Genomic DNA, 142945 nt, shown 5'->3' with positions numbered 1-142945 from the left:
GAGGTTTTTATGGGGGGATTGGTATAGGGCAACCAACCAATGAGGGCATGGCAGGGGAGGAATCTAGAGCAGGACTAACATTCTATAAACCTATCAGGGAGAGCAGGGGAGGGGGATAATACAAAGCAACAAATGGGGTACCAAATACAACAAGATAGACAAGGAACACTCTGGAAAAAGGGGTAGGGATAGGGAGGATTAACAACTTGGGAGGGAGGAGATTAGGGAAGGGCTTGGGGAGATGGGTAATTCGGGAGGGGAGGAGATTAGGGAGAAGAATAGTGGGCAAACACAAACTTAAAGCAAAAACTACAGCACAGCAACTAGGCTCTGGTAGAGGAGCCACTGGCAACAGCCACCTCTCTCTCACACTTCCTTCAATGTTCAAGGCACTTGGGCTTTTTCCCCACTATGCTGGCTGGAATCCAGGTCAATTTTGGAAAGATATTCCCCACAGTGGGTTTTCCAAAATCCTGCTCTCTATCTCAACAGCAATCTCAAAAGCTTTTCATCCCAGGCAGGCAAAGCATGAAGAGAGCACAGGTCCCATGACCAAGCACAGCCCCCTGCCTCCCTGAGCTTCCCATTACAGAGAAGCAAGATCCACACACAGAGAGCCAAAATCCACTTCAAGCCCATATCTGCCCTAAACTCTGGGGTCATGCACATTTTGATGCATTTTCTAACCTTTATTTTATACCTCATGACAACATTGGTAGAGGAAAACACCCAACCATAATCACAAGGGAGCCCCCTGTTTGTAAATCAATTTCTGACTGAAGAAAAAGGAAACAAAATGTGACTTAGGTTTCTTTACCCCGTCAGCAGATCTGTAAGGTCATACTAAACAGCACCCTTTCATAACCATATTAGGGGGGAAAGGATATCTGAGAAGCTATATGCTGGGAAGACAGTGGTGAAAGAGGTCCCCAGGTTAGGAAAACCAAGTTAGAGCAGTTTGCTACTGATTTCCTGTGGCAGATTTAACTGTTGAGTTAAAACCCACTGACATCAGAGGTGACATTACAGTGTAAGTCACATGAAGGTGCTGCAAGAGCCTGGGGAGCAGAAGAGAGGACAAATTTCCCATTCCCTGCTCACACACTGATTCTCCAGGTGCATTTTGTACATGATGAATAGCAAATTAATGTACAAGACATGAATCTGAGCTGCCATTTGTGCCACACAAATTGACGCCTACATGTTGGGTATGAACACTGTTTTCCCAGTCTCTGCATTTCAGTCCTATTTCCGTACACAAAGCAACATGCACACTCCATTAACAAAATAATACCACCTTTCAAAATTCAGGATTGAAATAAACCCAGGGGACAACAGACAGACAATTAGATGTAGTTTGGCAGTTGTGTGTGGCTGGAAGGTAATCAGTGTGGTCTTCCTCTGTGAGGAAGGAGCATCATACTCTAGGGCAGGAAGGCAATCTTGCCTTCCCAACACAGCTTTGCTGTGGGATTTTTAACCCTCTCTGGGATGTTGCCATCAATATGATCATTCAGATATTCATTACATATGACATAAAAAGGGAAAGGCATGAAAAAGGGTGAAGGATACTGCACTTCAAGTATTTCTATTATCTTTCTCTAACAAGACCATTCAGATTAAAAAAAAAAAAACACACACAGAGAAACACTACATTGTTGATATATGGCAAAGGGAAATACATGTGGGACATGCTGACAATTTGTTGTAGTTTGAAACTGTGACAAAATGTGATTATCTGAGGTAAAAATATATTGTTAATCATTTGGCAAGAGGTCAAGCACTCTACATCTTGATTCCCTTGCAAAGCTCAACAATAAAAAGTGAGGAGAACAAATTGTGTGAATTCTTTTTTTCTCACTAAGACCAGATTTTTATGTACATATATATATTGAATTTTAAAACAGCTAATTTGAAGCTTATAAATTGACCTATTCTCTGCAATGCTGGTTTCCTATTTTTCATCTTTCCTAATATAATCAATAGTAATGGACTGTAAGTAAATTGCTCATGTGGGTAGTCAATACATTGAGAGGATATCTTAAATATCTTAGTAACAACTAACATCTCAGAGAGGGTGTTGCAGCCATCAATGGGGCTGGTTTCATGCAGTATCAGCAGGAACCATGTCAGTTAGGCCGGACACCTCTGCAACACCACAAACTTCTTGGTTTTCAGAAAATTTAGTGCACTAGGTATGAATTCAGTAGTGGTTAACTTCCTTTTGCACAGCGCTTATTACAGAGAGAGGAGCTAAGCGACACCATAGAGAGGATAGGGCAAAAGGGGCAAAAGTATCAGTGGACATCAAACCACTCATGTAATGAATATTCATTACCAACTGGACTCAGACTAGGTACCTTTCCTGATCATCCTCCATTAACCACACCTTCCCCTTCACTGAATTTGTGAAGAGATCATCAAACCATCAGAAAGTACTCCTTGACCACCAAAAATTCCAGCCACGTGCCAGCACACAAGTTTCTTTAATACTTCAATTGGGCACCAGGCTGTTTTCATGTCTTTCAGGAATGCCTGCCTACCTGATAGGATCTGTGTTGCAGGAAAATACCACAAGCCTCATTTTATTTGTCTACACTGGGAGCCCAGTTGTTCATCTAAGCGCCATTTGCAGGTAGTGGACTACCATTTTTTAAGTAATCTTATTCCTAGAATTGCAGCAGAGACCTCAAAATGGGTTTTATCACTGTAGATTTATTTGCTTATTAAAATCTACAGTTTTCACTTAAAATAAAGAATGCTTTCAAGTTGTCACCTGTCTTCTGCCAATTTATTAGTCATAATATGATATTAATTTTTTAGATGGTAAGCTATTGTCCAACAGCTGGTTGTGATATTTTGGGAGGGTGGGGAATGGAAAAAAATGCTTTTGAGACAGGCTTAGACTCACAGCACAGGAAATGCGATTGCAAGGACCCTCACAACTCCCCTGCTGGCTTACTCCTCTTATGCAATGTGATTTATTGGGCCCAGTCTTACCCCAAGAACCTCCCCTGCACCCATTTGTCTACCAGTGCCTGTGAAAAGGACAGAACTTATGAAAGGATTACTTGGCCTCTGCTCTGGAAGATGAGAAGAGTTACCAAAAGACACCAGACTGGAACAGGTTACTTCCACAGCCTTTCAGCAGTACCCTAAAGCATCCAGCTCTGATGGGAATTTATCATCTCAGTGACATCACAATAGCAGGATAGGAGTTAGCAGAGCTGTGGTTTAACTATGCTCCAAGCTCTGAGAAACTGGAAGGGTTTCACACAATCTCCCTGAGAACTAGACATACTGTGGTCCTGTTCATAGGGTTGTTGCACTGACATACCTTTCCCTCCCACAGCTTGGGGAACTCACTTCTGAGCCTGAACCAATTTAATCTGAGCTTTCTTTTTCCCTTTCACTGTATGCTCTTGATCTTATTTTAGCTAGCTTGTTCCAAACTACCCACTGCTCCATGTGACCAAGAATTACCACTGAAATAACTACACAAGAACAAGGGAGGGGATATTCAAAAGCACAGATGAGCATGAGAATCCTGGCTGTGTTTTTGAAAATTCCCATCAGTAGTATTACAAGCCTATCTTGAGAAGGATGCCTGCTAGTGTCAGACCATACAATGAAAAGAAAAACAATGTTCAAATAACAAGGAACATATTTGCCAAAAGCCAGTGCAGAGACATCATCACATTATATGCCAACTGTTAAGAACATTGTCCCAGGCACTCTCTGCCCATATGTTTTTGCTGTATATCACATCCTTACTCAGCACCTTCTTCAAACAGTAGAAATTAAACCTTTTAGAAAGCCTTGTGAGACACCCAGGATCAGTGTTGTAACACAGCACCCCCCTGCCTTTGCAGTGCCTCCAGATGCACCCAGAAAATGCAATATTCCTTTTGCTTACTCATTCCAGTTTCTACTTGTTCCATGAAACTAAAATCTCATTTCTACACGTCCTTTGCTCTACAATTCCAGTCTCTGTTTTAAAAATGCCAGATTCTAGCTATAAACTGCTTCAAATATCCTGAGAACTTCTGCAAAGCACAATGCAAATTTGAAAAGTTCAAGCCTAGTGCTAATGCAATAAAAGAAGGCAAATATGATTCCAGATATACAGTTGGTGTAATGCCTTTAGGAAGCGCTCCATCAGATTGATTTAGAAAATTACTGCATTATGTTAAAACAACTAAATTGAATAAGAGGAAAAAGGATTTGTTGACATAAATCTTGTCTTTGGGCTTCAAACCCCTCCAAGTAAATACAAATAAGAAAATACATATAGAGAGAACTGCCGATTTCCCCTGAGAAGATCTGTTTTCAAGGAAGTAAAAGTATATATTGGAAATCCATCCAGTTGTTTATAAAGCAAGAAACCTCTATTGGAGGTCAGCAGGAAGGAACATTGGAAGCAAACCATCAAATAGCAGAGAACAAAGTGAAAAAATAACCAAACTATATAACCCGAACTTATTGTTTTCAAATACTTCTATGATTCTGACCTCATCTGCAATAAATTTGGAATAATTTGGCATGTGGACACCACCAGCTCAAAGGAAACAAAACACAATATCAGATCAATCAGGAGCAGCCCAGTTGTTTTAATAAAGGTTGCCCTGAGTGGTCAGCACAGGGAAGAAACAAGGCAGAAACAAACTTAGGCAGCAGAAATTCTCTGAGTATTTTGCACAGACCTGATGTTGTGTGCTGGTGGTAATCTTTAGCCTAACAACGGATCAAGATAGCCATTCACTTTAATATTTCTCCTGACAGAAGAATCCTATCAACATAGTGGGAATAGGAAGCATGGGCACAAGCCAGGGTAGGAGATGGAGGATTTGCCTCCCTTCTGCTTTCCCCTGTCCCTACAGCTCCAAAAATTGTAAGGAAGGGAAGCAGGGAGCACAGCTGGATGGAGGCACCTTCCATAGTCAGCTGTGATTTAACCAATCAATTTTTCTTTCAAGAAGAAGCCTTCCAAGCCTTGTTTGTCCACAATCTGCTTTTTAAATAGGTAACTGTGTATTGCTTGGCTGAATTAAATAGAAAAACTGGGAAATAAGTGAGGCTTCATGATGTAGAAATGACAGGGAAAATTATCAATATGTGCATCTGTGAAATGCTAAACAGCTGTCAAGAAGTGAAAAGAAACATATCTGAAATGCCACTGCTATACATCCTCACACGTAATTCATTCCCTGTAACCATTACTGCTCTTTTATCTGTTACACCAGCAGGAAAAGATTTGCTGGGTGGTGGATTAACTCATTAAGATTATTCAAAGCTTTGATTGCTGATCAATTGTCAAAGGCTGGTTGGTTACTCTCCCCAGTTCCACAGGCTGGTGTTGCCACAGTGATTACTTATAGCCCTTTGTCCAGGCAGACAGCAGTCACAGTGATGGTGGACAGCTGCCAATGCTCAATGAAGGAGCAGGCAGAGGTGACGGGAACCTCAAGCCATTCCCTGGACTTCAGAGAGTGGGATCCATTTTAAGAGTTGCCAGCCTGGAAGTTCCTGGACCCTAGCATCAACTCACCCTTAATTTCAACCAGACATCACACAAGTAAATGTGAATAAGGTAGTCATACATCCCAACAAGTGGCATGGCTGCAAAGTTATTACAGAGACAACCTGATAGAAATGGAAAAACCCATTCTTTATCTCCTCATATACAGAGTGAAATCACAAGGGCATCTTGTGAAGTTACAGGACAGTAGGGATTGTGAGGAATGGGGTGTCTCAGCCAGCAGCAGTAGTGAACCAACTCTGGTGCCTCTGACCACCTAGGCACCATTTTAGCCCTTTTCCCCACTGAGTGACTGCTTTCACTTCTCCAGAATTGTTCTCATCTTCCTGACAGACTGGACATTCTCATTTTCTTGTCCCAGTGGTGTGTATTAGTAGTTCTGTAGTGCTTGTCTAAATCCTGAACACATTACTGGTCCATGAAAGAGTAAAATCCTCTGTTCTACCTGACATAGTAAAGGACTGCCCAAAATCCTTGCCATACACTGAATTAGACATGGTCTTTGACCATGTTGGCTAGTGCCCACATACTGTTTAGGTGGGTAAGGCAATCCCTGTGCAACAGGCAGATCCTACACTGACTTTCAAGGAAAGCAATTATTCTTATAGCAACAGCTCCTCACCAGCTCCTGCCCTCGCCATGGGCAAAGTAAAGAACAGCAGGAGAGTTTTTCATTCTCTTCATTCTCTTTTAGTAACATACTGCTCAGTCTTAGACATGGAGTGACACCTTAATACATGGGCTCTGATCCACTGGGGACAGGGATAAAGCTAAGGACCAAAGATCAACCAAAGTTGATCAAACCACAGGAGGAATGTATGGAAGAGAAAGCAACCTGCCTACCTGCCTTTCCTTGGACTTCTCAGGCTAGGAGAAGTCTGAGGTTTCTTCACAGACAAAGCTGCTGAAATTGAAGCAACCAGAGATTAAAAAAATCACCTTCCATTCAGAAAATATTTAGCAAAGGACTTTCTCCTTGAAAGCCAGTTCTCAATGATGCTTAGAGATATTCTTGCATTGTCAGCTTATCCTTCCCAGGGGACTGAAACAACCTTACTAGCATTCAATAATTTTGTCTTTTATCAACCTGTTCAAACTATAGCCATTACTAAGCATGAGGGTACAAACTGCAAATCTGAAGGAGCCGCTAAACTCACTGGAGATCTCACTTAGTGTCTCATGAAAAGTCCTGTGGGAAGATATCACCTCACTGCAAAGCTCTGTCATTTATTTTTCATTACAGGAGAGGGAGTTGGTTGAGATGGCATTAGCACAACTCAGTTTTCACCTCAAGATGGTCTTAGCTTCCACCAGCACTTGTTCTCTAACCTTATACTATCCCTGCTCAGTAACCTGACACTCTGCTTCCACTCTTGCAATGTCCAGGATGAAAGATGTCATGGTCATGCCTCTGAGATGTAAAAATGTTTCTCCTTGCCCTTGGAAATCCATAGGTCACTGGTACATTGCCGTGACACTTCTGTAAGGGAAAAACATGTTTATCCAAAATCCTCAGGTGCTGGAAAGAGTGGTGTCCTAGATTGCAAGGCAAGATGTATTCTATTTGCCATCTGTTAGAGGTGTGGCAGTTATCTTCTATTAATTGGGCAGTTTTCTTTGTCTCTTCCACAAACCAATCCTCCCCCTAGGGAGACATTTGCTGTTAATGGCCTATTGAATGTTACTGCATGACTGGTAAAAGTTACAGCATCCCATTGTGAGATGCTCTGCCCAGAGGGAGGAGACAAGCATTCCTAACTGGATATAATCTGAGTTTTTGGGACACCAGACTCAGCCTTTTCCACTGGATTCCCAAGAGGAACAGCTGGATTTTTTCCACTGGATCTTCAAAGGAAGACTACACCCTTCTACAGGATCCAACAGAACCACATCTGCCACTCCAGGAGGACTGCAGCCATTCCAATTTGGACTGTTACCAACACCCTGACCAAAAGGGTGTCAGGTTGTATTCTGACTCTGTCAGTGTTTTTTTCTTTTGTATTATTGCATGTGTTTTGTTTTCTTTTTTCCCTTTTCCTAATAAATTGTATTTCTGACTTGGCGTCTCTCACTGGTTTTGCTTTCAAAACAGAAGTGGTTTCTTTCCATCCTAGACCATCCCACTGTTGCCTCAGCTGCCAGAAAGAGTCATTGTGGCCCTGTACATGGCCAGTTTTCACCCCTCATAGTGATTTTTTCCCCTAAGTCACCTGCTGGAAAATCAGAAATAGGAATTAGACATCCTGACTCTGAATCTTAAACTTCAATCGTATGGCCATTGCTTCTCTCTTCTGCCTATGCCAGTTTTATACAGTACTGCTTTCAATGATATTCATGCTCTTCAGCACCTCTCTCCTCCAAATGAAATCAACAAAAGTCACTGTTGGTTTAAAAAATGAAATAAACAATATTTTCAGTAACCCTAACAATCGCTCAGAAAGAGAAAAAAGCACTCCAGACACCTGCACCTCATTAGGCTTTTAGTAACTGCTGTTTTGGGACTGTTCCTCTTCCTTTTGCCTTTTCTGCCATCAGAAAACAAACTCAGATATAACATTTTACTTGACGTATATCAAGATCTACCATTCTTGGGAAAATATGGAGGGGAAGTAAAATAGCTGTAACAACTAGCTGTATGTGTGTAGCAGCCAGTCCTATACTGCTGGATAAATATACCATATTAAAATCCCTGGGAGATGAGTGAATGCAGTAACAGTGACTTAGCTGTATGGTATTTGATAAACAAAAAGGAACTAAATAAACAGTGATTTATTTTTTACAAACTGTTCTATTTCCTCCAAGTACTGAAAAAAAGAAAGCAAGTCTTTTTTTAGGTACATCAAGTTCTTGTCAATGCCCTAGCACTGCTTTCTGGGCAGCTGCCTCTCACCAAAAGTTTGGGGAAGGAGAGTCAGCTGCTGAGAGGGCTGGCAGCTTGGATCCCTGCAGCACCTTCACAGCACCACCACCACCACACCAGGACCTCCCAAAGGCTTCAGAGGCGAGAGGCACAAGGCAACAGCCAAAAGCTCTAGAAATTAATGGCAAGATTTCTACTGATTTCAGACAGGTGAGTGTGTTATCCAGACACCTCTGCAGCAGACACTCAGATTTCTGATTTAATCTATTTCAACAGCCAATTAAATACATTTCAATCCTCACCACACGAGCACATCATGTTGTCCTGGCTAGCACCACAGGTGAACAGGGCAGAATGATCCACCCTAGGGAAGAGGAAGACTGGTAGTCTGGGATGGAGGAGTCCACACTGATGTAGTACTCACATGTCTGCATGAGACAAGATCAGAAGTCCACAATAAAGATAATTAAATTGTCCTTTGAAAAAAAAAAAAAAAAAACCAAACCAAAAAAAAAAAAAAAAAACCACACGAAGTGGATAACACTAAAGCACATAGAGTTCACACCTGCCCTTTTTTTTTTTTCATTTTTTTTTTTCTTTCTTGCTAAAAGTCTGGTTCCAAGGCATGTATAATGATGTAAATTAGAAAAACTCTTCTTGGATAAAATAATATCAAAAAATCCCCTTCATACTAGAAATTTCTCTTATAAAACTGAAAACATTCTCTAGGATGTTTTGTATGCATCTCAGTTATTATATTATTTGCATCCAGCTGGAGATGGCATAACTTCTCAGGGGGAAACGAACATGGATATTTTAAGTGTTGTTTTATCTTTTTTTTTTCTTTACAGTTTTCTATGTGCAAAACCTAGAGGCTTGTTTTTCTCTTTTATCAGAGAGTAAAAAATTATCCTGATTCAAAGCAGCACTGAAATACACGACTCTGCCAGATGTTACATAAACGATGATGTAATGCTGAAGTATTTCATTACACATGCAGGTCTGTTCCTCAGTCCAGCAGTGATTTATTACATTTTGTCAACCCCATTTTATGTACCCACATAATTTTTACATCATTTTTCTTCATGGCATTGTTACAGTCTCACAGAAGCACATAGAGATAACATCATAACAGTGCAGCCAATGAAGTTAGCATTTTACAAATAATGTTACTAATAAATAAATATACCAGTGAGGGGAAAATGGTCTTTCTGAGAGTGAAAAGCAAATTTACCTTTGAATAATCTGATGGAGGAAGAGGCCATAAATCCAATAAGAAAATTGAGTTTGCATCCTCTTGGAGCAGCTCCTGCCTTCATGCAGAACAGTGAGGAAATGCTGCTCTTGCCTCTTTTTGGTTTAATCTCACATTCCTTTTGTTCACCTAACGTGTTCTGTGTGCTGGCAGCTAGATCTCATGCACCAGCTGCTTGGTTAAACAGATGCATCAGCAAGTGAAAGAAGACCAACACATAAAATCTGTTTTGACCCTGAAATTATCAAGCCGTTGAACACACCAGCTTTTTTTCCTGATCATCCATCAAGATTTATTAGAAATAGCACATGAAACAACACTGCTTCCTAATGGGAAAAAAGAGCTCCAGAAACTGTAAGTTCAAAAGACATGAAGGTCATGTCAAAATAATGGAGCAGGCTATTTAGAAGATGCATTCCTACAGCAATATTGTTAAAGAAAATAATCCTTCTAACAAGCAACTTGCCAAAAATCCCATTAGACACCTGAAACAGAGAATTCTTCTTTTTTAGCAGTCAGCCATTTACCTGCATCAAGCAAAATGTTGCAGTGCGAAGCTGCAGTTGAAAATAATTAAAAAATTTCTTATTCCTAACAATATAGGGCCAGATTTTGCTTTTGCTGAGTCACTAGAAAACCAAATCTTGGGTTTGTTTTTTTTTTTTTTTTTCCTTGACATTTTAAATGGTGTCTCCCCCTTGGTCATATAAAAGGCAAATCCTTGGTGTTGTCTAGGTGACTTCCTTCTGAGGGGAACTGAGGCTCCCATGTGTCAAAAGGACTCATTCCACAGGGAAATCTGCTGCCTCCCTGGAGCCTGGGTGAGGCTGAATTAGCACATAGATTATTATTCACTGTTGTTGCCCACGTTGGCAAAAAGTCCTAGGACAATCAAAAGGGATTTCAGGGCACTGGGATAACTGGTTGTAAGGACAGGAGCATAGATGTTGTTTTCCTCAATTCCTCCAGTATCAGGGAAGAATGCCAAAAGGAACAGCCATGTGATCAAAATGTGGCTTAAAGTCTCGTGCCACCGGTGGAATTTTGGCTTTTTTGCTCACAGGGTGGTGTATATGGCACCAGGCCTGCTGGAAAGAGAGATAGGGTTTTAGTGTCTAGAAGAGGGAAAAGGATTCTAGCCTGTGAGTTGGCATGGCTGTTTGAGAAAGTTTTAAACCAGGTTTGAAGGGGGAATATGATAAAACTAGGCTCAACAGAGATGAGCCTAGAGTAGCATGCCAGCACTGGGGGTGAAATCAGTAGCCCAGCTGAAGAGCATCCACACCAGCGGACACAGTATGGGTAACAAAGCAACAAACATGAGGAAGCCATTGGCAGCAGGAAAGCTGTGACAGTTACCATCACCAAAAGGTGGTGGGATGACTCACATAGCTGGAGTGCTGCCAGGATAGTTATAATGGTTCTTCAGAAGGGTCAGGTGGGGAAGCAGAGGTTGTGTAGTAGCTTTGTACATTAGGGAGTGTTTCACTGCACAGAGCCCACAGACAGTGATGACAAGGTTGAGTGGCTATGAGTAAGAATCAGGGGGAAGGCTAACAAGGCAGATACACTGGTGGGAGTCTGTCAGACTACACAACCAGAATGAAGAGGCAGATGAGGTATTCCATGAGTGGCTGACTGAGGTTCCATGAGACCCTTTTTTTCCTCAGTCTTTTAAAGAAAGACTAAATATCCTCAGGGCAACCAGTCCCATAAGCTGGTAGACAGGGACAGGGAGAAGAAAAGACCCCGTGAAATCCAGGAATAAGTAGTTAGTGACCTGCTGAGCAATCCAGACATATGTAAGGGTATGGCACCAGATAAGACTCATCTAAGGATACTGAGGAAGTTAGCAGAAGATCTCGTCAAGCTGTTCTCCATCATTTATCAGTCCTGGCTAACCAGGTAGGTCCCAGATGACTGAAAGCTGGACAGTGTGATGCCTATCCACAAAAAGGTCCAGAAGGAGGATCTGGGGAACTACAACCTGTCAGCCTGACCCCAGTAGCAGAGTAGGTTGTGGAATAAAGATCCTGTAGGTGATCATACAGCACATACAGAACAACCAAAGGATCAGGCCTAGCCAGCAGGGGGCTGTGAAAGACAGGTCCTGCCTGACCAACCTGATCTCCATTTGTGACCAGGTGACCTGCCTGGTGGATGAAGGAAAGACTGTAGATGTTGTCTACCTGGACTTTAGTAAAGCCTTTGATATTGTCTCCTATGGCATTCTCCTGGAAAACCAGCAGCTTTAGTGGATGCAGGCTGCTTTTTTCTTCTCATCAGTGTTTAAAAAAAACTTTGTTGTCCAACTAGGCAAAAGCATTAAACTTGGCAAATAGGAGTTTGGTTTCTTTTCAGACAAAAGAGATGTTACAAATAAGAGTTTTATCTTGCATGGAGGCATGACAAAGTATGAGACAGAATCCTTCTTGATTACATTCTTCCATCATTTTGATTTTATAATTACTGAATGGAATCAATCAGCTTTCAGTTGTTACCTTTGTGAAAGATTAAAACAGCATTACTTGTCATACATATTTCACACTTTAGCAAATTTTAATAAACTGAATGCATGAGAAATGTTCATATTATCTTTCACAGTACTGGGATATCAATGGTATTTCTATTGTTTTGAATTGACCCACATTTGTTGATAAAAATAACTCAGATTCAGGCAAGGCATGGACTTCCACTATCAACACTAAAAAATGGAGACTGCTGAGCACTGAAATAGCCAAAATAGAATCATTAATCAGAAATATCTTAAAATAACTGGAAATGTGCTAGGGAGGTCTTATCTTCCTTCTTTTTAGTCTGTTGATTCATTTGTAAAGGATACATATTGGTGACCTCTTCATGACAGCACTAGGGTGGAGGTAAAGGAGAGCACTACAAAGTAGGCAACACAAGACAAGCAAGGGAAGCCATCTCAAACACAGCTGCCCATCAGCCATGAGAGCCTTTTTCACCCTGTACTTTGGTAGGAAGACAGATGCCTTCCTGGGGATCTGGCCTTAGCTTGCTCTGACAGAAATATTTTTTTTTATGGTGCTCATCACCCAGGCCAGTCAAGACAAGTCCTTGGACTCACCATCAGTGTGCCTTGCCAAACCCCAGCTGGTGCTAGCACTAGCCTTCACACCTGTGACAATCAATGCCATAACACCATGAGTATGCCAGGTCTAGTTTATGCTGCTCTAACCTGGTCAACACAGGGTAGCAAAACCTCTTCCACGAAGAAAGTGATGGAGACCAAATCTGGGAGGTTTCTGCAGGTTCTGAATACAAGAAATACAAATTGAAAGACAGTCTGTTTTTCTTACCACAAAGACTGCAAGTAAATCAAGACTCCAAGTTATCCATTTAACTTAAATAGCCCCATCATTTAAGACAAGCAGAGATAGTTGCTACTCAATATTCCTAAAAGTTTTAGAAATCTAGTGCAACTGGCACTTTTTTGCTGAATCATATTTTCTTGTTTGAACTTATATTGGTGCTTTCTCGTCTACTTCTAAGCACAACCTAATAGCAAGATGTAATCAGACCTTGAATTATTTATACTTCATTACTATCGTCAGTGTGTTACAGAACAGTTACTAACATACTCTGAAATGTAATAAATTATTGAAACTTAAATACATTTGTTGAATTAATATGGTACATTTTGGGATACACTTTTTTTTCTTCTTCTCTTATGATCCAGTACTGGTATGCTATTAGCCTACATGCCTGCAAGCTTTTACAAACAAATCACCTCTAAGCACTTGAGGAGTGCCATTAATGGCATCAGACATGGACACAGCCTTAAAGCTGAGTACTTGCAGAAGTGTTTGGAAAACCAAGATTTTTTCATTACCTTCTACTGATCTTCTACAGTGAAGGAAGCACACTTACTGGTCTGTAGGACAACCCAATTATACTATTTATGGTTTTAATGCATGCACTCACAGGTATATGTTATTCAGTAATTTACAGCAGAATTTCATCAGCCACGGAATGCATTAGCAAAACTGCAACTTAGATGAATTACCAGCTGATTTCTAAAATTACCACCAGAAATCTTAGTTGTCCCTCTCCCCCTTTATCACCAATCTTCATGGGTGGGTAGGTGTACTGTATGTCATGGTTTTAACATGTATAATGCAAAACCACTTTATTTATTAGTGCGCTTGCTCTACCAGCGCTGTGTTCTTTGTTTCAGAAGTCTCCAACACAGAAGTACGGATGTGGTGTTACCTATATTATTATTTGAGACCCAGCTTTAGCAGACATGGAGAATGCATAACCGCTGTGGTAACTCTTAGAAACCATGCTCATTCTGTTACACAGTGCATGCACACATGTAGATGTTCAACAGCCCCTTCCCTAAAACTTGCTAACTCATTTGCAATGTGTCATCCACTAGCAGATAAAGTGGTTTATACATATCATTCACTGCAGATCATTTAACTCCATAAAGAAAGTGAGATAAAGGTACTTAGAAAGCAAAATTTATTACAAACTTCCATCATTTTGACTTCTTGTGTTTCTTGGTACATTACTGTTGGAAACAAGGACAAATTGTCCACATTCCCTCTGTTGTAGAGATTATTGGTTACCCAATGAATCTGACTCTTCCCAAAGTTGTGCTGTGAATACAGGCATGCCAGGGCTTGACGCCCACTTCTACACTATACAATACTGAATGAAATCCAGAGATTTCAGGAGGAATGGATGAGACTTTGAAGTTTGGCACAGATTAGTAGGTATTTCTGGAACAAATACTGGAAATGCAAGAAAAAACTGCATAATGTTGCACTGGTTGAGAGTTTGACTTTCAAGTGTTTTAAAAATGCATCAGAGTGAGTGATGTTACTCTGATGCACTGAGTCATGTTACAGGCTTGCACAACACATTTCAAGATGGTTCAAATCAAGTTTTCCTGATACTATATCCCTCTTCTATCAGACAGAATTGCTGTTTTAACTAAAACATTTCATAAGCAGCAGACACATTACAAAAGCCCATTGCAAATTATTATTTTAAGATTGAAAAGATATTAACATCTAACTCTACTAAAGGTCAAATATAAATACATACACCACAAAAACTGAACTGACCTTGGAAGGCTTAATAAAAGGAATCTCTGAATCAGTCAGTGTTTTGGACCAGCAACACCAAAAACCAGTGGACTGTAACTCATATTTTAGGATTATAGAATCCTGACTAGGAAAGGAACTCCAGGCCTTGCCCAGGACACCTCCAAGACTCAAACCACATTCCTGACAGTGTTTTCCAAATGCTTCTTGAACTCTGGCCGGCCTCTTGTCATGACCATTTCCTTGGGAAATCAGCTCCAGTGTCCAACCACCTTCTGGACAAAAAAACTTTTCCTAAAATATTGAACCTAAACCTGTCCTGACACAGCTTCATGCCATTCTCTCAGGTCCTATTCCCCATGATAAAACATAATTCCTTAGCTCCCTGCACCTCTTCAGAATGGGAGATATGATAACATTCAAATGCTTTTGCAGAAGAACACTCTATGTTAGGGATTTTGTGTTTCTTCATGCTTAAGTATCAGAGTTCCAAGCAACACCACCTGTGCACTTGCTTCAGTTCAAGGCCACAGGCAAAATCTCCTAAACAACTTGCTCACATCCATAAAATCAAGACATTCCAGTCTCTGAACTTCCTTGCAATGAGTGAGCAGCCAACAAAACATCCCTTGATATTAGCCCACAAGATTTCATATGCTCACTAGGAAAGCCTGGTACCAGGAAAATAAAACCACACTAACTACTAAAGATATCAGCAGCAATTTTCTTCTGATTTTTTTGTCTCAGGAACAATCAGACCCCGTCCCTCACATTCAAAGACACAAAAAGAGACACTTTTATCTTGTTGATGATTTGTTGATTAATGGCTTCCAAGCTGAGGTCATTTACTGCATATCCAACATGACTGATGAAACCCACTGTGGTAATAATCTGAAATCAGAGACATCAAAAATGAGCCTCAAGGACAGAATTCTCCCTCTCCTATTCCAACATAATGGCCATTTATACAGTTACAATAAGCCTCAAAGTGCATGCCAGAACACCAAATTTAAACACAAGAGGCTGACTTGCAAAGTGAAATGAATGTAGACGATTTTACTCACTATATGTTTTAGTTTAAGAGGTCTCTTATGGAAACACTGTTAAAAGAAAAAAATCAATAAAATTATGGCAGTGACACAAAACCAATAAAGCAGATAAATCTGGAATCAAGGAATCACTTTTATACTGCATCACTCCCTAAGAGAATGAAATGTGTTGCTAAACTAAAGCCCATTAAAATGTCATCTACACTTCCTGTTTCTCTTTCCATGGTCACTGTTTACCAGGGTTTCTACTTTCTAATCAAATTGGTTTCAATATCTTGCTCGTACCATGGGAAGTATTTGCTTTAGCGTCTCACTTCAGGAGGACCAGAACCCCACACTAGGATTTTACTGGGCCTGTGGCTTGGCATAACCCTGCAGGGGCCCTGCACCTATGCCCACTACCTGCCCATCCCAACTCTCTGTTGGGATATCCCACCAGATATCTCCACAGTTTCATCATCAGCAAGAAATTCCTACCTCTTACTGAGCACATGTACTTATATATACATGAATGGATATGGGTACAGATACATATACAAAAATATCCATGTATGTGAATCTGTGATTCCAAGACAGAAAGATGACATGTATACAGATAAACTGAAGATTTCAAATATGTATAGGTCCCACTGCCCTATGAGCTCACACAGTTATCTTGCCCAGCAATCCAGCTGCTCAGCCTAGGTTACATTGGAGCACCAGTACACTGGAGAGGTGTCATCTCCTGGTCCCCACGTTTTATCTTCCCCCTGCTCTAAATTAGGTGGAACTTGGACCACAGAACCTGCACGTCTTATATGTGCTCAGGATCAGGGGTATGATCCTGTCCTCCCTTCACCAAGGGTCATGGCTCAGCTGGGGCCCTCATTTTGAGTAGTCCTCTGCTTATCTGGTTGTGGACTGACACAGGCGAAACACTACAAGAAGGAAGAAAGAGACATGGGTTTCAAGGCTGGGGAGGGGCTGCAGGTGTTTGGGATTATCTCTTGTAACCTGTTGATTTTGCCCTTTTTTGTTACAACAAAATATACTTTTAACATCTTTACAGACGTATGTGGAAAGGTGAATTCTGTTGGTTTTATGTATTGTTAAAGAAACTATAAATGCCTTATGACTCAAGGATATCCAGCCAGAAGAGAAGAGCTTAAAAATTGAACAAAATTGCTATCTACAAATTTAATGAGAAGCTCTCCCACTGAAAAATGCTTTTCAATTTAAACTCTATTAACAGGAAATTAGGAAATCACCCATCACAGTGTTTTTCTTTATTTTAAAATGAAAACTAAGAACATCAAATTGCTATCAGCACAAATGTTTGATGGACCCAGAAATAAAATAAACCATTTTATTACTTTTTTTTACCCCCCATGTTTATGTTATAGTCTCCAGCAATTTAAATTTAATAGATAAAATCATTAAGAAGCTGGTGTAAATTGAGATTTTGGGCCAAATCCTCATTGGTCTGGAATCAATGACAGAACTGGCACTGATTTCCATATGATCAGCATTTAGAGTAGGATGTTTGTATTAACAGTACATATACCACAAAAAGGGGCTAACCCTTGATTCGTCACTTGACTATTCTCTCACTGGTGTCAAGAGGAGAACACGACAATGACCATGTGTAACAAAAAACTTTTTACTTGCTGTCTGAATTTCTTTGTAAAATATATATCTAGATATGGATGTATCATGCCTATATTTTAGGGAAAAATGCACACTTTTGTGTGTGGCTGTGGGTGCAGCTCTGTGTCTGTACATACATCAGTGTTAAGTATTACACTGCACTGCCCAGGTGGCAAAGAGGCTGTCATGTAAATGGGAATTTAGTCCATGTTAAATAGTTGCATATGCAATGTATGGCACAGCAAAGCAGGTAGTACAATATTCCAACATGTTCCATAATCCTGTGATTTTACTTGCAGAGCAACCAGGACCTGAAGCATAGTTTTCAAGTAACCAAAACTACCTGATTTAGAAAAATGACATCACTCTATGCCTTTTCTTCCAGGAAAGATTCTGAAAATACCTCATTTCAGCCTGGCCAGAAATATAGTAACACCAATATTTCTCATAATTCATGGCTTCTTCTGAGGTAATGTCCAAAACCAAGAAGCATAAGGAGATACAAAAAAAGGAGAAAAAAAAAAAAAAAAGACTAGCTAGAATATTGTAAACCTCGGGAAAAACACAAACTGTAATTGTATTCACAATTACAATGTTTCAAATCAGTGCATGACAACAAAGAAAGCTCCTGTCTTTCTTTGGTTTAGTACATTTCTTTTCATATTAACTGTATTGGCTCAGTCATTCCTTGATCTAGTTTCCATCTTTTTTTTTTCCAATACTGCGTTTTTAGCAAAGAATTTCCACATGCTTACAATAAAGAAACATGACTTCTTGCAGTATGAGGCTGCTTGTCTTTATAGTTCATATCCCTTGTCATGTGCCTTGAGGGCTTGGTCTCTGTGAACCAATGAAGCCCCAAAGAGCACCAATAAAACCTGGTAACAACTCACATTGTCAAAACATGCAGGCAAATGGAACAATGCCCTTCAGTGAGCTACACTTAATAGGTGCACTCCTAAAGAATGTAGAATGGGGTTGGGTCTTCCATGCCTTCAGAAACAAAACCTGCTCCATCTCTCAGGTTCACTACTAGTCCTTCTCTCCCTCCTGGCTGCCTCCAAGTCCTGCTCACAGCACATCCCTTGTGTAGCAGCACTGCAGGTGAGGTGAGCTTTTGTGCCTAGTTCAGCTCCTGCAGTGTCAGGATGCCCAAGAACTGTGTCAAACTCACTCTCAGTTCTGCATGTCCACTAAAGAGAGCAAGGGAGGGAGGGAGGGAGAAGTAGCACCGGAAGTCACTGAGCTACTGTAATCTGGTTTCCTGACACTTTGCCTCCCAGGCTGCCGTTTTCCAAGTGAGCACAAGCTGCAGATGAAGATTTCTTTTATAAGAAATATCAAAAATATACCTTTCACATGTAGGTTTTCTATGAAGTTCAATAAAGGGTGAACACAGAGAGGCATGGGCCCCTCAAAGGTGTCCTCTATGGCATCTCTTTTCTCTATGCTGGCTATCATTTCTAATAATTTTGTTTTAAATAAGTGTTTCTACATCTCCAGCTGAAATTGGTTCATATGTCCCAATGAGAGGTGCAAACATACAGACATTGATGCACTCTGTATGGCTATAACAGGCCAATTTTTGTGGGGAAAAGGAGCACAATGGATTGGTCTTGGCTATTATTGGTTACACCACCAAAGTTTCTGACAGGAACACATACAGTGGGAGGAAAGTTGCTGTCTCAGTGCTGCAGAGGATGCAAAGCTACAACACATGTTAAGTTGTCCCAGTTACAGTCCCGAATTTTCCTCATATCCTCTTGTGCAATGTGGCTGCCATCAGAGCTGAAATCTCTCTCTCAGCAGCTCAGATGTCTGTGCTCCTCTACCACCCTCATCACTGTATCCCTTCTGTAGCTTCATGCTTCTCCAGCAGCTGCATCTCCAGAGTCTACAGGGCCAACATCTCCCAGGTGAGATTCCATCACTCCTCTGATGTCCCCACCATCATCAGTGGAATCTGAAGCAGCTGGCAAGGCTGAAACCAGTTTCATACCAGCACTGTCCCAGATATGTCTACAGGGTAGATCAAAGGGAGGAACAGATCTGCTTTACCTTCCTCTGCTACACCATGCTGGGAAAGGTGTGCTCTCAGTAGCCTGATGCTGAGCTGAGCAAGGGTCCTTCTACATCCATGCAGGATGCACTTGCTCTGGCTGAGCCTCTGACCACAGCATGCTCAGGCTGAGCTGCTGGATGACCAACCAGTTCGGAGCACAGCCAGACATAGCACCATCCCTCTAGCCTGCTCCTCACTGTGTTTTTTATAGGTTGATATTCAAGCTCTCCATGCCATGGCACATTTTAAGTGCTTCCAGCTGGTTCAGCCATGAGAAAAATGAGCCTTCTTAATATGCTGCTCTAGCAGGACTGAGACATGTCATCTCCCTTAGCTCACAACCCCAGTTACTGTTTATCAGGAGACAGAGAGCAGCTTGATCATCTCCAGTGTGGACTAACTACTTAGCCCAGTGCTATTTCCTGACTTCTGGTAATCTCCTTCTTTCACATGCCGTATGTCTTTGTATTCACTATCAAATCCAGATTTGACAAAACAAGTCACTCCGTTGGTTTCAGAGGACCCACACTTGTGGATGCCAGTGTCATATCCTGCTCTTCATCATCCATGGTCCTAGAGGGCCACCCATCATCTGCTGCTCTCTGAGTGCACACAAAGCAACTGTTCAAGCAGGAGCATCCACTGTGAGTGAGCTCACTGATTGCAGGTTGCTTCAATAATATTTACTAAAATCCTTTCTCTTTTTCTTTGCTAAATCCACTTACTGAAAGAAAGGTCACTTCAAAGAGAGACTCTTGTTCTGCCTGACATGATGGCATGCTGAGATAATTCAGCAGTTATGATAAATGTTCTGACTACTGGCATGAAGAAACAGACAGTGGACTCACAGTAACATGAGATTAAACATGTTTCCACAATTATCTGGGGAGTTGTCTGGCTGACTATACCCCTTTCTTAATAGTTTTTACTGCCTGAAACAAAGAGAGTACCACAGAGAGTTGTATGAAATATAGCAACGGTGCTTCAGACTCCTCCAAAAGTCAAGGAAGCTCTGTTAGAGAAGGATTGTCACTTGTGAAGTAAGAAAGGATGTGTTTGTAGCCTCTGCCCCACAGGTTCCACTTGGTCCATTTGGGAGAGAAACAGTGCTGAGCAATGCTTCTTGCAAGGGCTAATTTTCACTGCTGGAAGGGTAATGCTGCACCATTAGCTGGGTGGAGGGAGATACAGTCAGCCAAGTAAGAACAAGTCTGGGTAGCAAAAGCCAAAAGGATTTGCACTGAGAGGAAGCATGGCCTGCCAAGCCAGAATGCAAAGCAGTTCTTGATCCCAGCTATTAGCTGTGCCAAAGAGCCTAGTACTCTGTAGCCCAGTCATGAAAACACTCACCCTTGCCAAACAGCAAGTGGGAGCAGATGAAGCAAGCTGAGATCTACAAAAACATGATTTCAGAGCTGTAGGCAAGATCAGATTTGATTATGAAAGAAAAGGAAGCAAGAAGTAGCTCATCAGAGCACCTCCATTTTAATTCAATTGTTGATTTCGTCAAGATCCCCCCTGCAGCATTTCTTCTGTTTGTTTCCATTTCCATTGTTTCTCCAACAAGAACTTACCCCTCAGGCTCCCTTCCTTCCTCAACACTATGAGAAGACACCTCATTTGGTACCCAGCAACTCCACACATCCCCCTCCCTTAAGCAAGCCAGCCAGTCACCCTCCATCATACCAGCCCATGAGATCTCACAGAGTGAATTAGCTGTGAACAAGCATGTTGATGAGTTCCCTTGAGGCCAGAGCCAAACCTGTACTGTAAGACAGCCTGGCCACATGTGCCAGAAGCCAGTTAAACCATTTCACAGCTTAATTTCCTAGCTAGGTTCACTGTTGCTGGATCCCTGAAAGTTCACAACCAGCTTGGATAGGGTGACCTGGTCTACTGAAAGGTATCCCTGCTCATGGGTTGGAATATGACCTTTAAGGTCCCTTCCAATCCAAACCAATCTATGATTCTCTGTGTGATTCCCTACTAGACTGCTGTCCCAACTATTGTCTACAGGAAATTTCAATGGCTTTGCTTTTGTCTCATCCTAAGATATTTTCACTTGTTGGCCAGCCTTTGCTACTGAGCAAAGAGCAACAGAGGTCCTAGAGACATTCAGTTCCCAGAGTTTTGTGAAAATATGCACCCAGGTGGAGGACAGAGATCTAGACTGGTGTCCCACTGGGGAAAGTCTTCACTATGAGTTTGACCCAACTACCAGACAAAAGAAAATCCACACATATTAAGACCATCCTAAATGCCTAGATAATAGACAGTAATAGATGAAGTTTTATTCAGGGTTAATTGATGATTCAGTGGTTAGGATGTCATTCCAGATAACCTGCTTGTTATTGCTTGCTATGATTTTGATAACAAAAATGTTTCTTTGTTCACAATGCCTTTTTAAATTTCTCTTCCCTCCCCTCCTCACATTACCTGCTATCATCATGAGGTTTTTAATTTCAAATAAAATAAAAAACCTATGTTACAATATGAGCAAAAATGCATCCTCAGCCTAAGTCCTGGTTCTCCAGAGACCAAGTCATATTATACAGCTTGTCAAAACAAGACCTGATGAATACCAGTATGGATGTTAACTAGTAACAGTATGGAAAAAAAACATGATATATCCTAGGACAATGTAAAACACCTGCCTGTTCAAGCAGTACACATACATTCACACAAGAGCTCAGCAATGGTCAGATACCTTCCACTCTCCATCCTGATAAAGTAGGCCAGATGCCCCCCTGGGGCCTGCAGAAGATGAATGTGTAATGTGAATTCTGCCTTCAATTTATGTCTTAATTTTAAAATAACTGGAAATAAAACATGAAGAGGAATATCACCCACAGAGAATAGTCTGAACTCTGCTCTCTATTCACTTTTCTACAGCTTCCATTTATCTATGTCAGCATGGATAGCTTTCTGAATATTCCTGTACTGTGAGCTGTACATTGGACCAGGCTTGTTTGGAAGGCAGGGCTTGCACACCATCCACATCATATCTAGCACATCTGTATGGGCTCCAGTCCTCCATGGCCAGGAACTGGAGGTCCAAGCAGTTACTTGTGGGTCATACATAGTTGACACTGGAACAAAGCCAGATACAGTGAGGCACAGTCAACCAGTACATAGTCCAAATACAGGGGCTTTAAAGCATATTTTATTATATTTTTTTGTAACACATGCTGCAGGCTTTCTTTTTTAAGCCCCTGGTAGTTTCTGAGGGATGGCAAGAGGGTGGTGAAGCAAGTCACAGGTTTCAGATTATCTATTGCCATGAACTCACCACATCTCCATCATTTCTCCTGCCCGCATTGCCAGCTCTCTTCAACTTCATACAATTTTTGGAAAACGTAGGTGAGCTGGCATAAAATAACCATTAATATCTTTGCATCGTCCTGAAAATTCAAGAAGACAATGCTTTATTCCTAATGTTCGCATGATTGTGAACCCATAATTGATGTTTTCAGTCATGCTGGGGAAGGGGACATTTGAGGCAAAATGCTATTAAAGGACATTTATGTTGTTCATCTTTTCAGCAACAGAAGTTTCTTATCACTCAGGTCTGGCACTGGGAAGACAATATAAGACCAGAGCTAACTGAAGTGTCTGAGTTTAGACAGAAAGCACCATGTAGTTGTCTGTACTCACACTAGCCATACTCCATGGGTTTCCTAAAGCAGAATGCACTCCATCAGCAAAACAGAACATGTGCTAATTCACATCCTTAGAAAGGAAAGCAGTGAATAATTTCTAATGATTCAGTTGCTCGACTCATAGCACCTAATTAATTCTGATTTGGAAAGCTGCAAAAATTTTTCTAAGACAATTTCAAATATTTATTTCAGATTTATTATTAGATAAGCTGAAATGAATGAGGAACTGACCTTGTTAAATCACTGGCCTACGACTGCAGTCCAGTCATCAAGTGAGATCCCAATGAAACGACATCACTTTGCTGGCCCTTGCCGTATGGGTTCCTTTCACTAAACATTTATCAAACCACACACATGACCTTGGTAGTTGCTCAGCTCTCTGCATGCATCACTACTATCAAAGGGACAAACCCTGACGGGGAGAACACAGAAGGCAGAACTGATCTCTGGGGGCTCCCAGAGCTTTTGGGGGGAAAATCCAGGTCAGACTGAAGACTAGGTCTCAGCAGGGCTACAGACCTGAGCATGGAGCTAGAAAGAGGAGGCTGACTGCCCTCTAACAGCAGTGCTGGAACCAGCCAGACCCCCACCAGTGGTTCCATCTGTGCCAAGCATGGCAGAGCCTGAACTACACCAGGAAGATGGTGTCAGGCTGTTGCAAGCACAGGGAGAAGAGGAAAAACTACTACCAGAGTAGTAAGCTGTGTTAACGAGGCCAAGTAAAAAAAGGCTGCTTATATCTATATTCAAGCATTCTGATGATGTAAAATTAAACATTTTGCTTCTTCTTGCTGACAAGGAGCAGCAAACATGAGAGAATACAGCCTAACATACATTTTAGCATGCTTTATGTAAATTTGAACAGGCACCATCCTCGGTGAATGGTTTGATAAAGAACACAACTATCATTCTAGCACAGAAACCTGTGTCTGTTTCCTCAAGTTTTATTTTCTGCTATATTGACCTCAGCTACAAATTTCCCAGCAAAAATACAGTAGGTGGTTTATGCCACATTACAGGAAATCACAAAGTTTCTAAAGTGACCCTGATTTTCAGGCACTTCTGATTTTCTATCTTTTTTTCCCTTTTCATGCCTGCTACATTTTAATATTGGAGCTTTGTTACAGAAAAATTATTCTTTTAAGTCACAATTAGGCTTTCTTGCTACGTCATTTTCTCTGAATTGCTACACCAAAGGACTTTTTTTTTACTTTCTCTTCTATCACTGTAATTTCACTAGTTTTGCATAGTGATACATATAAACAATAGCAGTAGCACAAGAAGAGATGGAGATTCACAGCAATCCAAGTCACAACGTTATTTCAGAAACAGTTGTTCTCCTTTCCTCACTTCCTCAGACACCAACTGTCTGAAATTTTTTGCAAAATTATGTGTGTCACTTTAGCATGATGACGGGAACCATGGATATCTGTGCACTTTCCAATAATGCCACTGTCTACTTAGTTGTTCTCTGCTAGCTGAAAAATGAAGGACCACAGCTTGCATTAGAATCAAAAGGAAGAAGTGCAGAAATCAAGTCTTAGCAAAGTCACTGTCCTCCAAGCCGAGTCAAAAAGACATTTTCTGCCACTCCAATTACTCAGTTAATCCCAGTGAGTTTTTCCTGGAACAGATATCTGTGTCACCATTACTCAATAAACACAAGGCTATTAAGATATTTCCCAAACAAATCTCTTCATAAAAGCACAATTTGAAATAAACGTCCATTGGATGCACTGCACTACCAGAGCTCCCTCACCAGGACATTTACCACTATCCTGAGTGTGCCTCCCCACAAACTTAAGTCCAGAGCCAGCTCCAGATAACTGCTCCTGCATTTGGTGGCAACTGAAACATTGTTTCTTTCAGTGCAGAGGGAAAATGCTTGATGTTTCTTTACAGAACAAAAGTCCAAACTTGAAATGACTGCAGAGTATTTTTGCTTTCACAGGGAGGGGAATATTTTTCCCCTACTCTACTATAGTTAACAGTAATCCTGAAATAACAAAATGAAGTACATTGCTTAGAAAGTGGACCTGTTTTGCTTCCTTGGATTTTTGCTCCAAGATGTCATTTAGAGGAGAAAATGCAACGTTTATCCTCCCAAATTTCTCTGAGCCTTTTCCTTCCAAGTTTCCCCTGGTCTCACTAGGTTGCAGTAACAATCAGGTTTATCATTTCATAGAGATATTTGTTACACTTGTGTTCTCCTTCTTACCACATCACATTTTCACTGAGGAGAAACACAGGCACCATAGGACCACCACTTTAACTACTCTTTTCCACAGATTTCTAACCTTTTCGATACTCTGATTGCACAATTTAAGTCTTCAGGAGCATGAAACATTCCAGCAAACAGAAAACATAGCTTAATACACGTTTACAACTAAATGAAACAGGAGATCTTTATACATTATGTATTGATTTTCTCACTTTTTCTGCATGTTTTTCACGGTTTAAATAAGAGTCCTTTCAAATCCTATCCAAGAACCTCATACCCTGCACGTCTTCCTTTTCAGTTGTGAAGTCTGTGGGTTCAGGTCTATTTGTTCTGGGACTTCAGCTTCTCTCTCCTTCAGCTGTTCCTGTAGACACCAACTTTGCTCTCATTAGTAGTCACTATTTTCACCATTCCCTTGAACAACCCTAACCAGTTTCACCTGTGTGGTTTTTAATACTGCAATTTTCTTTTTTAGGTACCTGACTCCCATCTTTGCAGCAGGATAGTAACTATCTGTGTATGCAGTGGTGCTCCACTAGAACACATGAATATGCACATCTGATAAGCCCTGGCAGGACCTAGTAACATGTATTTTCAAAACTAGTGGAGTTATGTGTTTTCATACATGATAAAATTCACATGCCAAGACACCTTTTGGCCAAATCAAGTACAATTACACCAGACTGAGAAGCCAGGAGTTGATTTCCGGTATGTCAAGATTACACCCAGGTCTAAGTTCATGTCCTAGGTATATTTATGTAGATACAGGTGAGACAGGACCGCTCATGTGGCAGGACACACGTCCTTCCAGGAGTTTCCTTTAAGCCAGGGGTCCTGCTGGGTGCAGACCCTAGGCAGGGATGCCGTGCCACTACTCCAGCCCGGGACCCCCAGCAGCCAAGAGGATGCCACTTGGCACCACTCGTGCTTGAGATGTGTTGGGGAGGCACTCAGTGGGGACCAGCTAAGTGAACTGGCAGGCCGGCGACTGTAACACCACCTGTGTGAGCAGGAGAGCCACAGATGGGCAGCAGCCTGCCTCAGTATGCCATATACATCCACCCTGAGAAAGCATTGACTATGCATGCCTGCATCCTCTGGGCTTTGCAATGCTGTCATTTAACTCATACCTTTGCTTTTTGTGTTCCCCCTGTTTTGGTTCCAGAAAGCACTCCCCTGTGCCTTACTAGCCTTTTTCTCTTCCCTTCTCCCCATGTTTCTGACCCAGCGCTGATTTTCGCCCCCTGCCCTGTTCCACAGCCCTTGGTCTCCCTGCGCGCTCCTGGGACATGCAGCCACCCCGCCTCTCGTTTGCGGCCTCTCCGGTGCTTGCCAAGACCTCCATCTCCCGGAGACAGCGCACTCTGCACGTAACTAAACTCTCTTCACCCCTCCCCTGCTTACAAAGCTTATCGACATCTTGTGGTAGATCCATGGGCTTCAGGGTCTCCAAATTGTTAATTGAGGGTTTTTTTGACAGGAGACAAGACCTGTTGATTAAACTTTGATGGGGTCTGCACAAGACAGCTGGAACAGAGAGACCGCATTTTATTTAAGAGGTTTATGCTTGCCATGCTGAGGTCTTCACCTGCACTGGGAATAATTTGAAAATCTGTAAAAATTTTTTTAAAAACATTTGATTTTTGACCAGAGAATTCTGTAAATTTCATTTGCCAGCAGTCATACCCCTCTGTCCTCCTATCTCTCCATCTCTTCCTAGTTAAAATCTATCCAAGTCTGTGTTTCTAAGAAACCCAATATGCAGCTGACCATTACTGAGCTAATTCAATACATCAGTACATTCTTGATTTCTTTTTCCTGCCTCAGTGTTGAACTAATTACCAAAATCATGTGTTAGGAACCAAAACCAAGAGACCTTGCTGCATGGTTGGAAGAGAGCAGCTAGCTCATAATATGGACATTTCCTATCTTCCGCCTCAGTTTTCCCATCTGTTTCAACTGGACATTTGAAGCGTTCGACAGGGAAACCGTCTCCTAATGCTTGATACTAGCGCAGAACTCTGCGCCATAATAACACAAAATAAATCGATTTGCATTAAAAAAATAAGAAAATGAAACTCCTGTATCACCGCCCCACCCCGTGCCCCGCCCCGAGGAGTGGAAGCCGCTGCCCTCACAGCCCCGGCCCCGCCCCGCGGCGCCTGCGCACTGCTCCCGCGCACGCGCGCTGGTGGAAGCTCTGTCTCACGTATTTCCCGTTCCCCGTTCCCGGTTCCCGTCCCGTTCCCGCCTCGCCGCACTGCCCGCGGGCGATGCGGTGCTCCCGGCGCAGGGCAGGCGGGCCGCGCCTAAGCTCTTCCTGAGCGCTCGCAGCCGTTCCCTGCAGGAGCTGCCTCCCTCCGAACTGCTATGGAGCAGCCATACGGCGGGCAGGCCCTAGCCGCCGGCGGCGCGCTGGGGCCGGTGGATGTGCCCAGCGCCCGGTAACGGCGGCGGGGGGGAGCGGCCGCTCTGCTGGACCCGGCGGGCGGCCCGCCGCCGTCCCTTCTTCAGGGGGGCAGCGGGCATCGTTCCCCGCCCTCCCGGGAGCTGGGGGCCGGCGGCCTTCGCTGAGGCGTCGGGGCCGGCCTGGGCCCGGGTGGCAGTGTGGCAGGTGCGAACCGGCCTCTCTCCTTCTGCAGGCTGACTCGGTACATCGTGCTGCTGTGCTTCGCCAAGGTTTTGAAAGCCGTGGGGCTGTTTGAATCTTATGATCTTCTGAAAGCGGTCCACCTCGTGCAGTTTATCTTCGTAGTGCAGCTGGGGTGAGTGTGCAGGGGGTGGAGCTGCGTCCCCCACGCGTAATATTTTGGGTGTTCTTTGACAGCGTGAAGCTTGTAACCCTGCATTATGTTGTTATGGTTTACTCGAAGAGGAGAAGGCATAATAATGAATCCAAGAAGTGCTCTGTTCATAGCAGTGTTTTTGCTTCACATTTCTGTTTACTGTAATTTCAGTGTCTTGCAATATCTCAAGTTGGAAATGACCCATAAGGTCCATTGAGTCCAGCTCTCTGCTCCTCACACAACTACCTGAAACTTAAACATATAATCACGAGTGTTCTCAGGATACTCCTTGAGCTCGGACAGGTTTGGAGCTATGACACTCCTGGGGAGCCAGCTGGCCACCCTCTTAGTGAAGAACCTTTCCATAATGTACAATGTGAATTTACCCTGATGCAGTGTCATTCCGTCTCATGCCCTGTCACTGGTCACCAGAGATCAACATCTCCTCCCAGTCCCTCCACTGAAGAAGGTGCCATGAGGTCACCCCCTCAGCCTTCTCTAAGCTGAGCAAACCAAGCAACCTCAGATGCTCTTCTTGCTCTTGAGACCTTACACCATCTTGGCTGCCTCCCCCAGATGCAGTCTAACAGTTTGATGTCCTTCTGATACAGAGGCATCTAAAACTGCACGCAGGACCTGGCTGAGGCCCCATGAGTGCATTGCAGAGCAGGATAGTCACCTTGCTTGAGCAGCTGGTGATGCTGTGCTTGAATGCAAATGCACCCCAGGATACAGCTGACCCTTTTTGTTGACCCATATTCAACTTTCCATCAACCCAGACCTCCACATTTCTTTCTGTGGGGCTGCCGCCCAGCCTTTTATGCCCTGCTTTGTGCATACAAGTAGGGTTACCCCACCACAGATGGCGAATCAGCACTTGTTCATTTATCATTGATAGTTGTTCAGTTTTCTGATCTTTCCATATGTCTCTGTAAGGCTTTTCTGCCCTCGAGAAACTTCAGTGTTTTTCCAACTTCAAAGCTGGGCCTGTTCTGACAGTGCTGACAGTGCTGTTGGTCATGGTGTGACTCTTGCTCCAGCTGGCAATCCAGTATCGCACAAATGTGCTCTCACCTTCCCCCACACCAGGGGGCTGGGGAGGGGAATCAGGAGGAAAACAAAAAATAAAATTCACGAGTTGCAATAAGAAGAGTTTAATAATTGACATTAATAAGCCAATAAATTACTAGTAAGTTAATAAGCAAAATAAAAGGAAGTGATGCACAATGCAACTGTTCAACACACAATTATGATACCCAGCCCATCCCCAAACCACAGCTGGACCCCATGTGGGTAGCTCCCCCAGTTTATATTCTGAGTATATGGTATTTATGGTATGGAACAGCCCTTTGGCCTGTTCAGGCCAGGTCTCCTGGGTGTACTGCCTCCCAGCTTGTTGTGCACCTGCTTGCTGCCCGAGCAGGGGGAACCCTAAAGTCCTTTACTTTGGATAAGCAGCACTAAGGAACTGCCAAAACTGTGTTATCAGCTTTGTTCGCACACTGAATCCAAAACAGCACTGCACTAGCAGTAGCACTGGAGTGGCAGCTACTGAGAAAAATTTATCTCAGTCCAAGCTGAAACCAGGACACTCAGGCATGACCAAATTTTGTTAACAAGGGTGTAGAAGATAAGCTTTCTTATTTATAGTTTGTATTCCTGAAGTTCTTGTGGGATTCAGCTGCTGTTTTTCCCAGATTGAGGGGTGAGGTATGAAAACTGATAGCAAATATGCAGAAACAATCTTTGCAGAGAAAATCCTGCTTCATGTTTACCTGATGAGATATGGAAGAGCACTTATGTAATAAACTTGACAAAGTTGGGACATCTGGAATTTCATTTTTTCCTTTTATTATCATATTCATATACATTTATGGACTTCTCTCATGCATGTTCCCAAGCACCATAGGCTTTTTTGCCCATCACTTTTGATCCCATTTGAAGAAGTTGTGTGCTGTGTCTTCTATTCCTACAGGACTGTGTATTCAGCTTTCTGTATATGAGTAAGCCTTTTTGTATACCTATGGTGCTAATAAAAATCAGAGTATTATTTCTCTTCAAAACTTCTGAGGTCAGTTATTTTGAGTTTTGTCAATCACAAGTCAATTTATCATTAGCCATTCTCTCAAGAACTGGCATTTGAAGTTGACCAGAACTGAAGTTCACTTATCATCATTATAGTATTGGTAACTGATGCTGGTAATGCAGCAGGGAAAATAAAACCAGTGGCTGTTGTCACTGTGGCCTGTTAGTGGAGAAAATGTAGAGGAAGCCATTTTGTAAACTGAGCCAGATATGAGAAACCTAGTTGTTTAGATCTGGTTTGAATAAAAAGCTGACTGCTAATAAACTAATAGAGACTGCTAATAAACTAATCTCCTTTTGACAGGTCTGCTTTTTTTATGGTTTTGTTTCAAAAACCATTTTCTTCTGGAAAAGTGGTAACCAAGCGTCAGGTGAGTTGACATATGTAGGAGCGACACGCATCTTTGTAAATATTCTTGGCAGTATGGCTCTTGCCAAAATTGAAAGGTGAACAAAGATGACTCCACTTAGAAGATGTAGTTACTGGTTCTAGAAGAATACAGAAGTATACAACTAACTCAGTGTCTTGTGGGCTGAAACATTCAGCATTCTTAGCTTTTGTCATCTTCTTTTGAGAGTATAGTGAAAAGGCTGGTCCTTATCACCAAGCCAGCATCTACTGTAAAGAGTGGATTTTCAAAAAGAGCTCAGTCTACTTAGCTGACCTGGACAGTTAGATAGGCAATTTCTGGACTGCCAGAATGTCAAAATGCTCCAGTCTTGTCACTCAGAACAGAAGAGTCCCATCTGCATATGATGAGGGCCTAATCTAACTGCTCATCAGACCTTTGTGATTTCACAGTATCCAAATTTAGAGTTTAGAGTAGGGCCAGGATGGAACCTGCTGATTTGTAAGAAATAAATTTTCTTCACCTGCTTCATATTCATCTTGGGTTTATGTAATTGTGTGTGCAAAAACTTGATCCCAGTGCATGTGCTAAGTAGACAAGAATCTGAAGGATAGCCTCAAAGTGTTCCTTGTGTTAACTGCTTTCATGACTAGATGCATATGGCAGAATTTTAAAATAGTGAACAGGAATAAATGACATCTCTGATTTGAGTTCAGAAAAATCTGTCAGTATATAGTTTTGCTTTTGCTAAAATATTTCAAACTCTGGATTTTGAAGGTGTTATGTTTGTTGTAGGTGCTTCACCTTGTTTAGCGTATTTCCAGAATTAATTTCTCCTAAAACTTACTTCTGAAGTTAATAAAGCAATGAATATCTGAATTACAGCCTGCTTCCTGAAGAAAGAATATAACACACACATAAATATTTGTAGGCATAAGGTCTTAGCTTCAATTTGTACATTTTATCTAGTTATTTTTCTGATTATCTGATATATACAACAGATTATAAAATAGGTAAGTGGACTTGATTTTTTTCAACCATTTTCAGGCTTATTGTTGAAGAGAACTCAGACAATGTTACAGAATTCAGTACTGTGGTAGAAAAAAATTCTGGGTCATAGGGTCATAGTATGTCCAAGTAAATCTTAATTGCCTGGCAGAGTATCTCAGAAGATAATCATACTTTAAATTATATTTATAGAACTTGCAAAGCACATGTTCTCACTCAATTTCTACAGCTATTGTGCTAAAACAATGCTAGTAATAGAGTGTTTATTTTGAAACGCTGGAGAAAATGTTAATGAAATATCTTTCTTTTGTAGTGGATCAAAATTTTTAAGCATGCTGTTGTTGGATGTATCATTTCACTCCTGTGGTTTTTTGGCCTTACTCTTTGTGGACCACTGAGGTAAATACATATCTACTGTAAATACTGGTTTTCTTTTGTGATCCTTCCCTGTCTTGCTCCTTTGTTTTTTTGTTTTCTGTCTATCAGACAGTGCTGCTGGACATTTGATGTATATGCAAAAACTTACTGAATCCTTATGAATTTTCCTGTGAAATCTTTAGTGCTTGGGAAAAAGTACATATAATTTCTGTGGAACTGGTAAATTTCTTCTACCAGAAGAACTACTTCTTTTATGAGATGCCAGTGAAATTCTTGATAGTGCCTAAACACTTGATGTGAGTGATATATCAAGGTCACTTGGTGCAGTTTTTGTTGCTTCTCTGCTGTCATTAATGTAATCCCAACTGTGTATTACGTGTTTGGAGTCCATGGCTTGATGGCTAACGGTAGCAGCTGGTATTCCTTTGACAGGTGACTGGAATCAATTTCTGCACTTGTTGCAGAGTACTTCTTTTTCTGGTTAGCTGTGTGCTCTGTGTTGAAATGGAGTAACATTAGTGCATATACAGGTAAAACCATTTGTGCTGTGTGTTAGTACTACTGACTGAGTAACTATGAAAGAGTAGCTAGACTTCCAAAAATGAAGGTTAATATATTGGAAAGCATGTTTCACTCTAGAGAGGAAAGTAAAGCCTTAAATTATCTATTTTATGAAGGTGAATTTTTATCATCTACATAGGAGAAGGCATACCTAAGAGTAATAATACTGTGATTAATTATATTAATGTAGTTAATACTCTTATGTCTTTCTGGATGCTGGCAATCTTCCCAAACAGAACCAATTACGTGGGTAAAATCATGTTGTATTGCTATGCAGAGGATTGCAAAAGCATTTGGTAAACTTGAGAGCAATAATTATTTTCATGTTCTGCTCAGGAAAGCTGTCAATACAGTTTGGTAGTTAGCCTTTGCTGTCTGAAGGAGGTCGCATGAAAGCTAGAATTTTTTGTTTTCAGCAATTAAGAGGTTTTGAGGTGGCATAAGCTACTAGATCATCAGCACCTCAATGAACAGGACACAGTTGTACAAAATGGGACATCTTTTTTTCTCTGGGAGCAGAAACTGGTTTAGAGGAGATATTGTAGTGGGAATAATAATCCCATCTTGGACAAGTTGGTATCTTGTTGGGTTGCTAGAAGAAAATACAGTTTAAAGTTATCCATAAATGAATAATTATAATCTGTTATTTGAATTAGGAAGTTCATGTTTTTTAACATGTATAGTTGTCTGCAGCTAGATCTGTTGCTGGTGAAGGCAAATTGATTAGTACTTTTTCTTCTGAATTGTTTAAACCTGCTATTGTAATCATAGGATGAATCTTAGTTGTGTCACTAATTTTAGCTGAAATAGTGTATATCAAGTTCTGAGGTAAATGCATTGTAAATGGCGTATTTCTTTTTTTTATAGGACATTATTACTGTTTGAGCACAGTGATGTGGTTGTGCTGTCACTCCTTAGTGTCTTGTTCACAAGCTCAGGTGGAGGACCGGCAAAGGTATTTAAAAATCTCTTCTACCAAATGTAAAACATACTAAATCTTATAAAAAACATACTAATTCTTATAAATTACTTCTTTACCTGGAACAAACTGTGGTTTGGATCCATGTTCATAGAAAATGTGCTTTTGTTAGTTTAATTAATGGTGAAATTGTAAGATATACTACTTGCAGTGGTTAAAGTCTGGGTGGTGAAAGCTCTGGGAGATGGGATTTTTCATAGCTACTCCGTCCTTTCTTGACAAAAGAACTTCAGAGCTGTTCCTTCTCATAGTCTTTGCATAGTTCTTTAGCCTTTAGGCTAAAAGACAAAATCTGCAGTTTGTACAGTTCTTGTTTGTAGCTCATTGATGCTATGAAATATTAAATCATCAGGCTGAAGTAGCAATGCATTCTGGCAGGCAGAAAGACACCATGAAGAAAGTAATCACATTTAAAGTTCATAAGATACTGGCATCTGCCTTGCTGCAGTGGTGATATGTCCTGAGTTATCTGATAAGTCTGAAAACCAGAAAAAAATGTGAAATTATATTGTCAAGGTCACTTTCTTAAAAATAATAGGGATTTCTTTAATGGTTTTCTTACTCAAGTACACTTACATTGATCAGGAAGCAGGGAAGGAGAGAACCGATTTCATGTATTTTTTTGCAGTAATCTGTTGTAGCAGTTTAGAAATACTTGGGGTTTTTTGTTCTTTGGTTGTTTGTTGTTTGGTTGTTTATTTTTTGTTTGGGTTTATTTTACAGACAAGAGGTGCTGCATTTTTCATCATAGCTATCATCTGCTTACTACTTTTTGATAATGATGACCTCATGGCTAAAATAGCAGAACATCGTATCCTTTCTTGTTATGTGAAAGAGCAAGCGACCATTAGTGCTGGAGCAGAAAAAATGTGAAATTGAGTGTACTGAATTAAATTATAATTAGAAGTGATTTTGAAGTTAGTTTTCAATTGATCATCTCATCATAGTGTACTGACAAAAGGTAGTACATCTACAGATGGGCAGTAAAAATGAACAAGGTGAAAGTAAACTTTCCAAGGAAGAATAAAAACATGGAGTTGCGCAAATGGTGTATTTTGGAACCTTATTGATGAATTTACTTAGTTTTCAGTGAGTAGAATCATAAAATAGAGTAATGGAATGACCTGGGTTGGAAGGCACCTTAAGATGATCAAGTCCAACTGTTCACCCAGCACTGCCAAGCCCATCACTAAATCACATCCCTAAGTGCTACATGTGTATGTCTTTTAAGAGCCACCACCAGGGATGTTCATTCAGCCACTTCCTTGGGCAGCCTGTTTCAATGCTTGATAATTCTTCCTAATACTCAATGTACTCTATACTAATACCTGATGCGACTTAAGGTCATTTCTTCTTGTTCTGTCAGAAAAAACTGACCCCCACCTGGGTTCAACATGCTGTCAGATAGTTGTAGAGTGTGATAAGATCTACCCTGAGCCTCCTTTTCTCCAGACTAAACACTGCCAACTAAACACCCCCACCTCCATCAGCTGCATTGGAAGTGCTCCCCAGCTCTGCCGCCCTTCTTTGAGCACACCTCAGCACCACAGTGTCTTCTTGTACTTAGGGGCCCAAAAGTAAACACAGGATTTGAGGTGTGGCCTCACCAGTATCCAGTACAGGGAGACAATAACTGCCCTGCTCCTGCTGGTCACACTGGGCATGCACTGGCTCATGTTCAGCCACTCCCAGGTCCTTTTCCACTGAGCAGCTTTCCAGGCACTTTGCCCCAGCCTGTGGAGCTGCCTGGGGTTGTTGTGACCCAAGGGCAGCACCCAGCTCTGGCCTTGTTGAACCTCACACCACTGGCCTCAGCCCATGATCCAGCCTGCCCAGATCCCTCTGCAGAGCCTTCCTGCCCTCCAGCAGATCAGCACTCCCACCCAGCTTGGTGTCATCTGTGAACTGCATGAACTGCATGAGCTCATCGGTGAAGATATTAAACAGGACTGGCCCCAGCACTGGTGACTGAACACCAGCTGGATGTAACTCCGCTCACCACCACTCTCTGGGCCCAGCCATCCAAGCAGTTTTTTACCCAGTGAACAGTATAACTGCCCAAGCCAGGAGCAGCTGGTTTCTCTGGGAAGATCATGTAGGAAATTATGTCCAATGCATCCATGCAACCCTGAAGTCCATGCATCCACAGCTTTTCCTTCATTCAGTAGGCAGGTCACTTCACCATAGCAGATCAGGTTGGTCAGTCAGGACCTGCCTTTCGCAAACCCATGCTGAAGACTGGGCCTGATCTCTGGTTGTCCTGCACATGCCAACCATGCCAACACACCATAAAGCTCAGTTTGCTTATCTCTGCTTTCTGTGTTCTGCTACCTTTGCCTGTTCTTGTTCTTGGTTTAAAAAAAAAAAAAAAAAGAGAAAATCTAATTAAACTCTTCCTTAATTTTTTATTTAGCTGAGGGCCATCATGACAGTGCTCTTACTCATGTTCTGTATACAGTCATTGCTTTCCTGGGTGTAGCAGATCACAAGGTAAATAACATGTATTTTAGAATCTTTAAGTTTTGAACGTAAGAATTTAACTAGCTCAGAGCTAATCCGAGCCTGAATCAAAACCAAAAGGTTGAACATCCCCACCCATTTTGGAAGTGAACTAGCACTGTAATTTTTGCACACTGATTGGAGGATAAAGAGCTTCAATACAGCAAGCCAAACCATACAATATTCAACCTCTATAGCTGATAAGGACTTAGCTTATCATAATGTATGTAATGCATAGCCTTACAAGTATCATTAAAATTACCATGAAATATTCTGTCATCAGTGTTCTGGGTGTTTATAGGGCTTTGCCTACAAACCACTTCTTACTCACTTTTGGGGCCTTTGTTTTATTTATAAGCATCTTCAGCTTTCCCTAGTATTTCCTTTACATTATACTTGTATTTGAAGACACAGATTCTGATACTTCTCAGTAAGATAATCCCATTGTACTTGGTGATATGAATAGCTGAATGTCATAATCTGACTGTATGGGGTTGAACTGGCTGATTGATTTGTATTAGCTTAGTCTTGCTAAAGTGGCTTAATTGAGGACTAAAACAGGAAAAATATGGAGCAGCTGAAAATGTTTTAATATAAAAATAAATCAAAAATTAGAAAGACTGGTTAATGGTGCTAAAAAGCAAGTGGTGATCTAAGGGAGATGAGATTCTGTGTATCTTGTAATTCATTTAAAGAAAAATTTTGAAAGAGTATATTGTGAAGAAATACGATGTGTTCAAAGGTAAGTGTATGAAAAGGTTATGAAGGGTCTAGAGGAGAAGATGATGTGAGTCTTTGGGGGTTTATGGATGCTTTCAGCACGCTTTTAATAATGGAAGATGGGAAAACTTTCAGTGATTTTTCTTCTTCCTCAGATGCTGTTTACTACAATTTTGCTGCTGGTGTATGCCAGTTAACACTATTGAGAGTTTTAAAATTCAACTCAAGCTGTTGTGAATAGTGCTAAGGCACAACTGTGTATGCTGTGTTACTGTAGCTAGAGTAAAAATTACAGGAAATATCCTAGTTTTGGCTTTTGTTTCCAGGTTAAGGAAAACACATTAATATTTCCTCCTTTTAAGTATCACTGTGTTTGGAGTGAGGTTTTTGGTACTTAAGAAATGCTAATGAAATCCCATTATGTTTCCAGGGTGGAGTACTGCTTCTGGTACTGGCATTGTGCTGCAAGGTTGGTTTTCACATGGCATCCCGAAAACTGTCTGTAGATGTAGGTGGAGCCAAGCGTCTTCAATCTTTGTCTCATCTTGTTTCCGTCCTTCTGTTGTGCCCATGGGTTATTGTTCTTTCTCTGACAACAGAGGTAAGATACTAAGTACAAAAATAAATCCTTTTTTTTAATGCTTGTGAATTGCAATTTAAATCTTTGCTTTAAAATATCTTTAAAATTACCAGTGTTGCTGTCTTTATTTTTGTAGTAAGCTTTGTTTGAAATTTCCATTATGCTTTTCTTCTATATTTGTATTTTATCTGTGTGATACTTTAATTTCCTGTTTTGTATAATAACTGTGTTTCATCTTCTAGCTCAGATATTATATCTTGGGTTCATCTACTAACATTGCACAAGCTTTAATGACTTTATAAATACAGTGCTCTTTTATCCCTAAGAAGTAGATAATTTACTGTCACTTTAAAAAATACTCATTATGCCTGCATGCATAGGGAGAGTAGGCCATTGCAACCATGGCATTGTATATGGAATTCCTTTTACAAACATTAAAGTATTTAAAATAAAGTGCTTCAGTGCATTTTAGATATATGTCTCTTTTTATATCTGGAATGATGTTTCTATATGATAAATTGAAAATATAAAAGTATTTCTGTTTTATGGATTAGTGAAAACACTTGTAATTCAAGTGAACTACATTTAATGCTACAAATGCAATCATTTTTCTGGTGAGCAGTCGTGTTTGAATTTTTTTTTGTTGTTGTTGCAGAGTAAAGTAGAGTCTTGGTCTTCTCTCATCATGCCTTTCATAACAGTCATCTTCTTTGTTGTGATCCTGGATTTTTACGTCGAATCCATATGCTCTGTGAAGATGGAAGCTTCCACATGTGCTCGATATGGATCCTTTCTTATTTTCATTAGTGCACTGCTTTTTGGAAACTTTTGGACGCATCCAATAACAGACCAGCTTCGAGCTATGAACAAGCCACCACACCATGAAAGCACAGAGCATGTCCTTTCTGGAGGGGTGGTAGTGAGTGCTGTCTTCTTTGTTTTATGTACGTATTCTTGCCTAAACGATAGTAAATCTGTGTGACTGGGAAGCCAATCAGAAAATTGAAGTGTGTGGAATTCTTTTGGACAAGCTTTTATGGATTCTTTTGAATAAGGCAATCTCTAGCTTTTTGCTCTTCTATTGTCTGTCTACAGAAAAAAAAAAGGAATGTAGTCTGTTGTGGCTATGATGATCTAATTTCATATAGTAATGAAATCCAATAATAAACCTCAAGATGAAGTTGACAATCCATTTGCTGCCTGAAAATTTCATGTAAACTTTGATTGCTGATTAAACACATTATAAAATAGCTGTGAAGCTTAGAAACAGCAACAAAAACTTCAATACTTTCCTTGCAGCTGCAAATATCCTGTCCTCCCCCTCCAGGAAAGGGCAGAAGGGTACCCTTATTGGTTATTCCCCTGAAGGCACTCCTCTCTATAACTTCATGGGTGATGCATTACAGCAAAGCTCCCAGTCATTGCCCCGGTTTATTAAGGAGTCACTGAAACAAATCCTTGAGGAGTATGATTCTCGGCAGATCTTCTATTTCTTGTGCCTAAATCTGGTAAGTGCATGTTTTTTTTCTTCAAACCCAATCACAATAGTGCATATATAATAAAGAAAGAAGAGTTATTCTTTAGAAGATTCCTATAACTGATTTGTTTGACGGGGCAATTTAAGTAGTGGTCACTGATTTGTTGTCCAGTGCAGCACTGGTTCTATATGAAAGGGTTACACCACTAACTGAATACCTGTATGATAGTATATTTAAGGCTGAGATACCTCACTGTTGCCAGCAGATAAGGTGAAACTGATAAGGCCTCAGTGAAACTGTTAAGGATGGGGACAAGAAGGTGTGGGATTGATTAGTGTCATATTGGAGCAGGCTAGTTTTATTTTTAGCTTCTCTCTTTCTTGAATAGGAAAAGATGATGCAGTAAACAAATCTGATAGAGCCTAATTCGCAAAGATCTTCAGGAAAATAAGGGGAGAAACTTGAAGTATCTGTGTTAACTGTAAGGAATTCCATTGTGGTATATGAAAGATTGGAAAAATGTTTTTAAGCAGGTGGATTAATAATAGTAAATTGTACAGAGTAAATATATGTATTAAAAATGTTTCCTTGTGTACCTTTCTTAGAGCCAGTTCCTGAGATTTAAACAGTCAACTTACTAGTGAAGAAAATGTTGGCATTAACAGATTTACAGACAGCACTACTTTCACACTAATAATGTATGAGATCAGACCTCTTGCATTTTTCATGATAAAATGCTTAGAATTTTGTCTGCAGAATGTCAGTTTAAAATTCAAAACAAAAAATTTGCTCCTGTAAAGAGTTGGTTTTTATGTGTGAGTCTGTAAGGAGAGTAGATTCAAAAATGTCTCCTTTTAGACTTGGAGTGCATCATGTATTTCATTGGAGGAGAGAAAAAATGGTCTAAAAATACTTAGAACAATACCTTTGAAAAATATTGAGTGTTCTATGAAAAGAATATCCTTCTACCTACCAAAACATTAATACACAAGTTAATATCTAAGGAAAAATTCAAACTCTGTTTTGTTTTAGGCTTTCACTTTTGTGGAGCTTTTTTATGGAGTATGGACCAATAGCCTTGGCCTTATTTCTGATGGATTTCACATGCTTTTTGATTGCTCTGCGTTAGTGATGGGGCTTTTTGCAGCTCTGATGACAAGGTGGAAAGCAACTCGCATATTTTCGTATGGGTATGTATCTTGGGTTCTTTAAGGACTATTTGAATCTTAACTCTCCTTGCTCATTTTCAAAATGTCCTGGTATGTATGGGATATTTTAATAATGCATGCTTGTGTGTGTTTTTTGCTGTGTCTCTTCTCTTCCATTTGTGCTTATGATATTCTCTTCTTACCTGTGCAAAAAATGTGTCTGAAATGTAACTTTCATTTATCTCTACAAGTAAAACTTTTATCACTGTGAATATTCTTTAGAAATTGCCTCATGCTAGGCATTTATGTCAAACAGAAATCTGTGTTAAAAATCAGTGTTCGTATGAAGATTTAGATTTGACTGATATAATTAAACTTTATATGTTTTCCTAGCAGTTTAGCAGTTTGAAGCCCTGAATGGGTAGTATATATAAGAGAATACTTCTACATTGTTTTATTATAATGGAGTTTGGACAGTTGGAAACTGGCCACCTCTTGATCAGAAGAAAATAACTCAGAAATTGAGGCATGATTATGTGACATTGAGGAAAAAAACACAGCAATCTTAATGCTGTATTGAAAGAATTACAACTTTATTTATTATAACTTTGACATTGGTTCAGAGTTCCCATTCTTCACTCCCAAATGTATATACGTTTAATTTCAGGTATGGACGTGTAGAAATTCTCTCTGGATTTATTAATGGCCTCTTTCTGATGGTGATTGCTTTCTTTGTCTTCATGGAATCAGTGGCGAGACTGGTAGATCCTCCAGATATAGATACAAACATGCTAACTGTAAGTTTTGTCCTTCTATTTCAGTGTAGTTTTGCAGTTAATGGTTAATTTATGTTTATCTCCAGGGTGATAGTCCTTCCAGTACCTGAAGGGAGCCTTCAGGAGAGCTGGAGAGGAACTTTTTACCTGGGCATTTAGTGGACAAGGGGAAATGGCTTCAAATTGAAGCAGGGCAGGTACAGAGTAGATATTAGGAATGAATTAGGTATTAAGAAGGAATTCTTCACTGTGAAGGTGGTAAGGCACTGGAACAAGTTGCCCAGAGAAGTTGTAGGCTTCCACAGTTTTCCTTAATGAAATGCATGGTGGTTTTGGTTACCATGTTCTAGAAAACAAGTTTGAATAACTGTGAGGATGCAGTGAAGTTAAAGACTTTTCTCCCTCTCACAGCCGGTCTCTGTTGGAGGGCTGATCGTAAACCTTGTTGGTATCTGTGCCTTCAGCCATGCACACTCCCACGGGGCTTCTCGGGGAGGCTGTCCCACACATGATCACAGCCATTCTCACCATGGCCACAGCCACAGCCACGGGCATGGCCATTCCCACAGTGACCATGGCCACAGCCATGGACATTCCCATGGATCTTCTGGAGGAGGCATGAACACCAACATGAGAGGCAAGTACAGATTGTTGAATCATAAGTGATACATGCAATTTGTAGGAGACTGAAGATTTTCAGGATCAGACATGCAGTATTATGCCTCAATCTAAAAATGCTCTCAAGGAGTGATCTGACAGGCATTAAATGCACTATACAGGAATTGCTCAAACCATTTATGAATTTAACTTGAAGAAACGTGAGATATTTCAGTACATATGTATGTAATACATAAGGAACAATAAAAAGCAGTAATCTATAGTACTCATTAACATTAGAAAAGATCACTGTATACCATCCTCAAAAAGCTTTAAGTCCTTGTTTCTAAGTTCAAACTGGAAGTGAAGGTACAAGGTCTCTATATCTAAAGATGTTACCATACTTCTAGGAATCATGTGACAGCTGGTTGTAAAAACACTGGGAAGGGGATAAGAAGCAGGAGAACAAATACAGACCAGCATAGAATATGCTTTTATTTCTGATTCAGAAGAGAAAGTGGTAAAGAAAAGCTTTCAAATATGAAATCATGAAGCTAACTGAGAAAGGCACTGTATATGAAAGTTCAGCATAGAATTTTTTCCCTAGTAGTTAGAAAGTAGTTACTTACCAACTGTCTGGCTTATAAAAAAAACATTTTAAAATGGTGTTTTCTGTGTAAGCTTGTCAGAATATGGTGAACAGTCTCATGTTTCATATGTTATTTTATGTCTTAACTCAGGTGGTTATCCTGGTTATTTATATTCATCATGTCTATAATTTTTTAAAGTCTGCCTAAGTCATGTTTCAGTATTCTTTAAAATCCTGACACCTAACTAGCACTAATCTTACCAATGGTTGGAGAGTATTTTTCTATGCCCATTGAGTGTACATTGAGAATGAACTCACAATTAAAGCAGTAGAAAGTATAAGATTCATAGCAGTAGCACAAAGACAATTCTCCTGTAAAACTGGAGTAGAATTGGCATACAAAAAACAACCAGTACATTCATGTGTCCACATTAGCAAGCAATGTACACTGATCTTCTAATTCTCTGTTAGGCATCAATGAGTCCTTATATACAGAGGCAAATAATTATGCTATATTGTACAAATCCCACTAACAACTGAAAGACTATTCACATTTACCTTAGTCTGTGGATGCCTACCTAGATCATTGGCCCATAGATTAAAAATTGTTTTTTACAATAATTTGCAATTAAACATTAGAAGAGCTAAATAACCTGTCCCAGGTTAGGCAAAGAGTTGTCTCTGTTTAGCTTGAGGATACTTAGTAAGCCTTTCTAAGTTTCTGCTATTGAATGTATACATACATTTTAAACAGAACTGTTAATCACTCTGTTTGTTTTGGTTTTAGGTGTGTTTCTGCATGTGTTAGCAGACACTCTTGGCAGTGTTGGTGTTATCGTATCCACAATATTTATTCAGCAATTTGGATGGCTCATAGCTGATCCGCTCTGCTCTCTCTTTATTGCTACATTGATTTTTCTTAGTGTTATCCCACTATTGAAAGATGCCTGTCAAGTCCTTTTGTTGAGGATTCCTCCCGAACAGGAGAAAGATCTGCATGCTGCTTTAGAAAAGGTACAATTATAAATGGTTTTGTATACAAACATAAAAAGCTGTAACTGTTTTTAATGATTATTTAACTCAAGCAGATCAGTCAGACAGTTTCTGTTGTCCTAGACAACTTAATGTCTCAAGTTGTTTAAAATCTATTTTGCAAAGAAGTGACAGGATGACTAGTTCTAACTATAAAAGTTGGTTTTCAGCTAAAAAGACTTCCACTGTTTTTTTGTTTTATGGGTAGCCCATAATTTCAGACAAGTATGGTAACAGTTTGGCAAATGTACCACATTGTAGTACTGAGAAAGTAATAGACAGTTCCCCAAACCTGCAGACCTTTTAAACTTGGTACAAACATTCAGGGTACAGGATTGTATCACGAGCTTGTAATTTCAAGTTTTCTGATTTATCCATATCATGAAGGGTATACAGGTTCACAGTAGGTAGGATGGCAAAACTTAAGCTGTTTTTTGTAGTTATTTTCTCATTCTAGACTGTTCTCTTCCTGTCTGGTGCAGTATGGCATCTGCCTTGAGGCTGTACCTAGTCTTTGCTGTTGCCTCATTTTAAGTTCCTGCCCAGAATCGTAATGCGGACCTCAGGGTGGAGAATTTCTCTCTGTAAAAGAATGAGTTAAAAGTTCTTTGAGGATGCCATCAACTAGAGGCTTCAAGGAAGACTATCCTTGTGGTGTCCTGTCAGTTACTAGATGGGAAAATGTGTTCTTGTCTGCATGAGAAAGAAAAGAACAAACGGGAATTATTTGGGAGAGATTCATGTAGTGAAAGGAAAGTGACATGACATCACTTTTTGATGAGGGAAAACAGTAATTCTGAGAGACTGGGGAAAAAGAAAGTACTTTTTGAGAACAATAAAAGACCACTTGATTAAAAGATAATAGGAAAAGCATTTTTAAAATTACATCACAATAAAACAGTGTGTTTGCTGTAGGTTGACCCTGTCCAGCAGCCAGGCATCCATAGAGCCACTTGCTCACTCCCGTCCTTTACCATCACCACCGCCAGTGGGATGGGAGCATAAGCAAAAAAACCCTGAGAGCAATATAACAGGTGAAGGAAGAGTAGAAAAAAAAGCAGTCCCCAAACAACAGTCACCTTGGAAGCCAGAATCCCACCTTCATCCTCTACCCCAGTTTTTATGCTGAGTAAGGTGTTACATGGTGTGCAGTATCTCTCTGGATAGCTTGGGTCAGCTGCCCTGGCTGTGTCACCTCCCTGCTTCTTGCCCATTGCCAGCCTACCCACCAGGGCAAGGGCAAAGTGGGAAAAATAGAAAGCCTTGAAACTGCCTGATAGAAAAGAAACAGCCTGAACAGTTCAGCAACAGCCAAATCATTGGTGTGTTATCAAAACGGTTTTAAGTAGAAATCCAAAATACAGCACCTTATCAACTGCTCTGAAAAACCATGACAGCCAACCCAGAACAAAGATCAATTTGAAAAAATTATGTATGGAAAAGAAGTTATGTCTCTGAATAAAGTTCAACTGTAATAACTAAATATAGCTGCTAAACAGTGAGGTAACCAGTGCCCTGGTAGATGCTGAACCGGTATTCTGATTAGTCTATCCATTTGTGTTCCTGTGATCTGTTCATTAAATCAAGGGATTTTTCCCCCTTATCCTATTTAGCATTGCTCTTCTGGGGTTTTCATCTGGTTTGACTTTTACCTTCTAGAATTTTACAGTAGTAGCAACGTAACCTTTCAATACAAGATATTTCTGAATATAGTTTCGTTGGAAAGCTGCTGTACTATAGTTTTGTTTCCTTCTGAAATATTTTCCACCAATAGCCATGTACATGTACAAGTTTAAAATTACTTAATTTTTGCTAATGAAATTTCTTCACAGATTCAAAAAATAGAGGGAGTTATATCCTACAGAGATCCTCATTTTTGGTGTCACTCTGCAACTGTTGTGGCAGGCACAATACATGTGCAAGTGGTATCAGATGTGATGGAACAGAGAATTGTACAACAGGTACAGTGCAAGGTTTTTAGACTCTTAATTTCTTATGCAGCATCTCCCTTTTGGTCACAGACTGAAGTTTCAAGCTGACATGTATGATGTTTTTTGTAGCTCTCCATTATTGTTTCAGAGCTGGTCTCTAATGCTGTACTGACCCTTGCCTGCTAGCTTAAATTAGTTGTGTAAAGAGTTACTTGCTAGAACATCTGCCAAAACACTGACTGACAGTGGCACTACATCTGCTCTGAGAAAAGAAGGGGAAGTGTAAAAACAGGTCTGCAAAACAGGGAATAAACAGTAGGGACATCTGGATGCTAATCACATGTCTAAAACCGGATTTCCACTACCTATCTGCCATGGGCTTTTCTTTTCCTTAAAAAGATAAATATTTCCTTATGCAAAACACTGAGAGTCACCAAGTATGCAGAAGTTGCAAAGCCCTCTAAACCTATTCTTTGCTTTCCAGAGAATTGAATTCTTCACAATGATACATGGGGGTTTTTTACAGCATTGCAGAACCAGCATACTGCAAGTTACTGTGAGATACATGTGAAGTTCAATACTAATGTTAACCATACCATTCTGTTCAGGTCACAGCAATTCTGAAAGATGCTGGTGTAAACAACTTAACTGTCCAAGTGGAGAAAGAAGCTTATTTTCAACACATGTCTGGACTCAGTACAGGATTTCAGGATGTCCTTGCAATGACTCAGCAGCTAGAATCCATGAAATACTACAAAGATGGTACTTACATCATGTGATACAAATTTGTGTTTGCCAAAGGAGATGTAAATGGTCAAGCTGATGGATTCCATATTTGTATTTTTGCTGAGAGATCTTGCACATACATGTACAGAAACAAATGTACTATATATTTGAATTTTTTTAAGTGTACTATCTTTGTTACTTGGATTGAGATGCTTTTATAAAGGAAATAAGAAGGACTTGAGTACTTGCTGTAAATGTGAAAATAATCGAAATCTTATATACTATATTTGGTGTTTATTAAACAGAAGTCTTGAAACTTGCAGATGAGCACAGATATATTCCATACTTTCTCTAAAGTGTAGAACATCGATATTTTAATTTCTTGTTAGCAGCAGGAAAGAGAAGTAGTTTATACTGGAATGCAAACAATCAACTGGGCACTGCTTTTCTTTCTTTCAAGGATAGCTTGAAGACTCTTGGAATGAAAAAAAACACTTTATTATGGGGATTAAAAAACATAAAGTCCTGTGTTTTGCATACTTTGTTATATAATAGAAATAGACAGTTTTTATATTATGTCTCAGCATACAAATCTGATTTCTACATTTAATGCACCAGAGCAAATATATGTTACCATTTTACATTTGTATCAAACTATTTTTTTTAGAAGCAAAATCCACAGATTGAACAGTGAGAAATAGGGAAGAAAAATGAAAACACTTTTTCCTGGGAAGACTCAGAATAATAACTCAAACCACTTAAAATAAAACTTTTTTGTACTTTTTATATGAATAAGTGCAAATGCAATATTTGAAGTCTAGAAGTAATAAATCAGTGAGCATCCTAGCACTCAGCTAAACTTCATCTCTTCAAGATATTGTACTTTACTCAATTTTTTAGTAATACCATGACAGTTGCAGGGGTACTATAGCCAGCTGTACCTCCACGTATTACCTAGGGAAGAAGTTCAGGTTTAGAATGCTAAACTATGAAAGTAGTCTTGGATTTGACAAGTTGCTGAAATGAATAGTAAATTGAGACTTCTTGACTGGAAAATGAAATAATTATGGATGTTGAGGACTTAATACTGCAAAGAAAACAAATCCATGTGTTTAGTGAAAGCTTGTCAGTGGGGTAATAAAATACATCTTGAGAGGTGGTTGTGCTTACATCTTTTCACAGGCTTCTTGTGCCCCCTCTTCTTGTCTGTAGCACATTAATATTTTCCTTAAAATTTAAGAAATTAATTCAGTGGTTAACAAGAACGAATACATCTTTCACCATCCCACGTATCATGGCAGTATTGTTTTGTTGTACTGTTTTCTTGTTTCTGGTATTCAGTGGTTCTTGAATACCATAATAATAAGAATAGACTTATGTTAGTGAAGTTGAAGAACAGAACAGAGTGATAAAGGAATGATGTAATTGGAGGAGACTTACCAGGAATGCAGTAAGGGGTGTCCTTGAGCCATTCTGCTTGTCTTGTTATCAGATTGTTTATACAACTTCCGTGGTTTGTTTTGTTACTCTTGAAGGAGTTCCTTCTGAGGTATGTTAAAACACTCTCTGCAGTACAAGACTGACTAGGAAAACTGTGGTCAGGAAACTTCTAGAAGTTGCATTGCATTTGTGTAGAGTGATGAAGATAAAGTGCATAAATTGCAGTTCCTCATGTCTTGGGACAGTGCTGGAAAGTCAGCCACTTCCTCAAAGCTGGATCCTGTTTTCTGCCCATTTACACATTTAGCAGTGGTTTTCTTACCTTGCCTCCTCCAGAAGGCTCATCACTTGACAAGCTACAATTATTCCCTGTCTAAAACTAGGGTGATACTTGGTTTTGAAACCAATCTCAAACAAAAAGCTTCACTTAATGTTTACATATACCACTCCTGTTTTGAGGTGGTTGTACTAGACTTGACAGTATTTCAGCAAACCCCATTGTGACATGAAATGATGATGAAAAGGGGCACGATTATGTCTTTTAAATCCTTAATATAATTGTAAAGCTTTTGTGCTTGCCATAGCTTCCTCTGAGCAAATGGCCATTTCCTACTTCAGCTGTAGCAGCAGAACCCAAAACAAATCAAGGTGACTGGTACTGTGATCATGGCAGTGAAGATGAGCCGATACCTGTATACTTCACAGGCAAGTGCAAACTTACCTCTTAGATTGCATTTGGCAGGTTTTTGCATGTTACCCAGCACACCTGCATAGTGTTCTTCCTGGCTCTCCTGGCAGGAAGATTATGGCAATAAGCATTGTCTATCTTAAAACATCCATCTTAAGTTTGTTTAGTCTGGCAATAATCTACCAAAGAAGGGTTCAGGATTCCCCACAAGATCTATTGGAACTGTGCTGTGGGCAGGTTTTCAAACCACAGGTGGAGGCCAGTTGATTAATGTCTTAATACGGAAGGGCATGGGGAGGTTCAGTCGAGTCACCTGATCTGTATGCAGAGAGTTGCAACAAAACACTTTGAAATATTAAACAGTTTTAAAAGGAACTCCGAGCAAGCAGTACGTGTGTGTATTAAGAGGAAAATGTTTGTGTTTTCCAGTAACGTTTTATTCCCTGGTGCAGTCGTAGGCAGGGCCCGAGTTGCGGGGGCGCGGCGGCCAATGGGCGAGTGATGGGTGGCCAAGCAGCAGCGGCACCTGGGGGCTCGAAACGCGCGGCACCGGCAGCGCGCCCCGCGTCGCTGCTCTCTCTCCTGCCCGGCGGGTTCAGCTCGGTACGTGCGCGATGGGGTCGGCTCGGTTCGGCGCGGGCCGGGCGGGGGTGCGGAGAGGGGTGTTGCCGTGGCCGCGGGGAGGCGCCTGCGCGGCCCTTCGAGTCCTGCTCGCTCCTTCCCCTCGCTTCAGCTTAGCGGGCGGTACGGAGTACAGCCCAGGGGCAGCCCGGTCTTCGCTTGGCGGGGAGGGCGATGGGTGTTTGCCCGTTTCTCTTTCTCTGGGACAGCCCGCTGGTTCCCTCACTCTGCTCCCCTTCAGCCCTCTAGCTGGTTGGTGTCATAGCTCTATGTACATTGCCACCAAATCTGAGATTCTTCACCCATACACTGGGACTTCAGCTATGCAGCTGAGCACACTTGCTCAAAGATCCATATCCACCAGATGGAGACGAAGATCCTGGAAGCTCTGGACTTCTCTCTGGGTTGCTCTCTCAGCACTGCCTAAGAACTTCAAAGATTGCAGAAGTGTTGAGAATGGGTGTTACTGTAAATTGAATCTGGAAAAGGGAATACTTAACTGAGGCAACTTGTTAAAATGGCTCAAAATTTTTGAGTACTGCAATTGAGCCTGGCTGAGACCTGTCTTCCCTGTAGAAATGAGTTTTATTTATCTGCTCCTGTGACATGAGCCTAACTTACCAAAATTCAGTGTTAAAATGCATGCCTGATTGTAAGGAGCCAATTTAGTTTTCATTTCCCTCAACAATGGTTGTCAGAGGCATGTGGAGGAGGGGTGCACACGGGCCACGTGTAGGAGGCAACTAGAAGAAGCGTTGCATCCGGGAGGACTTCGCCTGCCAACACCTCACAATGGGACAGGTAGTAAGAGACCCTGAACTCCCCAGAGGGGCTTCTCCAATCAGATGGCGAAAGGTTGGACTGGGCCAATAGTCATCTGCCAGTAGACGGGCTCTGGGAGGAGCCAGGGGCATAAAAAGTAACTGTGTCCCAAGTGACCGGCGCTTTATGAAACTTGCTCTTTTAAGAGTGGGTTTTTGGAGTGGGGCTTTTTTGAGACTGTATTTGTGCATTTGAGGCTTGGTGATTAGAGGGGCTTTTTGAATCTTGTATTTTTGCTTTGGCTCCAGCCTGCTGAGGTCTGCTTCTTGCCCTGGCCCTAGCCTATTTTTGCCCCTTTTTTTTTTACAGTGTGAATTAGGTTGGAAAAGACCTTTGAGATCAACTAGTCTAACCTATGACCTAACCTGTTATAAATAGAGGCGAATAATTTGTTCAGCCTTTCAAGAGTCAATCAGAAATTTATTGATTACAGCAAGCAATGGCAAGCAAACAGCGCTGGGTGTAGCCGGGGAGTCCCCGCTCCGCAAACGGCTCACACCGTTTCCCCCTTCCCGCAGTCTTTTTATACTCTCTTTCTTCCGTGTCTGCTGTATGTCTGGGTGTACTCTGCGCTTGCGCCCTCTGTTGCTAGGGGGTTGTCTCCTACTCTCTGGTGGTCGTTTGACGAAGGCTCCTCTCTTCTTCCTTGGTGAAAGTCCACGGCCCTGTAATGGTCTTTTCCATATAAGATTTTATGTTATATGCACCTAAGTTCTAATTACACAACCAGCTTAAGTAATCAACATACTAGTTAGTTTCTGTCTGTCAGTTTTCTGTTATCTACACACGGCTTCTCCTTTGGTTCTCTGTTATCTTACACAAGGCTTCTCCTTTGATTTTCTGTTATCTACACAAGGCTTCTCCTTTCTGTCTTGATGAACAAAGAGTCTTTTCTAACTTATCACATAACCTAATACCTCCTCATCAACTAAACAATGGCACTGAGTGCCACATCCAGTCTTCTTTTAAACACGTCCAGGGACAGTGACTCTACCACCTCCCTGGACAGCCAATTCCAATGCCCAGTCACTCTTCCAGTGAAGAATTTTTTTCTGACGTCTAAATTTTCCCTAGCACAGCTTAAGGCTGTGTCCTCTAGTTCTGCCAATGCTTGCCTGGAGAAGAGACTGACTCCCTATTGTATTGTGTTTTATTATGTTCGTTTGTATTATTGTGGTCACCCAAGTTTTGAAAATGGTTTGTCCCTGTTGCCTCCCCATACCCTTTTGGTTCCTCGCTTGTCACTCTTCCCTTAGCCTGCCCCTTGACTCAGCAGAACTGCTGAGCAGAACTGCAGAACTGCTGAGTCATTCCCTTGTCCCCTCCCTGGTGCCCTGTCCATCACTCGGCAGCCCATTCCCACCACCTGGAAACTTCCGTCAGGTGCGTTGAGTGATTGGATCAGGGCCAGGGACCCCTCCCCTACCTTCCCCTAATAGGTTGTCATTCCTATCTGTTTCCCCGAAAACCACTCCCCCGTTTAACCCCATTGGCTGTTCTCCCCTTCTCCTCCCCCCTTTATAAGTCGCTGCAGAGTCCCTCTCGGCTCTCGTCGGTCGGCTTGAGTTAGGTGTAGTTGGAGCTCTAGGAGTTACCAGTAAAACCTGACGTTTGCCCCCGAGGGGAGTCAGCCTCATTCCTCAGTGGTCTCGCCGTCCCGTGGCTCTTCCGGAGTCACTCCTTGCAAGCCCTTCGGGGAACCCAAAAGGAGTGCCTTCTGCCGTCATCGTGTCGCCCGGCCGGGCCACTCGAGCAGCATCCGAGTGGACATGACGGCAACTCTCACCTGACTACAACCAGGCAGTTGTAGAGAGTGACAAGGTCTCCCCTAAGCTTCCTTTTCTCAGGCTAAACAACCCCAGCTCCCTCAGCTGTTCTTCATAGGGCTTGTGCTCCAAGCCCTTCATCAGCCTTGTTGCCCTTCTCTGGACATGTTCAAGTGTCCCAAAATCCTTCCTAAATTGAGGGGCCCAAAACTGGACACAGTACTCAAGGTGCAGATGTTCAGTTGGCTGTCAAGCAGTACCCCCAGGTCCCTTTCTGCCTGGGCACTGCCAGCCACTCTGTCCCCAGCCTGTAGCACTGCAGGGGTTTGCTGGGGCCGAAGTGTAAGATTCAGCACTAGGTCTTGTTAAACTTCATGTTGTTGGACTTGGCCCATTGATCCAGCATGTCCAGGTCCCTCTGCAGAGCCCTCCTACCTTCCAATGGATTGACACACACTCCCAGCTTGGTGTCACCTGCAGATTTACTGCAGGTGGACTCAATCCCCTCATCCATGTCATCAATAAAGATATTAAACAGGACTGACCCCAGCACAGACCCCTGAGGGACACCACTGGTGACTGGCCCCAGCTGGATGCAGCACCATTCACCACCACTCTCTGGGCCCGGCCATCCAGCCAGTTCCTAACCCAGCAAAGAGTGCTCCTGTCCAGGCCGTGGGCTGCCAGCTTTTCCAGGAGTGTGCTGTGGGAGACAGTGTCAAAGGTCTTGCTGAAGTCTAAATAGACAACATCCACAGCCTTTCCCTCATCCACCAGGGGGGGTCACCTGGTCATAAAAGGAGACCAGGTTGGTCTGGTCAAGCACAACCTGCCCCTCCTAAACTCATGGTGGCTGGGTCTGATATCCTGGCCAGTGCTGTGTGATGGTACTCAAGATGATCTGTTCCATAATCTTGCCAGGCACCGAGGTCAGGCTGACTGGCCTGGAGTTACCTCCTTCCCACCCATTTTGTGAATGGGTGTCACATTGGCCAGCTTCCAGTTTTCTGGAACCTCACCAGTGAGCCAGGACTGCTGGTAAATGATGGAGAGCAGCTTTGCAAGCTCATCTGCCAGCTCCCTCATCACCCTGGGATGGATCCCATCTGGTCCCATAGATTTGTGAGCACCTAAGTGGCTCAGCAGGTGTGCTTCCTCCTGGATTACACAGGGGCTGTTCTGCTCCCTGACACCATCTACCAGCCCAGGAGGACAACTGTCCTGAGGACAACCTGTCTTTCTGTTGAAAACTGAGGCAAAGAAGGTGCTAAGCACCTCTGCCTTTTTCTCATCCTTAGTTACTAAATTGACTCCCTCATCTAATAGAGAATGGAGGTTGTCCTTGCTCTCCTTTTGCCATTAATGTATTTATAAAAATATTTTTTATTGTCCTTTACAGAAGTGGCCAGATTGAGTTCTAACTGGGCTTTTGCCTCTCTAATTTTTTTTCCTACATGACCTCATGACCTAGCAACTCCCTTAAGCATTTCCTGAGATATCTGACCCTCCTTCCAAGGGTGATACACCCTCTTTTTTTTTTTTTTTTTCCAAAAAAAGTGAAGTTCCTTCAAAAGCTCCTTGCCCATACAGGCCGGTCATTTTCCTCATTGGCTCATCTTTCAGCACATAGGGACAGCCTGCTCCTATGCCTTCAAGATTTCTGTTTTGAAGCACACCCATCCTTCCTGGACTCCTTCATTTTTAAGGGCTGCTTCCAAGGTATTCTCTGAATAAGTCTCTTGAATAGGCCAAAGTCTGCCCTCCAGAAGTCCAGCATGGAAGTTTTATTGATGCCCCTCCTTGTTTCACCAAATATTGAAAACTCTATAATTTCATTATCACCAGATGGCCTCCAACCACCATATCTCCCACTAGCTCTTCTCTGTTTGCAAACAGCAGGTCTAGCATTGTCCCTCCCCTGGTGGGCCCACTCACCAGCTGTAACAAGAAGTTGCCCTCCATAAACTCTAAGAACCTCCTAGACTACCTCTTCTCTGCTGTGTTGAGTTCCCAGCAGATGTCTGGCAGGTTAAAATCACCTACAAGAACAAGGGCTGCTGGTCCTGAAACATCCTTCAGCTGCTTGTAGAATAAGTTATCTACTTCTTCATCCTGGTTGGGTGATCTATACGAGCCTCCCACCAGGATGTCAGCCATGTTGACCATCCCTTGATTCTCTGCCCTGGCCCCTGGCTTGCCTTCTGGCTCTCATTTCCTCACTGGCTCTTGCTCACCCTCATGTCTGTTCTGCCTCCCTGTGTCCCTGCCTAAGCCACCTGCATCCAACCCTGCTGTCCACTGCTGTGATTGTCACTGCAACCCTATCCAGGCTTCTGGGCCTCCTGCCCCACTGCCCCCCTCACCTCGTGTCCAGTTGCCCGTCAAGCAGTGTGCACACCCCCCCACCTCGTGGACGCACCCGCCAACCTCCAGTGGAATCTTTCTCTTTCACTCTCTCTCTTCCCTCCCCACCCCACCCCTTTCCCATTTTTCTTTCTCTTGCTAGATCTTCTCTAACCCTCTTTAGTAGAGTAACTCCCTTTCATTTTGTTTTTCATTAGGAATAAATGGTTCTTAGATACAATGTTTCTCTCCTTTGACTTAATTTTGTTCCTAACCATTTAATTTTAAAAGAACTCCTTCCAGTTTCGCACAGTGGAACATGACACTGATATTGCAATAACTGCTAGACTGCCATTGAAGGGGGCAGTCCTAGCCTATGAGCAGCCTAATATAACAGAGAAGTGTTCTGTGATTAAGGCACTTGAATTTCAACCCTGTACTCTGAAAGTGTTCTCTAAGTATTTCTTCCTGTTTAACTAAACCAAGGCTTGAGAGGATGCTCTTGCCCTGGAGATACCCAATATTTAACTCTGACTTACTGCAGGTAAACTGAACAAAACATTCTGGCCAAGTACCTGATAGACATGTGCATTGTGAATTATGACATGGTTCACGTCCCTCCATCCATGATTGCAGCAGCTGCCTTCTGTTTGTCTCTGAAACTCTTCGATGGATGCATGTTCATAAGTTGTGCTTGTTAGGTCACCTCCTTCTTTGTGACTCAGTGTGCCTGTGCAGCAGCTTAAAAGGCCACTCTTACAAGGTGCATGCTTCCTCCATTCCTCATGGTATTTCACCATGTTCTTGTCTCCCTTTGGACCACTAAAAACTGACAGCAGTAGGGCAGTACCTTTTAAAACCTCCCACTGTGAGACAAGAGACCATAATTGTCCAAGCAAAACTGAAGACGAAGAACCCAGTGTACTTGGATTATTCTAATAGGCTTACCTAATGGATTCCCTTCCTTTCAGTTATCACTTCTGCAGTGCTACACATCTTATACTGAGAGTGACATTCTCTGAGTTATATGGCATATGTCAAAGAATGTAATCAATGTGAATAAGTATGCTGCCAAGCAAAAGGTAAGAATCTTAGGGTGCAGTGGTAGGGGAAATATGCGTGGTTATGTGTTGATACATGGCACATAGAAGCTGGTTCAGTTGAGCCACTGCAGACAGACTTAAATAAGATCTGCTCACTTCTGAGCTGAAGATCTTTATCTTTCTCAGATGGTATGGACCATGCATGAATAGGGTTTGTGTACTCAGATGGGCCTGGCTTGATTAGCAAGCATTAAGTGAGCTGAAATAGTGTTAGTGAACAGAATAAACATAATCAACCTTATTTCTCTGCAGGCAGTTACAAAGAAATATGCCACTGATTGATTTTTGCTGTTACACTTCCTTCATATATATTCATAGCTCTGTAGATTATTGTTGTACATAGTTCCTCACCAGTACTTCCCCTCACTTTTTCCCTACCTTGATAGGAAGAAAGACAAAACACATTTCACAGTGTCCAAACCCTGGGGGTCCAAGGTCCCTATCCTGTCTTGGTTCTTCTTGGGAGCCAAGGTTGAAGCCAGCTCTTTGAGACACATTTTCAAAAACAAAGTTTAGCTTCTGTCCAGCAGGGGCTGGGAGAGGATTCAGAGATGGTTGAACATGTGGGAATTACTTCATCACTTGTGCATCTAATTGAGAATTCTTGTCAGTTATGTTAATTTGCTAAACTTATAAAACAGTATTCACCCCATGGGGGGTGTAATTTTTCCATATCTTCCCCTGGAGGTCTTCAATAAAGACCAGCTTTTATATTATCTCCTATACTAATATTGGCTCAAAATGTGTTGTTTCACTTCCAGGTCTTTAAGGTATCACCACCACTGCCAACACCAAGATAAGCACCACTGAACAGTTGTACTCTCCCATTATATGGGATCTGGCTAAAAAGTTTTAACTTCTATATGAATTTAAGCGGAATGCTGCTCATTGCATATACAAAGTACCTTATTTGTATTAAACTTACTAAGCTTTCACATTTTTTTGTTCGGTTGGGGTTTTTTGGTGGGGAGAGAAGCACAGTTACCTTCCTCCTACAGCTGAAGCATCTCCCTGGACTCTGTGACCAGTGCTGAGAGTTTGGGTGAGCTCTGGGGCCAGCTCAGGTGGCTGGTCACGCAGGGTGGTGTATGGACAGCAGCCTTGGCATGAGCTCTGCTAATTTGTTGATGGGAGTGCCCGCCAGGTTAGACTTGGGGGCAGCAGAGAAAGCAGCTGTGTGTGGTGGATGATCTGCTCAGCCTGGTGGCAGAGCTCAAAAAAGAAGAAATTGTTGAGGACTCTAGGAGACTGGCTGGTGAAGCCATACTGTACCCTCCCTTAGACAGTTAGAGGCTGTCCAAGGTAGTCGGGCATTGGAACAAGCTGCCCAGAGTTGTGCAGGAGTCAGCATCCCTGGCATGTTCAAAAAAATGTGTGAATATGACACCTGAGGTCGCACCTGGTTTAATGGTGAACAGGATCATTGGGTTGACAGCTGCCTTTGCTCTTAAACCCAAGTAAGTCTCTGGTTCTGTGCAGCGGCTCTCTTCACTTAGTGTTTCTTTTTTGCAGTCTATTTTTTACTTCCGTTAGTAGGTTGCACCTATTGCTTCTATCTCCGCGTGAACACTAGGTCAGAGGGAAGGATTATTGCGCTTTACCTAGTGCTCTGCCAATGTTACTTTCATTTTTCCCCTTGCACGTACGGGACCAGGGCCACTGAGGGCTGCGCCACCCCGCCCCGCCGCTGCTCTGCGCAGGCGCAGGGCGCGCGGGCCGCCGGGAGCCGCGCGGTTTGAAGGTGCGGCCATGGCGGCGCTGACCCGGGACTCGGCCCCGGCCCCGGCCCCGGTCCCGACCTCAACCCTGACCCCGGCCCCACCCCCGGAGCTGGTGCCGACTCCGGCCCCGGGGTGGTCCCAGGGCGGCGGCGGAGGCTACGACGATGTCGGTGTCCGCCCTCTACTCCGGTTAGTGCCGGTGGGACGGGCAGCAGCCCAGGGGTGGGATGAAGGGATGCGCAGCTTCTGACCGTTGTCGCTTTACTCCCGCCGCAGCCTGAGGGACCGAATGAAGGAGCAGCTCATGGCGTACAACACGGCTATTCTTGCCAGTAAGTATATCCCTCCTCGCATTGGGATGTTGCACTAACAATGAATGGGATGTGGCATATATATATTTCTTATATATGTATATATAGTTTTTGAATATTTTCTTTAATTATTTCTCAAAAGTGCTCCTTATGATAATACTAGGGTTTTTCTCCTGGCTGTACGATTTAACATGTTTTCTAGGCAGCTTTTGAGACATATTTGAATGTTTACAAAGATGCCATATAGCTGCTGCCCACTGCTCTTTCCTTCCTTTTCTGGGTTTGAACTTTAGGCGTCTCTGACATATAGTGATGGTTTTCAGAAATCTGGTCACTGAGGCTGTAGTCTTGCCAAAAGTTTGCCAAAGTGTTTGGCAGCAATACTGATTTAAGGTGTTTCCATTACCTCTAGAGTCACGAGATGATTTAGGTTGGAAGGGACATTAAACACATCTGGTTCCAAACCCCCCCACCATGCACAGTGACACCTTGCACTAGACCATCTTGCTCAAAGCCCTATCCAACCTGACAACCTGATCTTGAGTACTCCCAGGGATGAGGCATCCGCAGCTTCTCTGGGCGATCTCTCTACCAATGCCTCATCATCCCACAGTATATCTAATGTAAACCTACCCTCTTTCAGGTACAAACTGTCCCCCCTTGTCCTGTCACTACATACCCTAGTAAAAAGTTCTTCTCCAGCTCTCTTGTAAGCTCCATTCAGGGACTGGAAGGACTCAGCAAGCAACCTTCTCCAAGCTGAACAACCACTCTCTCAGCCTTTTCCTCACAGGAGAGGTGCTCCAGCCCTCTGATCATCTTCATTGCCCTCCTCTGGACCTTCTCTAACAGATCCATGTCCTTATGTTGGGAATCCCAGGCCTGGATGCAGCACACCAAGTGGGGTGTGCCAAGAGTCGATTAGAGGGGCAGAATCACCACCCTTGACCAGCTGGCCACGTTTCTGATACAGCCCAGCATGCAGTTGGGTACATGCTCTTCCACTGAATTATCCAGTGGCATAAATAGAGCAATGTCATGAACCCAGCTCTAGCTCGTCTAAAAAATGCTAAATTAATTATTTCTGATACATAGCATAGTACTGACTTGACTATGCTATCAATCAATATACTGATTGATAGCATAGTCTCAGTAACAGTAAAAGATAATAAAGTTTGGAGATAGAAGTAAGAAATAATTTGTTCACACAAAAATTGCTAATCTATTATGCTCTATAGGTTGTATTTAAAAGTCTCTGTTGTGCTTGTTTTAGTGACATTCTCTTTTGCAGGTCAAGAAAATTTCCTTGATCATGGAATTGATGAAAACTTTATCCAGAGGTATGTCACTGGATAACTGAAAAATTCTCTTCCAGTTATTCCTTCTTAGTGAATTGCTGGATTAACAATCAGTACTTCAGAGAAGATTGGTGGAAATAATGGAAACTAAGAGGAAAGGTGGGGAAGAAATGCTTTATTCATTCTCCCATTGTACTTCTGTACCTGATGTGGCTTTTAAATTTGCAGTCCTTTATGTGATGGCTAGAATTCACTAATATAGTTCCAGATGCTAAATTACTCTTGGCCCTAATGATTTGTGGCTCACATGAAAAATTCTTACATTAGATAAGTAGAAAGCAATTTAAAATGTCACACTGCTTTTAAACTCTGTTATCTTCACACTCAGGTAATCTGTCTTATTGCTTTTTGTCTTTCAGTGCCACACAACATTTGGAAAGAGATATACAAGAAGCAAAAGTCTCTTTCTGGAACAAGACATTGGCCTTGCAAAGGTAGAATTTTCTTCACCCTTTATTTGGAGCTTTCCTCTATGCATGTATACATAGGTCTGATTAAAATAGGATTTTAAAGTGATATGGGAGATTGGGGAGATTTTAAGTACATTGAACAATAGGAATGCAGATTGATATGCTGTAGAAAACAAAATTTTAAAAAGCCCACCAAAACTAAAAACTTACAAGTTGAAATGTGTACCCCCAGAAGTTCCTTTACAGTAGGGAAGGAGTGACTGTACAGATCAGTAAGCATATTTCTTGGCAGTATTTTCCAAATGCCTATGAAAAGATGGAAGTTGATAATGTTAGATATCCCATGTGTTTCATGGCTGTTGATTTGAATTCACACCTTTGCCCAGCTTCCTTTCTGCAGACTCTGGGATTAATGGTGTCCAAATATGTTGGTCAAGAGAAAAAGGAGTTGTCATTCTTACAAATAAGCATTGATACTTCTTTCCTGTCTTGAGAGTTAAGCCCCATTATTTAAGAAGTGTGGTATTTAAAAGGTACTGAATATTTTGTTTATATAATTCCAATGTGAAAGTGGACAAAAGTGGAATCCTGGAAATTATGTTCTTATATTACTTCTTTAAATCTGCTTCTCTTGGTTTCCTGCTTCTCTCAGTTTCTTATGAGTTCTTATCAGTCATATGCTATTTCTTGCAATATGCAGGACACAAATTATGGATGCCCTGAGAAACAAATTGAAACAAGATGATGAGGACTCACGGTAAGGTGTTCTCAGAAGTCAGATGGCTAGAAAGCAATGGACTTTGTACAGTTTATTGTGACACATTTCTAGATTATTTCATTTTACCTCTTGTGAAAGAAAGCTTCCTTTTTCTAGATTTGACAGAATGATACACTGTCTACCTTCTGGCTAGAATCAGCATAATCAGACTTCATACACTCATGGTAGATTTGCATTTCAGCTCTGAATTTGCTCACCTTTGATTACAGAGATCATAACTCTTGATTCACTAGTGAGAACTGCTTGTAGCCAGGAGAGCTTTTTGTCTCTAGTGCCTGAATTACCTGCATTTATAATAGCTGAGCACATTACAGGCTTGTAACAGGGCCTTGCCTCTGCTTTGCTGTCTTTATTAATTAACTATGTAGGAGCAAAATGTCTTTGAAATAGAACTGAAAGCTTAAACATATTTAAAAGTAGCTTTTCACTGCATGTCTGTTATTAACAGGTGGATGCATATGAAGTGTAATATGAGAAATTTAATTTCTATCAGAAATACAGCTAAGAGATTGCATCTCCTTGATTTAGGAGCTTTAATTCATAGCCATTTCCAGATGGCTGGGCTTTCTTGATGCCATCCAAACTCTGTGATTTAAAATGTTGGACAGACTTAAATGAAATCTTAGGGAAATTGAGAGGGAAGTGACAGAACTCTTTGGCCTCTACAATGACACTGAGTGTATTAACTGTAAAAAGAAATGATATTGTAAGTGTAACTGCAAAAAGAAGTGACATGTAATATCAATTTACTATTAGGAGAAATTAGAAATTCTTTATTTAAACTAAATAAAGTTGATTAAAACATTTATAATACTGACTTATATTCATGGTCTTAAGGTATGCAACTGTTTCCTTCCGTAGTCTGATCCTGGAAACAATGAAACGCATTGTGTTGCTCAGCCAGACAATTATTGACAATCAGCAGGTAAGTGGCAGTTTTAGCTTCTGTTACTGTTGTGCAGGTCAACCAACCTCAGCATGAGCAGGAGTGCACTTTGAAAGCAACAGGACTGCACAAGTCATTCAAAACTAAACATGTAGTAACATGGGTGCAGTTCCCACTGCTGTCAAAATTAAGGATTACTTAAAGTGATCATGTAAGTAAGTCTGTTTGAGTTGCCCTTAGCTGTGTTTATGGATTGAATTAGCATATTCCAATATTTTTGAAGACAAAAGTCCTTCAAAAAAAGGAAAATACTTTTTTTTTCTTTCAGAAACTACATCAGAAGGAACAGCAGCTGATTAACATTAAAAAGGAGAGACTCTGTAAGTGTGTTATCTGTATTGACTTTAGTTTGTATTTTAATGTAGAGTTCATATAGTTCATATTTTAAAATTGTTCCTGTAGCAATATTAATTTACATGGGAAGTAACAAAACACAGTTATTAAACTTGTTAAAAGAGTAGAAAGTACTGTAGACATGAGCTGGCACGTTCCCTATTTGAACTTGAGACTGACATGTTAGAATGAGAGATGCAAGACAACACTCAAAAACAATGTGGCAGCATTTTATTATTTCATGTAAGCTCCTCAGAAAGTTACACATTATTTTGCCATTTAAATCACCCCTACATCAACTAAAAGATACTTTTTTGTCATACTGCACATTTATGAGGTGCTTGCAGAATAGAGAGGGAATTTACTTAAAAAGAAGTGTGTATATATTGGTGTTCAGTAGCCTTGTTAAAGTGGGTCAAATTTAGATATGATGTCAATATTCAGAACTTTTAACAATTTTAACAGCTATCATTTGATTCATGTATAGGGAATTGTGTATATATTGACAGTAATGAATAAACACACTGAAATAACTGTTCACATGGGAAAAATGAACATACTGATATCTTTGCAAATAAAGGAAGGAATGCTCTGCCAGCATTCTTTTAACATATGAACTGCCCCTAAACACCTTTAATCAATCTAGTTTTTAACCTGGTTTCCTATAAAATAGTAATATTCGCTGGTCATGTCCATATGCTCCTTGTATGACTTTGGAATTTGGTTTCAGTGAAATCTGAAAAAGGAGTAAGGGTCTTTAAAAGGTATAAAAAAGACCTATAAAAGTTGTGGCACTCGAAAACAGGGTATAGGACAGAGATGCAAATTAGTCCCTGTGTGAGGAAAATGCAGGCAGCATACAATGTACTTTCTGTTTTACTGTTGGCCAGGGAGCCAATTGATTTAGTTTGAGACCAAGTAGCCACAGCATGTGTTGCTTCTTTCATTAAAGAATTATATTGAGGTATATTGGAGGGAAGGAGTAGAGTGTGAAATAAGGGTTATGCAGTGGAAGTGCTTTAGGTGGCTGTGAGGGAAAGAGTATCTTCAGTACACCTAACTTAATGCTTAATTTTCCTAAAATTGTAACAGCACTAAAAAAATATGGAGGACAGAAACTACAGCAAATTCATACCATGATGAAAAGGCAAAAGGAGAAAAATGCAAGTGTGAATGTTGCTGAAACAGAGAAGATGCTTAATAAATTAGAAAAAGAAAGACAGATGACTACAATAATTCAAAATGTGTTCCAGGTAATGTGTGGCTTTTAGAACCAAGTTTACAATTTTTCATTACACTCAAGATAATATACTGTATGGCAAATATAACTTAACAACACAAAATTGTTTTCTAAAACCTTTAAGTTTAACAGTGCTAATGGAAGGACCGTGCATAGAAGGAAGACTTCTATTGCTTTAAAGGCTAAGAGAATGAAATTGTCACAAGTATCTTTGCATTAACTTTTTGCAGAGTTTATAGACAGTCTATCAATCTGTCTTTGCTTCCTTAAAGGTACAAAAATAATGCATCTTTCTTGAAGAATGTCTGTCACAGTAATGGCTGTATTTTCTTCTGCTCTGAGTAACCTCTACACCCTACCAAATCAGTTTCCCCATCTCATGGTTAGAAAAAATAAATAGGTGTTAGTCCTATGTTACCAGGCAGCCTTCATCTGCCCCTTCTGGCCTTCTCTGTTTGTGTCACCCCCTAGAGTGCTTTGAAAGCCTTGGCCTACAACCACAGCCAGTCTCCAAATTCTTTCAGCAGTGTAGACTTTGCTCTTTTGGTTATCCATGTGTCAGGGGCTGCTAACTAGTCTGTATACATGCAGCGACTGGCAGGTCACCTGCAATGTGAAGTCACACAAAGTGAGGGAAAAAACCTCATGGTTTCGGTTAGAGTGGAAGGGTCTCAGGCTGCATAGGAATGTCAAGAACAAAAAGAATGTTCTGACTTTTTGCTCTGCATGCTATGGCTGCTACTATTTCGCATTGATAATGTCATTACATGTCAAATTGAGAATGAGAAATTTAACGTTGTACCAGGATTTAGTTTAGAGTCTAAAACTATCTCCTGGTTTTGTATTCCTGAAATTTTCTGAGCCCTAAGTAGAGCAAATCCTCTTTGGTTAAATTTAAATTTCCCTTTTCAATCCAGAATGGCAGGGTAAGAATGTTAACTGTGTTATTTTATGTTTGTGGCAAACTGTATTTCATATTGTTAAAAATGTTCTCTAGGTTTCTGTGTTTAACATACAGGTAGTATGAAGGCCCTCTAGGAAATAAAAAAGCATGGATTTGGGGTTTTTTTTTTGGCTATGTATCAACAACAGGATCTAAACCAATAATTCCCTTTCTCCTTTTTCTCTTCATCCTGCCTACTTCAAACACTTGTGAATTTCAAGGGCTTTCAAATTAAAAACTATAAAGCAAAATTTCTTTGAAATACTTTACTAGGAATTGTCCTTAAAGGCTTGTTTTAACTTGTAAATCTTTCTCATTTATAGAACGTCATAATTGGAAGCAAAGTTAACTGGGCAGAAGATCCATCATTAAAGGCAATTGTTCTACAGCTTGAAAAAAATGTCTATCTTCAGTGAGTCAGGAGACGTGGTGTTTATACAGTGTGTGCATTTTAACTAAACTTGATAGATTGCATGTATTTCAAAAATACACTTCAAGAATCTTAAAATTTGACCTTTCTGAAAGATGTTGGTCTCTCCAGAGAGTTAGAATTTGTCAAAGCGGGCACGTATTTTCCTCTGAAAGGCAGCAAGAACACAAGAAAAGTTTCAAGGTTTCATGTAGAAGTGGACTTAAACTGATCTGCTGTACCCCTTTCCTGGTAACCAGAAGGCTGTAGAGCTCAAGCAAGATGCATGACCCTGCTCTGTCCCAGTTGTCAAAAGCTCAATCAGGAAAATTTATGAGCAAGTCTGGGGTTGGGATTATTTTTGTTATTAAGGCATTATGTATAATTTTAAACACCAGAAATGTTATGCTTTTTAGCAGTGACTCTTGTCTGCAGATGTCACTTCATACTGTCGACTGTGCAGCTAAGCAGTGTTTTAATTGCATGTCTTCATTAGCATTTGCGCTTTTTTTAGTTGTGGTGTTTGATGTTTGAAGGAAATCCGACTCTTGGGGTGTAGCACACTTTGGAAGTATGTAATGTCCCTTGTTGTCTTGGTGTGTAACGTCATTTTTAACTTGGTAAGTGATAACTAGCTGCTTTTTTTAGGTGAGTGCCTTGGTCTAATAATAAAAATAAAACGCTAATTTTCCTGAAAATGTTTTACTTGGCTTGGAGTTCTTTTAACTCATGGTAAAGCGGTTTGTTTGGTAGGCCAGGCCACCGCTCCAGGCCCGCTCACAGACAGAGAGGCCCCGCCCACGGTCGGATCGTGCCTGTGGGCGGGGCCCGGAGCTGCCCTTCATGCTCCTCACCATGGGCAGCAAGATGGCGGCCGCTACCAGGGCGGTGCAGGTAAGGGCATCCCCGGGGCGGCGGTGTCTAAAACACCCGAAGCGGGTGGGGCGCGCTTCTCCTGCTGCCGCCGCCGAGCAGCAGATCTGAGGCGGCCGCGGCTTGAGGCTTGAGGACACGCCGCCGGGACGGCCGATGTCCTTGGGGAGATCTGTGCAGTCGCGTGCACACGGTGTCGCAGGTGCCGGGCGCTGTGATAGCAGCGGGTGCGGAGCTGGCTGGCAGCTCCTTCCTGAGATGGGCCTCTCCAAGGTGACAGTGCTTTGTACAGGCAAAGCACAGCTCGCGATTCCGTGTGCTAGAGCGCTGTGGAACCACGGCACGGTTTGGATCGGAAGGGACCTTAAAGGTCACCTAGTTACAGCACCCCCCCGCCGTGGGCAGGGTCACCGCCAGGTTGCTCAAAGCCCCATCCAACCTGGTCTTAGACACTTCCAGGGATGGGACAGCCACAGATGCTCTAGGTAATTTGTGCCAGTACTTCCCAACCCTCAAATAAAGAATTTCTTCCTAGTCCTTCCAATCCAAACCTGCCCTATTTGGGTTGTAAGTTCTCCCCAGAGCATTCTTCAGGCTGAGCACCCCCAGCTCTCTCAGCCTGTTCTCACAGGAGAGGTGCTTCAGCCCTCTGATCATCTTAATGGCCCTGCTCTGGACTCACTCCAGCACGTTCATGTTTTTTTGGTTTTTTTGTTTTGTTTTGTTTTGTTTTGTTTTTTGCTTTGGAGACCCCAGACCTGGACACAGCACTCTGGGTGGGTTCTCACCAGAGCAGATTGCATTGTGATTGCATTTATGCAGTGGCAGTGGCTGTTTCTGCACACACACACACACACAGATGAGAAAAGGAAGACAAAACCTGTACCTGCTCTGGACCTCAGGGTGCAGGACTGCTTTTTAAAGTAACATTCTTTACCTGGGGTAAACATAGGACTTCAAGAAGCAGTAAGTGTATCAGAGTAGTGGTGCAGAAAGCAGCTGTTTAGAGTGGTTGTTTGATACATGATGCATGCCATTTTATTATTCACAGTAACCTGTGTCTGTTTCTCCCACTACCTGGTCTTCTTCTAGGTAGTCAAGCCACATACTCCATTAATAAAGTTCCCAGACAGAAAAAGTGGTCCCAGACCTAAAAGTAAGTATTTTGGGTATTTCTCTCTTTGAGCTATACAGTTGAACTGAGTTGGAGTGAGGTTTTTGAAACATTCTTGGTTTGAAGGCAACTCTTGGAACTTTCTTCACAGCTTCTTTTCTGTGCAACTGTGTGCAGACACATAATGCATGCACATCTTTTTTTTTTTTCTCAAGAAAGATTCACAAGGATTTCCAGTGTTTGTTTTCTACTTTATATAAAGTCACATTTCCCAAATATTAATATTTACTGAAATGACTATGCCCAAGTCAGTTTGAAGCAGCTTTAGTTATTCAGTGATATTTGCATAAATTGTGTTGCATTTTCCTCATTTTTTCTTAGTTGAAACATGTGATGTATTTTCTGCTGTATTTTCAAAACATTATTATAGCTGGGAGATCTAGCCCTCTACATTTTAAGAAGTATTTTCTTCTGTTACTAACTAATGCTGAGGAAAAAAATACTTCATTGCAATCTTTGACATTAACTTTTATACCTATGTTGATATTTATGGTACTCCCAATACTATTGTATTCAAACAACAGATTTGTATTAGCAATATGTTGATTTGGAAGTCCTTTGGGGTCAAAAAGGACTTAAGGAAAAGTAGGAGTTGTCTTCAAAAGCTCTGTTATGTTATTCTCACTTCTTTTGGTATTATACTGTGCCTAGCTATTTGTCACAGCGTTATCAAGCCCTCAATTTAGCTTTAAGTTTAGTTTAACATTTGAAAGCCTCTACAGTGTATATAAATGCCTCTTCCGACTTGCCTGTGAACTCTTAAGGAACTGTTTTCTGCAATAACTTTCTGTATGCTATACATTTTGCACAGTTCAGCCAAATGCACCACCTCTCATGCCAGTGAATTACTTTCTCAAAAACTTGAAAATGTGTTTCTGACCTCTTGTTTATCTCTGTCAGAATATTCTTGTGACTGTGTCTTTTAGTTATGTTATACTTTTCTACCTTCATCAGGATCTGTCATCTTGTTAGTAAGCTGCAACCTACTTTGTCTTGCTTGAAAGCTGTAGCAAAATCTGCATTTAATTGTACCAGATTGTTGCTCCTACATAGCTAAATGGCTCCTCAGAGCAACTAGGGATGTGAATGGCCAGCCAAATTCTAGTGGGCCTATTACTACTGCAACATTATGGTCTCAAACAGGGAAGGGAGAGATGTAGCAGGGACTGTAATAGAACGAAAACAGCAACAGTACAATTTCTGATTACTGCACTTCTGATGTTTTTAATTTGCTAATGAGTCTACTCCAACTATACTTCAGACTCAAACATACAGTAGAGGAAAACCCTTGACAAATCTGTAGATTTTTGTGGTAGGCGAAACAAACTTGGAGAAACTGGTGGGGTTTTTTTTTGTGGTGTTTTTTGTGTGTGTGTGTGGTTTTGTTTATTTGGTTTGTTTTGGGGTGTTTTGGTTTTGGTTTTGTTTTGGTTTTGCTTTGGTTTTTTTTGGTGGGTTTTTTGGTGGGTTTTTTTTGTGGTTTTTTTTTTTAATGTTTGTTTTTTTGTTTTGTATGCAAGGTGTATTATTTCTTGAAACAAAAATACCTTGCCCCCTGTTCACAATAAATATGCTGCTTCTGATGGGCTCACTTCTGCCTTGCTCTGTTTGGGATCTTCCATTATTTCTGAACCACCTTGGGACTTTCAGACCCAGTCTTATGATTGACAGCTTCTTAATATGCCTCTCAATGGTAGCTTCATCAGAGTGCTGCAGGTTTGATTGTTTGTCCCAATCCTGCAACTGCATCAGACTCATTAAAGCTAAAACTGGCTCCCTCTCCTTTGTGGTCACTGCTCTTGCTGGAGCCAGGAAGGACAAAAGCAGGCAAAACTGTGGTGTTGTAGCTGCTCACATGCTTTCATACATGCAGTTTTCATGCCGCTAATTTTGTAGTTATATAGAGCTTCTCTCCAGCTGTTAGATGTTGCACTTGCCTTGCTCATTTTTCTGGTGCACTGGGAAGGACTTCGGTAGAAGCATTCTGCTTTGTCAGGTGTTTTACCCTTTCATATCACAGAATCACTAGGTTGGAAGAGACCTTCAAGATCATCAAGTCCAACCCATGCCCTAACACTTCAATTAAACCATGGCACCGAGTGCCACATCTAATATTTTTTTAAACACATCCAGGAATGGTGACTCCACCACCTTCCCAGGCAAACAGTTCTAGTACTTGATCACTCTTTCCATAAAAAGAGTGTATTTCCTGTATCACCTGTATTTCCCTTGGTGCAGCTTAAGACTGTGTCCTCTTGTTCTGTCAGTTGCTGCCTGGACAAAGAGACCAACCTGACTACAAACACCTTTCAGGAAGTTGTAGAGAGTGACAAGGAGACCCCTGAGTCTCCTTTTCTCCAGGCTAAACAACCCCAGCTCCCTCAGCCGTTCCTCACAGGGTTTGTGTTCCAAGCCCCTCACCAGCCTTGTTGCCCTCCTCTGGACACGCTCAAGCGTCTCAACGTCCTTCCCAACGTCCTTCTGAGGGGCCAGAACTGGACACAGCACTCAAGGTGTGGTCTCACCAGTGCCAAGTACAGGGGAAGAATGACCTCCCTGGTGCTGCTGGCCACACCATTCCTGACACAGGCCAGGATGCTGTTGGCCTTCTTGGCCACCAGGGCACACTGCTAGCTCATGTTTAGTTGGATGTCAACCAGTAGCCCCAGGTCCCTTTCTGCCTGGGCACTGTCCAGCCACACTGTCCCTAGCCTATAATATTGCAGGAGGTTATTGCGGCCAAAATGCAGGACTCAGCACTTGGACTTATTAAATGTCATCTTATTGGACTCTGCCCATCCATTCAACCATTCCAGGTCTCTCTGCAGAACTCTCCTACCTTCCAATGGATTGACACACTCCCAGCTTAGTGTCATCTGCAAATTCACTAGTGAAAGACTCAATACCTCATCCATGTCATCAATAAAGATATTAAACAGGACTGACCCCAGCACAGAGCCCTGAGGGACACCACTGGTGACTGGCCCCAGCTGGATGCAGCACCATTCACCACCACCCTCTGGGCCCGGCCATCCAGCCAGTTCCTAACCCAGCAAAGAGTGCTCCTGTCCAAGCTGTGGGCTGCCAGCTTTTCCAGGAGTGTGCTGTGGGAGACAGTGTCAAATGCCTTGCTGAAGTCTAAATAGACAACATCCACAGCCTTTCCCTCATCCACCAGGGGGGGTCACCTGGTCATAAAAGGAGACCAGGTTGGTCTGGTCAAGCACAACCTGCCCCTCCTAAACTCATGGTGGCTGGGTCTGATATCCTGGCCAGTGCTGTGTGATGGCACTCAAGATGATCTGTTCCATAATCTTGCCAGGCACCGAGGTCAGGCTGACTGGCCTGGAGTTACCTCCTTCCCACCCATTTTGTGAATGGGTGTCACATTGGCCAGCTTCCAGTTTTCTGGAACCTCACCAGTGAGCCAGGACTGCTGGTAAATGATGGAGAGCAGCTTTGCAAGCTCATCTGCCAGCTCCCTCATCACCCTGGGATGGATCCCATCCCATATATAGGACTGAGTCCTGAAATGAACATATTGCTATGATTTCTGTCCTGCCTAGTGGGGCATTTGCATATTTCCATTGTAGAATCAGCTATGGTGGGACAGACTAAGGTTTGGAATGCTGACTGTGACAACACTGCCCTATTGTTATCTCTTCTATCTGCACAATCAAAGCAACTTCTCTGATGTGAATTCCTGAAGCTTAGCTCCTGATCCTCACCTGTGAAGAACTTCATGTCTCCTCGGTCTTTACATTTCATTAACATTGATTGCTGATGCCTCATACTTGGTGGTCATTCTACACATCATTAAGAAAATGTGATAGCATACCATTTTGTAATATTAAAAATGGGTACAGCACTGCATTGCATGTTGTGGCCTGTTGTGGTTGTGAGCTTTATCTTTCTGTAAGCCTCTAAATCTTTTTCACTTGTCTGTCTTTTCAGTTGCAGTAAATGAAAAGCATAATCTGTTATCTTTCTACATAATTGCCCACACACAAACATTTACATAACTTTATGCTTTTTCTCCAAGTACAGCTTCCCAGTGAAAACGCTATTGTTAGGGTGTATGCTGATACATCTTTTGTTTTCACATCAGTATTTCTGCCATTCAGACTACTGTCAGAATTTTTAGATTCTGCACTTGATACATTTGACAACAATAAAAGCAGGTTGTAAGAAGTAGAGCAATTTAATTCTTTTAGGTATCTGTTATAATGAATAAGATTTTCAAGCAATGGTAGATTTTATTGGCTGCTTATTAATTTTACAGTCTAGTAATATTTCTGTAAATGGTTTTGAAATCTGGGTTTCAGTACAGGAATCTCTACAAGCAAGTATGCCATCTCTCCTTGCTTCAAAAGCACAGGAATCTGTAGGAGGCATATCACCGGCGTTTCAAAGTATTTCACCTGTTAGTAGAGTACAAGGCACACCAGACACTTCTGAATTAACAAGAACTTTACCTCAGAAATACAGAAGGAGACAAATGTCAGATGAAGAGATTGAATATATTCAAGTAAGTTTTCTTCTTTAGCTTATTTCTACATCTTCTGGTATGGTATTACATAGTAATCCTTTCTAAGAGTGTGCCCTGGGCTTTTATGGTTTTCATATGCAATACCTAATGTACCAATTCTTAATACAGAAGTTACCCAACTCTCACTGTATAGTAGCTCGTGGTACCACTGAGTAGAGAGATTTGGACTTAGAACAGCAGCAGGTAAGCTGCTGATAGTCACAGCCTGCATTAATTGCCAGCACCACCTGTTTTATAACAGCTGTTTAATGTGTAATTTGACTGTCCCAGGCAGGATCACAGAAGTTTGTTCTTAGACCAGGAAAGGCTATTACCAGGTGATTGAAGTCCAAAATATTTCTCAAATTAGTTTTATAAGTTATTTATTAGTAAATTAACTCTTGTATTTCTAGTAGTGGAAGCATTTTATTAAACTTCTGCGATATTTGTAAACATGACATTGTACATGAAAGGCAAGAAAAAACTGCTTCTATTATGTAACAATTCTCAGTTGTAAAAATTGATGGTTGAAAGGGGAGAATGCACAAAATGTGAGGAATTTGTGAGATGATGGTGAGTTTGAAATAAAAAGATGCTCGCAAAGCTTTGTTAAATGGTAAGGACATGTATAGCATAACCATGTTAGTACAGGAAATAAGTTTTCCTTCATTAGGCTGCATCTATATAGTAGAAATAAAATCAGTTATTTCCCATAGTAATACACTTGTTGACTTTTTGCATAAGTTTGTTTAACAGTGAGGTCAGTTGTAAAATAATTTTGTTGGGATAATAATGAACTGAATACTTTTCTGATTTCTCACTAAGATTGTAATGACTCTGCTTGGCTTTGTTTTTACTTTGCACTTTGGAATGTAGGCAGTGAAAGTTCATTAAAACTTGTGTCTGTTTGCATTGTGCTTGTCGGACATTTTTAAGGTTAAGAGTCAGGTTTCTTCACAGAAAAAGACATGGAAGCAGCTGTAACTGTAGGTAGCATGTGTTGATTTTTTTTGTACTTTCCCTTAAAAAAAATGTAGCCATGACTGGTGGATGCTGGTATTTGGCATGCTGTCTGTTCTTATATAGGTAGAAAAGTAAATATTTAAATCAGAAATTAAAACTAGGAACTATGTCTCTTAGTCTATAACAGTGTAAAAGAGAATTTGATCTCAGTTTTAAGTTCTATTAGTGGAATATATTTAACTGAATGCTTTTCTTTTACAGCGTGGAGGTCCAGAATAAATGTAGAAGATAGTTTCTTGGCCACTGTTGAAGAATGAGGTATTATATTCACAATAAAGGCATTTCCTTAATATTAAAAATTATTGTATACTAATAGCTTTAATAAAATCCCATATGATGGGTGAGAAGATTGACACAACACACAAGATACTGATCTGTTTGTGACCGAGAAGGATTCTCTGTTGATGGCTAATAGCAATTGAATATATATGATGTCTGCACCATTAAAATATTTTTCTAATTAGCCATTTGAAAAGTCAACAGAGTCATGTCATTTTTACACTGGTTGTGATCACAGAGTCACAGAATGGATCAGGTTGGAAGGAACCACAGTCGGTCATCTTTTCTGACTTTTCTGCTCAAGCAGGGTCATCCCAAAGCACACGGCACAGGATTGTGTCCAGATGGTTCTTGAATATTTCCAGTGAGGGAGACTCCACACCCTCTCTGGGCAATCTGTTCCACAGCATGGTCACCTGCACAGTTAAGAAGTTCTTCCTCATGTCCAGGTGGAACTTCCTGGGCATCAATATCTGCCCATTGCCTCTTGTTCTACTGCTCAGCGCCACTAGGAAGAGCCTGGTCCATCTTGGCAATTTCCCTTCAAGTACTGATAGACGTTGATGAGGGAGGTCCCCTCTCAGTTCTGTTTCCTCGAGGCTGAACAGCCCCAGCTCTCCCTGCCCTTCCTCATAAGAGCAATGCTCCAGACCCCTAATAAAATTTGTTGCCCTTTGCTGGACCCACCCCAGGAGCTCCATGTCTCTGTCCTGAGGAGCCCAGAACTGGACACAGCACTCCAGGTGAGGCACACCAGGGCTCAGTAGAGGGGCAGGATTACCTCCCTCCACCTGCTGGCAATGCTCTTCCTAATGCCCCCCAGGATAGCACTGGCCTTCTTGGCCACCAGGACACGCTGCTGGCTCAAGGACACTTTGTTGTCTACCAGGACCCCCAGGTCCTTCTCCACAGAGCTGATCCCCAGCAGGTCAGCCCCAGGCTGTGCTGGTGCCTGGGGTTGTTCCTCCCTGGAAAGGGCAAGGACCCTGCACTTGCCCTTGCTGAATTTCAGATGGTTCTTCTTTGTCCATCTCTCCAACCTGTCAAGGCCCTTCTGAAGGGCTGCACAGTACTCCAGGGTATCAGCCACTCTGCCCAGCTTTGTGTCCTCTGAATCTGCTGAGCAGGCATCTGCCACTTCATCCAAGCCAGGGATAAATAAGTTAAACAGTACACCCTAGAGGGACACTGCTAGGGACAGGCTTCCAACTAGACCCTGTGACACTGATTTTGGCCCTCTGGGTTCTGTTGTTCAGTCAGTTCTTAATTCACCTCACTGTCCACTCATCCAGCCCACATCCCTGAGTTTGTCTATGAGGATGTTGTTAAGACACAGTGTTGAAATCCTACTAACATCAAGTAGACAATATCCACTGCTCTCCCCTTACCCATCCAGGTAGTTGATTCCTTGTAGAAGGCAATCAGGTTGGTCAATCAAGATGTGCCTTTAGTGAAGTGCCATGTGAAGTGATATTCCTGATCAGCTTCTTGTCATCCACATAGATATAGATGGCCTCCAGTTTGAGGCATGCCACCACTTTTCCAAGGATTGAGGTAAGACTGATTTCATCTGGATATGTCACTGAGAATGATTTTACAGGCAGGAAAGAGACACTGAAGTGCTCTCAGAGATGACAACTATTCTTCATAGTTACACATTTGTTAGTGTTACTGACTAATTTATTAAAAAACAGCAAAGCTTGGGCATGTAGGGAAATTAATTTTCAAGTGACAACTTTTCTGAGAAATTTCTCTGATGGCTATTGAATAGTAGTTTTAAGTACTATACTGTAGGTAATTGTTCATAATGAAGGACCTATAGAAGTACAATTAAGAATTTCCAGTAGAACCTAACAAAGTGCCTGAGAGCACCCTTTATAGAGAATAATAATTTTTTTTATTAAAAAATATATCTCTACGCACAGAAATTACAGAAATGTCCCTGAATGTCAGACGCGATATCAGGGTCAAAACAGAAGCAGCTTCTGCGACGAGCTGTTGACGGCTGCAGCAGGCGCAGTGCGAACCCCGCGACACACCCGAAAGGGGGCCGACCCGCATGGCAATCGCGCGTGCGCCTTGCCGAGGGCCGCTGCGCGCGCAGGGGCCGGGCCGGGGCGGGGCCGGAAGCGGCGGGGCCGAGGGGTTAAAGCGCCGAGCAGGGCTGCCGCCGCCGCCGCTCCCGCCGGTATGGATGCGCGGGCCCGCGCCAAGCGCTACGAGAAGCTCGACTTCCTTGGGGAGGGGCAGGTGAGCGACCGCGGTGGGGACTGCCCGCGGCACTGGGGCCGGCCCGTGTCGCCGGGGTCGCACTGGGGCCGCGGCAGGACGGGGACGCGAGGGGCGCTGGGCGGTGCCCACCCCGGGCTCGAGGAGGACTCGGGGGCCTCTCCCTCGCGCAGTCTGTCAGGCCATCCTCACGGCAGCGTCTCTCTGTCCCTAGTTCGCCACCGTTTTTAAAGCCAAGGACAAGACGAACAACCAAATCGTGGCTATTAAGAAGGTAAGTGTCAGAATGTCTTCTCAGCGTGTCACAAAGCGTCTGGTTGCTCTTGACCTACCTAACAACTCTTTTTTTTTAACCAATTTGATGGGAAATGGCATAATACGCCATTTATTTCTGGAGAAGTTTGTTTATCTGGTTAACGTGTCTGTAATGTGCTCCCATCCCCATTGATTGCTGTGGCCAAAATGGCTTAGATTTCCACTTCAATCATGAGGTTTTCTCTGTTGACAAGCAGTAGATCAAAGAAGGCATCTTTTTGAATCAGCTCCCTTAGGACCTTTTCCACAAAGTTGTCCAGATTTTTAGGAATTTTCTGTCCCAGGCAGTACCTGTTGTGTGATGCTTCCAGTTACTTTCTGGCAAGTTGAAGTCCCCCGTGAGAAAAAGGGCTGTTGATATGGAAGCATCTCTTAATTCCTCAAAGAAGAATTCATTGGCATCATTGTCCTGGCTGGGAGATCTATAGCAAACTCCCACAATGACATCCACATTATTTGTCCCTTGTTTCCCACTCAGAGGCTCTCAATTGCACCATTGCCAGCTGTAAGCTTTGTACATTCCAGCCTTTCCATTAGATATGATGTCACCCCCCCCACCTCTTTTGTCCTGTGTACATCTCCTGAAGAGCCTGTAGCTGCCCAACAGGGCACTTCAGTCACAGGACTCATCCCACCAGGTTTCATTTAAGTCAGTGATATCAAATCTCTGAGACTGAATCGAAGCTTTGAGCTCCTCTTGTTTGTTCCTCATGCTGAGTGTATTGGTAGAGAAACATTCCAGATGTTGTACTTCGTAGTAAACACCTCATGAAGCAGATTGAGGTAGCCCGTTAGTGTTCATTTCCTCAAGTTTTGACACACCATCCCACTGATTATCACTAGTGAGCTGGGTGTTTTCCTTTTCTCCCTTCTTAAAGCCCATTTAAAGCTCTACCACTGAGCCATGCTAGCTGCTGTGCCAGAGCTCTTTTTCCACTCTTGAGAAAGGCGCAACCCATCAGGTGTTGGTAAAACAGGTATTCAGTCATTCCACTGTCAAAGAGCCCAGAGTTTTTCTTGTGACACCAACCTCAGAGCCACATGTCAATCTGATAGATCTGCCTATCAGTATTAGTTCTTGATACCGGAAGGACTGAGGAAATCACTACTTGTGCGCCATATACTTCTATCAATTTTCCTAGGGCCCTCAAATCTCTCTTGAGTGCCCTCACTCTTTTTATTTGTTACTGTGTTGCTGCCAGCTTGAACAAACAATAATGAGTAGTGGTCAGAGGGCCTTAATAAACTTGAGAGTTTTCCAGTAATGTCCCTTATCCAGTATGATTGTTTTTTAGTAAAATATGACAAAAGTTATCTTGGATCTTCAATGTGCTTGCATACAAATTATGAAAATGCTTACATTGTCATAAAGTGTTTCACTTGTAACTATCTGAAGGGATTGCAGGGAGTTTTTGTATTAAAAATGGATCTTCAGCTGTTCTTTGTAAGGAGTGAAAGATGCATGTTACAGTGGTTTCTTTAGTTGAAGACTCAACAAATTGAATTTTGTCATAGTAAGTAATCTTGTTTTATGCACTAATAACTTTTAGCATTGCAATACTTGTCTTACATGGTTGCTACTGGTAGAGGCTGTGGTGAAGAGCATTCTTTGTTTTATCATCTGAAAATATCAATGGTAGGTGGTAGGATTCTGGACTTGAAATTTCAGGGCATTCGATGACTGAGACAAAAAGACCTAGAGTCTGCCCAAGTTTACAGCCTATGCTAATTTTACTGGAATCATTCTAAGATAACTGTCAATTATTTAGCTCTCATTTCTCCCTGAGGAGAAGCTCATTAGTGATGTAATAAAGCTTTGTGGCAACACAGCAGTTTAAACTGTCAATTTGCATTATGTCTGTTTTTAGTGCCACCATGGCTATTTTTTGTAAAATCTAATGCTGTAGAGACAGTTATTTTTTTAAGGGAGAAATAAACCCTAATTGAAACCAACCCAGCTGGTAAAGTGCTTCATTATTCTAAAACTCATTCTGTCTTAGAGGAGCAATACTAAAAAATGTATTCCCCACCATCTTAATCTTACTTAACATGAAATATTTATTTTCAGATTAAACTGGGGCATAGATCAGAAGCTAAAGATGGTGAGTTTTAAAACAAATTCATATTGTAGAAGCTGTACTTTGTTTGCTTTGTTTTTGTAAATTAATACATTAATTTCCCATACCATTGACTGAGAAAATTGAGCTCAATGCCTGCTGTAAGGCTTAGTAGAGGTTTGCTTCACAAACTGCAGGGATAACAAAAAGCAGCATAGATACCTGCATGCAATGATACATGTCTAAATATGAGTATATAATTTCTCAATTTTAATGGAATTCAAACATGAATATAGCATAGTAATAATAATGACACTGAGTTTAGAATACCTTTTTGTATCAATACATCTCTATGCCTTAAGTATTTAAGATGAGTGAGAGTATTTGTGTGTTTTATTTTTGTGATGTGTGCAGAGGCAAAAGTGGATAAAAACAAGATCAAAACTCTTTTTTCTGTGTCCTTTTTTTTTTTTTCCAAGTTCAGCACTATAGAACATGTGCTCTGATCAGCCCTGTGCCTCTAGGTGTGGATATGGCAAATTGAAACCAAGTAATCTGTCTTATCACCTCTATGGTGCAGCAGAATTTTATTTGTGTGCAGGCTGCTGTCCTTCAGGACTCCTTCATCAGGTTACCAATTTTCCAGTGAAGAGTCTTTGCTATCGACTCTCCAGTTAATTTCTTTTAAAGAGAAACTGATCACTCATGCCAGAGTCTCACAATTGAGCTGGCTGCCTGACAGTCATGATCTACCTGGCCTTCAGTGGCCTAATGGCCCTTAGGGACAGTCATTACTTTTGGCCTCTACAATGTCTAGCTGTAGATGAAAGTTTTATTAAAAATAATTATCGTATTTGCTTTCCCTGTGTTATCTGATAACATGGCATGCTTTTGTTTTCATTCAAGACTGTGCCTACCCAAAAGCAACCTTTGTTAATTTGATTCCAAAACGGGTAATTAAAACAGGCAAAACAGGAATGTAAAGTAATGTGTGTAGCTTAGCCCAAAACTTTGCTAGTCTTAGCATTGAATCATATGCCAGGTTTTAGGAGAACACTGTTTTTCAACTCATATGCAGCTGCAGCTTCCTGCATGATACACCACAGGAGCATTTGCTTGCCAGTTTTCATACAAGCCACACATACTAGCATTTTTGAAGGATGAATTAGTACCCTGCAGAAATCATGGTTTGACACAGTGCCCTCAGTGTGACTGCTGAAGGGCACCATTTGCTCCCTGTTGGCCCCTGATTTTTCCTGTATAAAATCTGCTTATGAGAACATTCAAGCAAGAGTAAGCAGGTTTTGGTCGCTCTGTTTTATGCCTTCATTATTGTTACAGCATGAATGTAGAAAAACATGTGCCTTGCATCTTTAGATAACAGCATGTTAGAAAGAAAAGAGATTTATTAATGAGGTTTGAAGTGAGACTTGTTGAGGGACTGATGTTTGCAAAATTAAACTTTTCTTTAAAATGAAGCAAGCCTTCCAATACCCTGGAAAAGGTGGGGTTTTTTTTCCCTATGACTTTCCCTTTTTGCCAAAATGTAGACGTATTGCTTCATAATCCAAGCCTGGTTACTATGGTGTGAAATAGACTTGCCATGGAAGAAAGTGTATGCCCACTTTTTTTTTTTTTTGCAGCAATTTAGTTAGTTATGGCAAAGTCCTTGTTATTTAGCAAATTGACAAGCGTTAAGAATGTAATTTGTAATAGTAAATAGTCTGTGAGTAACAGAATGACAGGTTTATGTGGAGTTTAATCCAAAATTTTTATTTTGTTCTTTCATCTTCTTTTCTTCTTTCTATCAATGTAGGGATCAACAGGACTGCCCTCAGGGAAATAAAACTGTTACAGGAGCTAAGCCATCCAAATATTATTGGTGTAAGTAAAATAAATGCTAGTTCTAGAATCAATCTTCAAATACTTTCAGTAACTCAACAACTATTATGGTAGTGTGCCTATTTCAATAACAAAGGCAAAGGTTTTATTTTTAAATTCTTTTAGTTTTTTGCCTGGGCCTACGTAGATGCTAATGGTGGAAGAATTGTGAAAATGTAGATTGCTTGATTTTGCGTCTCTGATAGAATTGCTAATGAACACAGTGCCAAATGTACCTGATTGATTGCTTCATATGGAACTGGTGACAGTCAAAAAGCAGGCTTTTTAAAGTAGTGGTAAAGGGGAAGTCATGTGGCTTATTAGTCAGGTATAAAATAGCAGGCTTATTTTAGCACACAGATATGATATTTAAAATCTCTTTTGGAAGGAGTAAGACTGGAATCTTTTTTGTTTCAGTTGCATTTTGGTAGACTTACACCTACAGATACCCAGCAGGAGCTAAAGACATTTTCAAATTAGATCATAGGGATAATTAGAAAGTGTCAATATGATTAAGTACATGAAGTATGAATTTTCCACATACTTGTCAAAGTGGAAATATGGTTCCCTTCTGGATTGTGACCCTACTTTCAAAGTGGTTGCTTTAGCTATCAAGGTTAGAGAATAAGCAGGGGGCGACAACTAAAATGGCAAAGGGACAGAGCATGTTCTTTATGAAAAAATGAGGAATTCATCACTTTGGAGAGGGAAAAGCTGGTAATGGGGAGGTCTACAAAACCAAGGTGATAGGTGGTGTCCATGCAGAAATTATGTTTCCAAACACCATTGTCCTAGAAATAAGAGATGTATTTAAAACCTATTGGCAGGAGGAGTGGAAACTGTACTGCTTCACTCAATCTGTAATGAATTCATAGGATGTGTTGCCATGGGCCGTGTAGAAGCAAATTGCATCAACAGTTCAAAGAAGAGTTAGACAAATTTGTGATAAGGAGTTCCATAAGCAGGTTCTGAAAATAAGAGGTAGTGTTGTACCCCTCTTAGTAGTCCTTACAAAACTTTTGTGGGTTTTGGGAGTGTAAGGGGCACAGTCACTGCTGTTATGAACTATTCTAACAAATTCCTTGCAGTTTGCCCGTTCATGTAGTCATCACACTGAGACTGAGGAATGAGCTGCACCAGCTGCATACATACCTTCTTCATCTTGAGGGAAGAATACGAGGCTAGATGATCTCTTGCTTTCGCTCAGTATCACGCTTGTGTTATCTCAAATTAGGAATTGTGTCATTACACAGCTTCATCCAAAGAAAGGGTTGTTTGGATGTCTTCAAAAGAGTTCTATTTATCTTGGAAAGCTAACTACAAAAATGAATACACATCTAAAAATGTCTGAAGCTAACAAGCCTAACACTTAAAATTTCTAAATACTGTATGCTTACAGGAAGCAGATACACAGAGCTGAATCCATGGGCAAACTTAGTCTTGTCTGAATAAAGAGTAGTTAGAACAGGAAAGTTTTGAAGACAAGGTGTGCATTATCTGTGCAACTATCTGTTGTAGTTAACATGATAAAGTTAATTCTTCCTCTTTTTTCCTGTCTCCAGGAAGGAAGGGCAATCATGTGAAATGTTATTTCCATATTTAATGGAGATTTTTTCTGGTTTGGAAACTGAGTTAAGAAGCTAAACTGAGTAAGAATTTTTGTATTACAAGTCAAAGAAAACCAGTTCTCAATAAGCTGAAAATCCACATGCAGACTACAGTGGTGTTGAATTTCAGAAAACTGGAAGAATCAGAGCATGCTTAATCATAATGTATTTTGTTTTGCAGCTTATTGATGCATTTGGACACAAGTCAAATATTAGTCTGGTATTTGATTTTATGGAAACAGATTTAGAGGTAAGATTTTTAAAGACTTTTTTTATTTCATACTGACAGTACTGCTTTTAACAGGCTTATATTTGCCCATATTAGAAAGGTGACTTTTATTATGTCAGTTGATGAAGATCATGTCTTAAAAGTAGCTTGAGTAATTTCAGTTTTTATGAGTTCTCATTTGATTAATTCCTTTATTTCTAAATACTTGTCAGCATGATCTTAAAATAACGAATTGTTTTTACTATGTTAGTTTTCTGGAACTCCAGTCAGAGTGTAGAACCTTTGGCACAGATCATTTCTTCTGGAATGCAGTTGATAAGCATAATACCAAACATGTTCATATAAGTGTGACACTAAAATATAGTAAGAGATGAGCTGTTAGTAAAATCACTTGTGCTTTAAACATGTTTTCAAATGTAGCAATGCTAAGTAATTGCAAATCCGTACCTTCCAGAGACAGGCTTGCTGAAATTTAGGTGAATGCAAGATTTGAAAAGGTTAGGTCACATTTTTGCTAATAGAGGTTAGTAATGAGTAGACTTCTAGAGGATTCATTCTGTTTACATAGTAGTTATGGAAAGTTTAGAGATGAAGAAAATTGGTGTACAAAGAAAAATTAAATACTCTCGTACTGCATGATGCTATGGTGTGCAGTCTTTAAATTGTATTGTGGTATCACTCAGGCTGCCACTGAGACTGCTGCCTCTTGTGATTAAGCATATGTTGCATACATTAAGTTTGTGCAGTCTTAGCCCTTCTGTAACTCAGCTTATGGAAGGCTTTTACTGAGCAGGACAGTAGTATTAACAAACAAGCTTTGGGGTCTTTGCATAGAATTTTAATATTGAAAATCAAAGAATGTAGAAAACTTAAGTAGATTTTTTTAAAATACAGTCAAGTGGCCATCACTTCTGGTCTTTTTGGAAATAGAAGAGGAAACCATTGTATTTACAAAGACTAGTTAACTTAGGTTGCAAAGAGAAAGAAGGAGTAAGTGGAAAGATAATTTCTAGTTTACTGTCGCATTTATCATTTGTATGTGTGCATCTTTGTCCTGGAAGTTTGGGTATCAACACGGAACTGAGATTAAATGCTAAACTTCTGTTTCCCACACATTTTTTTTCATTGTCGGGTTATGCAAAGTTCAAATAAGCTATCTGGACTCCCCATTTCAATTTCTGATCTCCAGAATTGACCTATTTTTCTGGAAAAAGGGTGAATGGTAGAGAATATATGACTGCCAATCTGAATCCTGTCTTAAAGGCAGAAATCACTTTTGAGCTGAAAGAATGGAGATAAGGTTGTCTTGTGTGATGAGCTTTAACACAACTTCAACACTTTACAGGTTATTATAAAGGATACAAGTATTGTGTTGACGCAGTCTCACATCAAGGCATATATGCTGATGACACTTCAAGGATTAGAATATTTACATCAGCATTGGATTCTACACAGGGTAAGCATGTACTAATTGACAGCCTTCATCCTGCTACAAAAATCACATTGGGTAGATTTAGAGTCTAAAGCCTAATGAAGGTAGTTTTAGAATCCAGACAGTCTCATTCCATAAGCATTCATATTTGCTGTTTTGGAGAGATAATAGCAGTACCAGAAATGTTAAGATTTACTGATGTGGTTATGACTTCGATACTTATATAAAAGTTTCTCCAGTTAGATGTGACTTTAATTATCACTGTGAGCTGGGTCTGCCTGGGATGGATTGGACTTTTTTCACAGCAGCTGAACTATTGAAGCTTTCTCCTTTCTATCAGGCAGTGTCAAGGCTTTCTTTTTTTCTCACTCTGCCCTTGCCTTGGTAAGTAGGCTTGGGGGAAGAAGTAAGGAGGAGACACAGCTGGGGCAGCTGACCCAAGTTGTCCATGGGGATACTGTATGGCATGTAATGCCTTGGTCAGTGATAAAAACTGGGGAAGAGGAAAAAGGGGGAATTTTGGTTTCCAAACTGGCAGCTGTTTGGAGACTGTGTATCACTCTCCTTTTGGGGAGTGGTGAAGGATTTCCAGGGCCTTGCTTGTTTGCTTTGATTTTTACTACTTTCCTGTTAAACTGCTTTTTTACTGCTCCTAGAGTTTTCCTGCTTCTGATCTTCTCTCCCCTGTACTGCTGAAGGTGGTGGGTTGGGTGAGAATAGAAAGAGCAAATGGCTGTGTGGATACCTTTGGGTTGGGTACTTGTGGGTTGGCCTCTGTTGGCCAGAGGTCAACCCACAATATACTGCTACTGTATTGAACTGTGTGACTTCATGATTTCTGCCGTTATTTGAAGCACTGGCCAGGTCTTTTTATTATTCAGTTGGCAGCTATGCAGATAACATAACTGCTGTACCTGCAGAAAAGGTAAAACCTATCAAGAGGCTTTTTAAAACTCTGCAAGTTAAATATGTTAATATTCAAATGTGTCTGTCTCACTATGGTTTTCATATATGATAAAATACTTATTTCCTGGGGGGATTTAAATTTTTTCACTCTCAATGTAGGTTTTAGGATAGAATCAAATCTTCCCTTTTATATGTTATGTCTGCCAGGAGATTGATTATATGTCTGTTTTTATCTGATTTATGGAAAATCTCATTTGTTTTCTATACTGACAGGATCTTAAACCAAATAACTTGTTGCTAGATGAAAATGGAGTTTTAAAATTGGCTGACTTTGGCTTGGCAAAATCTTTTGGAAGCCCAAACAGAGTTTATACCCACCAGGTAGTAACAAGGTAAGACACTCTATTTTGTTGCTTACACAGAGATTGTTTAGTTGCTTTATAGGTCTTTCTTGAAATACGTCATGTCAAATCAACATATTCAGAGTGGCATCTGCTCATGTGATGCGGCAAGAGCTGCATAAAAAAACCAGAAGGAAGCATTGTTTAACAAAGTCTCCATAAGAACTGCTTGAGTATGCATCTGTGGGAGTGGTTCTCATATCTATCAAAATTATACTCTTTTGGAATGTCTGGAAATAGTATGTAGAAGCCTGTACTTTGGAGCAAGACAGCTGCTACTTTCTGCTAATCACAAGAACCTAGAACCATTTTTGGAGCTATTCACATTACCTATTTTGGGACAAACACTTGAACCAGTTGAAATATTTACAAATGGTTTTTATGGCATGCTTATTTAAGGCTATAAAAAGTGGGGCTGCAAAATATGCAACGTTTTGCTTTCTGACTCCTGGGATGCTAAAACTATTCAGACAAAGCTGGTTTAACACCTTTATTCAAAAGACAGAAATTCTACAGTGTCAGATGCAGTGTCATTTCGTTAAACTTGATTGTTCTTAGGCAGTGTTAAGTATTTTTTTCAAAACAACAAGGCTTATTTTACATAAAAGTAGTCTCTATACTTAGGTCTGTTGATATGGAGGTGAGCAAAACCAGGTTATTCTTCCAAAATGTGTTTTCTTTTCAGGTGGTACCGAGCCCCAGAACTATTGTTTGGGGCTAGAATGTATGGTGTTGGTGTTGATATGTGGGCTGTTGGTTGTATTTTAGCTGAATTGCTCCTCAGAGTAAGTATTCAAATGTAAGCATTTTGTATTTGCCCTTCTATTCACTACGTCTTTTTATGGGTTTTTTTTTTCTCGCTAAAAGCAAGTGAATGCAGGCCAGAAGAAACTTTCCAAAATCTTGTTAACTGTAATGAAAATGTTTTTTTAGAATAGACTGAGGCTTCATAAATGTCACAAGCACTGGAAGTCTGTAAACATCTGGGTTAAAAAGTTGCAACAAACTGTCACAGTCTTGCCTTGGGAGAGGTCAAGTAGGTAACTCTTGTGGTCCACAGACACCTATTTTAGTTCACTACTGTTCTAGAAATGTAACATCACATATACGTGCATGGGCTGTCCCTTATACGCTGTTCCTCAATTATAATCACCAGTACCTTAATTATGGTTTCATTCAAAATGAATTGAAGACTAATGTTTTTCTAAACTGCGGTTAGTTGATAATACTGGAATGAAGCTGAAGGTTAACATCAGGATAATCCTATGGCACTCCTCAGTGTGGTACACAAATGTAATGGTCCTTGAGTATTTTCCACTGAAGTAGAATGTTTATCATACAGATCTTTGGAGAAGATATTAAAGTGTGAGGGGAGCAGTGGTACAGACACAGCTGAAGGCATGAAGTAGCCTGCAGTACAATTTATCTTTCATGACTAAGTGGCTTCTGCTTGGTTTCTGCACCTTTGAATGCTTTTGTGGCCATATCATAACCAGACTTCTGTATGAAAACACCTTGGAAGAAACCTTTTGCTTTGATTGGTCACACAAAGTAGGTGTGCTCGTTCAATCTGACTGGCAGGTCAGATATAGAAATGTACAGTTGCTCTTTAAGCAGCACTGGTGATAGATACATAAATATGCATTAGACCTGCTAAAGCTGAACACATTTAAGCAAAGTTAGTAAGCGAATAATTCTTGAATTCAGTTGATTCTTTGGTTTGTCACAAAACAAAGTGTATTATGGTTCAGTTTTTATCACTGTGATATTTTGAAATGTATGTGTCCTTTTTCAGGACAATGCAAATTCTGGGAACTTTTTATGAAAGCAGTTTATATTCAAGGGGCTTTCATGATGCCACAATTTAGTATGCTGTCTACTAGGGATATCCATGATGGTTTTTCTGTCCTAATTAATTAAACACTGCCTCTAATTCTTCATAAATTTGCTTTGGTCTTCAAGTTTCTTTTTCCTTATATTGTGTGCCTGATATGTGAGCTAGAAGTTGGACTGGGCAGATAACCCCTTTTCAGTCTTTTGCTTTATTTAAATGACATGTGACACTGATCAGACAGTTTTCTATTCTAGTGGGTCTCTACTCTCCCTAATGCTTTCAGTTAATGTCATAAGGCTAACTTGTGTAATCCAGTTATGTTTCACTTTAAATATATATAAAATCTACCTCCAAAGAACAGGTGGCAAAAAGATCACCATGACCAACTGACTTTAGGCTGACAACTGAGAAATAAAATCTTTTCTGTGTTTAGTAAATTTTACATTAATGTGATTGTGATTAAACATAATTTTATGTTTAAGCTGTCTGCTATCAAGTCAGTGATACCAAGCCTGGGTTCAGGAAACTTTCAGAATCTATTTGAGCATAAATAGAATGCCTCAAATATCCAGTGTACCTCTTTGTGGGGAGATGGTATACAGAGGGTTTTTGCCTTGCAATTTATGTGGTATCACTCAAAGCTTCTTTCTAAAATTGAAGTTCAAAGTTAATTCAGTCAAATGCCATGTCCTTCTTCCAGGTTCCTTTTTTGCCTGGAGACTCTGATCTTGACCAGCTGACAAGGATATTTGAAACACTGGGCACTCCAACAGAAGAACAATGGCCTGTGAGTAATTTTGTTTAACAGACTGATACTGGTTTTACTTGATACTCTCTATTTTAGCTCTTGAAGTTAAATTATTATACCAGAATACTTGAGTAGATTTTTCAGAAGGCAGTTGCTTCATCTCATGAAGCAGCTGAGATTTGTTGTTTCTCTTGCCAAACCTCTGGTCAATAGTAACAGTATCAACGCTTCTTGATTTCCTTTCTGTGTGCAAAGTTTCACATGGCTACTGGTGTGAGAGTATTGTTGCTGCTTAATATTTTTGGGGTGCTTGTTTAATTAGCATGCTTAACCTGGAAGAATTTAATTACTTTCAGAAGTAGGAAGCCTTGGTAAATTATGGTTTGGGGATAGTAAGAAACACAGACCAACAGCTTTAGGGATAAACAATTTGCCTCAACAATGATCCTGAAAGAAATACAATTAGTAGTACAATTTTCTCTGAGATGGCAGCAAATTAACACCAGGCCAAACTTACTGTCAGGTCACACAGTGACCTACCTAACCATGGTTATTAAACAGTGACAGGAAGCAGGATATAATGTCTGATGAGCTACTTGTACCAGCTACCAGGCACAGGGAGTCCAAAATTCCCTGATCAGGATGTTGCCTTTTGTTGTTGAGTTGTGGAAGCACTCAATGGACTTGTTCATTTCTGCTCCCTCTCCATGCAGCTTTTCTTTATTGTAAATGGTGGTGGAATGCCATAGTATGTGATCACGAAATGGAGCTGTAGCCAAATGGAGAACTGCTGTGTAAGGCAGTGCTAGACCCCCACAGTTCTGATATTTCTCCAGGGTTCTAAATGGAATGCATAAAGGTTTTTGCAATGACATTTCTGCTTCCTTTGGAGAGGAAAATTTAAGATACAAGTGGAGAAAAGAGAGAATAGGAGATTGGTTAACACAACAAAGACTATGCATTCCCAAGTTCATCTCCAAAGACGTAGATTTTAATAATTGAAACCTTTACTATCAAGATTATAGCTGATTGAACACATTTTTGAATTTGTGTTAATATTTTATTTTACTTGGACAAACTTGAAGTGTGACAACTAAGGCTTTAAATACTTAAAACACTACAAAAGCATTATGTTTGTGTAATTGTCTGTTACAATTGTCTTTAATTTTTATGCTAGAATGTGAACACAATGGGATTGATTTCATACCTAGAGGACAAAAAAAATACGCAGTTAATTTTTTGTTTAACTGCTTGGTGCATATTTTCCTTCCCTCCTCCCATTGCCCATATAAAGTTTCACTTGTGCATTTAAAATCAAAATGCACATGATGTTCAGCTAACTTTTATTAATGTAGAGAAAGACTGACTCTTTTGTAAATATTTACCCTCTCACCATGTCAGTTCACTAAAGGAGGTTTTATTTAATTTGTCTGACCCAGTCTAAAATTCTTTCATACTTTCTTTAGCAGTTTTTCCTTTTGGACTGGTCACAACTAAAGCAAGGGAAGGACAAATCACTTGGAAAGTTGTTTCACACTGCAACAGTTATTAAAAAAAAAGCTCTTATGGCCTTCTATTCCTATATTTATTTTATTTCAGTGACCAAGTCTTAGCAACATGTTTTGGAAGAGCCGCATGAAGTTCGCTGTCTGTGAAAAGCTTTCTAGGGGAAAAACATATTCCATTTTTGGTCTTTGTAGGGGATGACAAGTCTTCCAGATTATGTCACATTTAAGCCGTTCCCTGGAATGCCACTTCAACATATCTTCAGTGCAGCTGGTGATGATCTGCTCAGTCTTCTTCAAGGCTTATTCACGTTTAATCCTTCCACTAGAGTAACAGCTACGCAGGTATAGTACACTTGGGTTATCTCCTCATGTTCATTATACCTCTGTTAATATCAGATAAATGTGGTTTGAAGCCAGTTAGCCAGGTTTGAAATAAAATACCAAATGAATTACTAGAAACATAATCCCAGTGTTTTATAGAGAGATGTGTGAAAGGTATGGATAATACTAAGTGATCATCTCCATTTCCAGTGTAGAGTCAAGGTAGAGAACTAAAATATGTATGAGCCATGACCTTCCAACAGTCATATTTGACATGCTGAATTCAGTCACCTAAAACTTGAAGGTTAAGTCTTAACATAGCTTATCTTATTCCCTGGGTTTGGAAGGTTTTTCTCCTTACTTCATCCTGTCTCTTCTTCAATGTCTTTTAAACTTTTATAGTACTTCTTAAACATAAAATTCTGTGGTGATTAAACCATCATTCTTATCTAATTATCCTTTTCCATGAACTTTCAATTTTATTACTCCCTGATGGGGAGAAATGGAGGACTTGGAAGAAAAATCTTGCAGAATGTTCCAGTTTGCAATACTGATTTCTGTGATGAGGAGGATACACCAGTTGCCAGTTAGAAGTGTATTTCATTTTACACTGATAGGGAAGCATGCAAGAAACCGCTGATCCCTTTGGGCCAGGACTCCCTCACTGCTGGTTAGGTTTGAATCCAGGACATCAGTTCATGTGCTATGTATATTTTTACTAGTAGACTTTTTCAGAGCACATTCAGGCTGTTTTGGCCACCATCTTTAAGAACATTCACTGTAAGTTTCCAGATAATTAGTTCTGCTATGCTTGAGACATCTCTGTGGTAGTTCATATGTATGAAGTCATTTTTCAGGTCATATTATATGATAGTGACTTGAATTTATATTACTTTTCTAGTCTAAACTTTTTATTGACAATGCCACAGTTTTAAGACAGGAAACAACTTGTACTGACTGTATTGGTTTGATTTATAGCTGACATTGAATATCATGTAACTGGCACAAGAAATTATTACCTAAGAGACAGCCACTTTCTGTTAACTACACTTCATGGTTCCAAAAATTTAAAGTAAGGTATATAATTCCACTACATGAAACCAATCTTGCTGACAAGTGTTTGTCTTCTGCTCTAATAAGAGTCATGTCTTTCTCACAGTTTGCAGGGTAGAAACAGCACAGTTAAAGAAATACGGGGGAAAGACCCATCTTAAAAACTAACAGAACAGCTGGTGTCCAGATTGTGAATCTGATCAAGACTTCAAAAATACTCTTTTTTCTTTTTTCCTACTTTCTTTTTTTATCCTCATCTGATCTGTCTATTCAGAATAGCTCTGAATAGCAGAATATTCTAAGCTCTTCAGAGCTAGAATCCACTTATACAAGACTTCTTACAAAATAATCTAGTTTCTAGTCAGGATGTCTGAGCACTGGCTAAAAAATAGGAGTATACAATTATCCCTTGCTTTACAGATCCATGTGCGGTGGATAGTAATTGCGAAGACAATCTTTATTTGCCCCGAGGCCACTCTGTAGTATAAAAGTGTTCAAGTAGTTTTTAAGTCCCAATTAAAAGTGCTTGGTTTCACTATGACTTCTTTATAAATTACACTTCATGCTAATCACTTGTTTCTTTTTCTTCAATTGTTGTTAAGGCATTGAAACAGAAGTATTTCAGTAACCGACCAGGACCCACTCCAGGAAATCAGCTGCCAAGACCCAACTGTCCTGCTGAAGCTGCAAAGGAGCAACAAAATGCACTTTTAAATTTAAAAAGGAAAAGAACAGAAGGAATAGATCAAGGTAACTTCATAATATGTCACCAGTTTTAAATAGGAGCTACATGATCAGAGAGAATGGGATGCTTCTAGTGTTTAGAAGAAAATCTCTCTAAATGAACTTATTCCCTGAGCACTGGCTGAAGCCCTTTAATGATATATGGCTTGGGGCCAGAATTACTTAGCTCTTTGTTCTAACAGAATTAGCACAAAAAAGGCTTTTCAGTGATGCTTAGGAGTCTATTAGAAGAAATAACCCTATTCCATTAATTCTGTAATGGAGAGTGGTACTCCCCAGTAAATTATAGGCTATTATGATGAACCTTTTTTTTTTCTTGAGGCATCTTACTCAGGTGGAAGTAATTTAACTTCACACCACTTAAAAAGAGAGTCTAAAACATAGCATGATATTCTGTGAAATGACAGGCTGGAGAGGGAGGATCAAATTCAGAGGAGATATTGTCACTCTGTCTTAAGGTAAGGAAGTTAACTTTTAAGACCACTCTGGGTCAAGAACATTAAGCACACTTCTGTGACCGAACTCCAGTCTTCCCCTGACAGTAGCATGTATTTCATATCTTTGTGGCAACACAAGTGTTCAGGACTCAAGACCTGACACTAAATTACTCAGGCCTTCTATTACAGAGGCAAATACTATTTTTAAACTTGGAATTGGTCTTCTTAACATCTGGAATATGCTAGATAACAGCTGTCAGGCTAGCATCAGCTCTTTGTTATTGCCAGTATGAGATTCAGTTTTAATATGAGTGATATTTTTTTTTTTTGAATGGAGCTACTTCCATAGAAGTGTATTTCCTCTTGAGCTCAGAGAGAAATCTCTCTTATTAGGGTTCAACTTAGTTTTTAGGCACTTTGAATTCTTGTTTCTAAGTCTTCATCAAATTAGAAGTAAAATACATTAGGTTCACTACTTTAAGTTTTCAATCTCTAAAAAATAAAGTGATAGCTGACTACTTGCAAAATGTTTGCTGACCCCAGTACCATGGGTCTCCTGGCATGTAGGAACTTGTCAAGTTACAATAGTGTAGACAATTAATTTAAGCATTTTAGCTCCTTTTCCAAAGATCATGTGAGGGTTTGTGGTGTTTGGGAGTATACACCCAAAAATATACCTGTTAACTAAAGGACAGGAAAATGAGATAAATGCTTCCTTGATTTCTGTGACTTAATGATTTGAATTTGTGCATTTGACAATGAGCAGAGTTTCCAGAGCTGTATCAAGCTAGAACAGTAGTTGCTTTAACATCTTTCCATGCTTCTGTGTAAATGCTAGGAGTTTAGAGATTGTCTAGGAATGAGGTGGTAAGGAAGTTAGCATTACTTTTTGAGACCTTTGAATATTGGTATAAAAAGCAATATAATTTCTACTAGCTGGAAATTGAGACATTATGCATTTTCTAACGTGGATTTTACATAATGTTCTGTTACTGCCTTAACTGGGCTGACAGATCCAAAAGGTTTCAAAGGTAGTTCCTCTAGCACCAACAAATGTTAAAGGAGAGAGAGCCAATGATAGAGCTAGCAGATCTGCTGTGCTGGATTTAATTTTTTCTTCTTACATGGCATTACCATCTAAATTTAAAATCTGAATAGTGATTTGGAAGAATAATCCTCTAGTCTTGGTTTAAATAAAAATTTGAAGGACAACATTGCTGTAGGGGGTGGAAATATGCAAATGTAATTTCCAAGAAAAATAAGTTGCATTCCCTGAAATCCTTAGAATGGCCTTACATCCTGCAGAGCATATTTCTTTCCCCTAGCCCTGTTGAGGTAGCATTCCAAAACCTGTCAGAATAAACTTGAGTGCTTTGAAAATTTTGGCACCAGGAGCTGACTGCTGGAATAAAGATTCATGCCATTGCTGTATGTGCTACTTTTCCACAAGAACAAACCCCCGTAGCCTGTGGAGTGTGTTCACCAAATCTTTATACTTCTCAGAAAACAGCCTCTATTCTCAGGGGAAAACTACCACTAGAGGGATGACTGCCTGTGAAAAGTATGAAACATGCGTGCTTTGTATCTACTGCTACCACTTACTTCTGATCAGTGAGGTTTTTGGAGACACTGATTCTGTGATGACATAACTGCCCATCTCCTCTCTGTCACTTAACAAGTGACAACTGCTTCCCCAGAACACCTATTTCTCGTCCTATTAATATGCATTCCTACAGAGCTGTAGCTACACAAAACAGGGATTATAACAGATAGTGCACTAAAGTTTTTCCTATGTTAATTAAGCATAAGGAATCTGATATCAAAACACTATTGGTTTGGAAAAAAACCAAAAACATTTGACAGCGCATAAGAAAAATCCTTAAGAGAGTGTGTGTGTGTGGTGGGACAGGTTTAAGCCTTAGAACAGCTTGCTTTTCTTGCATTTCAAAGTAGAATTAGGGAGTTAGCTTTTCATATCAACAGTTAGGCTTTTATATGAACAAAGAGAAATATTTACATGTATCCTAAATGCAATTAAAACAATTACAGAATTTATGACTTTTGGAATATACATACTGATCCAAGTGAACTTTGATTCTAGCACTTTCACATAGATTTGTTAGAAAATGTCATCATGTACTGCCCTGTTCCAAACAGCATTCAGCAGTTAAGACTAGGAGGGGGCTGGACCTCTATACTTTGCTAACAATGTGATTTACATTTTTCAGGATTACCAAAAAAACTGATTTTTTGATTGCTGTGGATGATGAATGAAAATGAGTGAAAATGCCCTGAATCCCAGCCATTGATAAAACACTGTAATCATCGCTGGATGGTTATTTTGTAATATTTTCATATGTAAAATATATTGAACTTATTATTTCCTTATGGACACAGAAGTTTTATTAACCCTTCTTTTTACAATAAAGTTACTATTGAGAAAAAAATACTATCTGGTTTGCTGTCTTGTCCTTTGAGACATGCTCTGAGACAATAACTGTCAAAACTGCTTGCAGGCTACAGGTGTACACAGACTTAATTTTGCAGAACATCTGTGCTGAGTCACATGCTGTCCTGTACAGATATAGATCCTAAGGGGGGAAACTACAAATAGCATTTTCTTCTCACATGCAGCTTAGATGAACATATGACTCTTCTAGACCTATAATAAAAATGTATCCCCTGTAAGGAAAGGGTAGAATATGGTTTTTTTTCCAGTTAGTAGGCTCAAGTATTAACAAACAAGTTTGCACGTGTTCTCTCAGCAGTAATGCGTTAAGACTTCTGCAAAGACACATATACTGCCTTGAAAACAGTGTCAAGTGCAGATTTAATGTGAATTGTTTGGAGGTTTTTTTTTCCTATTCCAGTCTTGCAGGAGAAGTTAGCTGAGAAAATACAAATACTGTTTCCTCCGAAACCTTGAAGATTGCAGTGAGAGACACAGGAGGAAGATCCAGCTGGGGAAACTACACTACACTAGTCCTGTCAGCCTGTGTTTGTAAGACAATCCATAGAGTAGACACTGGACTCAGCTTTGCCTGAATTCCAATATGGAGAGGTAACAAAGTTTCTGCTGGGTAACTAAACTTCTGCAGTGGACAGAACCAAGCTTGCATATGCTGTTGCTGCATCTTTGCTTGGTGTTGTACTTTGGATCTCTGGGATACCTGCTGAGCCATTGTCATCTTTCTAGCTTTGAACCACATTCAGCATTCTCTTTTCTAATTTTGTGGCAAATATAGTGGACAAAACTTTGAGGCTTGTAGAGGAACAGCAATCATCATCTTGCTTGTGTGTTCCTTCATTTTGCTGCTATTTGAGCTAATGTAAAGTATGAAGCCTTGTAAGGGAGAAGAGTTGGTATTTTCCAGTAGCCTACTGTGTTCTCTATTGGTTTTTGGCAGTTGATAAGTAAGCAGATTTCCTAGGATCTAATTGAGAGTGTAGAGAAAAGTTTATCCATTAACATTAGTTGTATAATTTTTTATTGTCTGTTTAATCAAACATCATCCTCTTCATTGCAGGCTAGAGGATTAAGATAACTACAGTCCTGCTTCTCACTTGTCATAGGTTTAAAAATATGTGAATCAGAATAGGGAAGAAAGATTTAGGAGTACTGTAAACATCTTTGTATGTACTTACCTAGCGCATCTTTCTAACTGGTTCTAAAAGCCTGGAAAGCTTCAGCCCCTAAAACAGGTAAGTCACTGAAAAATGCAGTATCCCTACTGACAGATAAGGTTTGCATGACAGTGACAATCTTAAGTATTCTGTCAGTTCTGCTTTGTGAAAGAAACACCATTTCCTTAGCTGTATCTGTCTAGACAATACCCTTCCCTGAAGGAAACTTTTCCACTAGAACAAGTAGCGAGCCTCTAAGCTCCTACTGGCAAAAGTTGTAGAGTAGGTACGGAATTAGATGGTTACTGTACTCTGTAAGAGTGGGCCTGAAGTGTGAGGTGCTGAGGCCTGTGCAGCAGGCCTCAGCCAGAGCTGATTTACGAGATTAATCCTGGGCATTCTGTGACTAACAGTATTGTTTAGCTAAAAACAAATGACTGAGATGCTTATGCTAGCTGTTTACCACCAAACTGGCTGCTTTAGAAACTCTCACATCTTGTCCAATTCTCTGCAGTAAATGTATCATTTTAAGGAACTTTCTCACTGGGCATTAATAGAGGCTCATTTTAGGATATTTTAGGGAAAACCCTCCCAGTCAAGACCTGGCCTCAGGCCATGCTCTGCCCCCAGCTGGGAGGGAAGTAGGCCATCAGATGCAGGTTCTTCTGCACTAAAAATCAAGTCACTTTGACTTGTTGATTTGGGCCTATTTAGGCTGATTTGGCTGGATCCCCTTTCAGGGTGAATTTGGAGACCTCCTCTATGAGTGGATGCACCAAGTAGAATTTTCCCAATTGCCAGGAAAGGTTCTCCAGGTCCTCACTGTGAAATGGGGCTCCCCAGCAATTTCTTACTCTGGATGATGGTAAAGTATTTAGGCAATTGGTGATATGTCTTTCTAAATCACTGTCCTTTCTCTTGTGTAGGAATGATGAGGTGCATTACCTTGCTTATTTTTGTATGTTACTAAAGCTGAGTATGTAGTAAGCTTATTGTTTTATTGAATTTATCATTTTACTTTTGTGTTGCCTTAATACTCATAGTAAAATAAGACCATTCTTTCCATTGGTGTCGGTGTCCTTTAAATTGCCCCCATCAATTGGCAAAACAAAGTGATAGGATATTTTGTGACCAAGACTATTGTCTTGTATGCGTGTATGCCACAGCAGATGCTCACAAAGTGCTATTTTTTATATAATACAAGTTCAGAAGCTGTTTCCCTCCAGATCCCACGCAGCAATTTGGACTGTGCTCTCTATGCACATTTGGGCCCTGTTCTATACCATGAAACAAGTATAGAACTTAGTATAAGTAAGTTCATCTGAATTGTTTCAGTTGAATGGAGGTGAGTGAAGCTACCTGTGTCAGGGACTAAAACTGCCTTGCTCTTAGTGATGGTGTACTAGATAAAATGTATGTGCATCACAGAGCAAGATAAAATTAGAGAAAGGATCAGCACATTTTTTTCCTTAATCTCAGGCTTTTGGATGGTTTGATTTAACTTTTGTGACAAGTCAGAACTCTGGAAGAAATATTTGGGACTTGTGGTGAATATAATATGCAGTCACACAATTAGTCATCTAAATACTGTTTAATTTGTGACTTGATTAGTTTGTAAACTTTGTATCATGTTAATCATGCTTCAGCATTGACAGTCTGTCTCTAATCACACCAACTTACTGGATATGCAGCTGCTGCAATCTATTTAGCTTCTGTTCAGAACCACAACAATCAAGCATGGTTCGTCTGTAGCATGTAACATTCATGCTTGTGCAAAACTCTCAGTTGTACACCTGAGTAAACAGGAACATAATGTAAATGCCTTGAGACATTTCTTCTGCCTTTACCATCTTTTTATCATGAGTTACTGCTGTTTCTTCCTCTTTGCAAACATGATGGCTTTTACCTCGAGATTTGATGGAATTTGAGTGACTTCTATGCATTGTACTGATACTGTTTATAATTGAACAAGAATGTTGTAATTATAATTAAACTAGAATGTTGTTTTCTTCTTCCACTTTGTTGCCACAATAAATGTAGCAAAACACACTGTATGAGCACACCATATAGAAAGGTGCTCTCTGTTTTAAACACAATTTCCTTTTTTCATAGATGCCAGCATTACTTGTGGTGGCATGGAGAACAAGGACTGCTAGCTATCACATCCTCCTCTGTCTCCCTGGTTCTTGATCAATGCCAATGCTGATCCCAGAAGCCTTTTTGTTTTGGCAAAGAATGTTCAGAGTTGAGTTGGTACATACAGTTAGTGGTTTGTATTTTTGGTATTTTTCTATACATGGTGTGATCTTGATGTGCTCCAGGCAGCACTGCCAATTCTTTGTTTTTACCAGTCATTCTTGGCTTTTGTTACTGTTCTTGTTCTCTTGACTTACTGCATGTGCACTGCTCATTTAGCCATTTCAAGTGTTTATGCTCCATGTGCTCCAGTGTAATGATTATTTTACAGAGCAGGTTTCACCTGCAGCCCTTTAATACTGCAAGAGAAGGAAGGGGTCATTACAAAAGAGGCTATCATTGGGTCTGTTTTTCTTTTTTATTTCTCTTCTCCCCCTTGCATTTTATACTCAGCTATGTCAGCTTTGTCTCTGAATTAAGCTATTCTCTCCACAAGCCTGTAATAAAATTACAGGATAAACCAGAGTTAGGTCTGCATATGGTATATCAAGTTGAGACAGAAAAACTTCTCAGAGAACTAAAACAGGAGTGCTTTGAACATTTTTGACAGGCTGTATTTTGACATAAACCTTGCTGGTATCCAGTAGTGTGAGTGGCTCTGCAAAAGACATGCACAGCTGCAGTCTCATTTGGCTCCAAAACAGCACTGCCTAGGAAAACCTTCTGTTGATCCTAATCTTCCAGAAGACCTTCTTGGAATTAAACTGACTTCTCCTGTAGCCCACCACTACCAAGAACATTCCTGAAGCAGCTCTGGTCTTGCTAATGAGAGAACTCTATTTGGCAAAGCTTTTTTCATCACAATAATGCAAATTTCTCATTTTCATGTATTCCTAAGTAGAGCTTTGATGCTACATGAACTAGACTCATATAATCTCTGTGTTCCGTTCTCGAGTTTCCAGTATTTTTTCTCTTCTTTATTGGCAACTTATTCAGAAAATTTCTATTTATTTCTTTTAAAAACTAATTTCAAATAAAAGGACAGGCTGCAGGGAAGGGTTCTGTCTTTTCCTTCCAAAGTATCAAATCCATGGCCTGCAGGTCATGCACAAGGATTTTTTTTTGAGGGTATTGCTGTGTGGACAGCACAGAGGCCATTAGCATTATAACAATTTATTCTTGTTCTGCCAGCCCAAATTGTGTCCAGAAAGCTTCAAAGTAAAAGTATTCATTACTGTGATATGAGCAAAGTTATCTGCAGAAACAGGAGGCGGAGATGAGGCACTTTATTCTTAATTAGAATGCATTACTGCTGTGTAGTTTATTGCCTACCACATAAGATTTGTTCCTTTGGCACTGATAGTTATGCTAAGCTCATTTACACAACACGTATGTATCAAAGCTATGTGCTTTGATTTGGGGAAATCTCCACTTTGGGCCAAGGTGGTAGGCAGGTACCCTCAAAGAATACTTATGTTGTCCTGCATGGACTTGTCATCTGTGAATTATTTTTTTTAAAGAAAACATTTGCTGTCAAAATTAACAAATAATTAACAGTTATTGCAATATGCCAGTCCAGAAGAAGTCTGCTACTGAGTTGACAAATGTAAAACTGTCCTTTTCTTGCTACTCTAAATTTACCTGTAAGTTCAGGAAGTTCCTTTGGTATTCCCACATCAGCATTCCGAAGAAGTCAACAATCCAGAAAGTGCCACCACGTTTTTCATCTTTATATATGATGGTAGAAAATTATTTTAATCTATTAGACTTAATTGCAGGAGTTGAATTTCTGATTTACAATCAGCTCAGTTTTTCCTGCTGCTTTAATAAGACCCTTTATATTTACCTTATGTGGTAAGTCAGGGATATCAGTCTTCCCTTCTTCCATCTATCACTCATGAAGTCCAGTAAGACTCAGTGCCTCCCAGTCATCACCAGACTCCCTGCTGCTGGCTGGTTACCTAAGCATCTGAAATGTGAAATATGCCAGTGTACACTGCAGTCTCCTTTTCTGCCAGCACACTGTTTCCTCAGCGTCACCTAAGTTAAACATCCATGTCACTTGTTTCTAAGGTAAAGATATTAGTTATGATTGAAAATCTGAGATATCATGTAATGAAATTCTGAATAGGAAGGAAGTGTTGTGTTGCATCCAATGACAGGGGGCTTAGAAAGAATAATATTTGTAAGTGGCATTGCATGGTATTGTGCTAAAAAGGGGTAATGAATAGCATGCAAATGCAGCACTGGGGAGTTCAGTGCGAACCTCTGTAATGCCACACTTCTGTGTTTCCCTTACAAAAATTAACTTCCTCAGAAAGGAATAACTGATGCATTTCCTTAATAGACAATGCAGATCTTAATCCATTCTAAATTAACACTGGAGTGGAAAAACAACTAAGGAACCAGTTTATTAAAACTATCATTCACAAAAAACCAAGGTTTTTAAAGCAATTTTGCCGGGAAATAAAAGCCTTGTCAGTTTTTTAAAACTAAACTCTTCAAATATTATGCAATACTTTCTTTCAAGTCCATCAAGTTTCATTTGACCAGAATCTAACAAAATGTGAATACTTAAATGCGTGGATAATTTTTTAGAAATCAGTAACTGCTACCAGCCAGAAAATATTTTTGTGTGAATTACAAAACACCAATAAAGACACAGAGGAAGATACCACCATTTAGCATTATAACCAACCCATTGTTCTGAAAGGGGCAGTTACATTTGTGTGTCAGGCCCCACATGCACTGATAGTCTGTTCTGGTTTGAAAGCAAAACCAGTGAGAGACTTCAAGTCAGAAATACAGTTTATTAGAAAAAGGGAAAAGAAACAAAATACATGCAATAATTCAAAAGAAAAACCACTGACAGAGTCGGAATTCAACCTGACACCCTTTTGGTCAGGGTGTTGATAGCAGTCCAAATTGGAGTGGCTGCAGTACTCCTGGAGTGGCAGATGTAGTTCTGTCGGTGCAGTGATCCTGTAGAAGGGTGTAGTCTTCCTCTGAAGATCCAGTGGAAAACCCCAAGCTGTTCCTCTTGGAAACCTGTGGAAAGGTTGAGTCTGGTGTCCCAAAAACCCATACTATATCCAAGGAATGCTTGGCTCCTCCCTCTGGGCGGAGCATCTGACAATGGGATGTTATAGTTCTTATCAGTCATGCAGTGACATTCAGTAGCCCATTATTAGCAGATGTCTCCCAGGAGGGAGATGAGAATTGGTTGTGAAAAAGATAAGGACAACTGCCCACTTAACAGAAGACAACTGCCATACAAATGGCAAATAGAATACATCCTGTCTTTCAATCTGGGACATAGTCTCTGTGATCACTCCCCCTCAGTGATTTATAGTTGCAGGCTGCTCTTGCCTTGCACTGGCAGATCCTTGGGTTGCTGTACTGGTTGCTTACTGTGCCTCCCCAGCCTCCACACAGTCATAAGGGTGATCATCCAGCCACAGCAGTAACAAGTACTGGGATAATCCAACTTTCCTTTTTTCAGGCCCACAGCTTGGACATAGTGTGCTGTTCCAGCTGCTCCTGGCATGATTCCTAGGGTATGCTGGCTTTTGGAAGATGTCCAAAGGACAGGGCTTCTGGAAACCCTTGGCTACCTACAAAAATGTGAGGGTATGTGATCCATAATCCAGATGCTGGTGCACACTTAGGAACAAATGGAGAAAGCTGCGACTTTATTATGGTCTTTAGCCACCTAGACTGCATGACATAGATGGTCTTGCAATGACACACAACTAAAACTACAGGTGATAAGTAAGTTACTTCTGCTGTCTGATCACACCTGTGCACAGTGCTTCCCTATACTGGAATATCTTTTCCACAGGAAACAACTGTAACAAACAGTAATGTCATCGGTTGCATCAGAACTCCCGTTGGGAATCTGTTGTGGTTCCCAGAACATGTGTGTGCACGTGTGTAGATGCCACCGAACACCAGAGCCCAGGCTAGCTCTCTGTTATTCCAGTGTGGTGACTGAAAAGTGGGGAACTGCCCTGTCTGGGGTAAAGCCACAGGCTGAACTATAAAGCTATCGAAGTCATAAACAGAGAAGCAGTGCTCCTAAGCAGCGGGGCACAGAGTGGGAAAAGAAGAAAGAGGAGTCTCTCACATTGTAAAGTTCCAACACACTTTAACAAGGTCAGAGAAACCAGAACAAGGAAATCCCCTGAGGACCTCTGTGCATGGAATTTTCAAGCATAGCAAAACAGGGGATGTACACAAAATGAGAAGCAGTGAGATAATACCAGAGGTGGAGCTTTGGGGTAACAACTAATCAGGATAGGGGGAGGAGAGAGGTCTTAGTTGGGGATTGGTCTGGAGAATGAATGGCAGGGAATGTTCTAGAACAAGGGACAGGATTGCTTTGGTAAGCAGTGTAGAAGGTGTGGGGTTACCTTGACAGGCAGGGAAGAGTCTGGAACAAGAGGAGGGGACACCTTGAAGGACAGCTGGAAAGGAGGGCACAACTTAGGAAGATACCAACTAGGGGAAAACAGGGGGGATAATAGAACAGGCCATTAAATATGGCATTTCTTTTCCTTCCCATAACCATGTTTTTGTTTGGTTTCTTAACTACTAGGCTCATGCAAAATACACATTTTCTTAAAAAGCAATTTTAAGTCTTGTTTTAACAGGCGTACAAATTCTAAATTTACAGAAGCGACCACCTCAACATGTAATGATATGTTTTTTTTTTTTTTCCTTTCTGCTTGCATACACATTTGGAAAAAAAAAAATGCCATATTTAATTTCACCTGTAAAACAGCCAAATGGTGTATTTCTCCTTATCATTGGATGCAAACATTTTGTGCTCTTCATTTTGCCAATTGACACAAACCAAAACTGTTTGATTACTGAGAAAAAATTGAAAATACATAACTTTGAAAGCATAATTCTGAATTGTAGTTTTCTTTCAGAAGATGAGAACAATATAATTCCTAATGTTCTTATCCTGAAATACACTGAGCTGGTTCATACTGAAAAAGCAGAGTATCTTTGAGCATTCCTGATAAGTTGTGATTTCCCTGTGCTATGCCAAAAAGCTTTCTGCTTCACCACAAACATCTTGAGTTCTCTGTAGAGGCAGTGCATTCTTCTCACAGTGAAGGAATACGGTGAGAACCTCTGCTTCTGTAACAACAGTCCATGCAGCAATGAGTGGGGCAAGAGTAAAGCGGTTATGTGTAAAGGTGCAACAAATTCAAGTGAAACCATGGTTGTCATCTGAGGGTAATAATGCCTATCCCAGTGACCTGAGCAAAGCTGATGTGCCAGAGGTTACCAGTATGTCTAAAAATGGGTTGGCTATCTTGTGTGCTGCCTAAGAATGACATGCTTCAAGGCCTTCAGATTCTTCTGCTTCGCCTGTGCACATTCTGGTGAGGAGAATGGTTTGCACTGTTATAAATGGGGTCCCATATGTCCAATTTCATAAACCAAAAGATTAAAATTTAGCAGCTTAGTGCCCCAAAATACCCAGATGTCCGTAATTTTTAACTGAGGTATAAAATAATAATACAATCAAATATAATGAAGTAGTTACAAAGAGTTATTTGGCAGTGGTTCGGATCAAGCATAAGCAAAACCAACCGGGGTACGGGAGGGCTTCCTACCCTCCCTCCCGTACAAAAGGCAAAAGAATCCAAGCACAACTTTTATATTTTATGCTAATGCATATTCATCAATAGTTCCTGTAAATCTCCTCCCATTTTCGATTCTTGAAACCTACATCACTATACTGCATAGTGCATGCGCCTCTTCTTGTTAAGGGGTCTTCTTGGCTCTTTAGTGGTCTTTTCAGAGGAAGGCTCACTGTCTTCCTCGCTGTCCTCTGAATGACCTGGCAGGTTGCATGTGCACATTGAGCTTGATGTTACATAAGTAAGCATTATGTTTCAATTGAGCCTTATTATTTCATAGATAAGATCACTATTTTAGGTTCCCTATCTGGAATGGTCCCGTTTTTATTAATATTCAAGGTTGATCCTGCTCTGGAAGTTATCTTTTCATTTTAGTTGATACCGATTTTAGTTTGGGAGTCAGTTCCTGACTTCCTCCATTCCCAAGGCAGAATCCAACTCCTGCATCCTGCTTCCCACATGGGTTTCTTGAAGAAACCCATCTGCTTCATAACACTAATCACATATACTTTTCCAATTATTTTCCCAAATTACTGCTATAATTACAACTTATTCAGCATGAATCACATCCATTTATCACAGCTCCCAGGGCACAACTGGCTTCTAACCAGGGGTTTTCCTGAGAATTGCCCCATGGTTACTATTCCTAACCCAATGCTTTCCTTCCTTCTTTGCTCCCTGGCACCTGAATGGAGATCAGAGTTTTAAGTCAGTTCTTGGGTACTCCTTGACTCTCTTTTGTCCTGCGGGGACACTCCATGCCTCCCTTCTTCTAAGTCCATGTGCATAAAATTCCCCATACAAAGCAAGACCAAGGCATCTTGCCTTTCCCTTCTAATGCAGTGAATTCTCTGTCACTTGAAAGCCCTAAATCAGAATTAGTGTCTCTACAAAGAGGCCCCCTGCCAAAAGGAAGATTTTGAGGCAGGAATTACTGCTGGCTGAAGATTTCTGCCCAGTAAATCAGATCAGTCTTCTCTGATTTTAGAAAGTGTATTTGATGGAAAAACCTTATTCTAAATGCACTGATAGTTTGAGAGTGACAGTTCTTTCCATGTTGTAATATCTGCACACTGCTTTGCTATTAGTCTGCATAATGTTTGGCAGCAACAGAGCAGAGAAGTTCAAGCCTTTCTGGTGATGAATTTTTACTGAAAATGCCAAGGCACACATCCCAGAGCTCTAGGGTGCTCTAACTGATTGGAAAGCCATTACAGAGCTCTGCTGTTTTCTTCAGTGCAGAGGCTGGGTTTGTTCATAACAGCACTGGCTGACATTAACAGATCTGCACAGAGCAGTGATTTAATGGTGCTCCCCAAGCAGTGAATGCTTGTTGCTATCTCAGACATGCTGATGTGTGGTACAGCCCCTCGTAGTCTTCCACCATGCCCATACATCACTTTCACCAGTCTCTCTTTGTAAGACAGCTTCATTTTTAAATTAAACCTCAGATTCTCCTTCATGTCTCAAGTTGATTTTGCAGATGTGGAAATTAAGCAAAGCCTGACCAAACAATTTCTTGCAATTGTATAAGAAACCTGGAACAGAAATAGAAGATGACTGCAGTTTTGCTGAGTTTTCACTATTCTGTGATCCTTGTGTTCCCATGTCTTAACCACATTCTTCGGGAAGCTGACGTGTTTCAAAGTTAAACACACCAGTGGTTTTCCATTGTCTGTTGGCTGGTCATGCTGCTTTTCTGATCCTTGTTCAATTCTTGAGTCTATCTCTGCAGCTTCTGGGGAAAGGAGCTACAAATCAAAGAAGGTGTGCTGAGTCTCCAGCCCTAGTCCTGGCTTGAGGAGTCCTCACCTGAGGTTGGGACTTTTGCTGCTTCTACAAAGCACAAGCATCAGCCACATCAGTGCCTGAACTGTGCTGGGGTCCTCTCAGATGCCCACAAACTAGTGTCCTTTGCAGTTTCATAACCATCTGGTTGACAGAATTAATCTTGTAAGAGTGGTAAATACCTTGTCTCTAGCTGAGTATATGCAGTTTTTGGAGCACCATTAAAAACAAAGTACATATCTGTTTTTTATTAACTGTACTTCAGTCCCTAGTGTAACACCAACTTATGTAATGCTGATTCATCATATGATCCACTTCCTGAAGCATCAACTCCATTTGTTTGCATACATGAGGAAAGAGGAAGGGGTTTTGCATCCTGCAATCCATCCCAGTTTCCTTGGTAAGTGTTGCTACATTATCTACACATACATACCCGTATTCATGATAATAGCTTTTAGTTGCACTGAATTCATAAAGTAAGAGCAGTTAGGACTATAAATAGAGTTTAAAATAGTTGTATTAAATATTACAACGTACACACACACACACACACACACACACAGAAGGACACAAAGCAGTCAAGACCGGGGTCTTTCCAGAGTCCTTAATTTTCTACTTTTCATAGCTTTGCAGTAGTAATTCCTATCTGTGCAGAAAATTTGTGTTGCTACAGGTTAGTGTCCACAAAGGAGACAGAGGAGTCCTGTGAAAGTACAGACTTCCCCATCCATCTATGTGAAAAATGCCGATTAAATGATTGGCTCTTCGTAAATATTAAACTGAACACTATATGTATTATGGAGGGTTATTTTGTAATACTTTTTTAATCCCTTTTAAGTAGTGTGTTAAATATAGTTTTAGGTTACAACATAATGTTAAAATAGAAACTATGCATTGTAAGATATTTTTTTACTAGCTCAAGAAAGGGATAAGATAATCAAGAAACTCTTTGCACAGAGATAACAGCAACAGGAAACCTAGAGTTACTGCCTCCTTATCAGAAAAGACAAACATTCTTCCACCTTCTCTCCGTCTTTATGGAACCACAAGGATTAAGAGGAAGAAGTTGACAAAAAACAGAAAAATTCTTAATTTGCAAGGAATTTATGCATCATGTATGAGATATATGAATATGCAACAGGCTATTGCTTTTAAGGGTTATTCCTTTGTTCACAAGGCATATTTTTGGCAGCTTAGTGCCCAGAAACATCCGGATGTCTGTAATTCTTTGCTTTTTATTGTCTCGTAGTGTCCTAATTCTCACTGTCCAAATTTTATTACTCTAATTTTATTACTGTTTTTATAAGTATTTTATTACTAATAAACTTTTAAAATTAAAAAAACCCCAAGTGATTGGCATTTTTCACAAACTACAACACATCTCCTTAATATGTAGTCCTCCTTTAGAACATACATGATCATTAAAATTAGTTTTAAGTCTGCCCTAGGCAGAGAAGATAATATTCATACCCCTATCAAGTCTTTGTTCTTCTCCACAAAATTCAGGAGTTTGGCACGACCTTGGCTGAGCAGCTGTCTGCATAAATTAGTAAAGCTTTCTAAAGTTAATGGGTTCTCTCGTTATTCCCTTATCTATCAATCTCTGTCCTTATCTACAAGCAGTGTGTTTCTAAAGACACATTCATCTGATATGATGACGCCTGTCATATCTGAATTTGGCTTTGCAGTTCCTGTCATCACATGGGAAGCTCAGAAATCCTTGGCTACTGCCTAGTACTGCCCATGATTTTTAGCGACTGAGGCTGGAGAAAGTATTTTGGAAACATCGAGAAAAGGTCTCAGCTCCTGTTAGGAAAGCACGGCCTTACAGCTGTCCTTGGAACAAACATGGCTTTTCCACGCAGGAACGGGCGTGTGCGCCGGCCCTGCGATGCGCCAAAGCAGCTTGCACCGGGGTTGGTGCACTACAGCGTTAAACTTCAATTTGGTGCCCGGCCTCTTAAGATCCGCATGTTTAAATGCCCTATTCACTGAATTTATTAGATCCCAGCTAAAACCAGGTGTTTTAGTAAGTATATTAGCAGGCAAATGATGCCAGCAATGTCCTTGCGAGCAGGACAGCCTGCCGCGCATGGCCCCACTCGGATCCACCCTCCGCATGGCAGCTGCCGCCGCTCCTGCTGACTCGGCGAGCGCGGTAGCGAAGCTCACACGCGGCCTGACGACAGCGGAAGCCGGGTGGCTGGGCCGGGCCGGGCCGGGCCGGCAGCGGAGCAGAGGCGGTGCCGCTCCGCCCGCGGCGCCCCGCGCTGCCCTGCCCATCCCAGGACATCCCAGCCCTGCGCGCTCCTGTGTGCGGGAGCAGCAGGGGAGCCGCGTCGGCCAGTTCCACCAGCATGTCCGCTCGCTGCTGCGCCGGCCAGGTAGGGTCGGGGGCGCGGGGAGCGTGGCAGGTGTGCGGGCGGACATTCCCGCGGGGGACCCGCCCGGGAGCTCCGCGGCCGCGGTGGGGAGTGAGGTCCCGGGGAACGAGGTCCCGGGGAAGGAGGTCCCGAGGAGCGGCCGGCGGGACCGGCGGGACCGGGACGATGGGTACTCTCCGCGGGAGCAGAGGCCGGGGTGGGCAAGGGCCGTCCCTGCGGCCGCGGCTCGGCGGGCTCCGGATCGGGCTGTGCGCCCGGCTCCCCGGGCCGTCGGCGTGGTAGAGGAAAAGCAGCCCTCGCAGCGAGCCAGGGTGCCTGTCCAGACTCTCCGGGTGCCCACAGTGGTGTTATTGCCAGTTTCCTGGGTGGATTCCCGTCGTGTTTGGAGGGAGGCTGGGCGCAGGCTGTCCCGACGTGTGTGCGGACAGGCGAGAGCAGCTCCGCGCACCGGCGCCCGCAGCAGGACAGCGGCATGCGGATGGAGGCGCGGACATGGAGAGAGGCCTTCCCAAAGCCCTACGCGGCAAGGAGTAATTCCCAAGGGAGCAACAGATCCTTTAGAGCTACTGTAGGAGGCGGTTGGGTAGTAGCCACTGGCTGCAGGTGGTGGGCAATGACACCACATGGTATAAGAATTGGAACGCACTTAGCTAATCTCATAGCCCCTGGCTGCCTGTCAGTCCTCAGACCCTTTCACGAACTCCTTTAAATTCGGCTTGTGGAAGGTTTCAGTATATTCAGGTGCTGGCAGAGGAAGTGAGAGATGAGAGCAAGTGGTGATGGAGGGCACTGCAGGCAGGACCTGCACTGTTCAGTAGCCATGGGGTGAGGATTAAGAACTTCTCATCTTTCCATGGTGCACCTGTTTTCCTATTTAAATCAATTCCATAGATGAAGGATCATGACTTGGAAGAGATAGGCATTAGTGAGGCCCTTTCCAGATCTCCTCCTTGGTTGCACTTAAGGAAAGGACTTCTGTTCCTAATAGTTGTCTCTCTGGTGTGATGTTAGACATCTTACCTCAGCACTTCATTTTGTGATTAATTTTCATAAATCTCTGTTTCTGCAATAGAAACCCTACTTCTATCTGCAGCAGACTAGCCAGTGAGCTTATTCCTGTTGTTTTACATATTTAAATACCTTATGGTCCTAATTCTATTGGTATTTCTTTTCCTTTGCTCACTCTGTCCACCTTTAGAATCTGATTATTCTCTTGCTCTTTTATGAACCGCCTGGGAAAAATGTTGCATCTTTCCTGTAGTTTGAAATCCTGGGGTAGATTTGGTCTTTTGTCTGTGGTTCTTTCAGTCTTCAGGGACAGGAGGATTGCTGAGCATGCATCCACTTGCTTGCCCTCTGGGAGCTGCTCTGAGCCTCCCCACACAGTCCTGTGGACCTGCAGGATATCAGTAACTATATTTGCTAATACTCTTCTTAATGCAGGGGCCTCCCTGACTGCTGCTTCATAACCATTTTGGCAGCGTGTGAACAAGTTGTGGAGCAGCTCAACTGAGTGCAGTTAGTAGGTGCTGTTACTACAGTGGGTTGTGGCTTTTTGCATTTTCATTGTGCTTTTTTTTTTGGTGTAGCTCCTGGAGAAGTAACTTAAATTACCAAGAGGATGAAACTGTTGTGATGCTCAGTGGTGAATGGCATGGCTTTAGTGTGACCAACCCTTGAGACATTCTTAAAGCCTCTGTCCCTACCCTGTGTAGTAATCCCTGATAGTAATGTGTTTCATTGACACAGATATGTCAATTTGGAATCGTAAATAAACTGAACTCCTTATTGTTGTTGAAGGTGAAGCGACAGCCCTAAGCTGAATGTAGTCATAGTGCCAGAAATCTCTGGGGAGATTTATTCTGCTGGCTCATGCACTACTTTTGATGTAAGACTTGTCTATGCTAAATAGGACATATTGCTGGAGTTACACCAGCAAACATAGTGTGGATAGCCTTTTTATAGGTTATGATAATAAACAGCATAAGGAACGTTTCAATAGTATGCAGTGTCACATTTTTAAAATGAAAAATGGTATTTGCCTTTTTTACTTGAGTTATTCCAACCTTGATCAGGGCATGTTTGTATAACATGATTAATACACAAGAAAAACAGATGGGATGGGAGTTCTTCATTCTGTCTCATCCAAGCTTTCTCAGGCATTTTGTGGGTACTGTTAAGCTGGAAAATCAAGAAGGAAATTGGCCTCTCCTTCAGTGTTTCTCTGAAGATGAAGTTAACCTTATGTCCAGAAAGAGAGATTAAGTACTTGAGGAAAGATGAAACTTTTGTAAAAGTTATACAAAACAGCTTCCATATTAGGTCCCTGATTTTTTCCTAAAATATAGTAGTTTAATGTGCTTGATCTCCTGTAGTGTATTTTTTTGTGGCAAGTATTTTTGCCTTGTTGATATCTTATGTATGCCTGTCTGTGGATATGCTTTCCTAGAGCTGACTGAGAACTTTGGTATTGCCTTTCTGAGCTATTTAAGTGCAATTGTTTGTGTGTAATTGCCATTTGTCTGTAGCTGTTACCAAAATTTTATTGTGAGTTAACACGACAATTAATTTTCACTCCAAAAAATTACCTGGTGTGAAGTAGATGATAAGTGATTGGTACTTTTTTGAGTCAAACCATGCTAAATGTCTAGTTGAAGGTGCCTGTCAGAATGAATGCATCCAGGTTTTGCAGCCCAGATTCCTGTTGCTACAGAATATAACGACAAGCTGCCAGACTGCACTATATTTCGGTTATGCTGTTTTTGCATTTGCAAAATTATTTTAAATTCTCTTAATGGACATTACTGTGTGACTTGCATCCTTGCCAAGCAGACCCTGGAAACTTTCTTTGAAGGAATTTGGCCATTTATAAACTTTAATTTCTGCAGTTGTTTTTTATTGGGCAGTGTACAACGTTGCTTTGAAGACAGTTGTGATATTTAGATTTCTGAGCTGTAATAAACTTGCTAAATGTTTATTCTTTTGCTTGTGTCTCATTGATAGACCTATTTTTAGAATGCAGTGAGAATACAGTTTGGCTTGGGCCTTCACAATGCTTTTGATTACATAAAAACTCTGCTTAAATTGACAGGAAACAGGATTTTATATTTGGCTTTTCTTCACTAGTTATTCTCAAGAGAATAAAGTTGAGATCATGGTTAAAGAAAGCAGCTGTTGCAGAAAACCTTTATTACAATGAATGTGTTTTTTCCAGAGTTCAATAAATGTAATTTAGATCGTTGACATTCATTTTGGGTGGGTGGATGGTATCTTGTAGCTGGGTTGTTCAAGAAGATGAATTTTCCAGTTGGAACTGGTAGCTGTTCAAGCTTATGAAGCTGTTTTTGTAGGTGTTTTAAATCTTAAGAGATGTCCTTAATAGTGTTCTGCACTTAGAAATCATATCAGGTAGTAAATAAAAGACATGCCACAAGTTAGAATATCAAGTTTTCATTTTCTACCCAGAATTATACGTCTGATTTTTTTTTTTTAAGAAAAAAAAAAAGGGGGGGGGGTAAAAACAGTGCTGCTATATTTTTAAGGTTGACCTTTGTCCATCTTTTGACTTCTGTGACTCACAGCTTGTGGGTAAAGGAGTGACATGCCTGTGCACTCCAGGACTGCCCGCCTCTCTGGCACTGCCTGTTTGCACCTGCAGATTGAGAAGGGGGCTTGCAGTCCTGTCCCCCATGGTCTCCTTTTTTCATTACATGGTGAAAATGAAAAGGGTGGTTCTGTCATCCTCATCCAGATTTGTGTCCTCTGAGGTCACAGGAGCATTGCGGTACGTATGTGGTAGTGTGGTGCACCACAGTGCTGAGAGGTGGTGCCAGTGATGCTCCTGGCTTCACTCCATATGGTGCTCCCAAAAATCCATCTCTTGTTCTGCAGATGGTCTTCCTAGGTTACAGGGGTTTGTTTAGTATGTTTGACCTGAACATTTAGCTGCAGGTATTTCCATACCTCTGCCACTGCTGTTACTAATTGTGATAGAAAGTGAAACTAGCTGTTTGAGGTCAGATGTAGGGTATTGCAGTATACTCCAATATGTTAGGAAAAAAAGCCTGGTGAAGGACTATTTTCCCTGTTTGCAGAAACATGGAGTTGTTTCTTTAAATAAATGGTTTCCTGAATAATTGAATTAGCAAAGCCTGATTTCCTGCAGCTTTGTCCATTGAAGTTGGTATCTCATGCTGATTCCCTTTCTAATAAATATGAAGTTGTGTTGCAGCCTTTTCCTTGCTTGGGGTTGAGAGATCATTCTTTCCTCCACTAAAACTTTGCCTATTTTCAAGAAAACGTTAAAAAACTTATCTTGGAGGTTTCATCTGCCTGCCATAGCAGGATAAAATTTACTGCTGGATTCAAAAGTGATCAAAATGGGAAGGAAAAGTGACCAAAAGATGGGGAGATCCTGTAAGTGTTGTATCATTTGACATTGCATTTCTAAGTTGGAATCCTTTCCCTGTCACTGCTTAAGAGGGAGAAGATGGTCTTTCTCATTTCTGCCTGATTTCCAATTGCTCCCTATTTTCTTAGACTTTTTCTCTTGCATCCCATGAGTTGGTTGTATTGTGGGCTTAAAGAAACATCTTAAATACCCATAGCTCTAGAGCTGTAGAGTGAAGGCAGTATAAGAACAGGGCCTTCAATTTTAAAGGCAAGGGAGTATTTTTCTGCCGAAGTATCTAAATACTGCTGCTGGTTTAATTTTAGTTTTCGCAACTGTGGTTGTTTCGGGATATGTTTTTCCCATTACTGGAACTTTTATTCCAATGGAAGCAACTCGCAGTTGTAGGTACAAGACATACTTAATTCAGGGATGAAAGCCTGAGCTGTGACTACGGTGGAAGCTATAGGTCTCGTTGGAGCTAGTGACTGCTCTCATCCCAAACACGTGCTGCGGGTGTATGATTTTCTCAAGTTAGCCATGTGAAGATGTTGGATCTTAGGTTGCTTCCCGTGTCCTTCTCAAGGACCCCAATCAATGGTACTTCCATTTGTTTCTCCACCATTAGGGTGCAGGCCCTAATAGGTCTTAGCATTTTGAATGCCTACCCTTCAAGATATTTAGGCTGCAGCTGACCATTCTGTTGATGGGATTTGACCTGCTGCCTTGTTCAAGTTATCCAGGAAATATGCTTCAGCATCAGTATGTTGCAGCATGAGGGAGTGAGGCACTGAGCCACCCAGAGCAGGGGGGGATCTGTAGGGTGTCCCCGTGATGGCATGTGGGGGAAGGTGTCTCTGTACCCATTTTGAAGGGAGACCTACACACCAGCGATCTCATCATCATTTTAATTAGTGGTAGCTATGCAGGAACTAGTGTTTGCAGTTTAGTAATTGGACATTCCAGCAATTAAAGATGGTGTGTGCTCAAGTACTTAAGCATATAAATGTTAAGAGTCTGAACACATAAAATTGTTAACAGTCTGAACACATAAAATTTTGCTCTTCTTTCTGCCCAGTAGCACTGATCCAAAATACATCAACCTGTAGTCTCTGGTACTGAGTTTTAACAGGAACTGTTCTTCATGTTTTCTGAAAAAACCCGTCTCAAGGGTTTTTCTTTCGGCTTATTACAGTCACTGACAAAACAGTGGTTCAGGAATACTTCTTATATCAGGAAGATGTAGGCATATTTAAAAATGCTCATCAAGAAACAATGTTAGGATGTGAGCAGGCTCCACTTTGAATCTGCTGGCCAGGAAAAGTGTGTGAATGTTGTGACATTGATGTAAACTGAAGCATCTTTAGCAATGCTTTGAACAAGTAGTTTTTAGTATGAAGGGATGAGCAAGCGTTAAGGCTTTGTCTCAGCTTATTGGCTTTTCTCTCTTTGTACAGTTAATGTTGGTTTTTTTTGGTTTTGTTTTTTTTTCTTTCTTTACTCCTCACCTTAAAGTCCTCTTGGACTCAGTGCTGAAACCATCTTTTGAAGACTCAGCATGTTTATGAAACAGCTCAAAGCTGTCTGTTCATTCAAAAGCAAAGCAGCTGTTCCAGCTATGTGCTTTTAAGTCAATGCATATGAAAATTTCATTTTAACTGCTTCTTCAGTGCAGTAGTACCTGGACTTAGGTAGTTACTGCCCTGCATTTTGTTCTGTGTACCTGGTGATGTGCCATGCTATACCATGTGCCATCCTGCCTCTTGAGTCCTGGTCTCGAACATCAGAGCTAACCTGGAGAAAATCTGCTTTCTGTATGAAGTGATAGCCCCATTTGCAAGACTTTGCTGCTGCTCACTTCTCTTTCATCTTTCAGTTCCTCAGTTATTACCTCCTCTGCTGTGAAAGTCTGAGAAGTGGCTGCAGCATGAGCTTAAACTACCTGCAGATGAGAAAACTGTGAAATGCAAAATTATAGGAAAGGATGGTGAATCTGTCACCCAGCAGAGGTTGCTCTCAGTGAAGAATGTCCAGGGATCAGTGCAAAGAAGATTCAGGATCAGGTCTGACTCGAGAGGATATTTAAAATTGCTCCCAGAAGCACACAGATGGATGAAAGGACTGGTGGAGCAGAGACTACTATTGAAGCAGATGTAACCTGGATGGCAAAAATACAATACGTACTTTTTAAGTACGGCCATGTAGCTGGTTGCCCACCTTGTGTTCGGAGTGCTGCAAGGCTGAGTCCCACCCCCTTTCTGGCTGTGTCCTGGAGAGGGGAGTCAGATGACTTGCTGGACTCTTTGCAGTTGGACTACCATGGTTTTGTAGGAGGACTGGGTAAATTTGAATTTTTTGGGGAAAAAAGACCATGAACGACTTAGGTGCTGGGAGGAGAAGTCTTAAAGCCTTCAAATGAGACTAAGGATAAATGTTTTTGTTTCCTTCTTTGATGAGCAGGGAGAAAAGACCAGGAAATTAAAAGGTTGTCTTAAGCTAGTAAAGAAAGCCTCACCAGGAACCAGTGCCTGGGAAACTGTAGCAGACAAATTAGAAGGTGGGGTTTTTTTTCGTTTTTCAGTGTCAGATTTAAGTAACCACAGGGATGGACAGTTTTCCTCATACTGCTGTCAAATCCAGATGGTCTATGCTAAAGGAAATTAGCTCAGTAGAGTAGATGGGTGATATGATACACTGTGAGGCTCACATCAGACTAAACAATTGACTTGATTTTCCAAAATCATCAGGAGAAGAGCAGTTGAGCAGACTTGAATTTAGACATTTTGCAGTGATGTTATTTTCTAATGCTGAGCTGAGTCAGCACTTAGTAACGTTTGTGCAGAGAGACAGAAGCAAATCGCCCTCAGCCCAGCTTAACTTAAGCTCTGCCGGTGCCCAGCAGTGGCTCACCCAGGGTTTAACTCTCAGCGTAGCTTTCTTGCTTGTATTTCAAGCTGCTTGGTGGTGCGTGGCAGTTCTGCCCCATGATGGCTGAGGGCAGAAAAACCTTGTCAGAAAGCACAACTCAGGCAGCGTCTGGGCTGGCTGGCTTTTCTCTGAAATTTGTTCTCAATTTTGCACAGTGTGAGGTGTGCTCCTCAAAATAGGTCATCAGTTGATTAACTGGTATGTTGGTTCACAAAGCCTCTTGTCTTAAGTCACATGGTGAGTCTGAATATTAAATAGCAAGCAGCAGAAAGCCAGTTAAGTCAGACAAAGGACAAAATAAAACCTTCTTTTTGGTCAGTTTAGTTACTTCAGAGGGACAAACAGCTGTGTAATCATGTGACCTGTTGAAGAAGCTTTTGGAAAATGCATATGCATAACAGCAGTCGGTTTTCAGTAATAGTCTGAGACCAGCTACTAACACTCAGGACACCTGACATCAGACGTCTTTTGTTTTCACGAACCAGTGCACTAATGAAATACTTGCTTCTAGATGAAACCAAAAGTCCGAGCAAGGGCAGGTGTGTGGCCACTTAAGAATCTTCTTCATGCAGCGCTGTCTGCTTTGCCTGTCCATCCTGCTTGGATGCTGCCTGTAGCTGTGAGAGTAGATGTTGGGTTGTTTTTGATAGACGCTGCTGTTAACAGCTCGGTGACTGCATTATCTGCAAATCTTACGGCCCAGATAATGCTGGTAGTCAAATAATCAAGCAGTGCATGAAAAACTAAGCTGCTCTAGGCCCCCATGAAAAGAAACTTTAGCAAGGCACATTCCTGTGCTCCTGGACAGGCTGGAAGGCACGCATTCTCCCTTGATGTTCTCACCAGGCTGTCAGTAAGGAAGGAAGAAATGAAAAGCTGCTAAGTCTTTGTTTCATTAAAGAATGCAGGTATTTTTCTCCATTGTATCCCCTTTTATTTTTACCATTTCTGCTGAGGTCTCCCAAAAGGAAATTCCTTGTTGTGATAAGCTTCATGCTTGCCTATGGTTTGTATAATTTAAAAATACCATAGGCTATTTTGGGCACTGATCCTGAAACTCTTCACTTTAATGACTACACAAAGTATTTTCTAAAGCCTTTGAAGTATTTTTGGAAATGTATGCGGAAAATATGTTCTTTAAATCTCATTGTCTCTATAAAAGCAGCACACAAGATAGGTTCTCTTACTTTCAGGCTTGTATATAAACAGTTACATGTGCTTAACATTACTCTCGTACCCCATTCCACTGATTTATCAGATCACATCACAGCTTGCAAAAATCAAGACTTGAGTGTGTGGCAGATGTTAAGTGTGTGTTGGCGAAGTACTTATTCTGGGGAACCAATAGTTTGCTTCCAAGTTGGTAAGCCTGCTTTTACCCTGTTTTGTTAACCTGTCTAACTCTTGTTAACCATAGGTGCTCCCCAGGCTGTTTTAAGATGGGGCTGTTCAATATGTCCGTGCCTGCTGGTACTTGGAAAAGTGGTTTGCATGAAATAGGCCTGTTACATGTCTGCTTACTTCTGCTCTTTGCTGGGTGAATGTCAAAATTACTGTTCCTTGCATTGGCAGGCACCTACAGCACTCAAATTGAATGAGGTGGTAGGAAAGCGCCACTGGAAACATCTGTTCAGAGAAGGGAGAAGGTGTGTAGGACAGCTGCAAAACATTCACCTCTGCTTTCCCCTCTTGCCCATGCACTGTGCCCTCACATGAAGTAGTAGAACTGTTGCTGCTGATGTGTAATAAATCAGCAGCTGAGAAGGGTTGATATGTAATTTTTACACCTTGCCACTAGGTTGCTTTATTTGGTCACCCTCAGCAGAACTGTCAGGGCTCATGAGGTGCTGGAGCAGGGGTAAGAGTGGCTGGCAGAGGAGTCACAGATTAGTCTCAGTTGGAAGGGACCCACGAGGATCATTGAGTCCAGCTCTTATGTGAATGGCCTATATGGGGATCACCCATACAGGCCATTACCTACAACTCTGGTATCATTGGGAGAAAGGCTAGGTTGAGTCTGGGGTTGTTAAGCCAGCCTGGCTACCAGAAGAAATGTCTATGAAACTGCACTTTGAATATATTTTAAAAGAAATATTTCCCACACAGCTTTCCATGCTGCTCTTGTGAAACCAGCCAAGTCAGCCATCATCCAGGCAGTTCAAATGTGTTTTCAAGTATATTACACTTTCAGATTCTGGGGTGTCAGCAAGTTGGCACTGTATTCTGTGAGCTCTGAAAGAATAGCACTGAGCAAAGCAGGTGGCTAGTCTATGCTGTGGCATCATGATGGGTTAGTGTGAGGGAGCTGGCTGATGGTAAGTGTTTGTGGAAAGCATAAATATTTGCCCACTGTTTGTAATTATTGTCAGACTGTGGTGTTCACCCTGCTGAGGAGATGTGAAGCTAGAGGGAGCTGGGCTGGCTGTGCTTGCTGCCTGACTTTTGGGAGCCTTTGGATTGGGAAGGACTTGAAGCCAGAACCTGATGCAGGATGACAAACTCCTGGTAGAGCAACCTGGCTTTCAGGTGCCATTGTGCTGGGCTCTTGGAGAACCTGGGCTTGGGGTGCTCATGAGACTCTGAAGGAACTCTGTACGTACAAGGCCTGCCTGCTGGCAGTGTTCACAGACCTTCATTGTTGGTTGGGTTGTCTCTGTCCTAAAAACTGCACAGCATCTTCTTCATACAGAACTCCATTATTTGGAGAAGCTTTTAATAATAAGCTAAATCTGTAAAAGATTTTTTGACATTACTTTCTTTTTTTGTTAGTCTATTTTTTATAACATGAGAAAAATTTGTTGTTGGCTTGCAGTAGGTTTTGAGCCCTTCAGTGTGCAGACCATTGCTGCAGTTGAAAGGCAAAGGATGGACCATGCCTGCAGTAAAGGATGTGGCATCAGAGTATTGCTGCACATTGACCAAAACTTAATAGAGAGCTCTTTGTATATGTGGGCTTTGAAGTCTTGTCACCCTAAGATAATATCTTTGAATCCGCTTGGGTCAGTAGGTTGTGGCCAGCATCTTAGTCTTTGGGACAGAGACTCTTCTCATTTATTTTTGGATAACACTTATTTCATTGTGGCCTACTCTGGAATGTTAGAGGTACAGTTTAAAAAAGAAAAAAAATAAAAACCCTCACAAAAAAACCCCAAACCACCAAATTTGAGGCTGTGGCTGAATAGTCTAACCAGCTTTCTATGGTTTCCATGGCTATTCAAAGAGCTTGAAGAGATGCGTCTGGAATAAGATGGAAACACTGGTATTTTTCACAAATATTTCCTATTTATAGGGTATGTGCACAGTATTAGAAACTATCATTAAGGTCTAAGTAATGTGGAAAAGTACATAAATGACTTACATATTCTGTTTAAGCATTTGTTGCTTTAAGTAGCAACTCCAAGGACCCAGGAGTAGAATAGCAGACGTTGCTGGATGTAGATGAGATTTTACTGGCAGAGCTCTCTAGCACCTGGTGTAGGAAAATGTTTTTCTCCTTACAAATGCCAAAGCTACATACCTTTTTACTTCCACACTGTAGTTGTTATGCTAAGGCAAGCAGTTCAAGTTCATTGTGGATACTTTGGATTGGGCTGATACCAAATCCTTTCATGTTAAGAGGACCTTCAGACTTACTTTTTTGTTGTTGTTGTTAAAATTCTGAAGTGGGTGAATTACATATTTCTGGTATGCATTTGTTTTGAAATGTTATCACATTTGTTTGCTGAGTCAGTAATTTGCTGTAGCTTCCTTACATCCTAGACCTGTGTTGATGCTCTAAAAGGTAATGTAATTTCACTACCTATAAAAAACAGAATTGCCATTCAGCCACTAGAGCCTCTGTTTTGAAAGTATAGTTGCATGATGTGCTTTTGCACATAGTATTTTTAATTTCCAGCTTAAGTGCTGGTGCATGAGCCTATTCTGTTTACTGCCCATATCTGGAGCTCTCTGTTTTGGGTAGGATTTCTGTTCTGCAGTAGCAGCAGTTTTAGCAGCTGCATGCTTTGAGGCCCTGTGTCCTCTGGCATGAGATCCAGTGGTGAAGTGAGAGAAGAGCAGCATGAGGGCTGGGTTGGACTGGCCCCATTTTATGTTTTCTGCAACTGAAGAGCTGCTGTTGAGAAAGGGAAGGACCTGTCTGCCACCCCCTTCCTGGGGGCTGAAGGCAGGAAGTATGACCTTGAATGTTGCAGAGATAGTCATAGCAAGGAACTGATAAACTGGGAGTCTTTTCAAGAGACTTCTTTAGAATGATTTGAGGCTCTTTGAACAACCAGTTTGGTTGTGATATTCTCTGGAGTTAGATATGGGTGTCTGCAAACACACATGAACCCCCCTCACATTAATCAGACAAGTCCTTGACTCTGGAAGAGAAAGTGTCCTGGGAGGAAAACAGTGCATGATGCTTGGGTGTCTGAAGACACATACAACTAATGAAGTTTGCCTGGACTACTCAAGTTTAATCCACTTGTGGATTTCCACTCTTCTGGCAATTGCTTGCTGAAAGCAGAAGGTCCTCTGAATGTTCCCGTGGCCCCTCCAAAAGCTGAGGAAACACCAGTAAGAAGCAGCCTTGGCACAAAAGAATGTGCTGAAGTGCCATGCTCTGGCAGCACACCATACCTAGCCTCAGGGAGTGCGTGGTAAATGGGAGTGTAGTGGCGTGAGGTTACTCTGGGTTGACAGCAATGAGACCTGTGAGGGCAGCTCCCTGCTCCTGGCTGCCTGCTGAAAATCCCTCCTGTGGTCATGGTTGGCGGGTTAAGCACAGACAGGAACCATATGGAGCTGCTGCCTATTGCAAGTAAGGGCCTAGCCATGGACAGTGCTGCCTTATGTATATAAGTAAGGCTTACCTTTGTATTTTATATATGACTTTTCTAAAAGTAGAAGGCAGGGAATGTGAATCCAGGTTCTTTGAAAGTTAATGATACTGCTGACAGCAAGAAAATAATGAACCTCAATCTAGATACCTTTCAGGATTTATTCAGTACCTTTTTCCTTGTTGAATAAAATAATTACATGAGTTTTGCTATGTTTTGTGGATTTTATCTTGGTGGACCCTCAGATGCTAGTAGAAAACTAAAATACACAGGGAAATCTGTCTCTCATCCTTAGCAAACCTGGGAAAGCTAGACTCTGATGTGCTTAAAGCTATTGAGTTTTGATAAACAAGACAGTCTGCTTCCACTTAAATGCTACTCAGCTGGGAGGAGGACTTGAGAAATTCTGGAGTTTTGCAGGAAGTCTCCCAACTTCCCTGTCTAACTAATAGAAAACTTAAGATGGAGGGTTTTGGTGGGTTTTTGACTTGTGGTTTTTTGTCTTACTTTTCAGTTGGCCTGCTGCTGTGGTATTGCTGCTTGTTCCTTGTGCTGCAAATGCTGCCCCAAGATAAAACAGTCAACCAGCACCCGCTTCATGTACGCGCTTTACTTCATCCTGGTGACCATCATCTGCTGTGTCATGATGTCCACGACAGTAGCTAATGCAATGAAAACTCATGTAAGTAATAGGGATGTGGTCACTGCTGCCCTGGAAGAAAATGCGGATCATTCCACAGCTCTTTGTCTATAGGGGTGCTCCCTCAGAAGAGGTGGTCAATTTCTTCCACCCATCCACTTCTAAACCCAGATGGGATGATTTTCCATGCTCAGTCTCTTGATTTTTCCATGCTCAGCATCTTCCTGTCACGCACTAAGCATGTTTCACAACAGGAAGAGCCAAGGCCTAGCATCCTTCCTCTCGAGTGCAGAAATCAGCTGCAGTGAGCCCACCCCAGGTTTGCTGTGCAGGCAGTGTCACAGGGGGGAGAAGTATTGAGGAACTTGTTTTAGTAGAACAAATGAGTTCCGTCTAGCCTTGATTTTTGTCTCTGGTTGTTTAGCAACAGAATCAGCAAATTAGAAAATAACTCTTCAAGTGTTGCAATTTTAATTCTGCCTTCCTGTTGTGACAGACTACTGCAAAGCACAATGCAGCAGAGCCTCTACAAGGGGTTTTCTTCAGTGTGTGATTGTGTTCACATGGCCTCTAACCACAGCAAATACTGTTCATCTCTAATTGTCTTTTTAATTAGAGAGCTTCAGAAGCATAAAAGGAGCTGTGGCTGAAGCTAGATTTTAAAACTCAAGTTTCTTTCAGAGTCTTAATATAAGCTAAATGCTCACCAGCCTGCTTATGCTCACATACTGGTCCTGTTGTACCATATACTTGGCTTGGCTTCATAAGCCACCCAAGTGGCTCTCTCTCACCTACTACAAACTACAGTAATAAAGCTCTGCTTTTAACTAAAGGGAACAAGGACTGCATTGCTTAATTCTCAAAAATGAAGGTGCATCAAATGCGCCATTAGGCCTGCTTTGGGGGTTGTATATGTGCTTGTCCTGGAGGCTCAGAAGGCTTCCGTCAGTGAGCATCTTGTTTTGTGCTCCTCTCCTAAGAGAGTGAGGTTGCACAGTGAGGCCTCTCTCCTCACTGAACCAGTTGCTGAACAAGCTGATGTTCTGGTTACATTCTGCACTTGACTTTTGGTTGCCTATGAAACACTTCCTTCCAGGGCATCCCAGATGAAGAAGCTGGTGGCAGCACCCCCTTCCTGCAACACAGTTGAACCAGCGGGTTTATATCAGGCTAATTTGGGGGCTTCTATGCTCTGCTGCCTATGACCTTTCTTTCTTCCGATAGTACCTTTTTTGTATGCTCTATCCTAATTTTCTTTCATTTAATAGCACTTTGTATGAGTTATCCTAGTGCCACATTTTACCCCAGGCCACCAGAAGTTGATGACCACCCTGTAAGAGCAGCCGGTACAGACATGATTCTTGCATGTAAGCTGTGGCTTAAAAACTGTTCAACATGTGCGTGCTGAAATTGCTTGTCAGGAATTGCTTTGACTTACTAGATGCTTAGCTTGGCAATAAAGTGAATAACCCAAGGAACTTAAGTATGTGGGAGACAAATTACGTGCTCATATCCAAATTTCATAAAGTTCTTTTCCATCAGTAGTGTGGTTTTAATACAGCTTGTATCCCTAACAAAAAATACTCTTTATCCAACAGAGAAGTGATTCAAGAAGCCTTCAAAAACATGCTTTTCAGTATTGCCAAATTTCTTTCCCAGTTCATAGTCTTGAAAGCTCAGTGTGGGAAGAAATGGCACAAAGAGTAGCTGTTAGTTTGAAGTGGAAGGATAATCACTGTCTTAGTTTAGAGCATTTGATGTCTTTGAATGGGAAATGGACCATCTGAAAGTAGGCTTTCTTTATATGCTTTCTAATTTAATAATTATGTTCAGGGCTGTTAAACGTTCAAAGACCCCTGAAGCTAATTCAGCACAGTTTTAATAGAGTGCACCCTGAAAATACTTATTCAGACTAACCAGTCTCAGCTTCTCAGAGATGAGCTGTGTTTTGAAAGTGGTGTGCACTTACTGATTCCTTTGCTTTTGGCCAGGTCATGGAACACTCCCAGCTCCTGAAGCCAGACTGTAAGCAAATACTTTGCATGATATTTTTGGGACCTCACCCTCTTTTTTTTTGAGAGAGAAAACAGATATTGATTAATTTTAATCAGATTTTTTTTTAATTTTGTATTTAGGAAAAGAACATAAAATTTCACATTGTAGTGCAGTCCTTGTTAGAGCTGTAGTCTTGGCAAGGAACCATGTGTCTCCTTTACCAGTGTAGAATTCAAATACTCATGCTGATCTTACATGGAAGGAATCTCGTTTGTCAGTGAGAGGTGGTTTTTTTTTCTCATGGTTGTTTTGCTGTAAGTTCCCACGTCTACAGTAGTAGATCTCTGGGGAAAGAAGCAAGAGGCAGTGGAGGAACAGGTAAAAAGATGATGGTTATTTGCAGAATAATTTTGGATAGTAAAATGTAAAATGGATTTTGCAAGAGCAACATTGCATATCGAGGCAAAAGATTGGGTATTCCTCAATCAAGACATGTGAACCCGGTGACAGGGACAGAAATACAGAAAAGACCAATATGGATTTACACTCCATATTGTCCTTCTATACCTTGATCCATATATTATTTCTTTTTTCTTGTTATGCTGTTTTTTAAAAAAGCAGATACAACTTCACTCTCATGTGTTCTGTTGAAGCAAAAAATTGCATTTCAGAGGCTTTGAAAGGATAATTTAGAGAAGAAAAGGGAAAGAATTGTTTTGGTCTCTCAAAACAATGTTTAGGTTTTTTTAAGTTAAATTTTTAATGTTAAAGCCCTTTCAAAACTAGTGGTTTCAGTCTGAAAATATCCATTAGTAATTTAATATCCTACTTAATTAATGAAAAGAAAAATAAGAAAGATATTTTCAGGAAAATAAATACCAGTAAAACTCAGTTCAGTTGTGTAAAAGCATTTCAGTACAAGGTGGTTGCATGTTTTGGCAAAACATACTTTCAGGCTTATTTCCCCTTCTAGATTTATATATTGGCCCTTAGTTGCATTGTTACATGTTAAACCCCAAATATGCTACCAAAAGTAAGGATTCTGAGTGCAGATGCCCATTGCGTATTTCTGATAAAAATTTAGCCTTAGATTTGTGATGATGTGTTCTGGTCTGATTGTTTCTTGCTTTTTTATTTAATTTCTCAGTTGCCCAGGACAGATGATTTTACGTGTGGTTTTTTTGCCCTTGCTTTCCCACCTACATAGATTTTCATTCGTGCATCCTAAATGAAGTTTGCTTGCCATGTTCTCCCTCCTTGGATGAGGACATCCAGGTGAAGGCAGGGTCCTCCAGGGCTGTTTCTACACACTTCTTCCTTCCTGTTCCCCTCAGATGCGCTTTGCCATGCTCCTGTGCTCACACAGACAGATGTGTGGGTGCTGACAGACGCCACCCGGGGGTGGCCAGGCCCAAGTATTGGCTTCTTACACCAAGATGGTTCTGTGTACTTGCAGCCTGCACTGAGAGGAGAGCAAGTTCAGAACATCCTCTTTCTGTAGATGCTGCTCAAGTGTTGATCATCTCTGAGGGCTTCAGTGCGTGCTGGAAGATTGCCAGCTTTGCTGTGATAACATCATCGCTTTCACAGCAGCTGAGCATTTGTATTATTGGAGCGGATACTGAGTTTCTGCAACAGGAATGCTTTGTCCTCTGCTTGGAGGCCAAAGAATTTAGCTTCTACTGCTTTTAAAGGTAGAAAAGTAGCTATTTCACTGTATCTTGGCAAATAATGAATATGTGACTTAATGGCTATCGAAAATACCCAGCAAATGCTTAGCATGGCAAAGCTAAAGGTGGGCAGCCTTCTCAGCAGTTGAACATGTTTCAGAGATACAGACTGAAAAGAAACTTTTTTTTTTTTTTTTGTCTATCAGTGAAGTCACATAAGCCTTGGTAAATTGTTCCCAGCAGTAGACCATCCTTTCACAAAAACATGCCCTTTTTATTACACCAGTCCTATTGTCCCCAGGATTGTGTTTGTGTGTTGTATCTGTTAGGGTCTCCAAGAATTTGGTTTTATTCTTGTTTTGTTTATTCAGGACCATGGGTCTCCTAAAAGAGCATTCAGCCTCATGGGACTGTTTCTGTAGCCATCACTTTTTACTGCATAGTGTGGTGAATACTACATGGTGGGTAAACTCTTTGTTGCTTATTTAGGGCAAACTGAGCTATTGTTCTTGTGAATCCATCTATTTTCTCTCAGCCAGACCTGTAATGAAGTTAATACTTACAGAAGGAAAGAATGCATAGGTTCAAAAATCCCATCAAGATTTCTGTAGAAACCTATGCAATTAAAGAAGGTGCCTATTTATGGCTACCCAGAGATCTGTTTCTAATTAGCTAGTCAGTAATCAAGTTCTGTGATGTTTTTGTTTTGTTGTGTTTTATTCTGAAAGTCTTGTAAGTAAAGTGAACAGCTCTTGTGAAAATCTGTCTCCTTGGTGAGTACTATCATCTATGTCAAACAAATAAGTAATTTTCCCAGAAATATTTTAATATATTGTGCTGTTTTCTAAACTCTCCTGATTGATGGTTATTATAAGCAAAGAACAGGAAAGCATTAATTGATAGCCCAGTTGCTTTCCCTGGCATTGTTGTGGCCCCTTGGCTTGCCCTGGCATCACTGTAGCATTGATAGTTCTCATAATTATTCCAGTCAATCCATTTGCTCACTTTGAATGCTGGTGTGTTTGCCCAGTCTGACATTTCATTGCTTTCCAAGACCTGGGAAAAGTGTTGCTGATGCTCCAGACAATTTCTCAGGAGCTTTCCAAAACCTCTTGGATATAAGTTAGGCATAGCTACTTGTTTAATGTCCAGCTTCTTTACGCAGTGGCTACTAATCTCCGAGTTACTGCTGAAAGAGCAGCTCGGAGTGGCCCAACTTGAATCCATTCTTGTAACACCACACAGCTGTGCTTTTGGTGATGAAACAGCAGATGAAACAGCAGTTTTCATCTCCTTGGCTGGTTCTAGCCCACTGAAGATCAGCTCCAAATTGTAGTTAGGTTTGCTACCCTTAGCTCAGCCACTCAAGTGTTGTTGTGAGCTCCTCTTTTTGAGAAACTGCTAGCAGGGTTGTTGAGCACCTGACTGGTTTGGATTCCTGGAACATGGATTGAAGGTGCATACCCTGGTGAGAGAGGTAGGCTTTCAGAGCCTGGTGGCTGGAAGCTGGCAGTTTACTTCTTTATCACTTGTTTCCTGCATCTCAGAGGGCTTTCTATCCTGCTGGGAATGCTGCCTGATGGCTAGCACACAGATATTCTGTTCTATTCTGTCATTCTTTCTTTGTTGGCTTTCTGTACTAACCTGCTTGCTGAATAAAGGCCTTTCCTTTGCCATAGCTGTTGATTTGTACATGCTGTGTCCTGCTACACATTGGCTTCTCTATACTCCAGTCACCTGTACGGATAGCAGCAGTCAACTCCAGAGGGTTTAATAATGTTGTTCAACTGGTCTTACCAGCCTCAGCTGAAGGTTGTAAGCATAAGAGAGGCCCCTTTTTCTTTGAAATAGATAGTGGTTTTCTAATTAAATTCCTGTTTTTCTGTGCAGCTAAATGGTTCTCTGGCTGTGAGGAGCGTATGTCTACACAGAGGTGCCTCACAGCAGCAGGTCCTGGCCACACAGACCTGTTTTTTTGAGCACCCAGCATCATATTCATGTGGTGAAACTGAAGCCAGAATGTGCAGCTGTTTGTTTTCCCCTTTGCGGGGAAAAGCCTCAAAGGCAAATATTTAATGAATCAAGAGAGGCAGGAATATTCCATCTTTCTGTTGATTTAGAACAAAATCAGGTCAACTGGCACAACTCCCTTTCAGAAGCTGTGATGGAGAGGAGGGTGGTTGCTGCCCCTGTGACACTTGGGTGTGTTTCAGTCTGCATTTCCAGCCAGGGCAGCACAAGCCCCTGGTATGTCTCCATTAAGCTGAATTACTGAAGCGATCAGAGTCTTTTGCTGTACAGCGTGGGAAGAAGGGAGAAGGTCCCTAGGGTGAGGGAATAAGCAGTAATGGGCAGGAACGGCATGAACCAGGAGAGCTGAAGGAAAGTGGACTTGTACCCCAAAGGATCTGTAAATAGTTGAGTGAAGGCTCTGGAAGAGTTCAGGCCCTTATTGTTATATTCCCTAAACCCTGAAATCCAGGCTGAAGGGGTGTCAAAAGTGAAAGATATTAAATCAGTGAAAAGTTATTATTCACTGATAATATAAAGATATTAAATCAGTGAAGCCAGTGAAAAGTCAGTAGTACACACTCGTAGACATGCTTATGTGTGCTTTGTGTCCTTTCTAACAGTTTATATATAATGTGTTCTGCTTTTCAGATTCCCTTCTACAAGCAGATGTGCAAGGGTATTCAGGCAGGTGAGATGTGTGAGAAGTTGGTGGGATACTCTGCAGTGTACAAAGTCTGTTTTGGAATGGCCTGTTTCTTCTTTTTATTCTTCTTGTTCACCATCAAAATTAATAACAGCAAAAGTTGCCGAGCATACATTCATAATGGGTGAGTTTTTTGTTTGATTGCCTAATTTTAACATCTCTTTACAAATTTGTGCCATGAACTTTCTAATTGGGTGTAGTACTAGACAGAAAAAAACCCCAAAACTCAAAAAACTTCACTTTGTTCTTACTGTTAGAAATAATACGGTCAAGTGAAAACTAAGTAAAGTGGTAATCAGTTTAAAGGATGGTTTTGTTTCCTTGTTATGCTTTAAATAAAGATTTCTTGTGGTACTAAAGTTGAAAGTCTCTAATTCCTATTACAACCAGATGGTTTTTTTGGTTTTCTTCTCCCATACAGATTCTGGCTTATTAAACTTATAATTCTGGCAGCAATGTGCTCAGGAGCCTTCTTCATTCCTGATCAGGACACTTTTCTCAATGGTATGTCCTCTTGTTTTGTTATGCTGCTTCATTCTCTACTATCTTGTGACTGATTAGAAATCTGAGAGGTCTGGTCAATATGGATATTGCCTTGTTTCTTCAAGTAAAGCCTTTACAGGCCAGATGCAAAAACAGTGTTTGGGGGGAACACTGTGTGTGCAAATGACATGGTCTTCATGTGAATGTGCAGGGAACAGCATGCTTTTTTCTGACCAAGAGCAGGCCAAAGTGGTAGGTAATGATACCATTGCAGCAATTCTTCAAGAATTCTTGCCAATTCTTTAAGAAATACGGAACTATAATGGTGCAGAAGGAGTTGTCCACTCAAGAGCACAGAGCTGCATATTAGTTTGGCTTGTGCAGGTAGCTCTGGCATGGTGCAGCAGTCAGGCTGCACAGTGGAGAGGTGCCAGTGCTCCATGAGGCATAGTAACCTGCTGGGCACTGGTGTTTGCGGCCTGGAAACTTGCAGTGCCCCAAAACAATTTGGGATGATAATTTTCAGGCTGGGGGCATACATGCAGTAAAGTAAAATCAGAGTTCTTGGGCCCTGGTATGTGTGCTCTGCTGAGAATGCCATATTAGAAGCATTTCCAGTTTTGGAAGGAATGCTGGCACAGCACAGGCATGCTGGTGCTAGCCCAGTATTGAAGTGCCAGCTGGGAGGGAAGTTTATCACAGGAGTCTTGTGGGCTAGGAGCAAAAATCCTGGTGATACCAAGATGAGTTTGTTCTCTTACATTTGCAGTAAGTACATCTTATAGGTACTTGTAAGCCCTTAAGCTGTTGGGTCTGAACAGGTGATGGGGCATGGGATAGGATCAGTAAAGGAAAGGAGCAGCTGTGTATGCTGCCTGCTTCCACATGACTTGCTTGGTTACCTTGTTCTCAACACCCATCTGCTCTAGCCAGGATGTTTAAAAGGGCAGGAGGAAGGGGTAGCATGGGGAAGAGAATAGAGTGGACAGACGGAGTATGAGCACAGTAGTCTGGGAAATTAAAGTAAAAACCACTACAAGTAAACTACTGATAGGTATAATTCAACTTCGAAGCTTTTGCTATCTGTTTGTTTGGTCCTGGCTCAGTTTGAGGCCCTTTTCCATGTCCTCTCTGAAGTTGTGGGATGGCTGTATGTGTTTGTCCTTTGGACCCATTTTGTTTGGATTAGATGTAGCAGTACAATGCCTAGTGCTCGTGAGCAGTTGAGACTGCCTGTCATCTTTGTTCAGGAACTGATGTGTTTGCAGAAAAGGAGAAACATAAATTTTTTGTGCTGATTCTCAACATCAGTCTAATGTAGTCTGGAGATACAGCATAACAAACTTTCTTCCCCAAACTAGCTCAGGACTTTTCACTCCAAAGCTGTATTCTGCGACTCCTGCTAAACTGCCCCTGAATTTGAAATTTACAGATGGTTTGGGTATAGTATGTTTGTGGGGTGTTCTCCCCTCCTTTCAAGAAACTTACACTGTCTTTTGGTTGGTTGGTTTATTTTGGGTTTTTTTTTTTTAGAGGGAGGGGGTCATTCTTCCAACTGCTTTTTTTTTTCTTGAAAAATAAAATCTCTTGCCATGTTTCCCAAGTGGTTTGTTAATCATGGAGGCGGAAGATGATGTGCAAGCAGTAGGTTTCTGTGGGTTGTAATGTTAAATCCACACTGGCTATGCTGATCATACCCTGTGAATGATCCATAAACATCTGCAGTATACTGTGGCAGAGGGAGATCAGGAGAGTCTGTCTATTTAATTATTCACTCCATTGGTGGTCTGACCTTTCCTACTCTCCCATTCCCAAATACACATGTCACTTTGTACCCTGCCTATTTTTTATGTGCTTTTTTACAGAATAACTTCATCCATTTTTTTGTTTTGTATGTTTGAAGAAGTTTGTCAAGTGTATACAATATGTTTAGCAAACCAGGCAATGACATTTTTGCTTGCTTTTAAATAATGAGCTTATGATAGAGTAAGAAAAAAAACCCTACATCAACTGCTAATGGAAATGAACCCTGACTGTTCCATTCTTCCACTTAACTTATACAGGCTTTTTTTCAAAAAGAAAGCACAGTAGAAGGAGGATGTGGCTGAATTTTGCTGATGCACTTCCTTGGTCTTTTCTTCACTGAAATCAGTTGCACACCTGGAGTAATTTGTAGGCTGTATACTGCAGAGCAGCACAAGCTGTATATACAGCTAAAAATTAAAATAGGTATCTGTATTTCCTCAGACACTTCTGATGTTGCATGTAAGAAATCTGTTGTCCAAAATATCCAAGCAGCTACCCAAATGCAGTATATGTAGGTCAACAGTCAAGTACCCAAATAACCTGTCCTAAAACCAGTCAGTGAATACTAAGTGTTCCTTGGGAGTGGCTTGGAACAGCATTTGTGAATAGATAAACCCCACCTTTGTTTTTCTGTGGTACTGGAATCCGGAGGAGAAGAAACTGCCTGTTTTAGTAATGACGGGGTTCCAGTACCTTGCCATTTCAGGGTTTAGATTCCTGTGGAATGCCTTCACACCACCTCCTTTCTGCCTGTCACAAAGAAAGGTTTCAGTATTTTCTGTCTGAACATAGTAACTCATAGTCTCCACAAAAATTTTCTAGGTTAGGGAAACTGTAGCTGTCCTGACATGATTATTGAAAATGTAGCAGGTTGCAAGCTGAATTCATAAGGGAGCTAATTTTGAGTTAACTGAGCTGGCCTTTCATCTGAAATCTACCATCTCCTGCTACATTTGTGAGCTTGAGATATTCAACCACATTAACAGCTTCACTGCATAGACAATAAATCCATTTTATCTCAAGGGAAAGGCATTTGACCTATTTTCTGCCTCTCTGCCTTGCAGCCTGGCGCTATGTAGGAGCAACAGGAGGGTTCCTTTTCATTGCTATTCAGCTCATCTTGCTGGTTGAGTTCGCACACAAGTGGAATAAAAATTGGTATGTGTTGGGCAAGTAGTTATTTGCTTAAAATTCTGGTGGACTCCTGACCAATACTTTTCTTGTAACAAAGAATGTAGACATGTCTTGGATGTAATTTTTGAAAGAAGACACTTGAATCAGAGCTGTTCATATTTGCTTAATCTACTTTCTCCTTCCCCAACAGAAATGTTTCTCCATTGCTCACTTCTACTCTGCTATATATTCTTAACCTGAACTGCTTGGCTTCCATTAAGTAGTAGTGGATGCAAAAATTTCTTACTTTGAGTTATTATATATTTTATATGACAATTCATCTGCTAAGTAGAGTGGTGCAAGAGAATAAAACTGGATTTGCAAAATGTAATAGTGAAACTGTGTGCAGTGTTGTGAACTGATAAATCCTGCTTTTTCTATGTCAGCTTAATGCACATCAATTTTCTTTCTCAAATGAAGACTGCTAATTTGTGTTCAACTTCTTTCTTGTCATCTAAATATGCAAGATTACATTATCAACCTGGATATATAATATTTGGGCACTGACTTCATTTTTGGTTCAAGTACCTCTTCTATTACTGTCCTAGCCCTTCACGTCTCTTCAAATTAAGATGTTTAAGTTTTCCTCCCACATGTATTCTTCTGCCTCCACTTCCACCCTTTCTGTCTCACATTTCCTCCTCTACAAACTCTTGCAACTCTTTCTTGTTCTAATTAAAATACCTGTTAAGAAAGAGTTTTAGCTTTGTTAAATTCCTGTTTCAGGGAGGAAGAGGTGAGAACTCCTTATACCACAGATATTTTCAGTGCTAATTACTGTGGCTGGTTTTTTGTGGATGAAAGACTTCCACCACCACCATTTATCTTTAGCTCTCTTTACATTAAATATTCTTTTAAAATAAGTCCTGTTTCTACAAAACCACAGGAAAAAAAAACCCACTGAAAAAACTTTCCATGTACAAAACAGCCCATTCTTTCAAAACAACTGTTTTAGTTCCTCCTTTTAAACCCTGGTGGGCTTTGCAAGAGATGTTCGGAAGGTGAAGAAAGGAAAACAAGATGGGCCACTCTTTATCTGAGGGAGACTGGTGGTTAGACTCAAATGGAGAGGAGGCTTTTTGAGTGAAAGAGTAGTAAAACTTTCAAGATAGTACAAGGAGCAGAAGAGAGGCCATGCCATGAGCAGTAAAGCCTCTGGTTTCTTTGGGTGGAGAGCACCAATCACTAGCCCAGCATGGGGTACTTGGAGTTGTCTGGGGTACTTGGAGTTGCCTGAAGTATTGAGCTGAGATATGCTGATGGGCTGTTCCCAGAGATCTCCTGGGAGTTCTAGGAGTCTGCACTGGGCTATAATTACAGAAGGTGCTGATTGTGATAGTATAGAAGAAGTTCTGATGCTAAGGAATGTTTCCTTCTGTTTCATGGGGAGGAACCTTGCAAGAGTCTGTGCTGATGTAGTGATGCACACATGCTTCGGGAAAGTAAACACTGTCTTTTGTGTTTGAGGATGTGAGCTCTTCAGCTGTTAGAATTTTATGTTCTCAGCAAGAGAAGACAAAGATAAGATACTTGTCTCTCCCTCCCCAGGACTGCAGGTGCAAACCACAAGCAGGTGTGGAATGGTCTGCTTGCCTTGGTCACTCTCATCCTGTACTCCATTGCTGTAGCAGCTCTGGTCCTCATGGCTCTTTTCTACACACGCCCAGAGGGCTGCATGTACAACAAAATCCTGATCGGAGTGAACGGTGGCCTGTGCCTCTTTGTGTCCCTGGTGGCCATATCGCCCTGTGTCCAGAACCGTGAGTCCACTAACCTGTTCCCCTCCTGGATTTTTGGTGCTGCCACAGTTGTGTGCCTGGAGGCATAAGCCATGTCTGGGCAGAAAATCTAATGATAGTTCAGAGTTGGTGCTGCTTTTGACTCTGTATCTATATTGTGAAGTGCTGTCGCTCATTGTCAGCTTGACTGCTGAAACTGCAAGAATGTGAGACATTCTGGGTGTGCCATCAAGTACATAGTGTAGAGAACACCCACCTACTGATGCCTGGCACTGTGTTGTGAAATTTACCGAAGTCAGAGTGGTAGCTCTCAAGCTCGCTACTGTTTTACCATTTACTTTTGACTTCTTAGGATATATCATTTGGGCTGGGTGGAGTTGCTGCAGTATCTTATACTTTGTGTGCTATTAGTATCTTGCATACATTGGGCCTGAAAATAGTAGAGTGACTCCAACAGAGATTTTACAGGCAAATAAAACATTGTGGCAGCTTTTGAAAAGCAGCTGTGTTTGGCAAAAGCACGGAGGTGATTATTTACTTACATGAGAATCACTAATGCTTTCTTAAAACACAGAACTAAAGGATAGACATTTTTCTCTTTATTGGACAGTGGAACTATATCTAAACTGCCTCAAACACTTACTAACTGCCTTAAGTGAAAAAAAAAAAAAGATAGATGCACTGTTCTTTAAAGGATATAAATTTCTTTTTCAGTTTGCTAACATGCCTATAAAAATAACTAATTTTCCTCATTCTTGCAAAGGCCAGCCCCATTCTGGCTTGCTGCAGTCAGGAGTCATCAGCTGCTATGTCATGTACCTCACTTTCTCAGCACTATCCAGCAAACCACCAGAAACTAGTAAGTTATCTAATGCTTTATGTAAATGCTTTTAAACGTGTTGTGTATTAAAAGCAAGAATTTAGCAAACATGGATTAAAAGACTCAGGGATACAGAAGTGTTGGGTTTGGTCTTTGTGAAAAACTTGTGTTTAAAATTTTAGAAGTTTAATAGTAATGAAAATAGTAATAAAAATTAGGATAACAAGAGACAATAAAAAGCAAACAATTACGGACGTCTGGGTGCCTTGCACTCTGCCACAAAGCACACCTTGCTAACAAAGGATTACCCCTTAAAAGCAATAGCGTGTTGCATATTCATATATCTCATACATGATTCAAACATTCCTTTTCAAACCAAGGTGTTTCTGCTTAATTTTAGCTTTCTCCCTCATCTTGTAAATCAATTTTCTTGGCTACTCAAAGATTTGAGTGTTCCTGATAAGGAGGCAATAATTCTTCTCTTGGAATGTTGGCATCTTGTTGCTGTTACCTCTATCCAAAGAAGATAATGCAAGTAATTTCTTGATTATCTTTTCTATTTCTTGCAGTAGTTACAAAAAGCATCTTACATCACATAGTTTCTGTTTTAATATTATGCTTTAGCCTAAAAACTATGTGAAAAACGCCAATCACTTGGTTTTTAAAATTTTTAAAGTTTAATAATAATAAAATGGTTATAAAAATAGTAATACAATTAGAGTAATAAAAATTTAGAGTTAGGACAATTACAAGACAATAAAAAGCAAAGAATTACGGACGTCCGGATGCTCTCGGGCACTTAAGCCACAAGCATGCCTTGTGAACAAAGGAATAACCTTAAAAGCAACAGCCTGTTGCATATACAAAACACTTCATGATTATGCATATATTTTATTTAAAACAAGAAATTCATCTGGTACTTGTCAAAAAGTTTCTGTTAATCCCCAGGCACCTTCGAGTCTAAGTCAGGCTTGAAGAAGTTCATTTCTATTGATAAGGAAAGCTGTAAATTCCTCTCCTCTGGAAAATTTAGTAATTGTTATCTTTGTGCGAAGAATTCCTTGATTATCTCATCTCTTTCTTGAGCTAGTTAAAAAGTATCTTACATAGTATAGTTTCTCTTTTAACATTGTGTTATAACCTAAAAATACATTCAACACACTACTTGAGAGAATTAATATAGCATAACTTTCCAACATTACACATATAATATTCATTGTAACATTTGCGAAAAGCCAATCATAAAATATGCATTTTTCACAAACTATATTTACCACACTACTCAAAAAAAGATGAATACAGCACTACTTAAAAGAGATTTATACAGCACTTTCCAACATAGCACATGTGAAAAACACGTCACTTGTTTTAAAATTTTAAAAGTTTAATAGTAATAAAATAGTTATAACAATAGTAATAAAAATTAGAGCAATAAGAATTTGGACAATCAAGAGTTAGGACAATAAAGGACAATAAAAAGCAAAGAATTACGGATGCCCAGATGCTCTTGGGAACTAAGCCACAAAAGCATACCTCACTAACAAATGGTTAAGCCTTAAAAGCAATAGTCTGTTGCATATTCATATATCTCATACACGATGGAAACATTCTTTTCAAACAAAGGATGTCCTCACCTTAATTTCTGCCCACCCCACACCTTCATTTTGAAAATCAATTTCTTGGCTCCTAGAAGTCTTGAAGAAGTCTAAACAGTCCTGATAATTCTTTGGAATTTTTCGTGTCTTGTCACTGTTATCAGTATGCAAAGAATTTCTTGGTTATCTTATCCATTTCTTGAGCTAGTTACTGAAAGTGTCTTACATCACATAGTTTCTATTTTAATATTACGCTATAGCCTAAAAACTATATTTACCACCATTACTTTAAAAAGGATTAACACAGTACTACAAAGAAATTAATACAATATAACTTTCCAACCTAACACATATAGTATCCCTTTTAATATTTGTGAAGAGCCAGTTATATAATATGCATTTTTCACAGTCTTAACAGAAAAAATTGCAAATGGTACAAATAAATCTGTGCAGCCAAGAAACTGTGCAATTGGCATTCTCCCTGTGTGTTAAATGCTTTGGTCTAAGGGCACTTAACTTTCCTTGTGTGAGTTACATCTGTTGCACCATTTCCTAGGAACAAGTTTTCCAAAGTCTTGTAGTCTATTCCTCCTATGACAAGTACACGTTCTCGTAATACTGAATATGAGAAAATACATAATGTGTTAGGTCATGTGATAGGAGAGGACTGGAGCAAATGGCTCTTGGATTACTGTGGAAGAAGCTGGGTGATCAGCTCCATCTAAAAGTTTACAAGGTCCAGTTAGTAGATGTTGGCCATCAAAGTGGATACTAATATGACCCTTTTTTCTCCTAGAAGTAGTCTGCTAGGTAGGCCTGGACTCCTAATGAAGCAAAAACTTGAGTACCACTTGTATTTCATTTTGCGAGGAAATATTCCAAGAAAGGACTTGGAGTTATGTCTAAGGGATATACTGCAGCTGAGATGATGCTGTTCTTCAGCAGAGTTCTTGAACTCCACTTGCCTTTCAGCCTCTAGTGTGGCAGTTCAGGAGTATGGTACTCACTAGAGTTTTAAGTTCTTGACACAGCAAAACCAGAGCAAGACTTTACAGCACAGTTCAAACTTTATCCAAGTGAAATGTCAGATTCATATGTTTGCATTGGAAGGATTCTTTTCACTTAGAGAAGATTTTTCTGGTTTCAGTTAGTATGCCCTTTCTTTATATTATTGCCCAACTTTTGTGTTCAATAGCTGAAACAACAATAGCTAGAGGAAAATGCATCCAATGACAGGAAGGAAAAGTTTACACAGACACCTCTCAAAAAGAAAGGGGAGAGGTGGGGGAAGAAGTCTGTCATACTTGTGTAGGTACAGATATACATGCAAGAGTATTCTAGAGTTAGGAAGTAAACCAGACAGTATTTAGGTGTAAAATTTACTTATGGAACTTTAGCCATGTTTTTAATTAATATAAAGTTGAATTTTAGAGGCATCTGAGTTACTCAGAAGTCTTGCCACAGTGTAAAAAGAAGAAGAAGGGGAAGAAAGTAATATGTGGAATTAAATCATATGCCTTGTGTTGCTTCATGCTTAACAAAGTCTTCAGCAGTTAAGTGAATGTTCTAATTCTTCTTGTATATATTGCAAGTGTGGTTATTGCATTTGTTAGAGTATGCATCAAGCACACTCTCAGACCTTGTCTTCCCATGCCTGAGAATTTTCACAGTTATCATCTGCTCTCAGAGGTGCTCCTTTTTCACCTGTCTCTGTGATAAGGACTCCACATTTGCTTGTCAGCTTTCGCAGTGGCATGTGCTAGAGAAGGTGTGAGGTGCTGGTACTTACTATGGGGTCCCAGGCCCTGTAACTCAGGTTTGCCATGAACTTACCTAACATTGATTTGTCTGAGAACAGGGCAACTACTGACCACCTTTTTACTGTGAATTTCATAGTTGTTTTCAAGGCACCCTTGCTGTTAAAGAGATTTCTGGTCTGAGGTCTGTACTGTCTTGGTCTCATATGGTTTTGTAGCCTTGGGTGAAGTGTTGGCAGACTTCCCGCTTCCTATTTCTTAGTTCACAAAACAGTTGTTTTTTTTCCTTGTTTGTCTGTTGTGGTCAGACAGGAAATTTTACTACCCTACTAAGTTGCATTTTGTTTTGTCTGAAACACAGTCTGCCAGGTTAGATTTACCCATTTTTTTCACTGTGATCTTTCTAAGAGATAGACAGAAACAACTGAAATTTACCTACCTACTGTCAGATGATAAAAATTCAATTAAAGCCTTCGGTCTGAAGATTACTTTAAAATGCAATTAAATTAGCTCTGCAAACTGCTTTTTTTATTTGTTTTTGAAGTCCTGGATGAAAACAACCAGAATATCACAATCTGTGTACCTGAATTCAGTCAAGGCCTGCACAGAGATGAAAACCTGGTTACTGGCTTGGGTACTACGATTCTGTTTGGCTGCATTTTATATTCTTGGTAAGTCTGGGAGTTAGCAGTTACCTTTCTGTAAATGCAGTGTTGTGGTCCAAAGAGTAAAGATTTACAGCAGGCCTCATGCTAAGTCACAGAGAGATGTGGAATAAAGCTTCAGAATTTTAGATGTTTTAGCTAAAAATGTTCAACAAGATAATACAAGTTTTAAAACAAATACATCTCATTAAAATCAAAAAGATTTAGATCTAGAGGCAGAGGGAAAGAAATTCCACCTGTCCATGATCCCAGATATCTCAGCATTAAACTCTAAAACTCTAGACAGTTACATTCACCTGAAAAATCTATCTGAATTTTTTGTAGCCTCCTAGCAGAGACTATGACTGTCTTTGAAGGTCTTTAAAACAAATGAACTTTTTAAGGCTTCCTTTGAACAAATAATGAGCATCAGTATTGCCATTGATCTGCTCTAAAAAAAACCCTTCTTGTGCCTGTGCTGCTCACCTTTGATGCTTAGTTTGTATTATTACAGCTCACTTCAATAAATTAAATTATGCTCTGGGACAGGGAGTTACCGAGGATTGAAAGGTGGTGTGTCTTTTATTTTGGCTGTGCAGCTTGCCAGGAGACAGCACTGCCTGTCTGCTGCAGGTTTTTGAGCAGGTTCAGCTTCTGATCAGTCCACTTCAAAATTCACATGCAGAAACCCCTTCATATTTTTGTGAAGTGAAAACGAGACTTACTCTTCTGTTTATCAAATACACTTGTGTGTTCCACTTCGTTGTGGTATAAAATGTATAAATATGGATATCATGGATCTCATTCACATTAGAGGGGCACTTACAGTGCATCAGGAAAGTGTTTCAGCACACAGACAATATTCATGTAGCCTGCCACTGAACTGTACCCTGTAGCTGGGGAGGTAAGAATACCTTCAAGGGGAGTGTTTTGAAGCATTGCTTGCCAAGGTTCAGTGTGTACACTAAAGCCTTCCTGTGGGTAGTGGGAAATTTGCATTTCCCATCCTAAAAGGGCAGGACAGGGCAAGAAGTTTCCTGTCAGAAGAAAGTAGAAAGGATTCCCCCACAGATAACTAAGAAAGTAATTTCTAGGAACTGGCACACTGACAACAGTTGCTGGTAATTTGCTTTTGAAAACTGACTGCCAGAGACCTGCCAAAGGCTTTGCTGGCAAAGCCTTTACAGAAATGCTGAGCCAAAGTGATGCCTGTGAACTGAGTATAAATGCACTGGTTGTGCACAGCAGGGGAGATCTCTTCTGGCTTGCAAATTGGAGCACTTAGATTTTGCTGCTGTCAGATGGTGGTGAATTCATCACCTTTCTGGAGTGACCTACTTTTAAGCTCATGATTCAGTCTGAACTGGCCAGTGGCCATCTGCCAGGCTGATCTAACTACCTAGTGCAGGACAAACTTTTCGCGTACTTAGTGCTTGATGACAGCATTCAGGCAAATGCTTGGCTGAGACATGGGAGTAAGACTATTTATGTTTGCTGTGATGTTGAAGAGTTACCCTCTTGGGGCTATAGTTATGCCGAGGGCTTTGACACTGTCTTCTTTTCCTCCTAGTTTGACCTCAACAACACGTGCAAGCTCAGAGGCACTGAGAGGAATATATGCAACAGCTGAAACTGAAGTGAGTTCTTGTTTCTTCACACAGGATTTTTGTGTAGACTTTTTGCTGTGCTTTTACTGCTGTTGTTTTTGTGGCTAGTAATCTGAAAACAGAAGCTGTTCTTGGTAACATCTATGCTATGTGCCGCTGGGTATAGACTCATCAGAACATTTGTCCACATTGACCCTTCTGTAGGTCTTGCTGGTCCTGTGGAGGTGCCTTTATGTACTGAAACTATCTGCTGCTCTTGAAGTTTATTCAGCATCCTGCAGACTTCCCGTAAATCTTATGTTCAACATGAGCTCATGTCCTCTCATTTAAGGGAAAAGTATGCTGGAAAGCTACCAGAAGAAAAAGTGGAGGTGTTCTCGAACATTTTCAGTCCTGGTTGTCTTTGTTCTCACAGCAACTAAGATCCCAAGTTATCTCTTATTTTTATTTCCATACATAAGTAGTTCCTTTCTTCTTGCCTATAATTTAATCTCTGATTGTATTTCTTGTCCCTATTTCAGCTGTACAAGTTTTTGTTCTACCTCCCTGTTACTTTGGCTTCCTTGTCCTGGGAACACCCCGAAAACTCTGAGAAATCAGTGGAGTTTTGCTAAGTAACAGTTTCCCCTTGCTTAGGCTTGCTAGTTATGCTCTTCAAATATATGTGTGTGTTTGGAAGATAAGTCTCCATCCCTAGCTCTCTCTGCATTGGTGTTACTTGCATCTGCAGTTTTAGCTTCCGTTTCACAAGTCTTTAATCAAAGTGTGAGAGTTCAAAAATGCAGAGGTATCTGCTGAGCCTGTTGGTGTTTGCAGTAGCTGGGCATGAGGAATCACAAGACGTTCCAGTGTGGGAGTGCCAGGGTGCCAGGGCGCTTCCCTGTGGCAGGATGCTGTGGCTGCACAGGGCGCCAGTGCCAGCCCTCGCTGGCAGCTGGGCACGGATCACTGAGACCAGGCATGGCCTGTCTTAGGCAGGTCCTGAAGGGGCCTGTGCCTTCCCACCTCGTGCTTAGGGACAGGACAGGGAGCACTGCAGAGAAAGTCTTTTGTGCCCCTGCACCTCTTCTGCCAGCCATGCACTGTAGGAGGCCTCTGCCAGAGGTGTGGGTCTATGGAGGAGCAGCAGGAAGGCTGGGACATATGGCACAGCATGGATTTGGGATGTCGCCCTTCACCGGGAAGGGTGAGGGGCCATCTCACCAGCCAGAGTACTCGCCCACTGGATTAGTTCTGGACTGTTGGGTTTTAAAGAGTGTACAAGAGCCACTAAATATAAAGAAAGGTCTGGTGAAAAGCAACTAATTGCACTCTGATTGCCTCCAACCCAGAGAGGGTCTGTTGACTCTGCTGGAGGCAGCTGAGTGTTAGGGGTTAGGGCGGATGTGCCAGTGTTGCTAATTTCAGTCTGTGCCAGGAATAAATTACAAAATGTTGAAGGGAACCTCAACAAGTGCTTGATTCAGAATGTGAGTGCAGCCCCAGCATAAGGCAGGCTGGCACTGCAGGTGAGACTTGGCACAACAAGAGTAGAAAGAAGTAGAGAATAAGGGGTTTACATAAAGTCTCAGACAGTCTTTTGAGAAGAAATGAGCTTTTTGGCTTTTCCTGAGTTTATGAACCTACTGAGTACAGGTAATCAGGGATATGCAGGGTAAACTTGCCACTTGGTGTTTCTGCTGGACATTTTACTTTAAAGACCTACTGCCTGGGAAAGCATGCAACTAGTCCCTGTAACATGGGATAAGCTAAAACATAAAGTTTAGAAGTGCAAAGCATAAATAATTATTCATGTGCATGTGGTGTCCCAGCCAAACTGGAACACCCCAAATGTGACTTCACACAAGGGTCTTCTACCCTTCAGGCATTCAGGTGCAGCGTGATTTGACTAATCACTGGCACCCACACCATCATTACTAATAATAATAAAACTTTGCAGAGCAACTATATTTCTGCAGCAGTCTTGCTGCTCATCTGTTGATCCAGACATCCTTTAAGTCAGTATTGAGACAGCTATTTATCTGTGATGATGCTATGGTTTCAAAGGTGTTTTAGAGGCCTAAGACGCTGGCCTTACCTTGGCTGTCCAGGGCCATGTTTTATCCTTCATGGACAGCTCTAAGTTTCCAAGAAGCAATGTCCTTATTTCCAGGACTGGGCAGTCCTTTAGTTTGTTTTGCTAAGCATGAACAATACTAAAGTCTCCAGTAAAATTCCAGTTCCTCATTACATTGTACAGTATACTGTGAACTAATACAAGTAAACAAAGTTAACACACTTTAATAGAATAAAGACTGATTGATGTAATAGGAAAGTGAATTTTCCTAACAGGGTTCATTGTCTTAATCAGACTACAAGCAAAAGAAATCCCAGAGAAGGATACTATGAGTACAAATAATACTTGTGATGCACTACAGAAAGTGCTGACTTTTACTGTAGTCTGGTGCAGGAAATACTCTTGTATTTGTTTATTGTCAACACCTTTTCTCCATTTACATTACCATTCAACACAGAAAGTGTAAATTTTAGCTTTTCTTTATCCATGAGGTTAAGAAAAAAAGGAAATCTTCATTTAAATAAAATAGTAAAACAAGGTTTCTGCTTTTATTCATTCTTCTTGTGCTCATTCTGGCTCTATTTCAGCAAAATCTTGCAAGGAGAAGTACATTTCACACTGGTACAGTTGTAATTTCCAACCTATGCATCAGAATTTTAAAAGTTCCTTATATTTTCATCTTAGTACAGAAATGTCCTAAAAAGCACTTGTGTTCACAGACTTACCGAAATAGATAAGTCCCCTAAATATGAATGTGCTTTATTGTAGCTTTTCCATCATTTTGTCATAATTATTTGAATCTGTGTTGGACCTAGAGTTATGTAAAATAGGTAATTTTTAAAGACTGGCTCATTTCTTCAAATTTACTGAGCAGGTTTTTCCAAAGCTTGGAAACTGCTGTTCTGAACTACTGAGCAAATCCTAATTTAAGTTTTGTGCCAGTTGGAAATACAAACCAGTCTGTTATGTCTGTAGTTTAGACATAACAGACCTTCCTTCCCAAGTTGTTGGTTTTGCTGTAGCACAGGTTCTTACCCCCCTCCTGTTGTCTGTTCCACAGGTAGCTCGTTGCTGCTTTTGCTGTGTACCTGATGGAGACGGTAATTATGTTTTCTCTGTACAATTTACCATTTTTGTGGCTTGTGGACCAAAGCCAAGAGAGAAAGGACACAGCTGTTGATGGAGAACTGCTTGTACTCTCATTCAATAGAGTACTGAATGCAAACTGAAGCAGATGAAGTGGTCCAAGTTAGGCTACAGAGGGAAGCAAGAGATGTCACAACACCATTTCAAAGATACTAGGCTAGTTAATAATTCTTTAAAATACATTTCATTCCTGCAACATACAAAGAGTAATCTCTGGTTTTGGCATGCCTGTGAGTGTAACTGGCTGCTGGACTTCCGGCTCAGCAGCTCTGCAGGGAGTGCAGTTGAGGAGTGAGATAGGAAGGGAGTGTCCTGTTTGTAGAGCTGGTACAATCAGGATTATCAGCTTGGACTTGCCAGAAAAATATTGCAGAGCAATTGTAGAGCAATTTAAATGCTCTCAATGCTCAAAATCTACTCAGTAAACCAGAAGCTGTCACAAGGCAGGATTTCAGTCTTAGTCCAGTTTTTCACTCAGGGTTTAGGCCCATGCCCTGAGGATGAGAAAATGTTCAAGTGTTACTCTGTGTCAATCACGCTTTCCCAAATCACACCATAGATGTTTTGCTGTGTTCTCTGTGAAGCCAGCTGCTGTTTTCAGTTCTCATTACATTTGCATAACTTTCTTGTTTCTTATCTCTTATAGCTGATGCTGAAGAGCATGTTGAAAAAAGGGGAGGCCAGACTGTGGTTTACGATGAGAAGAAGGGCACAGTGTACAGTTATGCCTACTTCCACTTCGTTTTCTTCCTGGCTTCTCTCTATGTGATGATGACAGTAACTCATTGGTTCCAGTAAGTGTATTTCTTTAATGTGTTTCTTTAATGCTGAAAAATTAACATCTCTCTGTATTGAGAGGGAAGATGTGAACAGGAAGTTCTACTGTGTGGGTGTTTCCAGTCCTTATGGTAGAAGTTTGAAGAGATGTTACAAGTCTTTCTTGGGCATTGCTGAGCAAGATCTTGCTCTATAAAGGACTGCTGTCCCTTGCTTCCTCCGTGGTTTAACCTAATTAAAGTCTTTGAGTCATTCAATTTTTTTTTTCCCTTCACAGTTATGAAAGTGCTCAGATTGAAAAATTCTTCACTGGAACCTGGTCTATCTTCTGGATTAAGATGGTCTCCTGTTGGGTTTGTGTCTGTCTGTACTTAATGACTCTTACTGCCCCACTCTGTTGCCCAGCCAGAGAATTCTCAGTGTGAACAGTCTAAAGGTCATTTTAAGTTTTTCTCTTTTTTTTTTTGTTTTTTTTTTTTTTTTTTTGTTTTTTTTTTTTTTTTTTTGTTGTTTTTTTTTGTTGTTGTTTTTTTGTTTTTGTTTTTGTTTTTTTTTGAATGAGGAAACATCGATTACTCACTTATCATAATGTACCAGTTATTACCTTTTCAGTAAGATGTAACCAAATAATTGAAGATTTTTTTTACCATTTTTTATTGTCATGAGCAAGCATTGCCTAAGGGAACAAATCTGTTTTGAAACTTTACAATGCTTATGTGTGGTGTGTAGAAAACACAGTTGTCGCATAAACTGGAATAAGTGAAATATTCTTCAAATAACCGACAATCTTGCTCTGGCATCACTGACAAGAAAAGAAAAGCTCATGGTGCAGATGGTATCTTCTTACTTCCCAGGAATGTTTGGTATCTTCCAGCAAATACTTTGCTTTTTATACTTGGTCATTAACTGTTTCTTTTACAGTTTGCAGTGATGATTTGGACTGCTGTTCTGTACAGCATATAATTCTTTAAGTAGTATCAAGATAATTTTTTTCCAAAACCATATCTAAAAAAATCTGTAGAAATAAGAGAATATATAAAATTTGACTGCCAAAGCATCTACTAAAAATTGTTTATCTAAGTATTAAATATATTAAGTTATTTTATACCTAGATTGAGAAATGTACCAATGGTAGTAAAGTATTTATTCTATTATTACTTTAAAGCCACTTGGATATTTTATGCAATTCAGATTTAGCCCAGTTAATAACTGAAGGGGAGTTCTACACACAAATTCTCAAACTGAATTTTGTCCAATTTTGCTTTACCAGGTCACTCAAAAGTTGAGTGTACTGCATGGGGATGTAATATAAGGTACATTGTTTATTCACATCACTTACTGATGAGAAAATGATAGTAAAGGGAGCACTGCCTGTTGCTCTTAAATTTAAAAGTGGGGTGCTCATTTACTTTTCTGGCCTGCTTGTCTCTAAAGGTCTCCCAGGTCTTCAGTTCTGTTTCCATGACTAGTCTTACAATATTTTAGATGCATTGATGGTCAGAAAAGGACTACAGTGTGTCATCATCTTTTCTGCTTGTGTGTTGGTTGGAAAGTATTTTTTTGAACTGCTGTATTTTTATACTCCTGTGTTGATATTAGTTTTGCTGATGGGATGGGAGTTAGCCAGCCAAAGTATTAATGGAGACAGAAATTTTCTTGTAGATCTCCTATTCCAAACACTGGAGTAAGCAGTCAGAAAAGCAAAACCTGAAGACACAAATACAACAAGCAGCTGCCTTAGTACAAATGACTTGATGATATTAAACACTATTTTGTCACCTTTTTTAAAGTTAATTTAAGCAGATGATTTGGTGGTAAAACAACAGCTCAAATGCCCTGAATGCTGAAAAAGGTTGAATCCCCATATTTTTCTGCATTCTGGTGGGATGAATTTATGACCTGAGCTAGTCCTGGTGGTTTTCGTCTTCTCTCACTCAACATGTATATTCACACACGTGTACAGTGTAAATATCAACCAATTAGCAGCTCTCTTTTTTTAAAAAATATGATTGAGCCTTAAATCTTCATTCACTGCTTTCTGCAAATCAAAGAAAAGCACAACATGGATGCCAATGGGTTGGCCAAAAGATATGCATGCCTTAGTTGTTCTGTTGCAATAGTTAATGGCTAATGCCCACCTGGTGAGTAATCTTAACATATTGGATCTTGATTCTCATCTTGTTTTCATTGCCATTTTTTAGCTGCCTTGTTGTTACGGTATCCCAGGGCTTCTGTCCTGTTTGGAGCTTTCTAGGGATGTGATCTTCCCCACCCTGTGCACTCTTACCTGAAACAAAATCTTCAGGTCTGCAGTCCTGCCTACTTATGTCACCTATCCCAGTGATTAGAGTCTCAAAATACATGTCCTGAGATCTAAGGGAAAGAGGAGTCTGTCTAGCAGTGACTGCCTTGGTGGTGTTCTTGTTTGCACCAAGAGTTAAAAATAGCAATTGAAGCTGGGCTTTGACACTGAGTTAGAAGAGCAACAACTCTGGACAGGGAGGCAGGTTTTCTTCTTTCCCTTTGCTTCTGCTGGGAGGTTCTTATCCTGCCAAGAGCTTTACTAGCATGGGGACCTGTCAGAACATTTCTGCTCTGCATTTAGAGTCCTGCTACACAGATACTTCTGCAGCTGAAGAAGGCCTTTATTAATGCTTTTTCAATCCAGAAACATTTATCTGTCCCATCTCTAAGATAAGGGCTTGTGGGCTGTGCAATGATGACTAACAGTTGTCTCACCTAACTCACCAGCAGTTCTGATGAACAGTTTTGATCCAGTGCTGTAGTTGTGTGCTACAGCTGAAATAGTCCAGGCTCATGCCTTGCCTGATCCTAAGAGGCATGCAAGATTTACCTTCTAGTGCCATATATGTTGTACTATGAGAAAACAAGCTTGCTTGGGGTTTTTTTTTGGTTTTGTTTTTTTTTTTTGTTTTGGTTGTTTTTTTTTGTGTGTGTGTGGTTTTTTGTTTGTTTGTTTGTTTGTTTGTTTGTTTTGTTTTGTTTTTTTCTTCTTTTTTTTTTGTTTGGGTTTTTTGTTTGCTTGTTTGTTGGGTTTTTTTTGTTTTTTTCCTAAATGAGCCATAGTTTTTGTAACAGAACAATCAGGGAAAGGAGCTTTACAGAGGAAGGCACACACTCTGTCAAGTTATAGGGCAGGGAAAGGTTCTTATTGTCTGGCTCTCATAACAGGCATCCCAGTCACAAATGTGGATGATAATACTAATCTTGGTCCTTGAATGTTCTTGTTTACAGAAACACGTATTTTTTCTAGTATTTGCATCAGGGCTTTCTGCCCCTCCTTGTGCTGTTTGTTTTACAGTTTGTGTTTTGGGAAATAGGTTCTGCACAGAGAAAACAAGGCTGTAAAAGAAAATCCACAGTGAGGCATGAGTCCATTCTTCATACACAGCACTCACCTCACTGAGCTGCTCCTTCATCCTTCCCTACTAACAACTATTGACCTTAAGTGTGTAATCTGCAGGTATACACAGAGTGGGAATTGGGCAGTGCCTGTTTCCACAGTTTTGTCTACTTTGAGCATATGTTTGGGGGGTAACCCCCCAAAATAACCTTGAGGGCCTGTGTGTCTATGGTGCCCCAGATCCAGCTATTGACTTCCATGCCTTTCTAAGGAACCAGTAACTAGTAGCACTTGGGTGTGTAAAGACAAAAGACACTAGTTCCTCACCAAGACAAGGCTTCCTGCTGGCCAGGCAAATGTTACAGCCTTCGTGTTTGCTGTAAAATCTGTACTGTGAACTTCCGTGTGCAACTACATAAACTCAGCTCGGGTCAAGGAATCAAATTCCCAGCCCATAGATTCCAAACAGTTCATGTAAATGGGCTTTAAAAAAAACTTGTTAAGAAGTGCCTTCATACCTACTGCTGTGATAACTTAGTTCCGGTGGCACTAGAACTGGAAAACCTGGACTGAGCCTGTGACTGGGTGATGCTGCCTTGTAGATTACACCAGTGTGTAAAAGGCACAATCAGATCTAGAGTGCACATGGAAGACCAAACAATCTGTGCTTGACAAACCTTTGGGGATAAGACTGCTTCAGGTATTACTGTGCAGTGGAAAATTAAGTAGGAAAACCCACAAGTAGCCTGATGCTTTTGTAAATAAATAATTTTTTTTACATTTAAGCTGTAAACAGTTAACTTTCTCTCCCCATACCTGAAAGTGCAGGTGACTGTCTGCT

At 40.8% G+C, this 142945-nt stretch overlaps 5 protein-coding genes across 9 annotated transcripts; all 5 read left to right on the top strand.

The window, feature by feature from the left end:
• Positions 1 to 27532: 27532 nt before the first annotated feature.
• Positions 27533 to 46101, top strand: SLC30A5 (solute carrier family 30 member 5). 2 transcript variants are annotated; one of them, XM_053931527.1, is made up of 16 exons: positions 27533 to 27796; positions 27995 to 28117; positions 30528 to 30594; positions 31895 to 31980; positions 33388 to 33475; positions 34223 to 34310; positions 35958 to 35989; positions 37149 to 37319; positions 37954 to 38242; positions 38598 to 38806; positions 39809 to 39966; positions 40592 to 40721; positions 41112 to 41337; positions 42674 to 42900; positions 44751 to 44879; positions 45458 to 46101. In XM_053931527.1, exons 1-16 carry the CDS (start codon positions 27723 to 27725, stop codon positions 45626 to 45628), a joined length of 2268 nt encoding a protein of 755 aa, XP_053787502.1. In that variant the 5' UTR covers positions 27533 to 27722; the 3' UTR covers positions 45629 to 46101. The 2 variants fall into 2 exon arrangements, with proteins under 2 accessions (XP_053787502.1, XP_053787501.1); XM_053931526.1 differs by having other exon boundaries at positions 35913 to 35989.
• A 7955-nt stretch (positions 46102 to 54056) lies between these two features.
• Positions 54057 to 63505, top strand: CENPH (centromere protein H). Of its 2 annotated transcripts, none has more exons than XM_053932073.1 (9): positions 54057 to 54337; positions 56356 to 56411; positions 57682 to 57730; positions 58108 to 58182; positions 58859 to 58915; positions 59798 to 59861; positions 60151 to 60202; positions 61308 to 61468; positions 62722 to 63505. In XM_053932073.1, exons 1-9 carry the CDS (start codon positions 54321 to 54323, stop codon positions 62812 to 62814), a joined length of 624 nt encoding a protein of 207 aa, XP_053788048.1. In that variant the 5' UTR covers positions 54057 to 54320; the 3' UTR covers positions 62815 to 63505. The 2 variants fall into 2 exon arrangements, with proteins under 2 accessions (XP_053788048.1, XP_053788047.1); XM_053932072.1 differs by lacking the exon at positions 54057 to 54337 and adding an exon at positions 56055 to 56268.
• A 46-nt stretch (positions 63506 to 63551) lies between these two features.
• On the top strand, positions 63552 to 70885 carry MRPS36 (mitochondrial ribosomal protein S36). Of its 2 annotated transcripts, none has more exons than XM_053932075.1 (4): positions 63552 to 63701; positions 64773 to 64836; positions 69180 to 69382; positions 70607 to 70885. In XM_053932075.1, the coding sequence occupies exons 1-4, from the start codon at positions 63651 to 63653 to the stop codon at positions 70622 to 70624; spliced, it is 336 nt and encodes a 111-aa protein (XP_053788050.1). In that variant the 5' UTR covers positions 63552 to 63650; the 3' UTR covers positions 70625 to 70885. The 2 variants fall into 2 exon arrangements, with proteins under 2 accessions (XP_053788050.1, XP_053788049.1); XM_053932074.1 differs by lacking the exon at positions 63552 to 63701 and adding an exon at positions 63722 to 63953.
• A 1921-nt stretch (positions 70886 to 72806) lies between these two features.
• Positions 72807 to 90833, top strand: CDK7 (cyclin dependent kinase 7). 2 transcript variants are annotated; one of them, XM_053932441.1, is made up of 12 exons: positions 72807 to 72934; positions 73128 to 73187; positions 75297 to 75330; positions 77102 to 77169; positions 78955 to 79023; positions 80348 to 80458; positions 81614 to 81732; positions 82427 to 82526; positions 84276 to 84362; positions 86024 to 86173; positions 87808 to 87955; positions 90615 to 90833. In XM_053932441.1, exons 1-12 carry the CDS (start codon positions 72875 to 72877, stop codon positions 90638 to 90640), a joined length of 1032 nt encoding a protein of 343 aa, XP_053788416.1. In that variant the 5' UTR covers positions 72807 to 72874; the 3' UTR covers positions 90641 to 90833. The 2 variants fall into 2 exon arrangements, with proteins under 2 accessions (XP_053788416.1, XP_053788417.1); XM_053932442.1 differs by lacking the exons at positions 72807 to 72934; positions 75297 to 75330 and having other exon boundaries at positions 73169 to 73187.
• Positions 90834 to 97001: 6168 nt separating this feature from the next.
• On the top strand, positions 97002 to 139789 carry SERINC5 (serine incorporator 5). Its single transcript, XM_053931794.1, is given in 16 exon segments — positions 97002 to 97196; positions 103423 to 103680; positions 103682 to 103704; positions 103706 to 103796; positions 103799 to 103975; positions 116631 to 116798; positions 123083 to 123261; positions 123559 to 123641; positions 126491 to 126584; positions 128148 to 128359; positions 129102 to 129197; positions 133055 to 133181; positions 134725 to 134791; positions 137878 to 137917; positions 138610 to 138757; positions 139018 to 139789. Coding segments are annotated over 15 exon segments (1851 nt in total). The 5' UTR covers positions 97002 to 97196; positions 103423 to 103482; the 3' UTR covers positions 139166 to 139789.
• The last annotated feature ends 3156 nt before the right edge of the window (positions 139790 to 142945 follow it).

This window comes from Vidua chalybeata, chromosome Z (assembly GCF_026979565.1).
Source record: "Vidua chalybeata isolate OUT-0048 chromosome Z, bVidCha1 merged haplotype, whole genome shotgun sequence".
NCBI lineage: Eukaryota > Metazoa > Chordata > Aves > Passeriformes > Viduidae > Vidua > Vidua chalybeata.
The sequence above is the reverse complement of the archived record's forward strand: the minus strand, read 5'-3'. Positions and strand labels throughout refer to the sequence as shown.

Bases quoted from the DNA above. Each gene is read 5' to 3' on its own strand.
- CDK7 (XM_053932441.1), top strand. From the start codon at position 72,875: ATGGATGCGCGGGCCCGCGCCAAGCGCTACGAGAAGCTCGACTTCCTT. The intron at 81,733-82,426 runs GTAAGACACTCT...TTTTCTTTTCAG, and splicing joins ACCCACCAGGTAGTAACAAG to GTGGTACCGAGCCCCAGAAC. The intron at 82,527-84,275 runs GTAAGTATTCAA...TCCTTCTTCCAG, and splicing joins TAGCTGAATTGCTCCTCAGA to GTTCCTTTTTTGCCTGGAGA.
- SLC30A5 (XM_053931526.1), top strand. From the start codon at position 27,723: ATGGAGCAGCCATACGGCGGGCAGGCCCTAGCCGCCGGCGGCGCGCTG. The intron at 40,722-41,111 runs GTAAGTTTTGTC...TCCCTCTCACAG, and splicing joins TAGATACAAACATGCTAACT to CCGGTCTCTGTTGGAGGGCT. The intron at 44,880-45,457 runs GTACAGTGCAAG...CATTCTGTTCAG, and splicing joins AACAGAGAATTGTACAACAG to GTCACAGCAATTCTGAAAGA.
- CENPH (XM_053932072.1), top strand. From the start codon at position 56,108: ATGGCGGCGCTGACCCGGGACTCGGCCCCGGCCCCGGCCCCGGTCCCG. The intron at 56,269-56,355 runs GTTAGTGCCGGT...CTCCCGCCGCAG, and splicing joins GGTGTCCGCCCTCTACTCCG to CCTGAGGGACCGAATGAAGG. The intron at 56,412-57,681 runs GTAAGTATATCC...TCTCTTTTGCAG, and splicing joins CAACACGGCTATTCTTGCCA to GTCAAGAAAATTTCCTTGAT.
- MRPS36 (XM_053932074.1), top strand. From the start codon at position 63,837: ATGTCCTTGGGGAGATCTGTGCAGTCGCGTGCACACGGTGTCGCAGGT. The intron at 63,954-64,772 runs GTGACAGTGCTT...GTCTTCTTCTAG, and splicing joins CTGAGATGGGCCTCTCCAAG to GTAGTCAAGCCACATACTCC. The intron at 64,837-69,179 runs GTAAGTATTTTG...TCTGGGTTTCAG, and splicing joins AAGTGGTCCCAGACCTAAAA to TACAGGAATCTCTACAAGCA.